The sequence below is a fragment of the Paroedura picta genome, chromosome 4 (assembly GCF_049243985.1).
Source record: "Paroedura picta isolate Pp20150507F chromosome 4, Ppicta_v3.0, whole genome shotgun sequence".
Classification (NCBI taxonomy): Eukaryota; Metazoa; Chordata; class Lepidosauria; order Squamata; family Gekkonidae; genus Paroedura; species Paroedura picta.
In genome coordinates this window covers 144982711-145100566 of record NC_135372.1, presented here as the reverse complement: position 1 = coordinate 145100566, position 117856 = coordinate 144982711, and the positions used below count along the sequence as shown (strand labels likewise).

The 117856-nt window shown below is 54.5% G+C and overlaps 3 protein-coding genes across 5 annotated transcripts; 1 reads left to right on the top strand and 2 right to left on the bottom strand.

Annotated features, from left to right (window-relative positions):
• Positions 1–6858: 6858 nt before the first annotated feature.
• On the bottom strand, positions 6859–27003 carry TTI1 (TELO2 interacting protein 1). 2 transcript variants are annotated; one of them, XM_077336098.1, is made up of 8 exons: positions 26814–27003; positions 21994–24318; positions 19754–19957; positions 18922–19070; positions 17972–18112; positions 14621–14825; positions 14278–14365; positions 6859–8407 (listed from the first exon to the last, which is right to left on the bottom strand). In XM_077336098.1, exons 2-8 carry the CDS (start codon positions 24269–24271, stop codon positions 8224–8226), a joined length of 3249 nt encoding a protein of 1082 aa, XP_077192213.1. In that variant the 5' UTR covers positions 24272–24318; positions 26814–27003; the 3' UTR covers positions 6859–8223. The 2 variants fall into 2 exon arrangements, with proteins under 2 accessions (XP_077192213.1, XP_077192214.1); XM_077336099.1 differs by lacking the exon at positions 26814–27003 and adding an exon at positions 24924–25089.
• Positions 27004–27047: 44 nt separating this feature from the next.
• On the top strand, positions 27048–57435 carry RPRD1B (regulation of nuclear pre-mRNA domain containing 1B). 2 transcript variants are annotated; one of them, XM_077336100.1, is made up of 7 exons: positions 27048–27338; positions 35152–35281; positions 39115–39248; positions 48718–48830; positions 50763–50889; positions 51698–51907; positions 55670–57435. In XM_077336100.1, the coding sequence occupies exons 1-7, from the start codon at positions 27188–27190 to the stop codon at positions 55813–55815; spliced, it is 1011 nt and encodes a 336-aa protein (XP_077192215.1). In that variant the 5' UTR covers positions 27048–27187; the 3' UTR covers positions 55816–57435. The 2 variants fall into 2 exon arrangements, with proteins under 2 accessions (XP_077192215.1, XP_077192216.1); XM_077336101.1 differs by having other exon boundaries at positions 27051–27338; positions 51698–51873.
• A 6425-nt stretch (positions 57436–63860) lies between these two features.
• On the bottom strand, positions 63861–116880 carry TGM2 (transglutaminase 2). Its single transcript, XM_077336097.1, has 13 exons — positions 116733–116880; positions 110524–110703; positions 96392–96634; positions 95033–95151; positions 89112–89240; positions 87951–88128; positions 84406–84541; positions 83545–83648; positions 82368–82607; positions 80508–80780; positions 73429–73589; positions 68792–68928; positions 63861–68306 (listed from the first exon to the last, which is right to left on the bottom strand). The coding sequence occupies exons 1-13, from the start codon at positions 116740–116742 to the stop codon at positions 68150–68152; spliced, it is 2067 nt and encodes a 688-aa protein (XP_077192212.1). The 5' UTR covers positions 116743–116880; the 3' UTR covers positions 63861–68149.
• Positions 116881–117856: the final 976 nt, after the last annotated feature.

Genomic DNA, 117856 nt, shown 5'->3' with positions numbered 1-117856 from the left:
CGCTTCTCACTCCTCCTCCTCCTCCACAGGGACCCAGCTGGGTGACTTTGGACCACCCATGGTTCTCTCAGACCTCTCTCAGCCTCACTTACCCCACGAGGTGTCTGTTGTGGGGAGGGGAAGATAAAGGCGCTTGCAAACTGCCTTTTTGGGTAGTGAAAAACAAGGTACAAAACAACTTCTTCTTCAGAAGCCCTCCCCCTCTTGCCCCCCAAGCACCAAGAGGGAGCATCACTGCCCCAGACAGGAGTCTCTCCCCCTTCTTCTCTGTTGACTTTATTGTGGCTTGGTGCCCGTTTTCACCCTCCCACAGTCCTTCTTGCACAGGAAACTAAGTTTATAGTTCCATCAGAAATTTCGGGAAACAGATTTGCCATGTTTCCTTTTTACGGTGGTGTCTGGCGAGGAGGAAGAAAGGGGCAGCAGAGAAAGGGGGAGGAGGGGGAGCAGCTCAAAAGCTTCGTTATCACCTTGGCTTTATTATCCACAGAGTAAATTGCTTTTGTTTGAAGCAGCATCACGGTCAGAAAAGTGACTGTGCGGAAATGACATTTGCACACTGCCTATTTATTCTCCGCTATGGCTTTGCATATTAAGTTTGTTCTGCCTGCACAGTGAAGAAAGATCCAGTCGCCGGAAAAGCCCTCCAAGGAAGTCCAGCGGGAGAGGGAGGTGGGGTGGCAGCTTCTGCCACGGCTTGGGACTGAACTCCATTTTATTTCTTTAGGGCCAAGGCCCCTTAGCAGAGAGCGCATAAGGGAAGCCGTGCTGGATCAGGCCAGCGGTCCATCCAGTCCAACACTCTGGGCAGGCACGGGAAAATGGGAGCGCTCTACCTTTTGTGTGGGTGACTACAAAAGGCTGTTCGGCTAGCATATGCGAGGCTCAGCAAAATAGACAGTGGAAATCCAATAACTCCTGCCACGTCCAGGGGAAGCAAAGGCAAGCATCTGAAGCCAGTATTTCCAAGCGAAATTCACACTGGAAGTCTGTCGCACCCAGTAAAAACTGACCGCCTGTTTTGGCCACCACCCTCATCATGGGCTATTGTACAGCAAAGAGGTTTTGAGGAATCTTCGGAAAGGGCCTCTTCAAGGAGAATCACCCGGATCTTAAAGTCTTTTAAAGTCTTAAAGTCTTTTAATGGGTATTTTAATGGGGATAGGACTGTTGTGACCCACCACGAGCCTACGGGGAGTGGCGGGAAATAAATCTAATTAATAATAATAATAATAATAATAATAATAATAATAATAATAATAATAATCTTCCTCACTGGCAGGAAAAGCAAAGCAAACAATGCTCCAATGAGGGTTTGCAACGCTAAAGGCCCAAGCGGGAGCCAGGCCTAAAGTTTCGGAAGAAGCAGAGACATTTGAGGCCTCGCTCAACCTACCAAGTTGGCTTCAGGGGTCCCCAACATGGCACCCACTGGAATTTCTCCCGGTGCCTGCCGAGTGTTTTTAGAAGGTGTACAGCCATTTTACTGTGTAACGCCTTTTTATTATAGAGTTGTGGATTGTTTTTAGGATTATTATTAATGTAATAGCAAGGAAGCCCATTGCAACCAGGAATAAAATGGGTGCTAGGACCCAGGGGACACCGGCAGGCGCAGATCTCTCTCTCTCTCTCTCTCTCTCTCTCTCTCTCTCTCTCTCTCTCTCTCTCTCTCTCTCTCAGGAGGAGCCATAGGAGGTAATCTGGGCTCCTTTGTAGCAGGGAAGCAAGGCTGGTTTGCAGTTTGGGACTTGTTTGCAGTTTGTCTCTGTCTTTCTCTCCCTTGCAGCAGGAGCCATAGCAGGTAATCAGTGGTCAGTTTTGTTTTGCCAGGACTCTCTGTGTCTCTGTGTGTCTCTGTCAGACATCTCAGTGGCTAGCATCCAGGGAAGGAGAGTGGGACCTGGAGAGGGAGGGCCAATCAGGGTGCAGTCAGCAGCCCTATTCCATCTCAGACAGCCAGGACACTCTCCACCCCCAGGGCTGTTTCACAAATATTAAGAGGAACAATGGATAAGGATGTAGTTTTACACTGGATATCTGTTTTATGTTATTGTTGTAAACCACCGAGAGCCAGCTTTCTGGGAACAGCAGCATACAAGTCCAGACAATGAATGAATGAATGAATGAATGAATGAATGAATGAATGAATGAATGAGGTTTGAGGAGGCAAGTGGGACTTTTCTCCAGCAAGGCTGGTAATTAGATGTGCAGATTTTTTGCTTCAGCAGCAGCTGCCATTGCAGCACAAGGACCTGTGGGAAGGAGGGTGAGCTGCAGCAGCCATCTTGTGGTGGCCCTTCTGTGGCCACAGACACCACCTTGCGCCCAAATTCCACAGTTAACCACAACCTCAAGGAAGTTGGAGACCCTGGTTTAGATAACGCCATAGGGGGGCCTGCTGAAAACATTGAGAGGAAGTGTTGCATCTGCCCAGAAGCCTTTCCTCCCTCAATTTCCTGGATTACAGAGCTCAGGTGGCAGCGGTGGGTTACTAAGGAGAGGATCCTAGAGTGGATTTCTAGTCAAATCCCCTGCACAGTGCAGGAACTCACAACTACCTGTTTACCCACCGTGACCCCAATTTCATGGCCAAGTGCTCCCTCCCACAGAATCCAGCCTGGCCTGGAGGGAATCCACCTCCCATCCCACAGTGGCAATTCCCAATTCCCTGGGGATGCAAGGAAGGGCCGCAAGAGGCAAACCCTGGCACAGCCCTTCCCTCTCCAAACCCCTCACCATCTTCACAGCCCTCCTCCGGACACGCTCCATTTTCTCTACAACTTTCCTCAGAAACAGGAGAAAAGCCTCTCCATGGAAAACTGCAAGGCAGGGTGGAACTAGGCCTGCAAGCCAGAAGACTGTTCAGGATATGAGCTAATCAAAGCTCAGAAAAAAAGAAGAGTTGGTCCTTATATGCCGCTTTCCTCTACCCAAAGGAGTCTCAGAGTGGCTTCCTATCGCCTTCCCTTTCCTCTCCCCACAACAGACACCTTGTGAGGGAGGGGAGGCTGAGAGAGCCCTGAGATTACTGAAGAATAAGAAGAGTTGGTCCTTATATGCCGCTTTCCTCTACCCAAAGGAGTCTCAAAGCGGCTTCCAATCGCCTTCCCTTTCCTCTCCCCACAACAGACACCCTGTGAGGGAGGGGAGGCTGAGAGAACCCTGAGATTACTGAAGAAGAAGAAGAGTTGGTTCTTATATGCCGCTTTTCTCTACCCGAAGGAGTCTCAAAGCGGCTTACATTCGCCTTCCTTTCCTCTCCCCACAACAGACCCCCTGTGAGGGAGGGGAGGCTGAGAGAGCCCTGAGATTACTGAAGAAGAAGAAGAGTTGGTTCTTATATGCCTCTTTCCTCTACCCAAAGGAGTCTCAAAATGGCTGACATTCGCCTTCCCTTTCCTCTCCCCACAACAGACACCCTGTGAGGTGGGTGAGGCTGAGAGAGCCCTGAGATTACTGAAGGAGAAGAAGAGTTGGTTCTTAAATGCCACTTTTCTCTACCCAAAGGAATCTCAAAATGTCTGACATTCGCCTTCCCTTTCCTCTCCCCACACCCTGTAAGAGAAGATTCAAGTGAGTAGCTGTCTTGGTCTGAAGTAGCACAAGAGTCCAATAGTACCTATAAAACTAACAAAGATTTATTCAAGGCGTGAGCTTTTGAGTGCAGGGGAGGAGGGGGAGGCTGAGAGAGCCTCGATATTCCTGTTCAGACAGAACAGCTGTAAGAGAGCTGTGACTAGCCCAAGGTCACCCAGCTGGCTGCACATAGGGGAGGAGCGGGGAATCAAACTTGGCTCACCAGATTAGAAGCTGCCATTCCTAACCACGACACCAAGCATTCCCCTCCCCAACGTCCCCAAGAAGACTGTGAACCTTGGAGCCAGAGTTGCTGTATACGCCCTGAGCTGTTTGATCCAGTTGGAGGAGGTCCTTTCACCGGTTCTAGTCCAAACCTAATCTGATCATATGAGAACAGGCTCAGCAGACCCCCTGCTTGGAGGAAGGTTTACAGGCAGCCTCTCAGTTAGCCCAGCTCCAGGACTGCCCAGTTCCAGGAACTGCAGCCTCCCTCACCTTATCTAGGAGCTCCCCAGAGGCCTTACAGCAGGGGTAGTCAAACTGCAGCCCTCCAGATGTCCATGGACTACAATTCCCATGAGCCCCTGCCAGCATTCGCTGGCAGGGGCTTGTGGGAATTGTAGTCCATGGACATCTGGAGGGCCGCAGTTTGACTACCCCTGCCTTACAGTGTCACTAAGCCCTTACACAGCTTTGTGGGAGATGCAAATCACACCCAGGACAGGGTCAGATAGCTGATATGGAAGTTTGATTTCTGTGTGATTTATTTTTTACCTGTTGGAGTAAAGGCTATCCCTCTTTGAAGAGGCATGTTTTTTTATCTTATTAAATTTATATTTCATCAATTCACAAACATAAGACATAAATGATCATCATTTGCATTTAAAGCCATGCATGTATATAGGACTTAATTAAATTTACTTTTTAATATTCGCCAATTAAATAACTTTTCTCTTATTAACTTCATATCTGACTGATGTTTCTATTAAGCAGCGTGCATTATCTAAATCTTTTCTTTTTATCATCCTCTATTTAATTTAGTTTCATTCTTAATTTTCAGTTATATAACTGAAAAAAAGACTTTCCGTTTTCCTTAAAATTTCAGTGGGTCTGCGGAGTATAAAAGATGCTAATTTTGACATTATCGTGCATTCATTTAGTTTATTCTTCCACTCCCTCACATCTGCCAATTTCTCTGCCTTATATCACTGCAATTATTAGTCTCGCTGTGGTCCCCATATACTTAAATAATTCACTGTATATTTTTTCCAATATGACTTGGTGAGATATTTCATAGTATATTTTGGGGATTATGACCAACTGAAATGCTAATCTCGTGTGCAATTCTTTGGGTATCTTTGTCCAATATTTTCTTAAGATTCAAGTGGGTCTCCGTGTTGGTCTGAAGTAGCACAACAAAAACAGAGTCCCATCGCACCTTTAAGACCAACCAAGATTTATTCAAGGTGGGAGCTTTCGAGCGCATGCACAGAGTGCACCTTTAAGACCAACCAAGATTTATTCAAGGTGGGAGCATCTGAGTGAATGCACAGAGTGCACCTTTAAGACCAAGATTTATTCAAGGTGGGAGCATCTGAGTGCATGCACAGAGTGCACCTTTAAGACCAACCAAGATTTATTCAAGGTGGGAGCATCTGAGTGCATGCACAGAGTGCACCTTAAAGACCAACCAAGATTTATTCAAGGTGGGAGCTTTCAAGTGCATGCACAGAGTGCATTCAAGTGCTCCCGCCTTGAATAAATCTTGGTTGGTCTGAAAGATGCTACAGGGACTCTGATTTTGTTGCAATATTTTCTTGATTCTCTGCATGTCCAGCACATATACTAAAATGTTGCATTTGTAGTCTGACATTTCCAGCCCTTCTCTTTATAATCTCTTTGCTTTTGTCATCTCTTTTGGGGTAATATGTTACCTTACGAACACGTTATACCAGTTTCCCCTAAGTATTTGACATTCCGAAAGCTTAATTCCTTTAGGCTGTAGATGATGAACATTCTGACATGAACTTCGAATTGGCTGTAATTCCATTTGGGCTGGATCTGGGCACAGGCTCAAGAATTACTTTCTCACAATTAGCTGGAAGTGAAATTGAGACTGTAAGTCTATTCCTCACTTCATAAATTAATATAACACTGCTTTTTTTTTTACAGTATTCCTATGGGCCAGCCTGTGATACATCGACTCAGTTGTCAACCATCTTCACAAAGGTTCGCTTTCTTGCTGCAATTTTCCTTTTGCTCAATTATTTTCAGCCTAATTAACTACTTTCTGTGTTTTCCCCGCAGTCCGTCTGTTTCCTTGTGTTCCAGAATCAATTGTGCATTATCAGCTCTGGATGGCACATGGGGAACCAAGTTCTGCTACTCTCTCTGCAACGGGCCCGTCATTTCATGGGATTTTATATTGTTTATAATTGTAACAGCCGGATTACAAAATAATTGCCGAGGAAGCAGAAGGAAAAGAGGTGCATTCAGAGGCCTGGAACCCACAACAGGCTGCTGTCAGAACTGGGGGGAGTTGGCATTTTAATGCAGTTCTAATAGCCAGCGCATCATGCCACAAAATGATGGAAAATCAGAAAACAGTGGGATGTGGTGGGTTTAGCTGTAGAAATGGGAGGAAGGAACGAAAGGTGGCATTTGCAGGCTAAGTGCGAAGCATGGAGCTGCCTTTGGGGCTGGGGGGGCCTGTAGATTTCTTCAATTAACTTTTTCCTGGTGCAAAGAGCCTTCCAGCGATCTGCAGGGCCTGTCAAACGGAGCTCTTCCGCCAAGTCTACGGCTGAGGCCGGGGCAGTGGGCAAAGATCAATGGGGCCCCCTGATGTCAAGCTCAAAGTTTGATTATTTTGTCTCTCTTTCCTCCTCCCTCTAGCAGTAGGCAGCGGCAGGTCACCTCTGGAAAGCCCTTTGCTGAGGTCGCCAGGAGTTGGATATCTCTTGACACACAGACGGATCGAGAGGCTAATCCCCAAACAGAACTCACTCCAAGCACAGGAGAGGAATGTCCCCATGTGCAAGGCTACCAGAAGGAAACCAGCCAACGGGCTTATGCTGCAGGCAGCAGAGCTCACCTCTGCACGTCTCTCTGGCTCCCAGCTCAGGGTTCTGCTAAGGATCCGAAGCATCCTCACAGCGCAGCCTCCGACACACTTGCGGTTGCAGAAGAGCATGAGACAGGGCCCCCGCCCCCGCCCCCCGCCCCAGCACACACACCTTCTCCCTGGGAGACTGAGGAACGGAAAGACTATGATGCTCAAACGTCTTTTATTCCGCAAGCGACGACACTACAAAACCCCCCTCTGATCCTGACCCAGGAGGCCATAAATGTTGCTCTGTAATCAATATACAAGACTGGAACAAGCTTCCCCTTTACGCTGAAGTCGCAGGGGTGGCCAAACTGTGGCTCTCCAGAGATCCATGGACTACAATTCCCATGAGCCCCTGCAGCATGCTGGTAGGGGCTCATGGGAATTGTAGTCCATGCACCTCTGGAGAGCCACAGTTTGGCCACCCCTGCACTACGAGAACCAGACACCCGGCAGGGGAGCTGGGGCAGAAGAGGAAAAGGCCACCTGGTCCTCTTGGTTTGCTTCTCCTCTGTGGTCGCCCCGTCCGTTCAGACCCCACCTGGCCATTACTCAGAGCCACGCAGCTGCAACACTCCTGCTCTTTCAGCTCTTCTCGCCCCTGTGGCTTCTAGTTCAGCACAGGGCATCATGGGATGGGATGGGATGGGATGGGATGGGGAACGGCCCCACCTCCCTGCTGCACCTGCAAAGCCACGCTGAGAGGCCAGGTTCTGCCCCCTCCCCAGGCAAGCCAAGCCCCCACCCTCGGTCCATGTAGGGAGCACAGGGCAGTGATTCCCCCAGTCCCAGCGCGGTCTCTCGCCCAGCCCCCCCAAGCCCCGTCCCGCCTCCATTTCAGATCCGTGCGCCGTTTCAACTGTCCTGCAGAGCCACAAGAAGAACCGTCTCTGCAGCACAAGGCACGAATGGACGCAGGCAGGGCAGACGGATTGACTGGCACCGTCTTTCCCTCACAGCCCCCCCCCACTTCAGCCATCTCAGCCCCTGTGGCCCTTTGCCCCACAGCCCTTGCCCCCTGGCTGTTTCCCAGGCGAGGAGCCCCACTCCTGAGGCCTGGGAACTGGAGAAGCGGGCGGGGCAGAGTGGGGCAGGGCGGGGCAGGGGTGTGACGTGTCCATGAGGGCCTGGCCTGGAAATGCTCACCAGGCACCTGGGTCTGCCTGCCTGCCCTTGCAAACCTCCGAAACCCCACGGTGCCACCTTTGGCAGCATGGGGACCTGGCCCCTGGGGTGGGGGGCTGGGAGAAAAGCCAAACAATGGACGTCCCCCAGGAGGGATTCCACTGAGCGAAACTCTCCCATCTCTGGGGACGCATGGGGGGCCCGGCCCCACCGCCTGAGCTAGAATACTGCCTGGCCAAGTGGCCTTCTTTGGCTGCCTGCACGCGATCCCGCTCATGCTTCTGACAGAGCTGTTCTCCCCCTCCCTGGGTCCCAGCCCCACGGATGCCTCCCGGCGGGGCTCCCTTTCCCTGTCGGCATGGCTGAAAGATGCCCGTTGGGGGCACGCCTGCCCCTCGGTTCCCCCCCCGTCACGGCAGCCCCTCCAGCAGGCGCAGCACGTTGTCCGTGAACTCATCCCGCTTCCTGCCCATCCCGCTCAGCCTCACGGGGCACAGGCTCGGGTGGGGGGCCTCGTAGGACTGGGGGCACCAGACCCCGCAGAGGAACAGCCACGCAGCATCGGGGTCCATCTGCATCCAGTGGAGGAACACGCTGCGGAGACACAAAGGGAAGAAGAAGAAGAAGAGTTGGCTTTCTGCCCCGGTTTTCACTGCCGGGAGTGTCAAAGCGGCTGACCCTGTGAGGGCCAAGAGAGCTCTGACAGAACTGCAGCCCAAGGTCACTCAGAAGAAGCGGGAAATCAAAGCCAGCTTGCCGGATTAGAAGCCGCCGCTCTTAACCACGAGCCCACACTGCAGGGGGAGCCTGAGTGAAAGGGCCTGGGCTCAAGCTAGAGACAGCGGATGAACTGGGCCGACAGTCCTTTGGGCTGGGAGTCACACAGCTGCCTTCGACTGAATCAGCCCTTGGCCCACCGGGGTTGGTCTTGTCCACTCAGGCCGGCAGCCGCTCTCCAGGGTCCCTGGCAGAGAAAGGTCTTTCTGCTCGTCTGCAGCCTGGTCCTTCTAACTGGGACCTTCTGCAGGCCAAGCAGATGCTCTGCCACGGTGCCCAATGTGCCCTCCCCAGGAAGCTGCCTGGCACCACTACAGACCCTCGGTCCACCAGGGTCAACACTGCCTGCTCAGACTGGCAGCTGCTCTCCAGGGTCTTGGGCGGAGGTCTGTCACAACACCCACTGCCTAGTTTTTCCACCGGAAATGCCGGGGACTGAACCTGGGACCTTCTGCTTGTGAAGCTAGGGCTGTGCCACAGAGCCACAGGCTGCACGAGCTCCAGTTGTGCCCAATGGGCCCTCTCCCTGCGTTGGGATGGGCAACCTCTGCTGCAGGGCTGGCTCTGAACTGGAAGTGGCCACAGCCTGGTGGTGGGCAGGTGGTGAGTCCCTACGCCAGGGTCCACATCCCCAGCGTATGCCTCTCCCCCCACCTGCTCACAACCCACCCTGTCTCCCATGCCCACGGCACCTGCAAGCCCTCTCCTCAGGAGCCCCATCAGCATGTGGGGCTGACAGCAGCACTGCTGGGACTTTTCACTGTGGCCCTCATTGGTCTCTCTCTCTCTCTCTCTCTCTCTCTCTCTCTCTCTCTCTCTCTGTTGGTGGCACACTGCCAGGGAGGGCCAATCAGGTGAGGAATGAGTAGTCAACTTGAGCTTTATTAAGTTTAGCGATGCACTTCTTTGCGTCTTTGAAGTACGCCAAGACTCAAACTGTGCTCTGCTCCTTTGGAGGCTGCATTTTTCTACTGACCATCGTGGCCACTCAAAAATAAGAAGGAGCTGCTGGAATGGAGGTTTTCTGCTAAAGGGGCCCGAAAGAACACTCCTCTTAAGTGCAGCAGGTGGCCCCCGTGGGCCTGGCCGTTCCTTCCATCAGATGTGTACGGAGCTGACTTCCCATGGGGCTCCTGGGCTCCGTAAAGAGGGCCCATCGGTGGCTCTGCCCTTGAAAGCAGGGGCCAGCAGAGGTCACTTGGGGCACATCCACCATGGGGGGGGGGGAATGGGCCGGTGTTCCTGGCCAGCAAGTGCTCAGACTCCGTGTGACAATCCTGCCTTCAGTGCAACGTGCGCCTTTAAATCAAACGGCTTTTTCTTGCTCTTGTCAATAGCGATTTCCGTCTCTTTTCACTGATCGGGCAGCTGGGGACTCTACTGGCGCCCCGGAGATGAGTCCCTGACACTCGTTTACAGCTGGATCAATGAGAGCGGGGGTTAATTCATACAAGTCACTCCGCAATCCATAATTCTGATCCTGACAACTGGGAGTGTGGGGGGGGGGGGGGGATGGTGTCTGACAGCCAGCACTGCCTTGTACGTTTCAAGAATTTAAGGATGCAAGAAGAGCCCTGCTGGATCAGACCAGGGGTCCATCCAGTCCAGCCTCCCGTCTCCCCCAGGGGCCAGCCAGTCCCTCTGCAGGGCCAGCCACAGGGCAGAGAGGCCAAGGCCTTCCCCTGAGAAGACCCTCAGAAGAGCCCTGCTGGGTCAGACCAGGGAGGGTCCCTCCAGTCCAGCCTCCCGTCTCACCCAGGGGCCAGCCAGTTCCTCTGCAGGGCCAGCCACAGGGCAGGGAGGCCGAGGCCTTCCCCTGAGAAGACCCTCAGAAGAGCCCTGCTGGGTCAGACCAGGGAGGGTCCCTCCAGTCCAGCCTCCCGTCTCACCCAGGGGCCAGCCAGTCCCTCTGCAGGGCCAGCCACAGGGCAGAGAGGCCAAGGCCTTCCCCTGAGAAGACCCTCAGAAGAGCCCTGCTGGGTCAGACCAGGGAGGGTCCATCCAGTCCAGCCTCCCGTCTCCCCCAGGGGCCAGCCAGTCCCTCTGCAGGGCCAGCCACAGGGCAGAGAGGCCGAGGCCTTCCCCTGAGAAGACCCTCCGAAGAGCCCTGCTGGGTCAGGCCAGGGAGGGTCCCTCCAGTCCAGCCTCCCGTCTCACCCAGGGGCCAGCCAGCTCCTCTGCAGGGCCAGCCACAGGGCAGAGAGGCTGAGGCCTTCCCCTGAGAAGACCCTCAGGAGAGCCCTGCTGGGTCAGACCAGGGAGGGTCCCTCCAGTCCAGCCTCCCCTCTCACCCAGGGGCCAGCCAGTCCCTCTGCAGGGCCAGCCACAGGGCAGAGAGGCCGAGGCCTTCCCCAGTGTTGCCTCCTGGCATAGGAATTCAGAGGCTGACTGCCCCTGAACGTGGAGGTTCCCTTTGGTCAACGTGGCTTGCATGGAATCCCACAAGTTTCTGTTCGTTTTGACTCATATTTGCATTCAGAATACCACCAGCAGGAAAAGAGGATTTAAAAAACCCATAAATGCAGGATTATTAAGGCCACTGGGGTTTGGGGGTCTGGTGGGAACAAAGCGTTTTGGATGCCTGGAGGACTCTCTTATGGGTGCCTGGAATGCTCCCGGACGCCTTCCCTTTGCTGGGAGTCCTCATGCCAGGCAGGGGCCCTTCCCGGTCTAAGCCAGGCGTCTCCCAACAGGCCGCATCAAGCCAAGCGCGAGGGAGGGCTGAACTTCAGCTGTGCTTCCAAGCGAAGCTGCAGATTTAGAGATTACGCAGTTTACAGCTGTGCAAATAAGAGGCTGGTTTCTGGCAGAATGGTTAGTGTATTGTCGCATCCACAATTCCAAACACGGCCCAAAACCAACATCACCTTGCCTGGGACAGAGGTCTGCGTTGCTACAGATCTGGGACAAACGAGGGGACAAGCAATCCCTGGGGGGGGGGGGGGCTGACAAGAGAGGAGGCGGGGCCAGCGTGGAGGGGAAGAAGTCTCCTCCCCTGCCATTTCCACAGGGCTGACTTCTGAGCCATCAGCACCCGCATCTCTGTCCGCATCTCATATTGGCTGGATTCTGTTTCCTAAGCGGTTACATTGGATGTGCAAAGCAGAGAGATCAGCCCCCTTCCAATTATCCAAGGACAGGGAGGCAGCTGAGCCGGGGGGCGGCCAAGAGTCGGACACGACCGAATGGCCAACGTCATCCCCAGTTCCTTCCTGGGTGTGCAGAGCAAAGTCAGGGAAGGAAAGCAGGCATGGATCTGGGCTGGAGGACCACACAGCCCCCCTGGGGAAAGGGGGGGGTCCATCTCTCTGGGATGCGCAGCGTGGAGGGTGTCGGAGGTCCTGCCAGAAACGCTGCTGTGGCCGGGCAGCCCCCCTCTCAGCACAGCTCTTTGTGCCTCTTCCCGGGCCCTTTCACTGCCCCCCGAACCTAACACCGCTGGGAGGGAGGTCACCCCCATTCCCAGTTCATGCCTGAGCATCAGCTCTGTCCCCGGGCTGTCTGAAAGGGCCCACAAGACAGACAGACAGCCCTCCCCTTCCCCAGCCATTACCTGGCGACAGCAGGTGGGCCTGCCCCGTGGGGAGAGAAAAAGAAGAGCTCTGCTGGATCAGGCTCAGGGGCCATCCCACTCAGCTGCCCGCTTCTCCACGGCAGTGGCGACAGGACAAAACCCTCCCATTAGCAACCAGAGTTTGGAGGTGCACAGCTTAGGATCATAGAGTTGGAAGGTACCTCCCGCCCCCCCTCCCCACAGCAGGCAGGACACTCACAACCCAGGGAGGGCCCATTTAGTCCACCCTCCTGTCCCACATAGTGGCAAACTGCTTCCGCTGGAGGGCCAATCACAGGGCAGAGAAGTCAAGGTCTTCACTAGAACCTCAGAAGAGCCCTGCTCGATCAGGCCAGTGGTCCAACCAGTCAGGCGTCTTGTCTCACCCACTGGCCAACGAGTTCCTCTGGAGGACATCAACAGGGCCTAGAGGCCGAGGTCTCCCCCTGCTGTGGCCTCCTGGCTCTGGGATTCAGAGGTTTTGTGGCTCTGACTGTGGAGGTTCCTCAGCCCCCAGGGCCAGCTGCCACGGACAGACTCATGCTCCACAAATCTGTCTCATCCCCTCTGAAAGTGGTCTATTCCTCTGGCTCTGATGCATCAAAGCTTGTGGAGCATGTGTGTAATGTGTCATCAAATTTTAAAACAGAGGCTGGAGAGCCATTTGACGGAGGCTGATTATGTGAAGGCTCAAGGGAGTGGCAGGTGACAGTGGAGGAGCGAGATGGTTGGGAGTGTCCTGCACAGTGCAGGGGGTTGGACTAGATGACCCGGGTGGTCCCTTCCAACTCTAGGATTCTAAATGGTAGTCAACTTACATCAGCCTCTCCCGGGGCCTTCAGGAGAGAAGAGACATTTAGAGGTGGTTTGGCCGCCACCTTCCCTCTGCACGGGAATCCTGGAATTCCCCGGAGCTCTCTCACTTGAATGCTAACTAGGGCCGACCCTGCTTAGCTTCTGACCCAATTGTGCTGGCCTGGCCCATGCAGGTGAAGGCGATGGAAGCTGAGACACCCTAGAAAATCCTGCTGGTCTTTAAGGTGCTACAGGAGTCATAAATGCTCAATCCCCATTTATAGCTCAGCTAGGCTGGCCGAGACGACTATATCGAGGCACTAACTGAAGAGCCAACTTCCGGAGCAGGGGTCTCCAAAGTGGTTTTAGAAAGAGAGTGGTTCCCCCCCCAAAAAAAAAGAAACCACACACACACACACAGCAAGGGTTCTGATTGGCCACTGGTATCCCCAAGACCCCCATTCTGGAGGGACCCAGAAGCTGCCTTCATAGAAACACAGAATAATGGAAGGGACCTCATGGGTCGTTTACCTGGCTGCAGCACACAGCCCTGCCACACCTCCCCACGCATTCCCCTCCAAGCCCCCCTTCCCCGCCTGGCACACCTCCTCCCATCGCAGAGCAGAAGGGGAAGCAGAAGCCCTGCCCCTCATGGCCCAAAGCAAATGCTACTCCTGCACTCGGCCCAGGGAGCGTCTTGACTTCCCCTGCTCTCAAAAAAACTTTCTCCTGGGCAGTTTCCAGGCAACCTCCATTTCCATGGCAAAAGATCCCAGGGGGGGGGGGGTTAAATCTGGCTGCCGCATTCATATTTGTGTTTGCTTCGCTTACGTTAGTTCTTATATGCCGCTTTTATCTACCCGAAGGATTTTCAAAGCGGCTTACAGTCGCCTTCCCACAACAGACACCCTGTGAGGTGGGTGAGGCTGAGAGAGCCCTGATAGTCCTGCTCGGTCAGAACAGCTTTCTCAGGGCTGTGACTGGCCCAAGGTCGTTCGGCTGGCTGCATGGGGAGGAGGAGCGGGGAATCAATCCCAGCTCGCCAGATAAGAAGTCGATGCTCTGAACCACTACACCAAGCTGTCTCTTTAGCTGAGTGTCGGGCGGGGGACCTTCTGTGCCCAGCAGGTGCTCTACCACTGAGCTGCAGCCTGTCTCCGCAGAGTTCAGCCTTCTCCTGCCCCTAGGGCCGACAAGCTCCCAGGCCCTCCTCTGCCAAGGACAGCGTGCTCTGGACAGGCGTTGCTGAAAGGTAATCTCCCTAACTTTGGCAGCAGGAGGGCTGTTTTTCCAGCAATGGATGTTCTTCCCTTCATGACACCCTCCAAGCTCAACGTACCTGTGGGCAGCTGCTTGCAACTTTGCCGGCTGTTTTGCACTGAGGTAGGGCAGGCAGGCGTCTGCCACTTGATGGAGGTCAGTCTCGTCTGAAAAGGCGGGGAAGAAAGAGAGAGAGAGAGACGGAGAGAGAGAGAGAGAAAGGGATGCATCAGCAGGAGGAGGCTCCTCCCACCCCGTTTGCTGCCCTTCAGTGCCCCCAAAAGACCTGCTTTCACAGGTTTCTGGTATCTCTGGCCTTTCTGTACAACAACCCGACGTAAAGAGTATGGACAGGATGAGGAAAAGGCCTTAACCCCAAACCGCAGCCGTTCCCCCTGCATCCCCCTGTCCCAGATACTCACCAAGGTCTAGTGCTTGGCAGAGGGACCCAAGGCCCTGCAGCACGGCCAGCTGCAGCTTGAAGGCCAGGGTGTGGCTGTAGACGGGTCCAGCGCGGGCGCTGACGGGTGCCTGGGTGGCAAGGGAGCTCACCAGCTTGGGCAGGACGTCCTTGGAAAAACGGCGCCGCAGGAAGTCCCCACTCCTGGCTCCGAAGGCACACAGCACCTGGCGGAGAGGCCCTCTTTTAGAGAGACGCCACCCATTGCACCCTGTTCCCAGCAGGATTGGTGCCTTTCCCCCCACGGCCAAAGGGAAGCAACAGCAGCAGCGTCTCCCTCATTAAGTTCTCTGATTGGAACCCCAGAAAGCGGCTGCTTGGCCTGAACTGCTCTGGCACCTGAGCAGGAACCCAGAGAGGACCTCTCTCTCTCTCTCTCTCCCTGCCAGTGCCCTGGCCATCCGGGGGGCATTCCTCCCATGCAAGGAAACAGCCAGCGCTGTGAAAGAGGACCAGCCTGCCTCTGAGCTGACCTGCCTTCTGCAAACCTAGAGGACGTTGGTCTTCCCCAAGGTTAACTTTCAGGGGGTTCACGGCCAATTCCGGTCTCCCAAGGACCGGTTCAGAGCCTCAGAATTAGGTGGAAAAGAAAGGCAGAGCTGGGGCCTACCTACAGATTGGCAACACAAAACGGTCTAAGAGGAGAAATGCCGACTGACTAAAGCAGGCGCCTTGAAAAAGCCCAAATCATCACGGAGGACAGGATCTTCAAATGCAACAGCCCTCAATATGGCCCCTTCCAACTCTATGATTCTATGATTCAGTGTCCAAACCAATGGCCCTTCCTTTCTGCATGGTTTGCCCTGGGGTTGGGCTGCCTCAGATAATCACACAAGCGCAGAGATTTCCACGTTGTTTGTCCTACCCAGTTGTGGAGGGTTCATGTGCAATGCACAATTGTGGCAGGCAGTTGTGGCAACTTCTTTGTACGATGTGCCACAGCCAAGAGGAAATCACTGGGGCAAGCTGGATTTGAATCCACAACCACGCTCGAAACCGTCCATATTTGAGGGGCTATCAGCTTTTGAGAGTCAAAGCTCTATTCGTCAGAGACATCTGACTGGACAGAGTTTATTTATGTTTATATATATATATATATATCGGTTGGGATTTATATCTCACCCCTCGGTGAGGCTACCATACTTTTAAATCACATAGATAACTACATGGTACAAATTCATTTTAAAGTGGGGTTTTACGGTCGCTATTGTAATTTTAACATGATGTAAGCTTCCACAAGCCAGTTTGCCAAGAGCAGTGGCAAAAAAATCGCAGGATAAATTTAATGGATGAATGACATTAAGATAAAACATTGAAACTTAAAACCATTAAAACCTTTCAAATCGAACATACTGGCTGATTCGCCATCAGACATTACTGTCTTCAATTTTTTGTTTTGGGGGGTGGATCCACAGAGAGACAATCTGTGTTTTGTTTCAAGTCGCTGTGACATTCCTCGGCCCCTACCAAATGCCCACCCTTGCAGGCCCTTCAAAACCGAGCCAGCTCTTGGAGGGCCCTCAGTTCTTCCGGGTCGGGGCCAGGACTGAAAAGGCCCAGGCCCTGGTTGAGACCCGACATGCTTCTCTAGGCCCAGGGGCCACCACTTGGTTGGAACGGAACGAGTTGGCTTCTGAAAGTCTCTGTGGTGCTGCGGGACTCAAATCCCGCTCTTCTCCTGCAGACCAACACGGCCATCCCATGAAACAACCTTTCTGTAACTCTGGCACTAAATAAAATGAAAGGGAAGCTTGCAGCCTCCAAGCACTGGAAACAGTCAAGTCAGTTATCACAAAATGTTCCTGGGCAATTCTCCTGGAAGCGGCTTCTCCTCTCCCGCACCTTTGTGTCGCCGCAGGATTAACTCCCCAGGGCTGGCCGGGGCAGCGCTCGAGTGCCCTGAGGTGAGGGCGCTTGGTTCTGCTTGGCTTTCATCCCTAATTCCGTTTCCACTTCAAAGGCTTTGCGCAGAAGATCAGCTAGATGGATCTCGAGCGGCAGACCTGGAGGGCATCCTCCTAAATGAGCGGTCGGTTGCCCTGGCTACTGCTGGGGCGCGGCTGGGCCAGGACAACTGGCAAGGAACACCGGCCCCCAGGAACGGAGCAGGCCGTGGCTCAGGGCAGAGCCTCTGCTGGGCATGCAGAAGGTCCCAGGTTCAATCCCCGGTGGCATCTCCAGTTAAAGAAGGAAACAAGCCAACAAGCGCTAAACTGGAGAACCAGTGTTGACTCCCCCCTCCTCCTCCACATGCAGCCAGCAGGGTAGTCTTGAACTAGTCCCAGATCTCGTAGAGCTGCTCCTGTAGAGCAGTTCTCTCAGAGCTCTCTCAGCCCCACCTGCCTCATGGGATGTCTGTGGTGGGGAGAAGGAAAGGAGTTTGGAAGCAACTTTGGGACTCTTTGGAGTAATGAAAAGCAGGCTATAAAAAAACAGCTTTTCTTCCTCTAATTGAAGATTTTACATTGTGGTCTTTTTAGGGTTTGTTGCCACGATTATTGTTTTAGCATAATATCAGAATGTGGGGGCATCCAATGAGGTTGATGGGCAGTAGGTTCACGATGGACAACAGGAAATACCACTTTACACAGAGTGACCCAAATGTGGAATTTGCAGCCAAATGATGTAGTGATGGCCACAGGAATAAACAGCTTTAAAAGGGAACCAGATAGATACATGGAGGAGAGGTCTACCTCCACTCAGGGCTGCTGAATCCCAGAGCCAGGAAGCAACATCAGGCCTCATTGCCCTGTGGCTGGTCTGACCCAGCAGGGCTCTTCTGAGGCTCTTATGAAGGCCTCATCCTCTCTGCCCTGTGGCTGGCCCTGCAGAGGAACTGGTTGGCCCCTGGGTGAGACGGGAGGCTGGACTGGAGGGACCCTCCCTGGCCTGACCCAGCAGGGCTCTTCTGAGGGTCTTCTCAGGGGAAGGCCTCGGCCTCTCTGCCCTGTGGCTGGCCCTGCAGAGGAACTGGCTGGCCCCTGGGTGAGACGGGAGGCTGGACTGGAGGGACCCTCCCTGGCCTGACCCAGCAGGGCTCTTCTGAGGGTCTTCTCAGGGGAAGGCCTCGGCCTCTCTGCCCTGTGGCTGGCCCTGCAGAGGAACTGGCTGGCCCCTGGGTGAGAGGGGAGGCTGGACTGGAGGGACCCTCCCTGGCCTGACCCAGCAGGGCTCTTCTGAGGGTCTTCTCAGGGGAAGGCCTCGGCCTCTCTGCCCTGTGGCTGGCCCTGCAGAGGAACTGGCTGGCCCCTGGGTGAGACGGGAGGATGGACTGGAGGGACCCTCCCTGGCCTGACCCAGCCAGGGTTCTTACCTTGAAGGCTCTAAGCACAGCCAAGGGGTCATCGTTGGTCAAGCGGGTCACAAGGGCAGGCCATGTCCGATGCGCCAGTGGGAGGAAGTGGTTCTGGTAAGGATACAGGACCACCACACAAAGCTCCAAGGTATCCAGAACCTGGGGGTGGGGAGAGATGGACTAAGAGCAGAAATCCTCTCACTGAGTGGTTAGTGTGTCTATGTGTGTATGTGGGGGGGGGGCAGAGTTCTGATCATCTGGTGCCAAATAACAAGTCAAGGGCTGCTTAGATGTCAGACATATTTGATTACCGGAAATCAGCCTGGCTTCTGCAAAGGGAAGTCCTGCCTCACCGGCTTTCGGGAGTTCACTGAGAAAGTGAACAAGCAACAGTGAACGGGTAGACATTATAATGAAACCAGCTGGAGAGCCCGGGTCAGCCAGGAATGCACCAGGCACTGAGATGGAGGCTTGCAGTGCACCCGGGGGGGTCCTGGGCCCTCCCCTGTCCCAAACTCCCAGGATGGTGGAAAAGTCAGGTGCAGCAAGGTCGGCAGGCCTTGGCTTTCAGGATCAGATGTTTGTGGCCTGGATCCTCCCCCCCCCATTGTCCTGGGCTCCACTGGATGATGGGTGCTGTTTTCAGGGCCTTCCTGCCCCTGGTTGGGCTGCACCAAAGTCTGCACAGGCCGCAACGGGGCAATTCAGGCTGGGCTGGGCGTTTGCAGGGCCTTCCTGGCCAAAACGAAGTTCGTCCAGGCCACTATGGGCCCTGTCCTGCCCACAAACAGCCATTTTTTTCTGCCCCCCACCCCCCCACTCAATGTGAGGTGGGCAGGTAGCCTTAGAGTCTGCACTGGGAGGGAGGGAAAGAGGGAGGAATTCTGGAAGAGGAGACCCTCTGCTATGGGCGTTTGGGGTCGGGGTAGCTGAAGTCTGAAGAGCGCTTTGCCTGCTCCCAGGAGTACCTTCAGGCGCACATGAAGGCTCTTGTCCGAGAGGAGGTGGAGGCAGCGCTCCATCACTTCCTGGGCGATCTGGGCGTGGGCAGGCAGCGGACTCTCCCCCGCCGGGCTTTGCTCCTGCGACTCCGACTGTGAAGTAGGCGAAGGCTCTCCTGGGAAGAGGGGAGGGGAGGGGAGACACACCCTGCTTGAAGTGACATGCCACGCGAGAAGGGAGGGGTGGGGGAGAGGGCAGTGCATGGAGCGCATGCACAAGCGGAAAGAGCCATCTTGGTGGCCCCCGGGGGCAAACTGCAGCTTCACATCGCACCTGTCAAGGCAGAAGCCCAAACTGGTGGCCACTTCAGATTTCTTAAGGAGGGCGTGTGGCAATTTCCACCCATTGCCCCCTCTCGCTGTGCCTCCCATTGCTCCCTCTCAAGGGACTGGGCGTGTGTGTGTGTGTGTGTGTGTGGGGGGGTGTCAGAGGCTGTAGCAGGCAGGGCAAATCTGGTGAAGACTGAGAGGAGGAGGAGGTGGCAGGTGCTGAGAATAGTCCAGAGTTGCATTAAAGGGAGAGGAAAAGACACAGAAGGAAGCGACAACGTTGGTCAGCTCAGACCACCAAGAGTGTCTCCTTCATAGCCTGGAGACTTCCCCGCCATCTATTCTCGCTCCCTCTTGCTCCCGACTCCTTGCAGGTCTCCAGCTGTTGGGCCTTTTTTGCCAGCCTGAGCAGGCACGATCTCATCAGCCTCTCCTGGTGCATCCTTCCCAAAAAGGCCCATCACCCACCGAAACACCCATGTGCGTCCATGCGCAACGAGGGCACAGGGGCTTGGAGGGGGGCACTGACCTTCCTCTTCCTCCTCATCCTCCAGCAGGTCGCCCTCTGCGATCCGCTTCTGCCGGACGTAGTCCTGGAAGAAGGCCTCCATTTCCTCCCTGGTCGGCGTGGCTGCAGGCCTCTTCCCCTGCAGGCCACCTTCTCCCAGCAAAGGGCCACCAGATGTCTGCTCCAGGCTCCCCTCCGTTTGGTGCCCAGGCACAAACCAGGAAGCTGCCAGAGGAGACAAAATGTTACTTCCCAGGGTAACCCACGGAGGATGGTGGCAAACTGATACAATTTGGGCAGCCTTTCCCCATCCCTTATGCCCCCAGGAGTGAGCTGCGGTCCCAAAATGGGAATCATAGAATCAGAGAGTTGGAAGGGGCCACACAGGCCATCTAGTCCAACCCCCTGCTCAACGCAGGATCAGCTCTAAGCATCCTAAAGCATGCAAGAAAAGTGTGTATCCAAGACTGCCAGTGAGGGGGAGCTCACCACCTCCTTAGGCAGCCTATTCCACTGCTGAACTACTCTGACTGTGAAAATGTTTTCCCTGATATCTAGCCTATATCATTGTACTTGAAGTTTAAACCCATTACTGCGTGTCCTCTCCTCTGCAGCCAGCAGAAACAGCATCCTGCCCTCCTCCAAGTGACAACCTTTCAAATACTTAAAGAGGGCTGATGAGCCAGTGAGTGGCCCAAGGCAGGTGCACATATTGACTCAGACCAGGGCCCATCCACAGTGACCCCAATTCCATGTCCAAATGACCCCCCCCCCAAAAAAAAAAACCCCAGCCAGAATGGTCCAGAGGAAATTTGCCTCCCGACCACAAAGTGGCAACCAGCATTTCCCTGGGCATGCAAGGAAGGGCCACAGGCAGTAATGGGTTTAACACGCAGTAATGGGTTTAAACTTCACGTACAACGATATAGGCTAGATATTAGGAAAAAATTTTTCACAGTCAGAGTAGTTCAGCAGTGGAATAGGCTGCCTAAGGAGGTGGTGAGCTCCCCCTCACTGGCAGTCTTCAAGCAAAGGTTGGATACACATTTTTCATGGATGCTTTAGGATGCTCTGGGCTGATCCTGCGTTGAGCAGGGGGTGGGACTAGATGGCCTCCATGGACCCTTCCCATCTAGGATTCTGTGAGTCTAGTTCAGCAGTGGAAAGGGCTGCCTAAGGAGGTGGGGAGCTCCCCCTCACTGGCCGTCTCCAAGCAGCGGCTGGACAGATCCTTCTCCTGGATGCTGGAGGCTGATCCTGCACTGAGCAGGGGGTGGGACTAGATGGCCTGCATGGCCCCTTCCAACTCTAGGATTCTGTGATTCTAGTTCAGCAGGGGAAGGGGCTGCCTAAGGAGGTGGTGAGCTCCCCCTCACTGGAAGTCTTCAAGCAAAGGTTGGATACACACTTCTCTTGGATGCTTTAGGATGCTTAGGGCTAATCCTGCGTTGAGCAGGGGGTTGGACTAGATGGCCTGTGTGGCCCCTTCCAACTCTGTGATTCTGTGGCTCGCTTTATGTTCAGCCCAGGGCCAAATTCCTTGGCTATACGTTTCTAACCTCCATTCTGATGCTGAAAGGATAACTTATCTCTTATCTGACTCTGTCGACGATGTTACCCACGAAGCCTCATTATCGGCGTTGGCCGCAAGGAAAATAAGGGCCAATGTCGACATTGTTAAGGTGCGCTCTTAACACGCTTGTATTTTTTAATTTTTACATGCCGTTCTACAGCTATAGTTCAATGGTTTTAAATTTCCATGTCTTCTATGGTTTTATTCTATTTTACTTCTTGTAAACTTGTCTTTTTACTTTGTAAAGGCCTGGGGCTATATACAAATATAAATTCTCCTACTAATTAATTCATGAAAGAATAGCTTGAACGGCAGATAGATTTAAGAAGCACATGCTACTACCAGATCAACAATCCCGGTTTGCCTTCTGTACTCCTGGAACTAGAGCAGGATCCGGGGCCTCTTTTTGATAGGGAGGGCCAGTCGATGTTATCGACTGGTCCCAACCAAAAGCCTTTTTCCGGGAGAAAAGGTTCCCTCTGTCCACTTTCTCTACCCCCTGCGTAGCACAGGTGACGGCCCCAAGTCCCTGGTCCACCTCTCTACCAAGCCCTTTGAGACAGACCTCACAGAACCGTTCTGAGAGCAAAATAGTGTCCCGAGGCCTCTGTGCAGGGGCGGGAAAGAATTCATTGGCAAGGAAGGTTCCCCGCCGGGCAGCAGTGGAAAAGCTCACGCTATGCGCTACCTAGCATGGTCACGAGGGTGTGCATGACCCCGAGGAAGAGGGGCGTGCGGTCACTGTGACCCCGATCGAGGGCAGCCAGGACGTCCTGCACCACATCCCCCACCAAGGGCAGCACGTTAGCATCGGCATGCCGGAGCATGGCCTCCAGGACCTTTGTGGCATGAGGTTCGTGGGCCAAACGGCGCAGGTGTAAGGACACTCGGTCCACCAGGTAGTCGGCATTCTGGCAGAGGAGCTCAGGGACGGAGCCATACCCGCAGGCCTGGCAGATGTCCGCCATCGTCCCTAGGGCGGCCTGGCTGACCAGCAGGGTGCCGTCCCCAGCCTTCTCCAGGACAGGGTACAGGACGGACATCAGGAGCTCCCGGAAGTCTCTCTCCAGTGCCAAAGCAAAGCGGCCAACTCCTTCTAGCTGGATGCAGATCTGCCAGATGTTGCTGCTCAGGGACGGGACCAGGGGCCTCGGGTTCGAAGCAGGCGGAAGCGGGCAGCTCTCTGCAGAAGGGACGGCGAGGAGCCCAGGAGGTCTCACGGCTGGTTCAGCACCCAGTCCTTCCCCCTCGAGGCTGGTGACCAAATACCAGTTGGCCGGGTCCATGTACTCCTCCAGCACGGAAGCGACAACCCCTTGGAGTTCCGCCTTGTTCATTGTGGAGTCCCGTTCGCAGAGGACGTCCACGTGCAGGCCGGCCGCCCCAGCAACCAGCTCGTTGAGCAGCAGGGCTGCCTGTTTCCGGTACGTGGCGGACTCCCGATAGCGCTCCACGAAGTGGTCCACGAGCAAATAGAGATCTCCGTAGTACCCGAGGATTCGGCCCACCTGCTGCAGCAGGGAGAAAATCCGATCTTCCGTGAAGAAGCGGAAGCACTTCCGGTGGCCCCCGCCCGTCTGCGTCCAGCTCCCTCCCGGGGCCCCCCCGGCCCTTTCCTCCACGATCTTGACGTCCCTCACGTCCAGCTCCAGAACCTGCAGGAGGGCCGTGGAGAGCCGCTGGAGGTGGGAGGCGGAGCGCAGGACGCCGTTCACCTTGGGGCCCAAGAGCTTCAGGCAGCCCACGAGCAAGTTCAAGGTCGACAGCTTGCCCGGGTCATCCTGGGAGCTCATGAGCCGTGGCAGAGCCGTGGCCAGCGCGTGGAGCTCCTCCGCGAGAATTTCTGCCAGACCCCGGTCCCCGGCCACTGCTCCTCGGGCCGCCAGCCTCCCGAGGACCTCGTTGCTCCGGCCCTGCACCTCGGGGCTCTCGTCACTCACAAGGGCAACTAAGGCCTTCACCAGCTGGCCCGCAGATCCCGCCAAGGACTGGCTGCACGTGCTCAGAAGGAGGGAGGCCATGTCTACAAGCTCCACCCGTGCCTTCCAGTGCGGGTGAGCGGACACCCCGTCCACCACCTTCCGGATCAGGAGGGAGAGCCTGGCTGCAGTGCTGCTCACCCAGTCCGGGCTCCTGTGCACCAGGAGCTCCGATATGCGTCCTCCCTGATCCAGGGCCAACGTCTCTGGCTTTGGCGGAACCTGGACCAGCTGCTCGTCCGCCATCACCCTGCTGAGCGCTCGAGCGAAGACCCGGGTGGCCGAGACGACGACCGCGTGCCCTTGCTTGACGTCTCCCGTGATGACCCGGGACAGGGCGATGGAGATACCTGGGAGGAAAGAGGCAAAGAGGTCTCCGAGACGCCTCCTCTCTTCGCCGTCCAGGGCCCTGCAGGGCTCCAGGCAGTCGCCCTGCAGCAGGAGAGCCTGCAAGCAACGCAAGGCGGAGACCTGAACACCCTTGGCTTTCTCGTGTTCGGCAGCGGCCAGCAGCAAGGAGACGGCGAAGCCCAGGTGGGGCAGTGCGGAGGGCTGGTAGAGGGTCCACAGGACGTCCCCGTCGGCCGCATGGAGCAAGGCCTGCAGCGCCCGCATCGCTTCCTGCTTCAGCTCCTCGGACAGCGGGGCCAGCCGGCCGGGGCTGACCGGAGAGCCCAAGCAGAGGCAGAGGTCAGAGAACAGCTCCTGCAGCAGCCCCGCCTTCCTCACGCGGGTGGCCGAGAGCACAAAGGCCACGCACTCCACCACCTTCAGGACCACCGCCTCGCGCTTTGGCCCCGGCGTCTTGAGGGTGTACCGCAGCGGGAAGAGGACGTACTCTTGCAGCTCCTGCAGCGCCAGATCACTCACGGACTGCAGCTGCCCACAGAGGCGCTCCACATTCTCCGCTGTCTGGGCCTTGGTCAGCTCCACACATACGGGGCGCAAGGCCCCAAAGGCCTCCTGCGGGGTGTCAAAGACCGCCATGGCCTGGCTCAGCCGCGCCCCTTTGTCACACGGCGTTGCTCCTCATCCTGGGGACGGGAAGAAAAAAGTCCCATGAGCACGGTTCTGTTTTGGCCCCTGCTTCCTAACTGGGACCCTCTTGGGCAGACCGTATGCCCCTCGCGGTTGGGGGGCACATATAGTGCATTCAGCAGCAGGGACAGGGAACGGCCCGGGCTCAGTGGAAGACCCTCTGCGCAGCATGCAGAAGGTCTCAGGGCAACCCACGGCATCTCCAACACAAGAGACTGCAGCACTATGGGAAGGGGCCATGGCTCAGTGGAAGACGCAGAAGGCCCCTGCTTCAGTAGGTGGCACTTCCAGCTAAAAGGCTCAAGTAGCACAGGATGTGAAATCCTCGGCCAGAATCCCAGGGGAGAGCCGTGAAGAGGGCCTGTGGTGCGTTGGTAGAGCATCTGCTGGCTGGGCAGAAGGCCCCCGGTTCAATCCCCAACATCTCCCATTAAGGAATCTGGCAGGAGGTGCTACCAAAGACCTTTTCTCTGTCTGAGACCCTGAGTAGGCAATATCAGCTTTGATGGACCAAGAAGCTGATTCAGTAGAAGGCAGCTGTACACATGTGGCCTAATGCTTAACCAACAGAGAAAGAGCCCACCCGGAGGGTCACACACACCTCTGCTGACCTCTGAGGCTGGGGACTCAGAGCAGACTCCCAGTTGCCTTGGGCAGGTTGCTGTGGGATAGAATGATGTGTGCAGAAGAGGGGCAGGATGCCAAGGGTAGGAAAATGCCCCAGAGAGGGAGCGTCTGCCTGTGGGCACCTGCAAAAGACATCTGAGAAGGAGTGGCAGGAAGGATCTACTCGGTGGCTTCTGGGAAGTGTTTTCTGAACACTCCAAATGTTGACATTTACATTTGAACAGTCATTGGGACAGTCATCAGGGCCCTCCCTGCGATCTGCATGTGGGAGAAAGCAGCCCTTCAGGTAACCCGCTCCCAAGCCATAATAATGAGGTGATTCTATCTACAGGCAGATAAGATCTCCCACAGGTCCAAAAAACAATACCCCAAAGCAATCATGGGTGACAGATTCACAGCAGCACAAGAGGTGTTGTGGTTTTTCTGCCAGCTGCAAAGGATTATTATCTTTATTTTGTATACGCTGGAGTTTGGTGTAGAAATTTCATGGGTGCTCCAGGGCCGTTGGGTAACGCTGCATTCAAACAACAATAAGAATTGGTTTTATACCCTGCTTTTTCTCTTCCTGAAGGAGCCCCAGAGCGGCTTACAGACACCTTTCTCCTCCTCTCCCCACCCTGCAAGATAGGTGGGGCTGAGAGAGCTCTGAGAGAACTGCCACGAGAGAAGAGTTCTGTGACTGGGCCAAGGGCACCAAGCTGGCTGCATGGAGAGGATGAGGGAGGAAATCGGATCCAGTTCTCCTGATCAGAGGCTGCCACTCTTAACCACTGCATTTGGGAACATGACGGCCAGAGGACAGGCAAGAAGATGGAAATCTCTCATTTTAATAAATAACTAATAAGCGATCCAGCTCTGCACCTGGGCCCTTTGGCACATAGAGGGTGAGCTGTGGCTCAGCCAAGGAACTCCTGCTTGACATGCAGAAAGCTGCAGGTTCAATCCCCAGCAGTGTCTCCAATCAAAAAGAGGAGGCAGGGTGGAAGACAACAGACCTCTGCCTGAGATTCTGGAGATCCGCTGCCAGTCCGAAAAGGCTCTCTGGATGTGGAGAGATTCTACAGAATCATAGAGTTGGAAGGGACTTTCTGGGTCATCTAGTCCAACCCCCTGCACTATGCAGGATACTCACAACCCTAGTTGCTGATTCTGGTGTGTTGGTGAAGATCAGGAGTAGCCAAACCAGTTCTCTAAAAATCCACGGACTTCAGGGGAATTGGGGCTCATGAACACCCCAAAAGCCAGTCCCCCCCCCCCATGAAGCTTCCTAATTCTGAATCATCCCTTGACCAAGATCAGCACAGCCGGCCGGAGCTGGCCCTGGCCCAGAGGGTGCCAACTCTGGGTTAGGATATTCCTGGAGATTTGGGGGTGGAGCTTGGGAAGGAGAAGCAGTTCTGGCCGAGCTCCAAGCCACTCCTGGAAGCTGGCTGCCCGCGGTGTGCTGGGGATTAGAGTCTGATTCCCCGCTCCTCCTCCTCCACAGGCAGCCAATGGGGGAACCTTGAGCCAGTCACAGTCGTGTTAGAGCAGTTCTCTCCGAGGTCTCTACCCCGCAGAGGAAGGGCAGGCGATGGGAAGCCGTTTCAGGGAGGGAGCTGCGGAGTATAAACCCCGGCCCTTCTTCCCAGCCAGCCCCCCCCCCCGCCGGGCCGCGCGTCCTCCAGCGCCCAGGACACGGGAAGGCCCTTCCCACGAGACGCCTCCCGGACAAGTTCACACGTGCACGAGGGACATCCCCACGTGCTCCGCGGTGCACAGTTCTGCTGAAGGAATAACACCCAGCACCCCCGTTTGCATGCTAACATCTCCCGCCAGGCCCTGGCCCCCTCCCCCAAAGAGCACCCCAACCCCCCCCCCTTACCTCCTTCCGAAGCAGGAAGCGGCGACGGAGCACTGCGCACGCGCGGCGGGTCCTGCGGTCGCACTGCGCGTGCGTAGCCGGCGGCGACCGGTTCCGCGTCCCAGGAGCCGCGGGCGCATGCGTGGGAGTTGCCGCCGTCTGTCTCGGGCGCGCTCCGCCGCTCGCCTTCCCCTGCGGCGACCCGTAGCGCGGCGTCCTTTAACCCCCGGCGGCGCCGGCGCGCAGGCTGGGCGGCCATTTTGTGGCGGTTGGCGGCGGGCGAGGACGAGGGGCCCGCGGAGGGCAGGGCCGGGTGGGCTCGGGGCCCCGGCGGGCGGCCTCCCTCCCTCCCTCCCTCCCTCCCTGCCTGGCCGGGCGTCCGCGGCTCGCGCGAGATGTCCTCGTTCTCGGAGTCGGCGCTGGAGCGGAAGCTGTCGGAGCTGAGCAACTCGCAGCAGAGCGTGCAGACCCTCAGCCTGTGGCTCATCCACCACCGCAAGCACGCCGCGCCCATCGTGGCCGTCTGGCACCGCGAGCTCCGCAAGGGTGAGCCGGCCGGGGGGGGAGGGGAGGGGGGTCTTGCTGGACCTTCTTACTGCCGAGGAATCCCCGGAACTTGGTTCAGGCGTGCAGGGATCCTGGAAACCCCCCCCCCCGCCTCCCTCCCGTCCCTGGCCCCTCTGGGAGGGGAGGGGAGGGGCGCGTGTCAGCAGGGCCATCACACGCCAGAAATGCTGAGCAAACTTAAACAGTGCAACAGAACAAAATCAGAGCCCAGGGGCACCTTTAAGGCCAGCAAAGATTTATCATGTACTAATGTAACAGGAATAACTTTTGCTTATATAGTCCCACTGTCATAGAATCCTAGAGTGGGAAGGAGCCATACAGGCCATCTAGTCCAACCCCCTGCTCAACGCAGGATCAGCCCTAAGCATCCTAAAGCATCCAAGAAAAGTGTGTATCCAACCTTTGCTTGAAGACTGCCAGTGAGGGGGAGCTCATCACCTCCTTAGGCAGCCTATTCCACTGCTGAACTACTCTGACTGTGAAAAACTTTTTCCTGATATCTAGCCTATATCGTTGTACTTGAAGTTTAAACCCATTACTGCGTGTCCTCTCCTCTGCAGCCAACGGAAACAGCATCCTGCCCTCTTCCACGTGACAACCTTGATGGTCATGATGGTCAGTTCATTAGGGTGCTTGCACTCGAAAGCTCACGCCTTGAATAAATCTTTGTGGGTCTTAAAGGTGCCTGACTGGACTCTGATTTTGTTTTCTTGTGCTGCTTCAGACCAACACGGCTACCCACTTGAATCTATCTTTAAATAATTAGAATTAATTAATTCCTACCCAATCAGGAAACCTTTCCAGGGCCAAGAAAGCCGCACAAAACCCAGTTGAGGAAGTCTGCTTTACAGGTTGGCTACCAATGGTCCAGGTGCTTTGCCTTTAATCTGTCGTGCAATGAGGCTCACTGGCCTTCAGGTGCAGATCACAAAACTAAATTGCCCACCTGGGGTGGGTGGCTAAGCATGAAGATCACGAGAGGCACATGCTTAACAAAAGTTTCAACTATTTTGTAGTAGAGAGAGGTTCAGTAAAGGCTTCCTTATCTTAACTTGCTTATCAAGAACTCCCTCGTGGCTGGCATAGCTAGAATTAAAACAGCTTCTAGTAACTCTGCTTTCAAATAATAAATCTTTATTAGAGTTCTAATTATTTCTTGTTTCTTAGCTGCCAGCAGACCCATATGCCAAGCTCTCACTGATGTGCAGGTGTTTTGCCTTTATTCCATCATGCACTGAGTCTTGCTGGTCTTCAGGGGCAAGCTGCAGCTCTCCTGGGAATTACAAGTGAACTTCAGAACTTTGGATCAGCCCTTTGGAGGAAACAGAGGGCTTTGGAAGGTGGTCTCTTGGGCATTAGGCCCTCTTGATGGCCCTTCTCTGGCCCCATCCCCAAAGCTCCCGGAAATTCTCAGTGTTGGCAACCCATTGGTAGACTTCAGCAGAGCTCTGATTCATAGTCATCCCAGCCTAGTTATTGTTTCTCACTCTTTTTTGTTGGCCACAGTATTCCAGTCTGCCTTGTCGAGGCTTAAAGTAGATACAAGAGAATTAATAAAAATTAAGTATACTGAGGGAACAAATTCTTCAAAGTTTTCACCAGGTATTTACTTAGGCTATTTGTTATCCAGGTTTCCACTTCAGTAAGGACTGAATGGAGTTTGCAAAACAATAACAACTTAGCTTGTGTTGTCATGGGTTCCTGAGAAGAATGAGAAGAAGTAATAAATGCAGGGCAGTAATAAATGCAGGTAGAGTGTCATAGCTCACGTTTCCTTGCTCTTGCACAGGAGGTGAAAAGTTACCTAGGTTCTCATTCCACTTCATAATCACACGTCTAGTAAAACTGGAAGTGCTTTGGCTGGGGCAGCAAAAGTAGGTTTAAAATGTGTGAATCTGTGCTGGACTGGGAGTAAAAGAAAGAACATAATGCAAGAAGAATGTGGCAGAGAAGGATGTTGTATGTAAGTTTGCTGAACGAATGAATGAACAAATCTTTCCCATTAGAAAACAAAGTGGAAATACCCACAACACCAGCATGTCCTCAGTGTTACTGTATGAAGCTGTAACTTATTTTGTTGTTGTTTTTATCCTACTTACCTTCCAAAGAGTTAAAGGTAGGGGACCCAGGTAGGCTGTTTACCCACTGAGTTGAATGTAGGTATTTGTATTCTCCAGGCTTAATCTAACAGCCTCTGGCTTTTATGGTGCGTTTTGTTCCGAGTCTCCCATCCCCTGCTCTCGCTGTACCCTTGAAGGTTTGAACTAGAATCACTCCTAGGCCTGCGTTCCCAAGGAACACAGGCCTGCCCAGTGGTGTGTTGGGCTTGTGTACTGAGGTCCAGTGGTCATGGCCACGTTTGGCTCGTCACGTTCAACCCTCTGAGCTGTGAAATGTTTGACCTGTAAGTAGGTCTGATGTATAAATGCACTAACCTGCTGCCAGCCTGGGGGCTTCTGGTGTTCACCTGTTGGGGTGGCTGCCTGAGAGTCCTGACTTCTGTTCTTCATGCCCTCTTGACTGATAACCTTGTTGATGTAATTGGGCTGCTTGGTTCTGTCGATGAAGCCAGCAGCTGAGTGCTTCTTGTTTTATGGATCGTGCCGGTGCCTGCATGCAAGAAGACTATTGTAGGTCCCTTGAAACAAGTATCTTGCGAAGGGTGAGGTCTATGCTCGAGAATACTAGAACACTGACTCCAGTGGCACCTTTAACAGTGACAAAGCATTATTCAAGTTGCATGCGTTCGTGTTTGCAGCTCACAGAATGTCGGACAAAGTGTGCTCTGCACATGAAAGCTTACAAGAATCATTGAGTTAGAAGGGACCTCCAGGGTCATCTAGTCCTTCCCTCTGCACAATGCAGGAACTCCCAACTACCTTCCCACCCACCAAAAATCTCCAGAATCCAGCGTGGCCTGGAATAAATCCTCCCCGCCATCCCACAACTTGAATCAAACTTTGTTGGACTTAAAGGGGCCCCTGGACTCAGCATTGGTTCTGCTCCTTCAGACCAATGCAGCTACCTGCTTGAATAATAATAATAATTTAAAAAAAAAAACCCGACTTCATCTTTCCAGCACTGGTTGGCTTGTCTGAGTAGCAGCGTACAGGGGACACATTGTGCCAGAGCTGAGGTTCAGAGCAACAGCAAACGGAAGACTTAGTACTTTACCAGAATCGGCAGAAGCTTTCATGCCTTGCCAGGATAAGTCCCTGTGGAGGTTTTAGAAGAAGGGGCTGAGAGGTGGGGCACTGAGGGCTTGAGAGGCACCGGTTGCTTAAAAGCGTTTCGGAGCAAGAAGCAAGCCTGCCCTCCTGACACTCGTTCTGCAGACACCCTCCTTGAACACCAGTTTGAGCTGGAGGCTGGTTTGAAGGCGCAAGACAGGCATGCAAAGAGACGGGGGTGTCTGCGTGCCCTTTTGACCTGCTGTTCTGCAGCTGCTCCCGCAGGCACTGCTAGGAATGGTCTTGGGACTGGGCATCTGTTGGCTAAAGAGTGCTTTTCCAGTATCTTTCACTTCTGTAAACTCTGTGCCTGCATGTATAGAATCATGGAAGGGGCCATACAGGCCATCTAGTCCAACCCCCTGCTCAACGCGTGTAGCTCCCGCCGCCCCTCCTCTCTGTGCCACGGGGCTGGCCGCCTCGGGCTGCAGTGATCACCGAGGCAGCTGAAGAGCACACCCCTCTTTTGCAGCACGGAGCACAGGTTCATCTTGGAATTGAGAAGGGCTGGGATTTTGTGGAGTGGCCATCAAATCACAGATACGTACCTCATGGGTGACTCTCTGGGCTTTTCAAGGGAGCAGACTTTCAGAGGCGGCTTGCTGTTGCCTGCCTCCGTGTCCCAACCCTGGGCATCCTTGTTGGCCTCCCTTCCAGATGCCAGCCAGGGCCGACCCTACCTAGCTTCTGAGATCTGACGAGACCAGGCTACTCTGGTCTTCGTTTCATATCAGTGTCCTCTTACCTGCAGAGAGCAGGCATATCTTCATTGTACATGGGGGGGGGGAGAGAAAGAAGTTATGCCATATTTAAAAGCGTCCTGTCCTTGGGGTCATTCAAGATCCCCATTTGGTTTTTTTGGAAGAGGGGATTATTGTGGCTTTTGGACCTAGCCACGTGTCCCAGTGTTCCCCAAAACGTCTTCAGGAAATGTCAGAGACCCACGTCTAGGATTGCTGCCACGACGCTTGGATTGTCGCTTCTCCACGGCACACGATGTTCCATTGTTCAGTATTCAATGTCAAGAGCAGCTGATTTGTTCTTTGCTCCTGTCCTGCTGGGTCTAAATAGAAGGCAGCTAAGAACATTTGTGCTAAAAGTGGGTTCCAGTGAGATCAGAAGAAGAAACTTTGGTTTCCCTGTGGGATTGCATTTGTCGGCTGTTAGTCCGGAGAGTCCCGCTTTCCCCTGCCTGGAAGCCTCAGAAATGGCCGTCCTCCTCCCATGATGTCTCTGCAGTTAACCAGACCGGAAAGCACTGACATTCTTGATGCTGGGTGGTGCCCGTTTAGTCCCCTCGAGACCCAGAGCTCTTAGAATAAACCAAGGCCTCAGAAGCAGGGGGAGTAGGCAGCGGCATCCATTGGAAGCTGGGTGAAGATTGCGCTTTATTCTCCTCTGCAGCAGTCAGGCCCCTTGGGGGAATTGGCAGGATCTGTTCTTTGAGTACACAGTTCACTGCGATGCCCACGAAACAGGTTAAAGACGGGGCAAACCCTAACCCAGTGGCTCAAGGCTAGAGCGAGTAGTACAGAGAGAGCCACTAACTGAAGCTCCGAGGAAGCGGTACGGGGTGATCCTTCCTCTTTCACTGTGTGGCATTGACAGGACTTCCCCAATCTCCCCCAATCTGAACTGTGCTTTGAAGGCTTGTGGGGTTTTTGTCGAATCAGGCACTCATTCAGCACCAGAATGTGACATTCCGTCTGGAGCCCCTTCTTCCCCTGAATTGGGGTGTTTTGGCTAGCGACCGTAGGCAGTGCCATGACCACTCTGTGAATGAACCTCTACAGGGCTGTAGGTGTTGATGGGCGTACAGAGCGTGAACTGAGTTGAAAGTCATCGGGAGATCCTCCTTCTCTAAATTAAGCTGAGCAGGAGGACATCTTTTTCAGATTAGCTAATTTTCTACTGAGCTAGAAGGTTGGTTTCAGGGCTCTGGGGGGGGCACAGAAACTGACAGGGGATGTTGCTGGGGGGTAATGTGGGTTTTGGCGAATTCCTCTCCTCTTATGTGAATATGCCTTCCCAGTTTGGTGTAGTGGTTAGGAGTGCGGAATTCTAATCTGGCATGCCGGGTTCGATTCTGCTCTCCCCTACATGCAACCAGCTGGGTGACCTTGGGCTAGTCACAGCACTGATAAAAACTGTTCTGACCGAGCAGTGATTTCAGGGCTCTCTCAGCCTCACTCACCTCACAGGGTGTCTGTTGTGGGGAGAGGAATGGGAAGGCGACTGTAAGCCGCTTTGAGACTCCTTCGGGTAGGGAAATGTGGCATATAAGAACCAACTCTTCTTCTTCTTCTCTGCGCTTCGGCTGAGGGCCCAAAAGCCGGCTGTCAATGCATCACAGACCCCTATAAGGTGGAAGCATAATGATATACAGTGAGTTGTTTACCGAGCTTTCTGCAGATCAGATCAGTGCAAGAGCACGCAATTACATGGTAGTGAAAATATGCATCTGCACTTGCCATTGGATTAGTACATCTAGCTCAATTTCCTATAGAATACAGTTCCTACAGACAAGGGTGGGTCCATGCAGTCCAGTCTCCCGTCTCACCCAGGGGCCAGCCAGTTCCTCTGCAGGGCCAGCCACAGGGCAGAGTGGCCAGGGCCTTCCCTGATGTCGTCTCCTGGTTTTGGGAGTTGGAGATTGACGCCCTCTAATATTAAAGATTCCCTTCAGTCACAGTGGCTAGGAGCCCCTGATAGACCCCTCCTCTGTACATAAGTCTCCTCCCATTTTATAACCGTCTATTCCTGTGGCCACCACTTTATCCCCTGTCCGTGAGCTCCACCTTTAAGCCACCTGTTCAGCAAAGGAGTTATCTCAGTCTCTGCCCCAAGGAAAGAAGCTTAGCTGGGTTTTAGTCAGGGAGGTTGCTAGGAGACCAGGATGGCAATTGTGGTATGTCCGACATGGTTCGGTGTGATTGCTGAGCCAGTGCCCCACAGTGAGCCCCTTCCAGTGTGGGCAGCCTTTCTAAGCCAAGGCTTGACCTTTCAAAGGAGCTTGGGGGGGGGATGCTGTTTGGGGTGCTTGTCTGAAATACCCGTGTCGAGTTCTGTGTTTGGGCAAGCAGACGGGCAAAGGGGAGTAGAGATTATTGGGGAGCGCAGACATGCGAAGGCTCCAGCTGTCCTGAGCCATTGTGGGCAAGGCAGAGGCAGATGCAGAGGCTGAACTGGCTGTCTTTCTCAATGCTTACGATACGCCCACATTTATGAGCTGAACAGTGAAGTTAAGAATGGCCTGACCAGAAAATGACACAGAAGCGAAAAACGAATCTTAGGGATTTTCAGTAACAGTAGTAGAACTTGCTTGTTAAGGATGCAGAGTCCATCTAAAATGAGTCTGAGTTTTATTTATTCATTACATTTATATGACGCCCTCCCCTGAGGCAGTTGGCATGAAACAAGGGGGGACAGGACCAATACAATAACAGAGAGAAAAGGGATTAGCAGCCTCAACATTTTAACAGTCCTGTGGTTGGTCAGTTCAGGGCATTTGATTCATGGGGAGGGGCTCAGGGGGCCCTGTAGATGTTGTTAGTTGTGGTAGACCTCAACCAAATACCTGTTGGAGAGGCTCCCTTTTACGGGCTCTACGGAACTGTTTAAGCTCCACTAGGGCTCTGATCTCCTCTGGGAGCTCATTCCACCAGGTAGGGGCCAGGATGGAGAAAGCTCTGGCCCCGGATGAGGTCAAGCGAGCTTCCGTGGGGCCAGGGATCCCTAGCCAGTTGGTAGTAGCAGAGTCTCTGTGGGCTGTAGGCAGAGAGGCAATCCCTCAGGTACGCTGGGCCCAGACCGTGGATGGCCTTAAGGCCTGGAATTTGACTGGTAGCCAGTGCAGTTGTTGGAGAATGGGCCGGATGTGGGACCTCTGAGGTGTTGCTGTGAGGACCCTGGCCGCTGCATTCTGGACCAGCTGTAGTTTCTGGATCAAGTCTAAGGGCGGGCCTGCATAGAGCAAGTTGCAGAAGTCCACTCTAGAGGTGGCCATCACGTGGGACACTGTGGCTAGGTGTTCCGGGGCCAAGCAGGGCGCTAGTTGTTTGGCTTGTCGAAGGTGGTAGAAAGCCACCTCTCGTGACTTGTGCCTCCGTTGAGAGGGAGGCATCAAGGGTCATGCCCAGGTTCCTGGCAGAGCGACCCTCTGATAGCAGCATGCCGTCCAGGTTGGACAAGCACACTTCCTCCCTTGGACCCTTCCTCAAGTCCCTGGGATTGGTTCTGCCAATACCAATTTCTCACTGGTGTAAGGAGATGACTTCTGTTTCCTGCATAGTAAATAGCAGGAATAAAGCCAAGGCAATGGGGTGGGGGTGGGGGGCTGGCCTCCCAAGACCAGAACAGGGCAGCTTCTGCAAACCCCCAGGAGTGGGGAAGGCATCTGATCAAATAGTTTGCATAAAAGGAGGAGCACAAAGCAGAAAACTCAGCTCTTCCTGTGCAGGAGTAACCGTGGCTTTGGATCTTGTGAGGATAAAATAAAAATGATGTGAAGTCTTTCTGGATACTGAATGTGCCATGCAAATATTTTCCCTCTTCTTCCCTAGCAAAATCCAGTAGGAAACTTACTTTCCTATACTTGGCGAATGATGTCATCCAAAACAGTAAAAGGAAAGGGCCAGAGTTCACGAGGGAATTCGAATCTGTTCTTGTGGATGCCTTTTCCCACGTTGCCAGGTAGGTCCGACTTCAGCTTCTGTTTATCCGGGGGGGGGGGGGGGATTGCTGTGAACTTCCCTGTCTTGATGCTCTGGCTGCCAGCAAGAAGACACAGAGAAGCTTTTATTTTCCATGCAGGGATCCCTGTCCTTGTATCTCAACAGCTGGTGTTGGATCAAACCCATTGGGATTTTGTTTTGTTTTCAGTGGTGGCTGCTTAGAAGCCCTTGGGGAGTTCACAGGGGAACAAGACAGAATCATAGAGTTGGAAGGAGCGTCCAGAATCATCTAGTCCAGGGGTAGTCAAACTGCGGCCCTCCAGATGTCCATGGACTACAATTCCCAGGAGCCCCTGCCAGCAAATGCCGCAGTTTGACTACCCCCGATCAACCCCCTGCAGAACGCAGGAAAGTCACAACGACTGGAGGAAGCAGATCCACCGCCCGTGGCCTCCAGTGTCCAGCAGGGCTGTGTGGAATGGGTTCGACTCATCAGTCATCCCACGTCTCGTGAAAGGCCAGCATGAGAGTCTTTCCCAGCTCAGGCCTTTATTTTGGGTCTCCACTGATATAGTTATAGAAAACAAAAGGCCGTGGGGAATGTACAGTATGGAAACATTTTTCTTGTGTAGCAGAGTTGGAGTCCAGTGGCACCTTTAAGACCAGCAAAGTTTTATTCAAGGTACAAGCTTTTGTGCATGAAAGCTTCTACCTTGAATAAAACTTTGCTGGCCTTGAAGGGGCCCTGCTGCTCCAGACCAAGACAGCTACGCACCTGAATTGTGTGTGTGTGTCTGTGTTTGTCCCTCTGTATTGCAAAGAAGCAGTTGTGTGTGTGGAATAAATTGCTAGTTGCTCTTGAAAAGAGTTGCAGCCTTAAAGCTGTTAACCTGATATTTTTCTTAACTGTGTCTTTTCCTCCAAAGCCTGCCATCCAGTACGTAAAGGAGAGGAGGGAAAATGCAGGGGGGGGGGGGTGTAGGGATGCTAGCGCTGGGTGGCAAAATAACCTGGAGGTTTGGGGGTGGGGCCTGGAGAGGGCCGGGTTGGGGAAGGAGAGGGGCTTCAGCAGGGCTATATTACCACAAAGCCCCCCCCCCCCTCCAAAGCAGCCACTTTCTCTAGGGAAGAGTGTCTCCATTGCCTGAGATCCATTGCAAGAACAAGGTATCTCCAGATGCCACCTGGAGTTTGGCATCTGGGAGAGGGGGTGGGCTGGCACCAACTGTGACCTTGCCTCTGTTGAAGGGACGTAAGCTTGCTTGGCTCCTCCTGTTTCTTCTGAGGCTCCATTTGATTTCTCCGCACCACATAAACATTCAGTTCAGTTCAGATCAGCAGACCTGGCTTTCCTTGGTTCTGTGGCTCTGAAGGGCTGTGGCTGCACCATTCAGAGGACTGAGTCTTCGTACTCCCTGCAGGGATCTCAAGTCGTTCACCTCCGCCTTTCAGCTGGCAGGCTCATTCTGTTGTTAGCGATTCTCCTGGACTCGTTGCCCTGTCTGAACACTGTTTTAAGTGAGGTCGGTGTCACAACTGCTGTGGATTTATCAGAGTCACCGCCCCCCCCCCCCGGTGCTGATTGCCTTCCTGCTGGGCTCACTCCGTCTGTCATTGGGTGACTCTCCTCTCCCTGGGAGACAGGCGACAACTGAGCAGCTGCGTGTGTCATTTCCCGGCACGGGATGCGTTATCAGCTCCTTAAAGGCTGCAGCGCCATTTAGAAAAGGCCTCAGACTGCGCACCCAGTATATCTACAAGGCACAGAGGGATCCGAGGCAGCGGGGGCTTTCTGGATTGTGGATAAATAGATCAGGGGCACCTTTCCTGGCGGCCACCAAGTGTCTTTAGAGATTGGTGGTTGCACATTCGAGGCCTGTGTGGCCGTGGCCTGGTAGTTTTAGCGCCTGATGTTTCACTGGTAACGGTGGCTGGCACCTGCACAGGCAGGGCACAGCGAGATGGGAATCTCTCTTTGCAAAGGGCGCAGTGCCGGGCACTTTATTTACTTCTGGGGGGGGGGGGATGGGGTTGGAACGTATCACATTCCTGCCTTTACTGGGAGTCTCCCAGGAGGTGGGCTGCAACTAGGAAGCCTCGTGTCTGCGTGGAGTTCATTAGCAAGTCCATTCGTTCAGTAACTGTTTGCACACTCCACACTTTGGCAGGGTCTGAGCTCTGAAGATGCCAGCCACAGTTACTGGGACTGAAACTCCCTGCCCACAGCAGCCAGTTGACTCTGGCCATGAAAGCCTCGTCTTTAGAAAGTGGGGGGGGGGGGAGTCAGGTGGGGCTTTTCTCCAGCAAGGCTTCTAATTCACTCTGCAAATCCTCATTGGCTCAGCAGGGTGACTCGATGGCTAAAACGCAAATGGGATTTTGAGCTGTATTAAGAGAGGTATAGAGTGCAGATCACACAAGGTGAGGTCACCACTTTACTCTGCTCTGGTAAGATGTCACCTGGAGTCCTGTGTTCAGTTTTGGGTGCAACAACTGAAGAAAGATGTAGACAAACTGGAGCGTGTCCAGAGGAGGGCAACAAAGATGGTGAGGGGTTTGGAGACCAAGACGTATGAAGAAAGGTTGGGGGAGCTTGGTCTGTTTAGCCTGGAGAGGAGACGACTGAGAGGGCATCTGATAGCCATCCTCAAGTATTTAAAAGGGGGCCATATGGAGGATGGAGCACAGTTATTCTCTCTTGTCCCGGAGGGACGGACCAGAACCAATGGGATGAAATTAATTCAAAAGAATTTTCGGCTAAACATCCGGGAAAAGTTTCTGACAGTTAGAGCACTTCCTCAGGAGGTGGTGGGTTCTCCATCTTTGGAAGTTTTTAAAGAAGTGGCTTTAAAGCAGATTGCAATTGGGTGGGCAGGAAGGGATGTGCTTGGGTTTGTCTCTCATGGCCCTTTCCTGCATGCCCAGGGAAATGCTGCTCGCCACTTGGGGATCAGTAGGTGAATTTACTCCAAACCATACAGGCCACAGATTATAGGGGTATTTTTTTTTTGGGGGGGGGGGGGAGTGGAGCATCATCCGGGCATGGAATTGGGCTCACTGTGGGTGAGCAGGTAGTTATGCGTTCTTGCATTCTGCAGGGGATTGGACTACATGACCCTGGAGGTCCCTTCCAACTCTGTGATTCTGTTCTATGATTATAAAGTAAAGGTAAAGGTATCCCCTGTGCAAGCACCAGGTCATGTCTGACCCTTGGGGTGACGCCCTCTAGCGTTTTCATGGCAGACTCAATACGGGGTGGTTTGCCAGTGCCTTCCCCAGTCATGACCGTTTACCCCCTAGCAAGCAAGCTGGGTGCTCATTTTACCGACCTCGGAAGGATGGAAGGCTGAGTCGACCTTGAGCCGGCTGCTGGGATCGAACTCCCAGCCTCATGGGCAGAGCTTTCAGACTGCATGTCTGCTGCCTTACCACTCTGCGCCACAAGAGGCTCTATGATTATATGATTGCTTAAAAATGTTCCTTTGGCCTCGACTGCCACCTCAAAGAAGGATCGTCCCTGTGTGCTTGGGGGTAAGCTGGGCCAGCCTTTCTGTGGCTCCACCACTACACTGCTGGAATTCCAGAAGTGTCTCAGAACTGCTGGGGGCCCCTTGCCTGGAGGGCCCCATTGCTTTGGAGCCACATGTTCCTAATCCAGATGCCTCTTCCTGCTGCTGTGGAGGCGGGCGTCCTTCTTGGCAAGCCCCACTTTCCCCCATTCTGAGGAGGAGGGCCAAGTGTGGAAGCCTTGCTGTTCGCCCTCTCTTCCGCCTGTGTGTGTGGGGGGGGGGGAGTTCAAGACTTACCTTGGCATCTCTCAGTCTGCTTCTGTTTAAATCTCTCTCCCTCCAGAGAGGCAGATGAGGGCTGCAAAAAGCCCTTGGAGCGACTGCTGAACATCTGGCAAGAGAGGAGCGTGTATGGCGGTGAATTCATACAGCAGCTGAAACTGTCCATGGAGGACTCCAATAGCCCCCCGCCCAAAGGTAAGCATGCAAGGCTGTTAAGAATCACATGATAGGTGGTAGCTAGTAGGCAAGGACTCTGGCCCCGGTGTAATCGTGACACCTGCTCAGGCATGGGACTGGGAGAGCTTAGTGCAAATCTACACTCTGCATCTTCCAGTGCCTCCTGCCAGCCTCCTAGTTCTCTGTGTTCCCTCTGTCATTCTACAGGGGCTTTCTCCCATAGGCTAGCCTGGAAACCAGCATTTAGTCATGTTTTTCTGCTTTGCTGATGAGCACTTTCAATATGTTCTGTTTGAAATGCAGAGCTGCACTAATCTGCCTGTAGCAGCCGCAAAGAGCACCTTAAAGACTTAACATTTGGGAGGGGGAGGAGCTTTTGGGAGTCACAGCTCACTTCTTCAGGGGTAAGAACAAGCTGGTGCTTTCCTGGGGTCTGCCAGGCATTTTTAGAAAGTGGGTGTGGCCAGGTGCAGCTTTTCTCCACCAAGTCTTCTGATTGGCTCTGCAGATTTTTAAAAAAAAGGTTCCTCAGAAGTGAGCAGGGACTCATGAAAGCTTCTCCCCTGCCACAAATTTTGTCAGCTTTTGCGGTGCTCCTGGACTCCGGCTCTTCTCTGTTACATATTGTTTATTGGAGAAGAAATCTATTGGAACCGCTGCACTTCAGTACTCAAGTTCAAAATGTGATGCATATTTGGTATAGAACAGAACAATTTGGTTTAACAAATAGCCAGTTTGGCGTAGTGATTAAGGGCAGCAGCTTCTAATCTGGTGAGGCTTTGATTCTCCATTCCTCTTCCACGTTCAGCCAGCTGGGTGACTTTGGGCTAGTCCTGGTCCTGATAGAGCTGCTCTCACAGAGCAGTCCCATCAGGGCTCTCTCAGCCTCCCCTCCCTCACAGGGTGTCTGTTGTGGGGAGAGGAAGGGAAGGCGACTGGAAGCCGCCTTGAGCCTCCTTCGGGTAGAGAAAAGCAGCATATAAGACCCAACTCTTCTTCTCCTTCTTCAGTAATCTCAGGGCTCTCTCAGCCTCCCCTCCCTCACAGGGTGTCTGTTGTGGGGAGAGGAAGGGAAGGCGACTGTAAGCCGCCTTGAGCCTCCTTCGGGTAGAGAAAAGCAGCATATAAGACCCAACTCTTCTTCTTCTTCTTCAGTAATATCAGGGCTTTCTCAGCTCCACCTCCCTCATGGGGTGTCTGTTGTGGGAGAGGGAAGAAAAGGCGAATGGAAGCTGCTTTGAGGCTCCTTCGGATAGTGAAAAGCAGAACTGATACCCTGTCATTTGACACAAATGCATATATAGTAAAGGATCACACCCCCATTCTCCTGGATAGACAACCCAATAGCCGGGCCTTGAAGGGGGGGGGGGGTCACTTGAACCGCTCTGTCGCAGCCAAGCGCTTGCTCCCACTTCGCCCTCCAGTCTGCCCGACCAGCTTCAGCCCCAGGTCCTTCTCAACGACAGGGCTAGGCTGCTCGGTCCTTTCTGTAAGGGGAGGAGTTGAGGCGACTGGATTGTGCCCCATATGTGGACATGCATCCTGCATCCCTCTTGCAGAAGAGAGCTTGAGGTTCTTCCAACATTCCAATTGCTCTCCTTAAGTATCTGACGTCCCTGAAGCAGTGGGTGCGAGTTTAAATGGACTCCGGGGAATGGTAGAGGACAGGAAGGCCTGGAGGATCATTGTCCATGGGGTCATGATGAGTCAGGCACAACTTTGCAACTAATAGCATAACAACAAAGTATCTGAAAGATTGTCACTTGGAAGAGAGCAGGGAAAGGTTCCTGTTGGTAGCAGAGGATCTGAATTGCAGTACCAGCTAGATATCGGGGGGGGGGGGGGGGAGCCTCAGCAGCTGGACAGATCCTTCTCCTGGATGCTTGAGGCTGATCCTGCATTGAGTGGGGGTGGGACTGGATGGCCTGCATGGCCCCATCCCACTCTGGGATTCTAGGAGTCTAGTTCAGCAGTGGAAGGGGCTGCCTCAGGAGGTGAGGAGCTCCCCCTCACTGGCCGTCTTCAAGCAGCGGCTGGACAGGTCCTTCTCCTGGATGCTGGAGGCTGATCCTGCATTGAGTGGGGGTGGGACTGGATGGCCTGCATGGCCCCTTCCCACTCTGGGATTCTAGGAGTCTAGTTCAGCAGTGGAAGGGGCTGCCTCAGGAGGTGAGGAGCTCCCCCTCACTGGCCGTCTTCAAGCAGCGGCTGGACAGATCCTTCTCCTGGATGCTGGAGGCTGATCCTGCACTGAACAGGGGGTGGGACTAAGTGGCCTGCATGGCCCCTTCCCACTCTAGGATTCTAGGAGTCTAGTTCAGCAGTGGAAGGGGCTGCCTCAGGAGGTGAGGAGCTCCCCCTCACTGGCCGTCTTCAAGCAGCGGCTGGACAGATCCCTCTCCTGGATGCTGGAGGCTGATCCTGCACTGAACAGGGGGTGGGACTAAGTGGCCTGTAGGGCCCCTTCCCACTCTAGGATTCTAGGAGTCTAGTTCAGCAGTGGAAGGGGCTGCCTCAGGAGGTGAGGAGCTCCCCCTCACTGGCCGTCTTCAAGCAGCGGCTGGACAGATCCCTCTCCTGGATGCTGGAGGCTGATCCTGCACTGAACAGGGGGTGGGACTAAGTGGCCTGTAGGGCCCCTTCCCACTCTAGGATTCTAGGAGTCTAGTTCAGCAGTGGAAGGGGCTGCCTCAGGCGGTGGGGAGCTCCCCCTCACTGGCCGTCTTCAAGCAGCGGCTGGACAGGTCCTTCTCCTGGATGCTTGAGGCTGATCCTGCACTGAGCAGGGGGTGGGACTGGATGGCCTCTGTGGCCCCTTCCCACTCTGGGATTCTATGGAGAGGCAAGGACTCCCAGTTAAATGGCTACTCTCTCCTTAGCTCCCCCCCTGTGCCAGTCAGCCCCATCTCCTCCTGGTCTCTTGGTCACGCCATCCCCTGGCTGGTAAGAGATTTCTGGGAACGGTGATCCTTCAGTCACTTATAGACACCTCTTTTAGGGCCCCATGGGACTTTCTGTTTCATTAAGAAATTGCAGGCATCGGAAACAGTAGCATGGTGACTGCTGTCACCTTCCACAGGTTTTTAGTTTGCATCTCCATAATGCTTGCCCCATATGTGGCACCTAACAGAGTAGCTGAAGGCGAGACAAGGAGCCCGTGACTGTCAGGGAGAAGGACACAGAGGTGCATGAGGGATTAATCCCCTTTCAGTGGAGGTTTCTGAAACTTCCTTTCAGCCACGGGGAGACTCCAAGGGCTTTAGCATATGTTGGAAAACAGATGGTGGCTTTTGATCCCCGCTTTGATATTTCTGGCTCGTGGCTTGTTTTCTGAATCCCTTCTCTTGAGGCAGGAAGCAAAACTTAGCTGTTGTTCGGTGATCGGCGCAGGAGGATGTGCTATCGAAGCAGATCTGCCCTCCTGTCCTCTTTTGGCACGGCCGAAGCATCGGCAAGGAGTTGGCAGGAGCCTAGTTCCCAGCGAGCAGAGCCAGAGAGCTGCTGTATCCTCTGACAGGCCCTTTAATTCTGGGGTTTTCCCTGTGCCGGGATTTGAAAGTGGGCTTTGGAAGAGAGCAAGGGCCGCACGGCTGGCTGGCTAGCTTTCCTCGGGCTCCTAGTCGGAGGGCCTGTCGATGGAAAGCGACTTCGTTTTGTGCTCTGGAAGCCGGCCAGAAACACCTGACCCTGTTGTGTGGCGTGACAGCGGATGCGTTGCAACCAGCTTGTCTTTTCTCAACGCTGCCAGATGCTGCCTCGCTTCTAGACCAGATTCCTGAGGACGTGGCAGATCCCCCTGGCCCTCCAGCGATCCGCCATCTGGATGCTGGCGGCCACCTTCTCCGTGGCCCTCTGTTCAGCCAAGAAGGGTCTGTTGTCCAGGGCAGACCTGGCATTTCCTCCCCCCTCCCCAGGCCAAGTGGCAGGGGGGAGATGTGCTCCTCCAGATGGCCCGTAGTTGCCGGCTGCAGGGCCCTTCCGCTTGGATCCTAAAGCGCCGCCAAGGAAGGCTTCCGCTCCCTTCAGCCAAGTTTTCCAGCCCTCCCGTTTTAGGGCCGCTAATTGAACGTGTGGGAAGGTCTGTCGTTTCAGGGTTCTGCCTTCTGCTGAATCAGACCCTCAGCCCGCCAGGGTCACTGGCAAGCACTCTGCGGGGGCTTTCACATTATCTGTCGCCAGATCGGTGTGCCAAGCAGGTGCTCTGCCACCAAGCCCTGGCCAGTCTCCATGATCAGTGCTCTCTGCCTTCAGCCGCTTTTTGATTAGCCTGCAAACAGGGGTGCCTCTGAATCTAGTGGAGTGGGATCCCCCCCCCCCGCCAGATTTTGTCAGGCCTGCAGTTATACCAACAGAAAAACAAGAAACCTATCCAAGGCAATATTCGTGTTCTGACAATATATAGTCAATTTTAATACCATTTTTATATACCTAGAGAATCAACCATAACGGTTTCTAGATAATTTCTGTTTTCAGTATCTTTTCATCAGTGGTTGAGTCCTCCAATATAAGATTGTTGTAACAATAATGAAAGTTAGACAGTGTGGAAAAATCTTACAGTATTTCCTTATATTAGTGTTTTAATAATATCAATAGGCCATCAGCTCAAAGGTACCGGGGGATGTTACTCAAAGGGGAGGAGGGGTGACGGAAGACCCATGCAGGTGCCAGCTTTGCAGGAGAGGCAGCACCCACAGACTCCCCAGCTCCAAGGAACATGGAGTAGGTGGTCTCTGAAGTCCCCTCCGCTCTCCCCATACGCAGATGCCGCCCCTTACCCCAGGCAGGATGACCCAGTCAGGGGAAGTCCATCAGGACAGGCGGTGGGGCGTCACACAGCCCTCTCAGAGCTCTCTCAGCCCCACCCACCTCACAGGGTGTCTGTTGTGGGGAGAGGAAAGGGAAAGGGGCTTGTAAGCCGCTTTGAGACTCCTTCTGGTACTAAATAAGGGGTTACCAAAAACAGCTCTTTTTCTTCTGGAACACATTTGGCGATAGAGCTTGGCTGGATTTTCTGTAGATTATGGCTGTATTTGTTGTAGCTCCCGGCTTTTAATCATGGTTGGGGTAGGATTCTCTGAGCTGCCGTGAGCATTAGAGAGTTGCCTTCAGTGCCTTCATGGGCGGTGCCACCTCCGCAGTGACACAAGTGTCTGTCATAAGCTTGCAACCGTCGGAGAGCCTTGAATCTCCTTCCACGAGGCAGAAGCTGAAGGTCTTCTGGGCCTGTTCTCTGGCCTTGGGGGAGCTCAGCAGGGAGTGGGGCTGGCAGCTTCTTAGAGACTTAAAAGATGCCGATGCTTCTGTCCTCTGAGCCCCTTCCCCAGCCTCCGTTTCTAGCTCATCGTGGAAGCAGCTGATGTTGCGACTGAGACTCCCCCCCCAGGACAAACCAGCCTTTCTGAAGTGCCTCACTGCTGAGTATTATTTATTTTTATTTTTATTTTTTTTAGATTTGTTTCCAGTCACTGTGAGGGAACCATCTCAGAGTGGGCTACAATCATAGAGCATAAACCCCACCATCATGAAACCTTAAACCCACCATTACTAAGAACCAGGGGGGCACATAAAAACTCCTCCCCCACCCTGCGCCCTCAAGGGTGACCTCGGGTGTCTGTCCCAGATGAACTTGCAGGTGCCAATATGAGGAGGTAGGGTGGGGCCCTCTGATCTTCCGTGCTCTGGCCTCTACCAAGGGCCTGGCGGAAGGGCTCCATTTTACAGGCCCTGTGGAACCGTGAAAGCTCCCGCGGGGCCCTCAGCTCTTCTGGGAGCTCCTTCCGCCAGGTCAGGGCCAGGACCGAGAAGGCCGTGGCCCGAGGCGTGGCAAGCCTCCCGTGGGCTGGGAACGCCCAACAAATTTGCACCCGCAGAGCAGAAGGCCCTGAAGGCCACAGGCAGCCGGTCAGATATGAGGGTCCCAGACCACGAAGGGCCTTACAGGCCAAACCAAACCTTGAACTTGGTCTGAGCCTCAACGGGCAACCAGTGGAGCTGCCTCAGCACCGGCTGGAGGTGGGCCCTCCAAGGGGTGGTCAGGCTCCCCTCTCTGGGCTGTGCCAGCAGCCAGACCCATTTGCCTCTGCAGCCTGGCACCCCAGCAGCCATCAGCCCTCCATCAGCTGTGAGGCTTCCTTTCTGGCATGGACCTGAGTGTCCTGTTTGCCACTGACCAAGCTGGGGGGATGTACAGGTTTATCCCAAAGGAGTGGGTGCTTTCGGGGCTGCTTCCGTCTGGTGCTAGCAGGTCCTTGGGCTTCGTTTGGTTGCTGGGCGAGATCACAGCACTGTCGGGGGGTTGAGCAGCAGCAGCAGCCTCTATTATTATTTATTATATTTATTAACTTGATGATCTATAGCCCGCCACTCCCAGGCAAGCCTGCTCGTGACGGGCAACACAGTAAAATCCCTACAATAAAACTTGCTTTGGGGACCAGTTGGAAAGGGACTGGGCAGTTGTTCTAGCCCCTTTGGAGGGGGCCCCAGATCTTAACCGCCCTGGCCTCAATCAAAGACCAGGTGGAAGAGGCCTTTCAGGCCCCGTGGAACTGAGAACGCCCCTGCAGGGCCCTGAGCGCTCCCAGGAGCTCATGCTACCAGGTCGGGGCGAGGTTTTTATAAGGCCCTGGCTTGGGTTGAGGCCAGGCGGGCTTCCCAAGGGCCAGGAAATCACCAACAAGTTTGTACCCATCAAGCAAAGGGCTCTGCGGGGGGCATAAGGAGACAGGCGGTCCTGCAGGTATGTAGGGTGCAGACAGCAAAGGGCATTAAAGGTCAGTACCAGAACCTTGAACTCAATGTGGGCTGCAAGCAGTAACTAGCTCAGCTGCCTCAGCATGGCTGGATATGGGCCGTCCCTGTGAGGTCCCTAGCAGCTGCGTTCTGCACCAGCAGCCATTTCTGGGTCAAGGACCAGGCTCTGCATAGAGCGAGTTACCGGAATCAATCCTGGAGCATGGATCGCTGGGCCAGGTGATCTGAGGACAGATGGGATGCTCCTGGCCATGCCAGGCAAAGGTAGAACAGCGCCAAGCGGGCTCCTCCAGTGACCTGGGCCTCCATTGATAGGGAGGCATCCGGAATCACGCCCAAATTCCTAGCTGCTCTAATCTGGAGGACTGAGTTGGGTGCCCCCTTCTTCCTCCACATGCAGCCAGCTGGGTGACCTTGGATCAGTTCCAGTTGTTTTAGGTCTGCTGTCCTAGAGCAGCTCTCTTGGAACTCTCTCAGCCTCAGCTGCCTCACAGGGTGTCTGTTGCAGGGAGAGGAAGGGACAGGTGTTTGCAAGGAGCTTTGGGACTCTTTCAGGTAGCAAAAAGCAGGGTAAAAAAAAAAAGCAACCCCAGTTCTCCTCCTTTGGTACCCTTCTAGGCCTTCATTTTTTGGGGATTGCTCAGACTTGTACTAGAACAATTAAGTGCTTAAAGTGCTTCACAAAGTTGGGAGTGCAGGGACCCTGCGAAGGCCAATGAAGTTTTATTCTGGCCAGAAGCTTTTGTGTGCAGACAAACGGGCCTCAAGGTGCAGTCAGACTTTGTTCTGCTGCTTCGGACCCACACGGCAGCCCACCTGTGCGCTTTGACAGTCCTCCTTCTCACAGCCCTGGGAGGGAGGCCAGTCTCAGGGTCTCCACCTTGCAGAGTAGGGCTGAGGGAACGTACCTGGCTAAGGCCACTTAGTGGATTGAATTGTAGAGCTGGAAGGGGCCATGCAGGCCATCTAGTCCACCCCCCCGATCAATAATTATGCCAATAAAGGTGTCTTGAAGTCCCTTGCTCAATGCAGGATTGGTAGATGAGCCTTTTAAAATCTATTCAGACATTTATCACCAGCTTTTCTTTTAAATGGGGAGATTCCTTTAATGGCTTCCTAGGTCATGGTTTGTTCCCTTTGCTTCTGTTTTTTACCCCGCCCCCTACAACCCCCTTTCCGCTTGGTTCCCAAGTGCTTCACGGCAGTAGCTCCTCCTCTGGAATGCGCCACGAGCACCATGTAATGGTGCAGTGCGCTCCTAGTGCCGACACGCTCCCTGCACAGTATTGTTGGGAATGAGCAAACATCTTTCAACAAGCAGATGGTGGTTCTAGTAAAACAGCTCCTGGCATTCGCTGGGTGTTTGGGAGGATTAAGACGGAATAAACACAGACCGGGAGAGCGGAGCGTGGAATTCTTCCAGCCTCTGTCGCGGAGCTGCTGCCTGCCTTGCAGCCATCTGGTGGCTTCCAGGGGGCTTAACGAAGGAGCCCCCTCTCTCTGCAGCCAAGCCAAGGAAGCCGCTGGGGTGAGGGCTTCCCACTCGAACGCACTCATGGGCACTCATGTACACGTCCTGGGCTTCCTTGGCATTGGGCGACTTTAGGTAAGCCATCCTTTCTCTGCCGGGTTGGCAGCTGAGTTTAAAGTGACAGATTTGCAGTCCCCTCTTCAGGACGAGAAAAACGATTGCCTTTGGGCCAGCTAGTGCTCAAAACATCAGAAGCAGCCTTGTTGAGTTGCATATCTTTGGGGAGGAGGGAACCCGACAGAGAGAAATGCTCCTCTGTGCAGATGGCCTTCCTGGGCCGGCCTCCGTCCAAAGCGCATGAAGTCAAAGATCCGTTAATTAGCTGGCCTAAACCCTTGGTGACCTTGTAGGGCTGCCACATGCCTGAAGGTCCCTTCTGGATAATCCTGGGACATCAGAGGCTGCTGTGACCAATCTGGGAGGCAGAGAATGCAGTCTTCCTTTCCGCCATCAGACATCTGCCAAGAGCTATGACCAGCAGCTCTGGGCCAATGGAGCATTGATTCAAAGGCAGCTTTGGGGTGGGGGTGGGGTCTGTGGTTAAGAGGAAGAGCATCTGTTGGCATTCCGGGTTCAATCCCCGGCAGCATTGGTCCATCTACTTGAGCATTGACCACTTCTGAATAATCTTGCATTTCTGGGAGATTTCAGTATTTTATCCTGACCATTTGTTCTCCCTAATATTTGTGAAAACCCTCTCTGGGAGGAGCGCTGCCCGGGACCACCTCCCGTGTCTGGCCTGGGCTTCTGCCTGCGTGGCCCAATCCAGATGCGCCCAGCAAAGCTGGGCATGACTGGATTGGGCTTGCCCCTGGAGTGCCCGCCTCCATAGCCCGTCCACGAGTCGCTCTCGCAGCCTTGCGCGCAGACCCTGCCAGGCAGCCGACCGCGGCACTCCTGACCTGCCCTCCCTTGGCTGCAGAGACAGGGGCTCGCTCGCCGCCATCTGGCCCCGCCACCAGCTTGCAAAACTGGCACGAGGAACTAGAGCACAGAGGCTTCCCTCCTCCTTTTCAAAGGGCTCGAGGCAGGTTTGCACCTCCTCCTGATTCTTGGCATACCTGTTTGGTTTTAAGAAGAAATGCGCAGGCATGCTCCTAGGCGTGTCCCTTGCCCTGACGCTCTCTATGCTACACGAAAGGTGCTGTGGGAAAACGTTGCTTGCCTCCGTTTGAATGACTCTCTCCTGTGTGTGTCTCGTCTCAGTCACGGAGGAGAAGAAGTCCTTGAAGCGGACGTTTCAGCAGATCCAGGAGGAAGAGGACGATGACTACCCAGGGAGCTACTCCCCACAGGACGCGAACCCCGGGCCCCTCCTGGTAGGTCTGGAAGAGAAAGAGCTCTCTTTTGCAAAGTTGTGACCACCAGGTGGAGCCATTGACCAAGTGCAAAATCATACTGAGGGCATTGGGCATTGCTATAAAAGAGCCAGACACATGTTTAAAAAGCAGCAGAAAACAGTTTTTATTCCCTAAAAGGTAACAATGTCCAAAGTAAAAGAAAACAGCTGGTGTGTCTCTTCCACCCAGCAGAGCACTGTTGTACTTCTGTACCTAACGGGCCAATCCAGGCAGTCCAGTGTGCTGCCTTGCCTGGTGACGCGATGCCTGTTCTTTGGGGCAACGTAAAGGGTCTTCTGCCAGGTGGCTCCTCGGCCCCCTTCCTTTAATTGTGATTCAGCCACCACTGATTGGGCCTGTATTCAAGTGCAGGGATGGGCGATTCAGCCGGGAGAGGTCCAGAAAGCACCCGAATCAGCACCGCTTTGCGTACTTAGCAACTTATCTGAACCGAATTTCCCATCCCAACTAGTCCTGATAGGTACCTACTCCTTCCTGCACCAGAGGTATAGAAATGGTTTTACTTCCCCTAATTAAATGCTCCAGTTCACCTGGTTGTTGCTGTTGGCACTTTTAAAATTTTGCTTGCCAAATAAGCAGAAACAAATATGTCGAACCAGGTGTGTTTTCCAGTTCAGCACATCCCTGAGAACGGGGAGTTCTGCTTGGCCACACAAGAATCCACCTTGTCCAGAACTCGGTCCTATCAGGGGCCACACACACACCGCCTCCTTTAATGGCTCCCAGGGGCTGCTTCTGAAAGCAAAAGTGATTTAAGCCATTGTGGCCAACAGCCGTTGGTAGATTTCTCCTCTGTCAACTTGGCCAGACTCCTTTTAAAGCTGTGCTGTAGCAACAGATTCTGTAAATTAATTAGAGATTGAATAGCTTGTGTCAAGAAGTCCCATGCTGTGTCTTGGTTTCATTGGCATCCTAACCCTAATACTATTACAGGAAAGGGGGAAATTTTCTAACCACCCCAGCCATAATTCTGTAAACCTCGCGCGATAGGCCACCTCTGTGTTGCGTTTCCTTTTTTTTGCAGAAAAATTAAACACTTTAGCCTTTTCTTCAAAGGGAAATTCTCTAGCAATCAGATCACTTTTCTGCCCTCCTTGACACCTTTGATAGCCCTGGGATGTCCTTTTGAGTGTTCATTGGTGGATGGAAATCTGCCATGTTCAGGAAGCTTTCACAGCAGACGTGAGCGTTTTATTTTTTTTGTGGTCTTGGCCCTCGGAGATAGGAGTTTTTATTTCTACCCAAATTAAAGCTATATCAAAATACAATGCATAAATTAAAATACCAGAGGTAGGTGAATTTCCTCCAGGCCAGGCTGGGTTCTGCAGATTTTTGGTGGGGTGGGGGGATCCCTGGGGCATGAAATTGGGGTCACTGTGGGTGGGCAGGTAGATAGTTGTGAGTTCCTGCATTCAGCAGGGGAGGTCCCTCCAACTCCATGGTTCTAAATACATCACGCTCCATCTCACTGCTTGACAGTCCACCCAAACCAAGTTCTCGAAGAACTTATATGGCCTCTCTAAGTGCTGCGACCAGGTAACCTGCGTAGAGCGGAGGTGGCCTGAAGGTGGAGTCGGCAGGAAGGCTGGCTGCAGTTGGGGGGGGGAGCAGGGATCCCTCAGAACTGAGTTGTTCCCTTGCATGCCAACACGGTCCTCGCTGGGTGTCGTATAGCTCTGAGTGGGGCTGTGAGAGGTGGAGACTTGCAAGAGGAGTTGCCTTGAGCAGCAAAGATGGAGAACATCTCGTCCTCAATTCCCCTCCCTCGGACTTGCAGAGCCGAGCACTGGAAGCGGGGAGTGGGCTGTCCTGTGCGTCGGCAGGGTTGTGGGGGGCCGTCTGACCAGGGAACGGCCGATGGTTGATGCCTCTTGTGTCTCTGCCGTGCAGACGGAGGACTTGATCAAGGCCCTTCAAGACCTGGAGAACGCAGCCTCGGGAGATGCCACCGTGCGGCAGAAAATTGCCTCTCTCCCCCAGGAAGTTCAGGACGTGTCCCTGCTAGAGAAGATTACAGGTGAGACCTGGTGGCACCGGTCATGAGTGACGTGAGCCAAGTTTGTGGAATGGGGTCTGCAGCCAGGCATGTGTTTAGCTTAATATAATCTGGCCTAGAGCAGGCTTGCACGCTCTGGTGCGGTTTGGCCACTTCGGTGATCACCGAGACTTGAGGCGGGCCGCGTCGGGCTTTGTTGATCGCCGAAGTGGCCAAATCGTGCCGGAGGACGCAGCTCTAGCTCCTTCCCCCTTTCCAGGCAATTCCAGGTGAGTCTGCAAAGCAGCCTGTGTGTGTGGAGGCCGCCTGGGGCAAAGGGCCAGGAAGGGCCTTTAAGGTGGGACCCGGCTCTTCAGTTTAAGCAGCTCTGGTTTGGCCGGGCAGCTTCCCCTGCTCTCCATCCCTGCCCACTTCCCAGGTCGCCTCCTGAAGGCTTGACTCACCAGAACAAGGCTGAAGATTAGCTCTGGTGATAATCACAGAATCCTAGAGTTGGAAGGGGCCACACAGGCCATCTAGTCCAACCCCCTGCTCAACGCAGGATCAGCCCTGAGCATCCTGAAGCATCCAAGAAAAGTGTGCATCCAGCCTTTGCTTGAAGACTGCCAGTGAGGGGGAGCTCACCACCTCCTTAGGCAGCCTAATCGTGGGAGAGGTGCATGATCCCAGCCGCTGTTTCGGCTGAGATTTGCCGAAGGGCCTCAAAGCCTCCCTGGGCCGGGGTTTTGCACAGAGGAGAGGCTGGCTGCTGGGGGAGCAGCCTTCTGCTGACTCTTGGAAAGGGGTTGAATGGAACGGCTATGCATTATTTGCCCCTCTTTGCACCCAGACAAAGAGGCAGCGGAGCGCCTTTCGAAAACTGTGGACGAGGCATGTTTGCTGCTGGCGGAGTACAACGGGCGACTGGCGGCAGAACTGGAAGACCGGCGCCAGCTGGCACGCATGTTGATTGAGTACACGCAGAACCAGAAGGATGTGCTGACAGAGAAGGAGAAGAAACTGGAAGTGAGTTCTGCTCAAAGGTTGCCCTTCCCAAGAGGTGGGAGCTTCTCAGTCTAACCTTGGCTGCTACAAACACCAGCATTTGCTTCCGTGTCCAGCTTGCAGGGAAAGGGCAGTTCTTTTGGAAGGAGGAACTGCAGACGCCTCCTTGAAAAGATCCTTTTCACTCTCTCCAAGAGATCTCCTGACGTTCAGTGTCCTAATGCTTTGTTCGTAGAGTTAACCAGGCTTGAATCCGGTCGCTCCCTCCCCTCCAGAAAGGGCTTTGCTCGCGCTCTGCATTCATCTGCACCAGCTGAGTCCGCTCACCTCTTCTGGGGAGGCCAGTTGACCTCCTTAACGGGATTTGAAGGGAGTGGGTGGGACACCTGTCATCATCAGTAGTTGAGTGCATTGGCTGCTCCCTTTAAATGCTCTCCCTACCTTTGCAGGCAAGCCTGTCATGATCAGCTGTTGAGCATCCTGGTTGCCACTCTTTTCCCAGCTGGGGAGGGATTTAAAGGGAGTGGGTGGGAAACCCGTCATCATCAGTAGTTGAGTGCATTGGCTGCTCCCTTTAAATGCTCTCCCTACGTTGCATGATCAGCTGTTGAGCACCTTGGTTGCCACTCTTTTCCCAGCTGCGGAGGGATTTAAAGGGAGTGGGTGGGACACCTGTCATCAGTTGTTTGGCGGGCACTCTCTTTCCCCCTCCTCAGGTAGTGGGTACCCTGATATCTGATAAGAGGGCGAGGGGGATGAAGGTCAGAACCACGTACACATTAAGCCCACAGACTTTGGAATCAGACAAGTTGATTCGGTCGAGTCCAAACTGGTGAAAGGATATTTGTTCATTCTGGATTCCACCTAATAGTTTCCATGCAAATACAAAATGGCACGATCTATATATATTTTTTTGGCACGTGTCTCATCCTGACCCTTTAAGAAACAACACCTTCCCTCCCTGGGGAGGAGCATTGTAGAAGCGAGGCCGGATTTCGGAGTGAGCAGGGAAGGGAAACGCGGTTCTCCTTGAGCAAGTGAGATCTGGGTTTATTCTGGTAAATCAGCAAACATCTGTGGTGCTCTGATCAAACAAGGGTGAGCAACTGTGTGCTTTCAGGGTGCTCCAGATTTTCCAAAGCATGTTTCACCCATCAGTAACAAAAAAATAGTTCATCCCGCTTTCTGGATGAGCCCAGCGGTCGTCTAAACATCATCCGGAATGGTCTCGAGAGCCTGTCACTGATCCGCCAAAGCAAACTCCCTGAATCCATCTTCTCCACAGATGTTTACTTCTCACAGGCCGTTGCCCGAGGAATCCTGAAATAGCCCTGGGAGATTGCTTGCCGTGATCTGTCACAGTGGCACATCTTGTGAGGGGGGGGGAGAGCTGGAGAGAGGAGGAGACGGCCTGAACCGCTGTCATCGCTCTGGCTGCAGAAGCCCCAGCAGGGTAGCGGGAACAGACACAGCTTCACAACGCAGCGCTTGGAGAATGCCATCGCTACGGAATTTAGCACGTGCGTTTGCAGCTGCCTCAAGTTCTCAAAGCATGCTCAGTTGCACTTTAATTTGGGGGGGAGAAGAGTCCCCCAAAATGTGAGTTCTGTGTTATCAGAAATATTTATCACTGGGCTTTACTAGGCACAGCAGTGAGGTCGGCATGCAGAAGGTCCCGAGCTTCACCTCCAGCTATAAGGGCCGGGGCGTGGGTGAGGCGGAAGGCCAGCCCGAGACCCTGGCCTGCTGCCCCCGTCTGAGTAGACAAGACTGGCCTGAAGGAGGAGGCGGTTTCTTGTCTGAGAGGTGAACGGAGTCTCAGTTTAAGATCTCGATACCGTCACCTTGGACTTCCCAGTTCTCCATGCTTAACTCACAGGCTGGATTTCCCCAGGGCTTCCTTACTCAGACTCCGTTTTCCAAAGTCCCGTCAGGAAGTACAAGAAGCAAATGAGGGTGTGCGAACTGATGGGAAAGGGGGCTCCTAACGCTGCAAAGGCAGCTTTGGGAGCAAACTCGGCCCTGTGCCCCCCGAGCCATTTGCCCAGATGCCCCCCTGACCAGCCCTGGTTTCCCTCGGGCAGGGCTCTCCACCTGGGGTTTGCCCTGTCACCTGTTGACGGAGCTTCTTCCGTTTTCGCAACGCCTTTCAAGATCCTCCCTAATTCTCACCCCGGCTGAATTTGGATTAAGCTTAATTGACGCCTGGTGGGTGCCAGTCTGTCTGTCCGGTGCCCTTTGCCCCATCCTGCAGACACTGAGAGGGCCAGTCGTCTTTCTTCTGTTTGGCTTGGTTGGTTCCCTGTTAAGTCTGTGGGCCCAGCTGTTCCCTTTTAAGGCTGCGTGTGGAGCCCCTGGAGACAGCCCAGCTGGAGTCTGTTCCTTTGTGCAATCGTTTGCGCGGCTTTGATGCTTAGAACCTTGTTCATAAATCTGACGGGAGAGCCCCGCCAGTGCAGCAGGGAGTGTCGACTCCAGAGCCCGCCAGCCGTCTGTCGGGAGGAAGGAGCCTGCTCTGGGCCCTTGCAAAAGGCCTCTTGGGTGGTCCTTTCCCGGACGGGTGGGAGGTGCCCGGACAGGGCGCTGCTGTTGCGGGACCCCTAAGCAGCTTTCCTCCCATCGTCAAGGAGGCATCGCAAGTCCCTTGGTCCCGGGTTCCTGGCTGCGTGTGCAGGTGTAGGCAGCCCCCCATCCAACGTGGGAAAGCGCGCCTCCTCCTCCTCTGGTCCCTTCCTGCCCAGCCAGTGGGCCTCCGTCTTGGGTGCAGTTTGAGACGGCTTGCACGAAGCCACTCCGTCACCACCTGCAAATGCCGGACCGGTGTGGGCAGAGGGGCATCTGGTAGAGCGTCCCTCAAAGGTGGAGCGGGGGGTCATCTGCAGATGGATGTTGCTCATGCGCTTCCCCGACAAACACGAGGGCTTTGCAATGTGCAGCTGGTGCCAGTGCAGGCCTGAGCATTGCGGCTGTCTTGTGACAGAGGTGGAAAACTGTAAAGAGTCCAGAGGCCAGCCCAGTTCACATTCCTCCCTTGACCTCTGCTTGCCCTGCAGGAAGCTGCTCAGGGGCTGGCCCCTGGAAGCCAGACTGAGAGCCAGTTTGGTGTAGTGGTTAGGAGTGCGGACTTCTAATCTGGCATGGCGGGTTCGATTCTGTGCTCCCCCACATGCAGCCAGCTGGGTGACCTTGGGCTAGTCACAGCCCTGATAAAACTGTTCTGACCGAGCAGGAATCTCAGGGCTCTCTCAGCCTCACCCACCCCACAGGGTGTCTGTTGTGGGGAGAGGAAAGGGAAGGCGAATGGAAGCCGCTTTGAGACTCCTTCGGGGAGAGAAAAACGGCATATAAGAACCAACTCTTCTTCTTCTTCAGTAATCTCAGGGCTCTCTCAGCCTCCCCTCCCTCACAGGCAAATGGAAGCCGCTTTGAGAGAAAAGCGGCATATAAGAACCAACTCTTCTTCTTCTTCTTGTTGATATCCCACCCCACCCCTGGCTGCTATGCCTTCTTTCACCCCCTCCCCTCCATGTGCTCTGACAGAAAGTGCCCCTTTCTGTCATATTTCTGCTGCTCCGGGATCAAGTGGGAAGCCCAGGTTTTTCCTCTGTCACCTGTCAAGTTCCGAAGCTGCTCCCTCCCTCCTCCCTCACCTCCCCCCCCCTTCCCTGTCTGTTGCTGTTTGTGCTGAGTGGACTTCTGGCCGGCGTTGCATGGGCAGCAGCACGGGTGGGCTCCTTGGGGGGCAAAGGGTCTCTCTGGGGGGGGGAGAGGGGGAGGGAGCCCCCCCCTCATCCTGTCCTCTGCTTCGTCCCCGCAGGAGTGCAAGCAGAAGCTGGCCCGGGTCACGCAGGTCCGCAAGGAGCTCAAGTCCCACATCCAGAGCCTGCCCGATCTGTCGCTGCTGCCCAACGTCACGGGCGGACTGGCACCGCTGCCCTCAGCCGGGGATCTCTTCTCGACTGACTAGGAGCCCTCGCGGGGCCCGCGGTCCCTCCTGGCCCTCGCCTCCTGCCAGCAGAGCTTCTCCACGACGGGAGGCCCCCCCGCCCGCCCGCCCTCCGGCCTGGGAAGGAATGGACAGAGGCCCTCCTCTGGGCGGGGCAGGCTGTCCCTCGGGGCGATGCAGCAGCTGTGGCCACCAGCTCTGGGGAAGAAGGCCGGCCATCTCAGATCTGGCGAGGACATTCACACTTTCACGGGATCCCCCTCGTCCTTCCAGTTTCTGCTGCAGACTGAGCGAATTGTGCGTGCGTACGTGCGCGCATGTCAGCATCTGCTCTTTTCAGCAAAAAAGAACATGGATTTCTCCTCCCCTCCCCACGGTATAAAAAGAGCCGGGTGGTTTTCCCCATGGGCTTGCGGTGTGTCGGCCTTGATTTCTGGGTGGGCCTCCCAGGTGATGTCAGGGGCACCGCTGTTGGGGAACCAGTGGGGCTCGGCTTCCGGGCTGTCCTTTTTGCTGTGCGTGGAGCAACCAGCTGCCGGAAGGCGTTCTCTCCGTGGCTTGCGCTCCTCCTCCACGGCGGTCTTGCTCAGGTTCCCCTTTGGCTTGTTGCACAGTTGTCTGAGCGCAAAAGACATCCTGGCCCTGAAATAGTCTAAGCAAAACCCATAGGCCTGAGCAGGAGGGCCGCTGTATGTTGCTACCCCCCTCCAGCGCAAGGGGGTGTGGAGGGGGTTTCTAGCGGGGTAGTGCCCATTGTGGGTCTTTGTCCCCTCATCCTGCTTCCCAGGAACTGTGTCTGCTCCCTCCACCAGCCAGCAGCCATCTTTGTGCACCTGTCAATTGTCCTGTTCTATTTGCAGGAGCTGCTCCTGCTCTCCCTGGGGCTCTGAAGGGGGGAGAAAGTTGCCCCCCGGGTGGGCCGGCACCAGGGCCGTCTCCCGGCATCCTTTCCCTTCGGGTTGAGAGGAGGGAGAAGACTTCTCCCAGGCATGGCCGGGGCCCGGGGGGCTTTTCCTTGGTTGTGCCCGTGATGGCCCGGCCGTCCGGGCCTAGTCTTGCCGAAGGGGGCTGTGGCGGCCTGGCTTGGGAGTTTTAAGCAGGTACGCCTCCTTCCCAGTTGAGGCCCTCGGCCTCCCCAAGATGCACGCCTGTTCTGGAGAAGACCACCCAAGCCGGCCTCAGTGGCCTGGCCCCACAGTGGTGTCCGGCCCTGTGGGAGGCCGTCTTTCTCTGTGAAGGCTCTCAGGACACGCCTCCTCGGTGCAGTGGGGTCTCCTGTGGAGAGCGGCCTCCTGTCTAGATGAGCACCAGAACGGGCCTGTTTGGGTGGCTTGGCTGCGAGTCCAACATTTGGGGCTGGAAGGCATAGGAAGGACTTGGGCTTTGTTTTCCCTCCCCTGCAAAAAATGTTTTTAAGCTTTATTTTAACCTGCCTGAAACCTTGTGAAATTTGATTTGATTTGCCAGGGGGGCGGGCGGGCGGGCGGGGGGGGTCTCCTTTCCAGATCAGAGCGTTTTGTAAAATCTATATCTGAATTGATTTAGAGACAAACTTAGAGGACTAGGCGGCCCTTGGAGCCGCAGTATATTCTGAAAGGTCTGATAAATATATTTTTGAATAAAGAGGGTGTCGTTCAGCTGGGGGGTGTGGCTCTTCATTGCCCCAGAGGAGCACTGGGCACGCGTCCTCTTTCGCTGCAGGGGTTCTGCAGTCCAGGGCGCTGACCCAGCCCAAGAGCACCTCATCCCCAGATGTGCCTTCTGCCCGAGGGTGGCTGCCCCTGGGTTGAGCTCTCTTTGCCCAGTTAGCCACGGGGGGGTCCTTTCACGTGCCTTCCACAGTAGAGCAAAGGGGACGGTTTAGTGACCACCTAAGTCAGCCTTTTTCAACCTTTTGGCCGTGGAGGAACCCCCTGATATATTTGTGAGGCTTGAAGGAACCCCCAAGATGGTGACCTGCCCCTTCAGCGAAGCAGGCGTGGAACTAAAATGCGGGAGCCAGCCCATTGTGGAGGAAGAGACCAATCTGGCTCTTTCAGGAAACCCTGGAGCTTCTTGATGGATCAGGGAGGGTTTCCCGAATGGGTGGGGGTTAATTAATTAATAAATGAGACATTTATTGCCTCTCCCCCCCCCCTTCCAAAATGGCCAGTGGTGGGCCTGGAGAAGGTGGGAAGGGACGGGGGCCCAGGTGGGTGTGGAAACAGATCTGCTTCCCAGCCATCTTCTACACGATCCTGCCACTTCTGGAGCTTCCTGAAGCAGGGGTTTCTCAACAGCACAAAAGCTGAGGAAGGCTGATTGACAGTTACCCCTAACCTTGTTCCCTGCCCTGTGGTCGCCAGCTCCTTCTCCTGCCGTATCAGAACTTGAAATCTGCCTACGGGTCCCCCAGAATGGCTGGAGGCCACTGGCCAGCACAGAAGAGCTGGACATGAGTTCAGGAGCCTCTAAAGATTCTCAGGGTGTCGCTTCCAAGAATCAAAACAAAGGGCCCTTGGGCTCTCAAGAGCAGGGGTAGTCAAACTGCGGCCCTCCAGATGTCCATGGACTACAATTCCCACGAGCATCCGCTGGCAGGGGCTCGTGGGAATTGTAGTCCATGGACATCTGGAGGGCCGCAGTTTGACTACCCCTGCTCAGGAGTATATACCCCGAAAATATTGTTGCTCTCGAAAGTGCTATGGGGACTCAGACCTGGCGCAGCATGTTCCAACTGTGCTTGTGCCAGAGAGAGTGTGTGTGTGCACGCGTGAACATCTCCTGAGTTGCCAAAGCCCTGCCAAGAAGAGTGGAGATGGTTTCTGTTTGAATTTTGAATTGGGTGAATGTTTGAAGTTTGAATTGGGTGTATGTATGGGGCAGAGGCCCCTGAGGGCACCCTCTGTCTGGGGCTTGGGGCTGACGCCTGGGTTTTGGCTGCCACGACAGAGTGCTGGGCTGGAGGGGCCGCTGGCCTGAACCAGCCTGGCTTCTAGCCACTTATGTTTAGAGCTCTTCAGCTAATCCTCAGCCAGCGTGGCCAAGCGGGATTTGTTGACATTAAGCCCTTGGACTTCATAAAGCCACTCAGCAGAGTCCTCTACCCGCAGCCCCTGAGTCAACTGGAGTCTAACCATTTGGTGGACGCAGTTCCCGGAATTTTCTTTTTTTTAAAGAACCTCACTAGGCGCGGGAGGCATAATTTGGAATTGGGTGCAACGAGAGGCAGCTTGCTTTGCTGCGTGCAGTTTTCCCCGAGGTGGCACGGCCCCAGGGGAACTCCAGGAGTTTGCTGGCCCATTCAGTCTCCCAGCCCGTGGCTGCTGCAAGTGGGGAGGGGCTCTGCAGGGTCTTCGCATTGAGCCAGGGCCCCTCCTTGATCGCCTGCCTGATCAGCGCATCTATTTCTGGTTTCCTGGCGGCCAGCGTGCCGAGAGCATTGCTCCGCAGGGCAAGACCTTTCCACAGACTCCATCCCCGCCTTTGTCATCCAGCCTCTCAGGCACCAGGCAGCGGGAGAGCTAGATAGATGCCACTGACCTTCAGAGCAGCTGGGGCCCAGGTTTCTTCTATCAAGAAGGGACAAGGAGGAGGGGGGGGGTCTATTTTTGTCCCCTGGGATCAGCGGAGCTGCTGGTCTCGCATGTGGGTGGGAGGGCTGTGTGGCACGCTGCACAAGCCCTGCTTTTCGGAACCGTGCGGAGAAGGGAGAGAAGAGCCAGCAAGCTTTTAAGTTCATATGGAGGTCGTCCCCCGCTCTGCAAATACAGACCCACAAGGATCTGCAGCCGGCCCCTTGTTTTCCCTGGTATCCCTCTCCCTCTCCCCATGGAGGGGAGTGTACTGAGTCAGCCTGTTGGCCCATCTAGAAGAAGAGTTGGTTCTTAGATGCCGCTTTTCTCTACCCGAAGGAGGCTCAAAGCCGCTCACAATCATCTTCCCTTCCTCTCCCCACAGCAGACACCCTGTGAGGGAGGTGGGACTGAGAGAGCTCTGTGAGAACGGCACTAGCAGGGCTGTGACAAGCCCAAGTTCACCCAGCTGGCTGCGTATGGAGGAGGAGAAGGGCCTGGCTCACCAGATTAGAAGTTGCCGCTCTTAACCAGGACACCGAGCTCCGTGTTGTCTGCTCTGACTGCAGCTCTCCAGGGCCTCCTCCGGCCGAGGCCTTACACATCACCTTTGACATGGAGATCCTGGGGACTGAACCAGGGACCTCCGGCATGCCAAGCAGAGGCTCTTCCACTGAGCCAAAAAACCCTCCCCAGAGCCTCCATTTTTCCTGTCTGCTTCTCCCCACTTTCCAGCCCCGCCTGTCTTTACCTGCATCCAGATTTCAGCTTTGTTATTTCTGTCCTGCCTTTCTCCTCAGAGTTGACCCAAAGGAGTTTGACTCATTTTCCTCTCTCATTTTATTGTCACAACAGCCCTATCGGGTCAGATTGGCTGAGAGAGACGGGCAGGCCCAGGGCCACCCAGCCAAGCTTGCAAGGAAGCCGGGGGGGGGGGGGCTTAAAGCCGGGTCCCCTGGCACTTTGGCTTGGCCTTCAACCCCTCCGCCTCACCAACTCTCCTCTTTGCCTCCCCTTGGCGTCCTTTCCCTGGAAAAAGCCCAATCCAGTTGCAAAGCTTTTATGATAGAAAGTCGCTCAGGTGAGTTGGGTGTTGGCCCCAGCAGCACTCAGCCAAGTCATGTGGAGGGAGGCTGCCATTGGGCCCAGGTGAATCATGTGATGTTGAACTGTAGCCACTACCATCCCTATGTGAGTTACAGGGTAGCCTAGCAATTCCTGCTGGGCCTGAAGAAGGCCTCCCTCCAGGGGAGCAGGAGATGTCTGATAGGCCCGAATAGCCCTGTAAGGGGCCCTACTCTCCCCCTTTCCTGATGGGAACCAGGGCTTGGAGGCTGGCAATACTGCTGTGGTTGTCTGGGCTAGGGGTCTAATCCATCAGACTAGTCAGATGGACCAAGCAGGCATTTCCTGAGGGAGGGAACCCATGTCCCTCTCCTCCTCCTGCTCTTGCTCCAGAGTCATATGGTGGGGCTGCAGTGCTGCTCCTTGCACAGCCTGAGGTTGCCCCCCCTCCAGAGATCCCCCCCCCCCGAGGGGCTGTCACTTGGCTGCCCTGCGCAGGGGCTGGGGCTTGGGGTGGGATCCTGGAAAGGCCCCCTGTGTGTTTCTCAGCCACTTTTACGAGCCCCAGGCTGAGTCAGCCCTGGCTGTTGTGCCATCTCTGCCTCTCGTCCTCACTGCCCTCTGGAGCAAACAGGCTCCTCTGCAGGGAGCGAGGGTAAACAGGAGTGTCTCATGGCTGCAGCATCCCCCCCCCCCGCCTGCCCCCAAATGTCCAGTAAAACCAAGTCCTGCATGTCCCTTTTGCGTTGGACAGCTTGTTCTGAACATCAGTTCTCTGGGACTGCAGAGCCAGGGTCTCCTGGACGGGCATGCGTGCCAGCTCATATTTAGGGTGGGGTGGGGGTGGGGTGGGGAGATGATTGCTGCATGATGGGCTGGCATTCAGTCCGGCAGAGCGGGCGAGAAATGCCTGTCTCTTTTGGACACGGAGAGACACACTAGCGGGGAGGAGAGCTCGCTCGCTGGGTGGAGTGCAGAGCCACTGTGGTTAAGAGCAGTGAAGAGCAGCGGCCTCTAATGTGGCAAACCAGTTCTTATTCCCCACTCCTCCGCCATGTGCAGGCAGCTGGGTGACCTTGGGGTAGTCCCAGTTCTCTCAGAGCTCTCCCCGCTCCGCCTCCCTCACAGGGTGTCTGTTGTGGGAAGAGGAAAGGAAGGCGATTAGAAGACGCTGTGAGACTCCTTCGGGTAGGGGAAAGCAGCATATAAGGACAAACTCATTATCTGCTTTCTCAACCAGGGTCTTGTGAACCAGGGTTGTTCTTCTGTTGATCATGTTTGAGGAACTTTCAGAGTGAATAAGCCATTTCTTTCTGCACCATTCAAGCCCTCCTGTCAGTTACTCCGTCTTCTTGCTGCCAGGCTTCATGGGCAGCTCGTCTCCAGCCCCCCAAGGACGATGGCAGCCATCGCTGAACATCACAGAAACCCCCAATTCCAGCCCCCCCCCCCCGTTATGAACAGCAGCATTGTGATGTTCCTTTGTGGGAGGGAGCCAACCAAACCAAAGCTTCACAGCTTCTAAAAAGCGAAATTAAAATAAGCAGAGAGTCTCTTCAAAAGAGGGGGAGAGGGGTGGGGTGATGTAGCAGCTGGAGCCTTCAATTTGGGTCTGGGAGTTTTGCGTTCGAAACCCCACTCAGACATGAAAACCCACCAGGAGACAGAGCACCCGTCCTTTTCTTTCAGCCAGCACTGCTCCACAGGGTGATCACAAAGACAAAAGGAAGGGAGAGCAACGTCAGCCACCCTGGCCTCCCCGGTTAAGAAAGGCGAAGGGGCGAGTTCCTCCCTGACTGCCTTGAATTCCGGCCTCTCAGGTGAACCAGGTGCAGCCTGTGGCAGGGAATTTAAGCCAGGTGCTTGTTGTGTGGTAGAACAACCGTTACTTCCTTCTCCCAGAGACCCAAATGACGGGAGGGGGTGGGTTCTCCATCTTTGGGGATTTTTAAGCAGAGGCTGGAGAGCCTTCTGACGGAGAGGCTGATTCTGTGAAGGCTCAAGGGGGTGGCAGGTGACAGTGGATGAGTGAGAGGGTTGTGAGTGTCCTGCATAGTGCAGAGGGTTGGACTAGATGACCCAGGAGGTCCCTTCCAGCTCTATGATTCTATGAAGGGCAAATCCTTGCATGCACCTTGACTCCAAGGCCTTGCAGCCCTTCTGCTGCTGTCCGCAGGCACCGGACCGCCCTCCTGGCTTCATCTGTTGTGCAGACGGGGCTCTGGCAGCCTCCCAAGGAGAGCGAGGCAGCCTCTCCGAGCTCCTCGCCCCCCAACTGCACCTGCTCGGCTGCCGGAGGCCTTGCACCCCCCCCCCCGGAAGGATAAACAGAGCACAACTCAGGACTCCAGTTGTGTTCCAGGAAGCGACCGGGAGCCTTTTCTGGCGTCGGAGCCAGAGCCCAGATGGTGTCGATGAGCGGCCAACATGCTCCAGGTCACCAAATGCTTGTGGTCGGAACATGGGCAGGAGGGAGGCTGTCAGCGGGGGATTTGAGGGGGATATTTATACGGCCTTATCTAAGAGCCCCTGGCAGTGCACGGGGGGGGGGAGTGAGGGGGGGGGCGATCCACAATTGAATCCGTGAACTTTAAAGCAGGAACATGATGCATCAATAATCAACCCAACAAAATTTTAAAAAAATCCAGGCAGGGAAATGAACATGGTGCTGTTGGCCAACAAAAGTATAGCCAGTCCCTCCCAGAGTTCTGTATCACCTCTGAGATGCAGCAATTCAGGGATGCTCTGGAAATGGACTCCCCCGCTTGGAGTGTCTCCTTGGATCCGCCAGCCACATCTCGATCCCTCTTCCTTCCCTGGTTTCTCCTCCCAACGACCCTGTGAGGTAGGCCAGGCCACGTTGAGAATGAGTGACTAGTCTCAAGAACACACGTGAAGCTGCCTTGGGCTGAATGAGAAGTCCTGGTCTTTCGGGGCTGGAATTCTCTACTCAGGCTGGCAGTAGCTCTCCAAAGTCTCAGGCAGAGGCTGTTCACAGATCCTTTAGCTGGAGGGGCCGGGGATTGAACCGGGGACCTTCTGCATGCCAAGCAGGTGCCCTTCCGCTGAGCCACTGCCCTGCCCTGCCTGCCCAAGTTCATGCACTGAGTTCATGACCAAGAGGCAATTTGCACCTGATCTTCGGGTCCTACATTACCTCTCTAACCCTGCCCCTCCCTGGATGCCCAGAGATGGCCTCCCCACCTCCCCCCAGGGAGGCCCAAGAGGAGGAATTGGCCCCTCTATGTATGAGGGGCTACCCTATATATGTGGGGCAGACAGCCAGACATGGCTTTGCTGCTGCTTGATTTCAAGAGGGGACAGGGTGCCCAGGCCCCAGGTACCAAACCCTCACCCACCCCTGCCTTAACAGGGATAGAAGACGCAGTCATCTCCCTACCCCAGCTACAGAAAGTGGCAAAAACACAATGGAATACTCGTCCTTTCAAGTGAAAAATAAACTTTTTATTCAGTGACTTGTTTTGTTCAATTCTCTCAGCGTAACTTCTGGCTCTTGAGCAAGAGTAATTGTGAAGGATGTTAGCAAGGAATGGTTAGGGAAGCAAAGAAACCACCCAACCTCGCCGTACATTCAAGGTTATATAAGATGCCTTAGCATATAAATTTAAAAAAAAAACAGGTTTTAACAAACATGCTCTCTTATCAGAGTGCACCAAGTGCTCTGGGCAGGGGAACTGCAGGGACCTCCCTGGGAGTTGAGCAGAAAGATCTATGAGGTTTGTGGCTCAGGTCAGACGTGGGAGGGTGTGTGTGTGCAGGGGGGGGGGATTTCTCTCTTTCAGGGGCCCCCAGCCTTTCTGAGCCTGCAGGCACCTCTGGAATTTCGGCACAAGCCACAAAATGGCTACCCCAATATGACTGCCGCAGCTTCCGTTCAACCATGCAGTCAAACTCCTCGATAAAAGCATGCTCCATCCCCCCCCCCCGTACCGCCTAAGCGGGTGGCTTTGCCAGAGCACGGGACACCTGGCTGTTGTTAAATGTGGGTCCCAGGGGAGGAGGGCAGGACAGATCCCACTTCTCCTGCGGCTGGCCAGTGTGAGAGACAGGAAGGTGTTCTAGCTGGACCCTCGCTGGGCTCTTCTGATCTGGGAGGTAGACTCCAGGGCAGGGCAGGCCAAGCTGTGACTCTCCTGATGCCCATGGGCATTGCTGGCAGGGGTAGAATTGTAACTGTAGTCTCTGGACGTGTGGAGAGCCACAGGTTGGCCACCCCCCCCCCCATAGAGTCTACCTCCCAGAGTGGCTTTTTCCTCCAGGGGAACCCCTTCTGACACCTGGAGGGAAGTTTGAATTGTGTGTGTGTGTGTGTGTATGGGGGGGGGGGCGAGAGGCAGAAAGAAGCAAAAATATATTCCTTCAAATATGTAATAGTTTTATTTAGAGATGGATGAAAAGCAGAGCTGCGGGACCAAAGTAAGCATAGAGACCTTGAAAAGTCTCCGCAGAAGAGTCCTCGTCTCGTGCCAAAGCTGAGCAGCCGTGAGCAGAACAGTGAGAGCAGCCCCACCGCCCTCATCCAAGGGAATCCAGACTGGCCTTATCCCTGCTTAAACAGCATCCAGGGTCAGCCGTTTTCACATTTCATTCTGCGTCATAATTATTTCTCCTCGTCCAAGAGCTTATTGCGTTTATATGGAGACTCTCCAAGTATTTGCTTTGATTCTGCAACTCTGCTTCTCATCCACTTTGAGAGAAGATGATTAAATATTTGGAAGAATATATTCAGCTTCTTGTTGCCTCTTGCGGTTTCCACTTGCTTTCTATGACCTGGAGGTTGGCAACCCCAGCAGAAAGACGTCTCCGCCCAGCCTGGCCCCTCCGTGCCAGAGTTCCCCGTGCTCTCTGGCCAGGCCTTGCTGTTTACAAGCGGAGGGTTTCTTAAAAGAACTAAAAATAGCCGAGGAAAAGGTCTCTGCGAGTCGGATGCAGCCAGAGGGGGGGAGAGATGCTGCTGGGGGGGGGGGGGGGCGCCTCGGCTGCTGGCCCGTGTCTGGCAGCCCTGCAGGTGCTCTGCCCTGGTTGCAAACAGGGACTCTTCTGCCAGCAGCCGGGCTTTCTGGAACACGTCAGCACTCCCGACAGCCACACCTAGAGGCCAGCTGGAGGAGGCCGGGAAGGCTATGTTCCTGGTCTGAAACCCCCCCCCCCCCCGCCCAGGAGATCTGAGGTCATCTTGACTCCGCTGGTCCTTTGGTTTCCCTCCATCTTTTGTCCTCATCAGCTGGCTTTGACTTCTTCCGCAAAGCTGAAGGGAAGCTGATCAGACTAAGTTCCACTGGCCTGCGGAGTCTGGCTGCAGGTCCCAGCCTTGTGATAACGCCCCAGTTCAGAGAATGCAAAGAGCCCTATTAATGGAGGGAGGGGTGTTGTGGGGCAGGATACTGGACCAGATGGATCCTCCCTGGCCTGACCCAGCAGGGCTCCTCTGAGGTCTTTCTCAGGGGAAGGCCTCGGCCTCTCTGCCCTGTGGCTGGCCCTGCAGAGGAACTGGCTGGCCCCTGGGTGAGATGGGAGGCTGGACTGGAGGGACCCTCCCTGGCCTGACCCAGCAGGGCTCTTCTGAGGGTCTTCTCAGGGGAAGGCCTCGGCCTCTCTGCCCTGTGGCTGGCCCTGCAGAGGAACTGGCAGGCCCCTGGGAGAGACGGGAGGCTGGACTGGAGGGACCCTCCCTGATCTGACCCAGCAGGGCTCTTCTGAGGGTCTTCTCAGGGGAAGGCCTCGGCCTCTCTGCCCTGTGGCTGGCCCTGCAGGGGAACTGGCTGGCCCCTGGGTGTGACGGGAGGCTGGACTGGAGGGACCCTCCCTGGCCTGACCCAGCAGGGCTCTTCTGAGGGTCTTCTCAGGGGAAGGCCTCGGCCTCTCTGCCCTGTGGCTGGACCTGCAGAGGAACTGGCTGGCCCCTGGGTGAGACGGGACGCTGGACTGGAGGGACCCTCCCTGGCCTGACCCAGCAGGGCTCTTCTGAGGGTCTTCTCAGGGGAAGGCCTCGGCCTCTCTGCCCTGTGGCTGGCCCTGCAGAGGAACTGGCTGGCCCCTGGGTGAGACGGGAGGCTGGACTGGAGGGACCCTCCCTGGCCTGACCCAGCAGGGCTCTTCTGAGGGTCTTCTCAGGGGAAGGCCTCGGCCTCTCTGCCCTGTGGCTGGCCCTGCAGAGGAACTGGCTGGTCCTTGTGTGGAGAAGATGCTGGACTGAGCAGCAGTTCCCAGGTTTCTTTGGAAGAGCCACGGCCATAGAGTCACCAACTCCATCCTTGAAAAGTCCTGGATTTTTGGGATCAGTGCTTGTGGAAGGGGCACTTGGGGGGGGGGGGCGTTTCACATAGAATCTATGAATCTGATGAAGCGAATTTTGATCTTTGAACACTTATGCCCTGAAATTCTTCTTGGCCTCTCATGAGCTACTGGACTCAGGTCTGTGCCCCTCAAGTGGCTGGTATCTGCCCTCCAAGCGGCCTTTTCCTCCAACAGAGCTGAGATCTATCACCAGTTGTCATTCCACGGGAACTTCAGGTCCCACCTGGAGGTTGGCAACACGATGGTGGTAGGACCAGCATAAGCATATCCCAAAGACCTCTGGGGACCGGCAGCACAGAGGACTCAAGTTGTACTTTACAGGCCTCAGGAGCTCTGGGATTAGGCTTTCCCCTTTTGCTTAAAGCCTCCATGAGGACCGCCTCAGAGGGCAGCATGTAGGGGCTGCTGGAGGACCGATAGATTGGACTCCAGGAACACTGAAGATTTGGGGGCTGAGACCTTCAAGAGTCAAAGACTCCCAAAAGTTCATGCTACGAAGATCGTGTTGGTCTCGAAGACGCTGCTTAGCTTACTCACTTCTAGGAAGTCTGACCAGCTTAACAGGGTCTGAATGCCCCATAAGTGGCATCTCTCCCTTCAGGGGGACATCAGGCCAGTTCACAGTTGTGGTCCCAGGCGGAGGCTGACAAATGCCAGCTGCCCATCACAGCAATGCCAGAAATGTTTCTTTCCCACAACCATGGCCCTTGAGTCTTACAAGGAGTCTCCATGATGACTTTTTTATTCCCAGGGGCTGCTGGGCAACTGGAGATTTGGAAGGACCAACCTAATCCCATCATCCCATCCATTCCCCTAAGGGGGGGGGGGTGGCTGGATATCTGAGAGGTTCACAGCCATCTATAAAAGAAGGGCCGGTTACCCAGATGGGGCTGTTTCCCTTCCTCATCCGCCTGAGATGGGGAAATGCACTGGTAGAGTCCTGATGGAGCAGAGCGGGCCGTACCACTTCATGCTGCAGGAAGCTGAGACCACGTTGTGGGTTACATTTTTTAAAATTCTCACAGGGCGTCACTGGTTTGGCCGAGCGAGGGCTGAGGCACGGCCAAGAAGGGGATCAGACCACCGTTCTGCTTCAGAGTGAGAGGTGGGCCAGGGGCTGCTGGGGACTCCCCCATGTCAAGCTGGCCTGAACATCAGAAGGCTCCAGGAGGGGACGAAGACCCCGAAGCTTGGCTCCTCTTTCAGCACGGGGGCGAGGAAAAGGTGGTGCAGGGAGGCCCCCATTGCACTGTCCCCTCTCCCCTTCTTTGAGCATACAATGGGGGGAGGCAGAGGGGTGCACTGGCCCATCTCTGGCAATGCAGGGGCCCAGCAGGGGCCCTGGGATCCTCCCGGCTGTCGCCGCCATCCCTGCACAGCCAGCGAAGCAGCCTCTCCCCCTGCGAGGCGGGCTTCACTTGGACACGGGGGCGATGATGACGTTCCGGTAGCCCTTCACACCCGTCAGCTTGTCGCTCTCAAAGTCCACCACCAGCTTCCTCAGGCCGGACTGCTGGGGCAGGAAGTCCACCCGCACCTTGGCCTCCTCTCCCGGCCCGATGGGGCTGTCTCTGGGGACAGAGCGGGAGGCAGGCAGGGTCAGGATCAGGCCTCCCACCCCTCTGAGCACCTCTGCTGCTCCCCACCCCCGTCCCCGGCAAGCCAACCCAGCCTCTGATCAGCCTTTCTGGCGGAGGCAGCTGGAGAAGACCCCAAGGCACAAGGGTCCTGTCCAGAGTCGGGAAAGCACGAGACAACTGAGGGGCTGGATTGAACCAACAGAGGAGCCACAGAAACTGCACTCTGCTCTGGGCTGGGGGAAGGAGGAAGGCAGAGTGGGAAGGCAGCAGTGGGCTTATTTGGAAACCCCCCCCCCAAGCAATTTGGACACAATCGCTACCTTGGAGGGCTCCAAGTTGGACTTGGGCTCTTCCTGCTTCCAGCCCTCCCTTGAAAGCAGGTGGAAACCCAGGAGTGGCCCTCAGTCCCCAAAAGTCGGCCTGGCCCTGCTGTAGCATCTCCCACGCAGGGGCTCTCTGTGCCCTGAGATACTCACAGCTCCTGGACCTTCTGTCCTCGGGTGAGACCCGCTCCTTCCATGGTGAAGACGCAGCCCATCAGTGGACTGGGCAGCGGGTTGGTCAGTGTGAGTTCTGCCACCAGCTTGCGGTTCTGAACTGGTTCTCCTAAGACCTGCGTTGGAAGGAAGAGGGAAGGTCGGTCCCTTGGCCCTCACCGTGGCCACGATCCAGCTGCGCCTCCCTCTGTGTGCCCTTCAAGACGGAAAGGCTGGGTTTGATCCTGTTGTCCCAAGCCCAGAACTCTGTCCTCTGAGCCCCAGGCTGGCTCACCTTCTCTCCACTCGTGTCCATGATGCTGATCCCTCCTTCACAGGGCAGAGCTGCATAGAGCCATGGAAGCTGCCTTCCTCTGCATCAGACCCTGGCCCGTCCAAGCAGGGGTTGCCACTCAGACCGGCAGCCGCTCCCCAGGGTCTCAGACAGAGAAAGGTCTTTCACGTCACCTGCCTCCCTGCCCCTTTTAGCTGGAGACACTGCCGGGGATTGAACCTGGGACCTCCTGCATGCCAAGCAGAGCCTTTCCCACTGGGCCACAGCCCCTCCCCGTGGCTCTCCAGGGTCTCCATCCATCCATTTGATTTTTATACCGCCCTCCCATATGGCTCAGGGTGGTTTACATATAACATCGGGGGGGGGGGTGGAAATGCATGGAAGGACCTAATATATGACACAGTCAAATACATCAACAGTAATCCAGCAGTGGTTCTGAATAACACAATTTCAATGGTCTTAAACAACAACAATAGAACAGGAACGGTAACTTAGCCCAGTCCCCCAGGAAGTCAGGCTGGTTCAGGCCATGGAGGGGATGTCTGAGGGGGGCCTGGGGGTGTTATTTGGGTTTGGTCGGTCTCAGGCAAAAGCCTGGTGGAGGTACTTAAGTGGAGATACTGCCGGGGATTGAACCTGGGACCTCCTGCATGCCAAGCGGAGGCTCTTCCACTGAGCCACAGGCCCTGGGAGCAGCATGACATGCAGTGTCCCATGCCCCTTCCTCTTGTGTTCTGAACATGGTCAGTGTGGAAGTGAAAGCCACACAGCTGCCGTCAGCCCCTGCGTGTTGTGCAGCCACGTACCAAGGGGTCCAGCAGCGGCCCTTGGAAGCCTCCTGCACGGACACAGCCCGGATACAGAGGCATCCATCCTGTGCCTTGCGTGGCCGGCCGCCAAGCCCAGCCCTGCCCAATGACTGGGCAGAATGGTTTCTAAAGCCGCTGCCGTTATCTTGTGAGTTGCAAAGGCGGGAGAGGTCTGTGTGAACCAGGAAGCTTGCCTCCAGGACTCAAAGGTGCCGCCCCAGCCCCACTTTCTAAGTGGATTCAAGCCAGCGGGGGGTCCCGGCTGTGAGATCTCGTCTGAGCTCCGGAGAACTCCTGGCCTGCTTGCCGGCTGCTGGGAATTGTTGGACTTTGACGCAGCCCTCAATGTTATGCCTAATTTGTACAAAAACAAGCGTCTCCGTTTGGTGTCTGTCGAAAGAATTCCGGGCCTGCACAGAGATTTGAAACGTCAAAAGAGAGCACGACCCAGGTGCAGTTTTAAGATCTCAGCCTGAGAGTTTTGCCGTAGGTCTTCCCCCCCCCCCCCCTGGAAATTATTAGGAGTCTCTTTGACCAGCGAATGACTCCCTGTGCTGGGGGAATGTGGGAGGGGGCAGACTGAGAAAAACGTGTCTCCGTTTGCAGTGGGTGAGGGTGAGTAAGCGCCTGGAGGAGGGTGGGGAGGCTCTTTTGCTGTGTGCTTTCTAAGGAAAAGCCAGCGCTACAGCGAGCGGGTGTGTGTGTGCGGTTTCCCACAATGGAGAACTCTTGCAAATTGCAACAATTTGTTCCTTGGTGATTTAATAAATCAGCACACGGTTCCTTCCCCAAACCAGGCCGCAGCTTACCCCACACACCCTGCCCCGAGCTCCCCAGCGGCTCAAGGCAGGAGCCGAAGCAGCATCAGAGAATCCCCCTGGGTGGGCGTAGAACGCAGCCCCCTATGAGGCACGTCTCCCGTCTCCCCTTTGCGGCGGGAAGGCCCTTCAAGATGCACACGACTCGTGGCAACCCCATGGGATTTTCAAGGCAAGAAAAAGAAGAGCTGGCTTTTGATACCCCACTTTTTTTACTACCCACAGATGTCTCAAAGTGGCTTCCAATCGCCTTCCCTTCTTCTCCCCACAACAGACACCCTGTGAGGGGCAGAGAGAGCTCTGAGAGAACTGAGACTGTCCCCAGATCATCCAGCTGGCTGCATGTGGAGGAGGAGAGGGTAACTGAACCTGGTTCTCTTGAACCACGACACCACACTGGCTCTCAAGAGATAAGCCAAACCGCACCGAAGCACTCAACCCTAGTCTGAAGCCCCCCTGAGACCCATCTTGAGCTGGTCTCTGTTCTCTCAGAGCTCTCTCAGCCCCACCTGCCTCACAAGGGTCCTGCTGTGCGGAGAGCAAAGGAAAGTGGTTGCCAGTTGCTTTGAGAATCCTTCGGGTAGTGAGATGCCGGGTTACAACAACCTCTTCTTCCGAGATCTGACAAGAGGAGGCCCTCCTGCCCTATCCATTTACACTTCTGCAGCTGGCTGGGGTGGAAGGACTGGCTGGATCAGGGCCGTGGGGACGGAGACCACCGGGCCTCCCCCCACAGCAGCATGTGGCTCCCATTAGCCAAGTACTCGTGTTTTCTCTAGGAGGAATGCCCATGGGATGGGGGGGGGGGGGTGTTTGGATGCTGGCCTGGTGGGTCAAGCATTCAGGGGCCAGGGTGATTTGTGGGTGCCTTTGGAAGCTCAGATGCAGAGAGCTCCCCCAAAGACATCCCACCGAGACCTGGACTGGAATGGAAATGAATGCAAAATGTTCTCAGGGGTGCTCAGAGGCCACCCCCAGCCTTCCATGGCTGCCATTGTGTCTGAAGACCTGCCCAGCTGAGGTCAGAGGCAGGATCAAAACCCAGGACAGTTCGTTGGCCAGCCCACGGCTGGACTTGCTGCAGCTCCCAGCCAGTGTAAGGTGAAACTGGCCAGCCACGGACACTGGCAGGGGAGTGATGTGTGCGTCTACGTTGGGCCTTTGGGAGACTTTTCAGTTCAGTCCTTGCTCTCTTTCTGTGTTGTGCTGGGGCCCTAATAAAGAGCCTTATCACTCCCCCTGTCCGTGTCCTTCTGAACCCAGGGATTTAACAGAGGTGGTCAAGCCAAAGCCCTTCCCTGTGGCAGTGTCCCTTGCTTCAACCTGCCTGTCTGCCAAGCAGCGTGCCTGGGGAAAACCGCCTTTCTCGACTAGCTGGTAGAAGCTGCCAAATGCCAATTGCGTGAGCATTCAAGCTTGCTCCCAGCATCTCCTTTGTCCTGCCAGACAGGGGCGAGGCTAGCCGGCCTCCCAGGACAAAGGCCCCAGACTCTCCTGCGGTCTTGAACTGGAATCCCCTTTCTTGGGAACTTTGTCTTCTTTTCTGTGGCTCTTCTCCGATGTCCTTGCAGCCCTCAGGAGGCTCCCATAGCCTGGAACTTCTTGTCCATAAAAGACGCAGGGAGCAGCATGCCCGGGACGGCCCTGCCCCATCGGCCACTCCTCTGAAACGTCAGAGAAGGAGGAAAAGGAGGCAGGGCCGCTGGGAAGTCGGGGCCTGGGCAGCTCCTGAAATCTGTACTTCATTCCCCTGCCCGCTTTGGGGGACAGACTCTATGGCCCTCCGCAAACCCCACCGTCCCCAAATCTCCAGGAAGTTGGCAGCCTTGACCACTGGACAGCCCCCCCACTGTCACCCAAGCAAGGCTTCCCTCAGTCTGGCCGAAATCAGTCTGTCCCCTGGACCCCCTCCCCTCCTATGGCATGTCAGACTGGGAGCCCCGCTTCTTCTTTCCTTGGGAGAAGCCGAAAAGTGGGCTCTCGGGACAGCCATGAAACAAGGAGGGCTCCAGGGGAGGGAGTGGCCCAGCATATCCTTCCCTCTCGGAAGGCTCCAGAGCTCCTTGCTGCTGACTTCTCCTCTGCTTGGAGGAGGCCAGAGGCCTTGGGGGACCAGGCCTTGCACAAAGAGGCTGCAACTCAGGGACATTTGCAGGACGCCTGCCTGGTCCACCCTCCAAGCTGGATCAAGAAGGTGGAGAGTTGCATTAGTTCCACGTCGGGTCGCCAGACTGCAGGTGGGACCACTCAGAAGTATTCTCGACCTCCCAACCGCCAAGATCAGCTCCCCTGCAGGAAATGGCTGGGGCAGCTTTGGGGTAGAGGGGCTGGTGCCACATCCCTCCCTCCCTCCCCGATTGCTCTTTTGCAAGAGTCTGGATTGGACAGATTTCTGTACATTCCCAGGGGCTGCTTGTGCAATTTCCCTTTCCTCCATTGCATGACTCGATGCATCAGAGCGTCGGTTTAGCAAAGTCTACACACCCTGCAGGATGCTGTCTCAGCCAGAGAAGTCTGTCACATCACCTCCTAAGTGGAGATGTGGAGGATTCAACCTGAGACCTTCTGCAGGCCAAGCAGAAGTTCTGACTGTTGAGCCCCAGTCCCTCTCCCCCCCCTCCCCCGCTGCTGTGCCTACATCACTCTGTGGTCAAATTTCCCCTGCTCAAAGTCCTGGGCTGGCCAGATGGGGTGGGGGGGGAAGCATCTCCTTACCCTGATTTTGATGTCTGGGTTTTTGACGTAGATGTTCCGGACGCCGAGCACAATCTCTTTGGTCGCGTAGTCCTGCAGGAGGGCCATCACCTTGATCATGTTGTCCTGCGTTAAGCACCCGCCGTACTTCTCATAAAGGATGCGCAAGGGGACGGTCTTCTCTGGAGGGGGAACCAGAAGGAACAGAACATTCAGCTCGGCTTCCCAGAGGCCCCTTCTTGACCCCTAAGGGGGAGGAGGATTCCATCACGCCAAGGAAAAGAGCCGGAAAGATGGAATCCTAGAGGGCGTCTCTGACATCCATAGAAGCATAAATGCTTGAGAGAATCCACTAAACTGGGGGGGGGGGGCAGCAAACACACCAGGAGACAGAATCAGGATACAGGAGGATCTTGACAGGCTGGGAAACTGGGCTGAAATGAATAAAATGAATTTTTAATAGGGACAAATGTAAAGACAAATTTAGGTAGGAAAAATCAAATGCATCACTATAGGATGGGGGAGACTTGTCTTGGCAGTAGTACATGTGAAAAGGATCTGGGGGTCAGACACTGAACATGAGTCAGCAGTGTGAATTGGTAGCTAAAAAGGCAAATGGGATTTTAGGCTGTATTAAAAGAAGTATCATGTCCAGATCACAGGAGGTGATGTCACCACTTTACTCCGTTCTAGTTACACCTCCCTTGGAGTCCTGTGTTCAGTTTTGGGCACCACAACTGATGAAAGATGTAGAGAAACTGGAGCGTGTCCAGAGGAGGGAACAAAGTTGCTGAGGGGTTTGGGGACCAAGGCATATGAAGAAAGGCTGGGGGAGCTTCGTCTGCTTAGCCTGGAGAGGAGATGACTAAAGGTGATATGTTGTTGTTGTCAGGTGCGAAGTCGTGCCCGACCCATCGCGACCCCCTGGACAATGATCCTCCAGGCCTTCCTGTCCTCTACCATTCCCTGGAGTCCATTTAAGTTTGCAGGTGATATGATAACCACCTTCAAATACTTTAAGGGTAGTCATATAGAAGATGGAGCAGAGTTATTTTCTGTTGCCCCAGAGGGTCAGACCAGAACCAGTGGCTTGAAATTAATTCAAAATCCCCTGGTCCAGATGAAATGCACCCGAGAGTACTCAAAGAACTTTCCAGAGAACTTGCACAGCCCTTGTCCATCATCTTCGGAACCTCTTTAAGGACTGGAGATGTCCCGGAGGACTGGAAAAGAGCAAACGTTATTCCGATCTTCAAAAAAGGGAGGAAGGATGACCCGGGAAACTACAGACCAGTGAGTCTGACCTCCGTTGTGGGGAAGATAATGGAACAGATATTAAAGGGAGTGATCTGCAAACATCTGGTGGATAATTTGGTGATCCAAGGAAGTCAGCATGGATTTGTCTCCAACAGGTCCTGCCAGACCAACCTAGTTTCCTTTTTTGACCAAGTAACAGGTTTGCTGGATCGAGGAAATTCGGTTGATGTCATTTACTTGGATTTTAGTAAAGCTTTTGACAAGGTTCCCCATGATGTTCTTATGGATAAGTTGAAGGACTGCAATCTGGATTTTCAGATAGTTAGGTGGATAGGGAATTGGTTAGAGAACCGCACTCAAAGAGTTGTTGTCAATGGTGTTTCATCAGACTGGAGAGAGGTGAGTAGCGGGGTACCTCAGGGCTCGGTGCTTGGCCCGGTACTTTTTAACATATTTATTAATGATCTAGATGAGGGAGTGGAGGGACTACTCATCAAGTTTGCAGATGACACCAAATTGGGAGGACTGGCAAATACTCCGGAAGATAGAGACAGAGTTCAACGAGATCTGAACACAATGGAAAAATGGACAAATGAGAACAAGATGCAATTTAATAAAGATAAGTGTAAAGTTCTGCATCTGGGTCAGAAAAATGAAAAGCATGCCTACTGGATGGGGGATACGCTTCTAGGTAGCACTGTGTGTGAACGAGACCTTGGGGTACTTGTGGATTGTAAACTAAACATGAGCAGGCAGTGTGATGCAGCGGTAAAAAAGGCAAATGCCATTTTGGGCTGTATCAACAGAGGCATCACATCAAAATCACAAGATGTCATAGTCCCATTGTATACGGCACTGGTCAGACCACACCTGGAGTACTGTGTGCAGTTCTGGAGGCCTCACTTCAAGAAGGACATCGATAAAATTGAAAGGGTACAGAGGAGAGCGACGAAGATGATCTGGGGCCAAGGGACCAAGCCCTATGAAGATAGGTTGAGGGACTTGGGAATGTTCAGCCTGGAGAAAAGGAGGTTGAGAGGGGACATGATAGCCCTCTTTAAGTATTTGAAAGGTTGTCACTTGGAGGAGGGCAGGATGCTGTTTCTGCTGGCTGCAGAGGAAAGGACACGCAGTAATGGGTTCAAACTTCAAGTACAACGATATAGGCTAGATATCAGGAAAAAGTTTTTCACAGTCAGAGTAGTTCAGCAGTGGAATAGGCTGCCTAAGGAGGTGGTGAGCTCCCCCTCACTGGCAGTCTTCAAGCAAAGGTTGGATACACACTTTTCTTGGATGCTTTAGGATGCTTAGGGCTGATCCTGCGTTGAGCAGGGGGTTGGACTAGATGGCCTGTATGGCCCCTTCCAACTCTATGATTCTATGATTCTATGATTCTATGATTCAAAAGAATTTTTAGCTAAACATCTAGAAAAAGTTCCTGACAGGGAGAGCGGTTTCTCAGGGGAACAGGCTTCCTCGGGAGGTGGTGGGTTCTCCTTCTTTGGAAGTTTTTAAGCAGAGGCTAGATAGTCATCAGACAGATATGCTGGTTTTAAGAACTGAGGCTGAGTGGGTGGGCAGGAAGTGATATGTCAGTGTTTGTCTCTTGGGGCCCTGCCTTGCAGACCCAGGGAATTGCTGGTTGTCACTGTGGGATGGGAGGTGAATTCCCTCCAGGCTATTCTGGAGATTTTTGATGGGGGGGAGGGGATCTCTTGGCCATAAAATTGGGGTCACTTTGGGCGGGCAGGTAGTCATGAATTCCTGCATTGTGCAGGGAGCTGGACTAGATGACCTCGGAGGCCCTTCCAACTCTATCATTCTACGAGTGTGCTCATTGGGTATGAAAGTGGGATTAAAATACTGTAAGCAAAATAAACAAAGAAAACCTCAGCAAGGAAAAAGCAATCTGGGTCTTGCATTACAGCCAGAGAACCAGCCCTTGGAATGTCTTGTTTGACCTTGGAGTAGCTGACCTTGAACACAAATGGTTCTGTTCCCAAAGCCTGAGGTGGCAGCAGGAGCCACGAAATGGGTCCCCCCCCCCCGGCACTGGGCTCACACCTTGCGCAGTGAAGCCCCTCAGCCTTCCCCTGCAGGCTCCTGGCCTTGCCTCTTCTACCTCTCTTCCAACCCCCACCTAACAGGCAGTCGAAACCCGCTTCCTGCTGGCGGCAGGTCACACCGAGGTTGTCCTTGTCAGAGAGGCCTGTGTACCTAAACTGCTGGAGCTCTGTCAAGAATAGCCCTGGAGGCCGCAGAGCGTATCGGATCAGAGCAACCTCGAATTCCTTCCCAGCAGTGGAAAAAAACACGTCACTTGTGCACAAGCGTATGCCTTGCACAGAAGCAGGGGGGGGGGGGGGAGAGAGGCTGCATTTGCTATTTTGGTTCTCTTTGTTCCCTGCTCCCACTTTCCGTCTAAAAATTGTGTTCAGACTTGTATCCCGAAAGGACGCCAAGCCTGCAAAGAACAAAAAGCCCTGCGCTGGAAAAGCCAGTGGCACGGAGGCGGCATTTTGACACCCTGAGGACACTTGGACTATTCACCCAGCAGGTTAGCAGAGAGCGTCTGCTGCATCCTTTGCTCAGTGCTTACCGGAGGGTCCGGCCCATGCGTCATCATACAAATACTAATTAATACTTTCACTGCACGAAGTTAAGGAGCAGGAGGCTTCAAACGGATCAAAGGAAGTCCTTCTTCACCCAAAGTGTCGTTCACACGTGGAACTCACTGCTGCAGGGAGGGGGGCAGCTACAAGCACAGACGGCTTCCAGAGGGGGCCGGAGAAGCATCTGGAGCAGAGGCCCCTCACAGGCTGTGAGCCACAAGGCACAGATGGGACCCCCTGTCTGGAGCAGGGATGCCGCACCAGAGGGTCCTTTAGTCTGACCCAGAATGGCTCTTCTTGTGCTCTTATGTCTGGTGCTTGGTGGGTGGGGGACAGCTGTGGGAGGGCTTCTGGAGATCTGGCCCTGCTGGTGGACCTCCTGGTGGCCCCTGGGTTTTGGCCACAGAGGGTTAGACCGGAGGGGCCACTGCCCTGATCCAAAAGGGCGTCTCTCATGTTCTTATCGCCTGTCCCTCAGGCACAATCCCACTTATCTAAGCCAGCTCCTGAGTTGGTGAAAGGGCACTGGCCTATGTCTCTCAGCACCACACTCCTGGCTGCACCCGGGGGGGAGCACAGTGCACCCCTCTCCCGACCCAGCCGGAGCAGAACCGGGAGGGGCCAGCCCCCTCTTGGCGCAGCATCCCCCGTGCTTCTCCGCCTTGGCCCGGAAGCCCCTCGACCGCAGGTCCGGCCGGAAGGAGGGCTTATCTCTGCAGCTTCACCCCCTTCGAAGAATGTGGCCCGCGATGCGCCCATTGTTCCGTGGGGCCCGGGGGAAGCAGCAAACTCCCTGCAGGCACATCCGCTGACTTGGCACCGGCCTCCAAGGGCAGGAAGTGGCCAGTGGGGAGAGGAATGTCATCTCGCCTTGCCCTTCCTTGGCCGGACTCGGGGACAGCTGCAAAGACCCCGCCACCGGTCTCTGGCCTCCCTGCCCACTGAGCGCTCCAGGCATGGAGAGCTGGGCCTCCCAAGGGCAGCAAAAGAGCTCTTGCCAAGACTGCCGGAGGGCAAGGCATTCAGGGAGCCACGCGGGTGTGGTAGTTAAAGGGTTCAAATCTGGTTCAGATCCCCACTTGTGCTATCTACGGAAGCTGGCTGGGTAACGTTTGAGTCTCCTTCGGGTAGAGAAAAGCAGCCTAGAAGAACCAACTCTCCTTTTCATAGACTAAGCAGAGGATTTGAGAGAAACAGAGAGAGCGGTTCCTCAGTGGAACAGGCTTCCTCGGGAGGTGGTGGGTTCTCCATCTGTGGAAATTTTTTAAGCAGAGGCTGGAGAGCCATCTGACGGAGAGGCTGATTCTGTGAAGGCTCAAGGGGCTGGCAGGTGACAGTGGAGGAGCGAGAGGGTTGTGGGTGTCCTGCACAGTGCAGGGGGTTGGACTAGATGACCCAGGATGTCCCTTCCATGATTCTATGATTCTAATGTATCTGGGGGCACCTCCTTGCAGTCTGTGTTGTGTGTCCCGTTCTACCGCTGGGGCTATTCCTGGAAGGCCGGGGTTTTGAGCATGGTGATGGGATCCAGCTTACTCCCCCAGGATCTTCCATCAACACTGGCCAGAGGGACGAACCTCGTGGCCTTTTTGAGACAGAAGATTCATGTGTCTCTCTGGCAGGGCTGCTTTTCCTGCTCCCTTAAGGAGGTTATATTGCTGGGCCTTCGCTAGAGAAAACCTCCTTGGATAAAAAGGAGCTGGCAAATCAGCCAAGGTCTAAGCCAGGGGTAGTCAAACTGTGGCCCTCCAGGTGTCCATGGACTACAATTCCCATGAGCCCCTGCCAGCATTTGCTGGCAGGGGCTCATGGGAATTGTAGTCCATGGACACCTGGAGGGCCACAGTTTGACCACCCCTGGTCTAAGCTACTTTTCCGGGAAGATTCAGGTGGGGAGCTGTGTTGGTCTGAAGTAGAGCGAAATTTGGGCCCAATCAGGCACCTTCAAGCCCCAACAGAATTTTATTCCAGGTGTGAAACGGGGATCGTCACCATGCAGAAGGAAAGGCAGAGCAAATTAGCAGGAAATGAGTAAGCAACATCATGTAGCTATCCCACAAATATGCAGCATAAATCTAGCGATATATTATGCTGCATCGGACATGGCGCTACTCACGTCCTGCTGATCTACTCTGCCCTTACATCTGCACGGTGACGATCCCTGTTGCATTGTCTGAGGAAGAGTGCTGGCCCATGAAAGCTCACACCTGGAATAAATCTTAGTTGCTCTTACAGGTGCCCCTGGACTCAAAATTTTGTTTTTCTGTGGAAGGTAATTGGGAAGCAGCGACTGAGCAGCTGCAGGTTCTCCCAGGGGAGAGATCTGCCTGGGACCCTCTCCAAAGAGCGTTGGCCAACAAATATCAAAACAGAAGGGTGTGCTCTGGATGAGCAGGAAGCCCTGGCTTGCTCCTCTGACAGGCTTAGAGCTATGTACAGGAGGAAGTCAAAATAAGAAGCTTCAAAATGGGCTTCAACTGAGGTGCTCACCCAGGAGCTCAAGAGGGTGGTGGGTCTGTGCTCCCACCAGTCCAGGGTCTCCCTCCCTCCATGGATGTGCAGGAGGGCTGTGTGCTTCGGCGTGGTTTGGACACCTCAGTGATCACCGAAGCTCGAGGCAGCCAGAACACCGTGATGTGGTCGTCCCAATGGTTGGGGGGGGGGGGGGGGGCTGGCTGGCCAAAGTGGAATCCATCCAAGATGGAGATGCTGACTGGAGGGTCACTCGATGATGCCCATGTGACAGCTGTAGACTCTGGAAAAATCCTTGGGGTGTGGTCGGATTCTGTGCTATCGTTTTACAAACAAGTCCCCATAGTAGCGTGGTTGATGTTTTCTCACTATGCCCAGCGTGTCAGCAGGCAGGGGGTGGGACTAGATGGCCTGTATGGCCCCTTCCAACTCTGTGATTCTGTGATTTGTTCAGTTTTAGCAGGGAACGCCAGGCTGAATTGTTTAGGCTGGCCTTTGGAGGGTAACCGCGTGTTTGGGCTTATTTTTATTTTAATAATTTTTTAAATTTTAATATTTTAATTTTCTATTTTTTACTGATTTAATATTTTAATGTTAATGTTTTGCATTTAGTTGTTGTTGTGTCATTTTACCTTACTGTTTTTAAGGTTGCGAGAGCCTTCAGGGGAGTGCTGGGGTTGGCAGGGCTGCGGGAGGGATCAGGGATGCCAAGGGGAACCGGAAGCGACTTCCTCGCACTCACCCCCCTGCCCCCCTTACCTGCATGTGGCTGCAAGGCGACCTTCAGCAGGTCCTTGCTCCCGCACTCGGGTCCCAGCGCCCCGTTGTAGCCAGCCGCGCGGGCTCCGAACATCAGCCGGCACATGCGCTCGCTGGCCGTGTTGTTGCTGATGACGGCAAAGACGTCGAAGTCGCATCCGTTGTTCATGCCCTCGGAGACCTTGATCTTGACTTTCAAGCCCTCCTCCTCCTCGGCCGGGTAGGTCTTCTTGAGCTTCGCCTTCTCCAGCACGGCCGTCTCTTCCTCGGAGCCTGCCAGGAGGAAGCACAGCCATGGCTGCCGCATCTGCCCTCGCACCTCATCCCTTACGACGCGCCCGCCCTGTGTCATGTAGAATGGGCATCTGCACATGTGTCAGAGCACCCCGATCTTCAGCTACATTGAATCCCATGCCACCATAGGGGCCAGCAGGATTTGGGATGGGGGAAGGAATAACCTTTTGTGAGTCAGAGAAACACAGTATCCTGGGCTGAATCTGCACGGGGCGTTCTTTTTCTGCTTTTGATCCTGCTGAATTAAGATGGATTTGAACCCAAGTCTTTGAGCTCCCCTTTGAGCACCGCCCCGACTTGAAACAGAAAGCCATCTGCACAAGGCCACGAGTGGGCGGGGGGAGTTGAGACAAGCAGAGACGAGGACCCCGATTTCGTGCTCCAGAAAAAAGGGAACTGCCTCCCATGCTGATCTCTCCGCCTCTCCTACATCACAGAGCCTGAATCTTCAAGCAGGCAGGTGGGCAGGCAAGCAAGTGGGGGGGGGGGGGTAGCAGGCATTCAGGGGGGAGCCAAGATGAGTGGAGATGAGGCAGCAGCAGCCTCCCACAGAATGAGGCATATCTCTGCTGCGCAAAGTGTGGATTCTGGAGCACAGTCACCGTAAACCTTTAAAAAAATAAATCTTGCAACCAGGAACTAGGAATTCTTTGAACTGGCGCCCAGCCAATCTGGGGCAGACTGCCTTGTTACAGCGTGGGAGCCACGAGGCAGCAACAAGTTATTTCAGGGAAAGCAGACAGCTGCACGCTTACTCATGCCAATTTTTCAAATATTGAGGCTTATATCCACTCCAGGATATTGCAGGGGAAAGGTAGGGTCACTCCGGATTAATCACGCTTGTTGCAGAGGGAAAATTTAAATTATCCATAATCAAAATGGAAATCGCATTCAGTGTAGACAGCAGGGATTGAATCGACCTGGGATTGGAATACAAGCTCCGCACAAATTCAGCCCTGGTATGGACTCCAAAAAGTCTTGAAAATTTTGTTGCTCTCTAAGGGATCACTGGACCCAAATCGCGCTGTTGAGAGATAAGAATCCTGTTCCAAATTTGTGAATGAACTGAACTGTGCATCCTGGCTCCCTCCTTTGCAAAAGCCCTCCCGCCTTCCATCTGGGATATAAGAACTTGGGGATTTCCATTCCTATTTGTATCTGATGAAGGGAGCTTTGGAAAGGTCATGCCCCGGGAATTTTCTTGGCCTCTCAAGTGCTCCTGGGCTTGAATCGAGCTGTTCTGCTGCAAACCAACATGGCTGTCCCTGAACACCTCGCCCCACTTCAGTGTCTCACACAAAGAGCTGGGAAGATTCCGGGGGGTCGCTGGGCTGGGCTGAAGCAGCCGAACAAAGTCTGAGTCTGGGGCGTCCTGAAGATTAACAAAGTTTTATTCCAGTTACAAGCTTTCATGTGCATGAATGTGAAAGTTTATACCTTGAATAGAACTTTGTTGGTCTTCAAGGGGCCCTGCTGGACTCTAACTTTGTCCAACAGCTGGAAACAACTGGAGGGTGAAAGCTGCCTCCTTGCCTCTCATTCCCGGTTTCTGAGACCTCTTTGTACCTTCCTGGTACTTGTAGTTGTGGGTGACGTCCTCCCTGGAATCCCGGCCCCTGCTCTTGGTGCTGATGTTCTTCCCCACGGTGGCGGAGTTGACGGTCTTCTTCCTGGAACTGTCGCTTTGGAGCATCCAGTAAACCACGTCTGCGTTGACCTCGGCAAAGACGAAGGGGACGTCGTACTTCAGCTTCAGTTCTCCTTCCTTGATGGCCTTGACCGGAGTTGGGCCGCAGCAGTAAACGCCTGAAGAGCAAACAGGGCAGTCAACCAACGGCATGGGCGATCAGCATCGTCTCTGAGGACTAGGAAGGCCACTTCGTCCATTCCTCAGAACAAGGGAGTTCCCCTCCAAATTCAAGGCAGGCTACACTTCCAAGACAAGAGAATAGCAGAAGTGGTTGGCCATCACCCTGGACTTCCCTGTGGACTCCCGTCCAACTCCTACCCAGGACCGACCTTGCTTAGCTTCTGAGACCCAATGAAATTGTGTTAAATCCAAGGAGACCGTGTTAGATCCAAGGAGATCATGGCCCTCCAGACCAGGGCACCAATCAACGATCCAGAGCATTAAAACACATCCCATTGTGTGACAATAAAACGGGGGGCTGGGCCCCACAAAGGAAATAATATGCAAGAAAGGAGAGCACAGAAGCAAGCAATGAAAAGACCACCATCCATGCATTTTGGTGACGCACAGTAAGGTCAAGGCATCTTGAAGGAAGTCTCTTCATACACTTGCCAGCTTAGATATTCCTGGTGCCATATCTTTATTCCAGCTTATATCTTTCTATGAAGGCACCGGATCTTCCAGTCTTTTAAGATCGATCCAGCGCTAACTGCGAAGATAACTTTCTGGCCTGCTCTGAGTCTGTGTCTAAGAAGGCTGGGCCGGCTGCTGGTCTCTCCACCACACCTGGAGACTGGAGCTGAAGTGAGGAATGTTAAAGCCGAAGCCAACGGAAGGAAGAATATCGGAGCCGACAACTGCATGAAGAGCTTTCCTTCAAGACAGACGCCTGGACGTTATTGTGTGTAGCCAGCAATGCGCAGATTGTGGTTTTTCACCCCCACAAAGGAAAGGCATCCTGGGTGCTGGGCAAAGCCCTACATGGGGTGTGCAGTGGGGCTTTGGTGGGGGTCCAGGAGATGGTCGGAGGACCGTGGTGTCCAGAATCGTTACCTTCACTTTTCTCTTGGGGCGTTGGGTCCAAAACCTGCCAGCCGCCGAAGTCTCCCGGGAGATCGGGCCGAGACATCCAGCTTTCCACCCAGCAGTGGAAATTCCTGTGGAACCAGAGAATAGAAGCGTCAGAGAAAGGGGAGAAAGAGGCCTTCCCAGCGCTTGCAATGAGAAAGTTGTTCAGCGAGCTGAATTCTCTGGCCCGGCCATTCTCAGCAGGGGGCATATGGCTTCCGGAGGAGGGAGGCGCATTTGAAGGGGGCCGCAGGTGGAAAAATGTGAGAAAGGAAGCAGAAAGGGTTGGGGGGGGGGAATACCCTTTGTGTCAAGGATGACGTCGTGAATTGCTAGGAAGTTTGACCCTCGTCAGGGGAAGGCAAAAGAAACCGCGATCTCCATTCCTTTGTGTGTGCCTGAACTAAATGCATCTAAGGAAACGAAGGAACGGCCATGCTTCTCGTAGTCAAGGGCCCTAGAAATCCGTCTCACGTGAGTCTAAGGTGAGGTATGTCGAGTAGGGTTGATTCACTCCTGCCTTAGGCCTTTTTCAGCCTGCTTACTGCAGGGGCCCCTGGAGCCAGAGAAGAGCTCCTGAAGGGGTAGGGGCCAAATAAGGGCTGAGAACGGCTGCTCTAGCCTGGCCTCCCCCTGACGTCCCTCCCCCCATTCGCTATTCCTCCCTCTTAAGCAGATTTTGGGGTGAGGGGGCTCATTCTACTTGAGGGTTTGAGTCCAGGCCCCTCTGACCTGGGTGCAGCCTGAGTGCACCTCGATAGCCAGAGCTGGCTGACCCCTTGCAGTGGGTCAGAGACCCTCCAGCCCCAGCTGCAGCCTACCTGTCCCCCCCCCCGGCCCACTCACCAGATGTACTCGCGGGTCCCCTGCTGCACCTTCCCGTTCTCGTCCAAGTACTGCTCGATCTTCAGGTTGCTGTTGGTGTCGTGGGCAGAGTTGTAGTTGGTGATGACGCGGGAGGGGATGCCCAGGCACCGGAGCACTGCGGGGAAGAGGAGGGCATTGGGGGGGGGGGGATGAAGGGCAGGCAGGCCTCAGCCCAGAAGCCTCCTGCAGCTGCTGCGTCCACATGGGGAAGTCTCCGAAACGCCAAAGGAGGGAGGCTGGTTTTTAAACGCCCCCCTCCACAGGGCAGGCAGCACAGGGCTCACAGCTGCCTTCCCTTCCTCTCCCCACAACAGGCACCCTGTGAGGGAGGGGAGGCTGAGAGAGCTCTGACAGAACTGCTGCGTGAGAACAGCAGTGACAAGCCCAAGGTCTCCCAGCTGGCTGCACGCGGAGGAGGAGCGGGGAATCAAACCCGGGTCGCTGGATCAGAAGCTGCCGCTTTTAACCACCACACCCCGCTGGCTCAAGGCAGACAAGGGGTCGCTACAGAGAGGCAGGCCGTGCCCGACCACCTCGGTTCATCTCTTGCCGTGAAATCCTTATGGGGTCAGCATAAACTGGCTGCAGCATGAAGGCACACAAGGAAGATGCCCGGACCAGGGATGGGCCAGCCTCGCCCCCCCTGCTCAGACCTCAGACGCTAAGCAGGGCTGGGCCTGGTGCCCTTGCATGAGCGGTCACTGATGAACCGCCTCAGTTCTGCTCTAGCCTCGAGAAACCTCCGGTCACCATGAGTGGACTGTGCCTTGACAACACCCCCCCCCCACACACACACACAAATCAGGGAATAAGCCCAAATGGGCGTTCCTGTGTCCAGGAAGGTCCTCCGTCCCCTCCAAAGGGTTAGGCAGGTGGGGTCCTTCCCAGGCTGGAGGAGGAGGAGGACCAGCAGAGAACGTGACCCAAAGTTCCCAGAGATGTTTTCCTGGACAAGACGGGGAAAACAGCTGCCGTGGAACAAGGACAAAAGGATCACACCCACTGCCTCCAGGCCCGTTCCCCTAGGGATGGCTTCTCTGAGCTCTTTGCTCAACAGAATGTGAGTCCAGGAGCACCTTTCAGACCAACAAAGATTGATTCAAGGCGGGAGCTGTTGAGTGCAGGCACCCTTCCTCATGAAACTCCTGCCTTGAATCAATCTTTGTTGGCCTGAAAGGTGCTCCTGGACTCACATTCTGTTGTGCTCCTTCAGACCAGCCCGGCGACCCACTGGAGTTTGTAGCTCTTTTCGCGACTTCTCTGCCTGCAAAGAGGGGGAGCGTCTTTTGAGGAGACCCAGTGGTGGAAAGATATTCCCAGCCGCCCGTCCAGGCGATTTTGTCTGCCCGTGGTTTTTGCAAGTGAGCTGTCTCTTGCCTTGCTCTCCGCGGCTGCTGATTCTGCAGGTTTACATTCCTGTGGATTTTATCCCTCCCGTCCCCAAAGCCCCTCAGGTAGCAGGTGAGGGGAAATGTCTCTGCCAGAGAGCGCCTGCAAGGTTGCGATGGGCACCAACCGGCAGAGAAACCTGAGTTCATCCCGAATTTTGGTTCGTAGTCCACGCAGCCGTGTTTGCGAACTGCCATCAACTTCCATGAATTTGGATGCCCTTTATGGTGGTTTGTCACGAGCAGAAAGCTCTGAGCCCTTTAAACCCCTGCCTTCTGCTCTTCATGGAGCCATTTAAAACTCCTGCTTTTCTCTCAAGATTGTAAGCTGCTCGGAGACTCCTTAAAGTAGAGAAGGGGGGGGGGTTAAAAACCAGTCCTCCTTCATCTCGTTGGACCCTCCCTCCCATTTCAGCAGGATCTCGGAGGGGAGATGGCAGCATAGAGTCTTCCTCTGCCTGACACCCCGGAGAGCTGGTGCCAGTCAGGAGAAGAGAGCCTTCATGGGTACGTTTCAGTAACTGCCTGGCACCCTCAAGGTTCGTGAGTTGCACAGGGGAGATATATTCTCGGTGAATGCATAAAATAAAATCTCCTCTGCCAGGGCATCGTGCCTCGTGCCAGGGTCAGCTGGCACTGGGAGTTCTGAGCTCACCACCAAATGCACAATTCTTCCTGATTAGGTCTGCCAACATCCAGGGGGCAACTGGAGATCTCCTGGAATCACACAAAATCTCCAGGCCACAGAGATCAGTTCCTCTGAAGGAAAAAGCCACTTTGGGAGGTGGGCTCTATGACCTCTATATCCCATGATGTCCCCCCCTCGCCTCAGGTTCTATTCCCCAAACCTCCCAACCTGGAGGTGGCAACCCTCGTCTGGATATTATATATGTGAGAACTAATCTCCAGCTTAGCTAGCCGGCAAAAGGGTCTTAAATCTAAGCTCGTCTTTAGCAGCTTTTTGCCATGAATGTTAATTCTTCTGTGCATTCCTCGTGCCTTATACTAACAGTCCCTTTTGCAGTTTAAAAAAAAAAGTTTCCACAATCTAGTCCTTATTTGTTCATTTCGTGTCTTTGTCCGGCAGGGCTGGACGTTTTGCTCAGCGGTTTCTTGCCAAGAGGGAACAGATCTTGACCCCTTCAGAAATCCCCAAAGAGCAGCCAAAGGGAAGGCTTCCCTCCCCCGCGCCCCGCCCCACCTCCAGACCAATTCCAGGGGTAGTCAAACTGCGGCCCTCCAGATGTCCATGGACCACCATTCCCAGGAGCCCCTGCCAGCATTCGCTGGCAGGGGCTCCTGGGAATGGTAGTCCATGGACATCTGGAGGGCTGCAGTTTGACTACCCCTGCATTAGACGGTGACTCCAGACGGGTAGCTGAGATAGGCTGTTGCCACAAAAACCAAACCGATTTAGCAGGTCTACTCAGAAGCAGGCCCCATGTTACTGAATGGGGCTTACTCTCAGAAAAGGACATTCTGGGCTGGAGAGCCATCCAAGGACCCAATAATGAAATGATGCCTGGGGTGCAGAGAGCAGACAAGGAGGGATTTGTCTCCCTCTCCCCAAGGACTAGCACCCGAGGGCATGCAACGGAGCTGGTGGGCAGGAGGGTCCGGGTGGGCAAAAGGAAAGACAACTTTATGCAGAGAGTCACTAAAAGGTGTAACTCCCTGCCGGAGGAGGTAGGGATGGCCACAGGCAGCTTGAAAGGAGGATTAGATAGATTCATGGAAGGTAGGTCTTTTAGTGGCTCCTAGCCACGTGGATTAAAGGGAGCCTCCATGTTCAGAGGCAGTCAACCTCTGAATCCCAGAGTAAGTAGCAACCTCTGGAGCAGGCCTCAGCTCCCAAGCAGGAGTTGTCAACATATGGACATGAGGCCTCATGAACACGTGAAGCTGCCTTCCACGGAATCACACACTCACACACTCACACACACACACACAGGGTCCACCCAGGACAACTAGCAGTGACTCTCCAGGGTCCAGGGTCTTTTGCATCATTTCCTATGCCGGGGTTGAACCTGGGACCTCCTGCATGCTGCAGCCCCCCCCCCCCCTTAGGCCCAGCCAGTGTCCCGAAGGGGGGATGATAAACCGCCGGGACTCAGAGATCGGCCGGGATCTGCTCACCTGTGCAGGCCACGGCAGCAAAGACCCAGCACTGCCCGTACCGGACCGGCTGGCAGCCGTATTTCCGCCACCGCTGGAGGATGTCCACGCTCCCGGCCCAGGCCATGGGGCTGACCCCGTCATCGTAGGGCTGTTTCCAGCGCCCAAACAGGATCCCTTTGTCATCGTTGCAGTTCACCTGCAGCCAGAGAGGTCACCCAAGAGGGGGTCCTTTAGCAGGGTATTCGGAACCACCTTCAAAAATTCCCAGTTTCTGTTATCCCAGTGTAGCCCCCCCCCCCCCCCTGGGCACCCAGTTCTATGTTTTGTCTGGGAAGGACAAAGGAATCTTTTCTGCCAGGCTGATCCGTCACATGGCAAACTTCTCTTGTCTCCACTTAATTTCTACAGTGGGAAATGCCGTCGAGTGGCAGACGGCCTCTGGTGACCTCACTGCATTTGCAAGGCGAGAGAGGAGCAGAGGGGGTCTTCCCTTGCCTGCCCTGGCGTAGCACCCCTGGGAGTGTGCCTGGTCTGCTTCCCGGGAGGCCCCCATCCAAGGACTGATGAAGGCCGACCCTTTTTAGCTTTCCAGGCCGGTGGGGATGAGGCTAGCCTGGGCTATGCACGGCATCGGTTGCAAAATTCAGTTTTCAGCCATCCCAGGTTGCTTGGCTGGTGCAAAATGTATCCGTTTGTTTTTCTGGGACATACCAAGAGTCCTGCCTGGAGGACGTCTCTGGCACAGGGGGCATGAGAAACCGCCTGTTCCTGGAACCGAGAGAAGAGAGCTGGCCCTTTTGTACCCCGCGGAGCTCTCTCAAAACGGCTTATCAACGTCTTTCCCTTCCTCTTCCCTCAACAGACACCCTTTGAGGCAGGTGGGGCTGAGAGAGTTCCGAGAGAACTGGGACTGACCCCAAGTGGAGGAGGAGGGGGGAATGGAACCCAGCTCTCCAAATTAGAGGCCGCTGCTCCCAAACACGACACCCCGCTGGCTGGACGGCCCCCCTTTTGTTCCAGGCAGAGGCAGAGGGCAAACTGAGCCCATTCATCCCAGCAGATCCCATCATGGCCACCTAGCGGGGCCACGCCAATCAGCCCCTGCTGGGCCCTCGGACCCACAGGGCAGCAGCCCACCGAGGAGCTCCCGGCAGCTGCAGGGGCTTCCGACGGACTCACCATGGCGCTCACGACCCGGCCGATGTAGACGGGGCTGTTGCGACGGGAGCAATCCCGGTCTTGGCTCTTGAAGAATTTGGGGTTGGTGTCCAGCAGCTGCAGGCAGATGTCCAGGATCTCCTCCTCAAACTAGCCCAGGAGGAGGAGGAAGAGGAGGAAGAGGAAGAGAGAGGTCAGGGGGGGAGGAATGGAGGCAAGAGAGCCCCAGGGGAGGCGAGCGGGGGGTTGTGCCTCACCCCGGGGGGCTTCTGAGAGAGCCGCCTCTGCACTGCACCTGCCAAGTCACTGCGAGGGGCCTCTGGCCACCTCACCCTCACAAAACGTTCGAGGAAACCAGCTAGATAGCTACATAAATAAATAAATCACAGCCAAGCCCAAATTCAACAGCATTTGAAGCTTCCCAAGGGTGGGGTGGGGTCCACACATCCATGGAAACCCCAACGGTCAGCCAGGGCGGCCCCCCTGCACAATGCAGGACATTCACAGCTACTCCCCCGCAGCCCCTGCTCTGTGCCGAGGACGGCAACCCCCCGCCGGGATCCGTGGGCCAAGCTGGGCCTCTCTGCGTCTCCTGGGAGTGGGGCTGGGAGGGGATCTTGGTCCGGCATCTCTGCTGCATTGATGTTTATCATATTAACGGGATTAATGGGAGAGTCTTTAATTGTTAGCCGCCACGAGCCTTCCGGGAGTGGCAGAATCCAGTAATAAATAAATGTAAACAAATACTCTGATAGGCTGGCCACAAAGAAGTTTGAAGACAAAATGTCTTGAATTATGGTCCATGCATGTCGCCAAAACGTGGACCGGTTAAAAGACACATTTTCACAGTTTTCCTCAGTAGCTTTACTTGACTCGCAAATTTATATACGGAAAATTGCTTGCAAAGAATCCAATGTGCAGGGGCTGAGAAAGACATTTCGGGCACCCCACCCCCCCCCCCACCACCTCTCCCAAAGACCCTTCCCTGGACCTCCTGCTTGTGAGCCAAACGAGGCACGAAGAGGGGGGATCTAGTTTAGGGCTGGCCAGAGATTTAAGGAAAACAGGCAGAGGGGAGGCAGGGGGGAAGAGAGGGACACTGTGGGCAGGGAGGGTGGACTCTAAAGCTAAAGAGACGGGCGATGCCAGATGGTGAGCGGGTGGGCAGGAGGGATGGGCCAGGGTTTGTCTCTTGTGGCCCTTCCTTGGGGATCCAGGGAATTGTTGATCGCCACTGGGGGATGGGAGGTGAATTCCCTCCAGGCCAGGCTGTATTCTGGAGATTTTTGGTGGGGCATGAAATTGGACATGAAACTGGGGTCACTACATTGTGCAGCGGGTTGGACTAGATGACCCTTGAGGTACCTTCCAACTCTATGCGGGACCAGACCTGGGCTCTCTCTCTATATCCATGGAGAAGAGGACCAGAAGCGGCTACCAGCCATGGTGACTGAAGGGAACCTCCATGTTTACAGGCAGCAAGCCAGGCCCAGGAGGCATCTTCAGGGGAAGGCTGGGCAAAGTCATGCAGATGCTCCAGACTGTAGCCAGGTCTCAGTGTGGAAGCAACAAGTGGAGTCTTTGTGCAAGTGGTGCTAATTCAGTCCCAGCTCTGCCGTTGGGTTTGACAAGCCCAAAGGAGCCCCTCTTATCTCGGGCTGGCAGCCGGACAACTCTTGCCTCTGGCCTGTTTCTGCAGGGCAGATTAGAGAGGAGAGGCACACCTCCCCCTGGGCCCCACGCGGGGGTCAGAGAAGACAGGCCTTGGGGGCTCTGCAGAACAGCCCAACCATCTGTCCGCCTGTGGAGAGGACAAGGGAACTCCACGGAAGGAAGCAGGGGTGAGGAGGGGAAAGGGATGCAGAGTCATTGCACGGGGAAGGTTTCGCTGGGTCCACAAGGCTCAGAGCTGACTGCTTATTCCCTTTCACTTGGAACGCTTTGCCCTGTCCAGGAGCTCCTGGATTTACGAGCACTCCCTGATAAAATGCTTTTAAAATCAACAAAAATTATTGCAAGAGCTCAGCTTACTTAAAGGTCTGGGAATGTGGATCCCTCTTACAAACAAAGAGACTTGTGTGTGGAAACAGTGCCATAGAGGCCCCCCTGCGCAGCAGCCATCTTCTCCAGGGGAACTCATCTCTGTAGTCTGCAGAGGAGCTGGAATTCCAGGAGATCCCCAGGTCCCACCTGGAGGCTGGCATCTAGAGTGGGAAGGGGTCACACAGGCCATCTAGTCCCACCCCCTGCTCAGTGCAGGGTCAGCCTCAAGCATCCAGGAGAAGGATCTGTCCAGCCGCTGCTTGAAGACGGCCAGTGAGGGGGAGCTCCCCACCCCCTTAGGCAGCCCCTTCCACTGCTGAACTAGACTCCTAGAATCCTAGAGTGGGAAGGGGCCATAGAGGCCATCCATTCCCACCCTCTGCTCAGTGCAGGGTCAGCCTCAAGTATCCAGGAGAAGGATCTGTCCAGCCGCTGCTTGAAGACAGCCAGTGAGGAGGAGCTCCACACCTCCTGAGGCAATGAAAATTTTTCCCTGATATCTAACCAGCACGGTTCTACATGTAGCTTAAGGCTATTACTGTATGTCCTCTCCTCTGCTGTCAACAGGAACCAATCTTGTCCGCTCCCAACCTCCTCTTCTCCAGGCTGAACATTCCCAGGTCCCTCAGCCTTCCCTCCTAGGGCTTGGTCCCCAGGCCCCGGGTCATCCTCATCGCTTTCCTCTGCCCCCTCTCAATTTTCTCCACCTCCTTTTTGAAGTGAGGCCACCACAACTGCATGCAGGACTCCAGGAAGGCTCTGACCAATGTAGTCTGCAGAATATGGACTAGGACATCTTGGGCCTCTGTGGATCCAGCCCAAGACTGCATTCGCCTTCTTCCCCGCCACATCCCACTGTCTGCTCTCGTTCACACCCAGGGCTGGCCAGAAGCGTATCTCCATCCAGGAGTCATTTTTGTGACTCAGATGCAGAACTCTGTGCTCCTCCTTACTGAATTGCATCTTGAATTGGCCCACTTTTCCAACAGGTTCAGATCTTATTGAACTCTTTCTGTCTTCTGGGATGTTCACTCCTCCTCCCAATTGGGTGTCATTTGCAAATTTGATCCCAAACTTTTTTTTCCAGCTTGTCTAAATCAGAATAACCCTGCCCTTGTCGTTAGGCGGAGAGGGTGAACCCATCATGTTTTGGCTGCCTGTTCTGCACCCTTTAATACAAGGATATTTGTCTTTAGAATGGCTTTAATACAAATGTTTACCCTCAAGCTGTGATTCTGGGCTGCATCAAGTAAACAGAGTGAAACTCCATAGCCCTGGATTACGCCTGGCCCCCAAATCCCACTTAATCCCATCTAATCCGATCTAAGAGGGGAAACTGAGCCCGTTACGCTGCTCTGGGATGGGCCTGTCCTCATACATCTAGGGTTGCCAACCTCCAGGTGAGGCCTGGCTGTCTTCAGACAGTACAGCTGACCTGCAGGATCCTGGAGCACTTCAAACAAGAGATCCTTCCGACAAACCTCATTTCAGACGCCCCCACTCTGTGAGCGGGGATAATTGCTACGGACTAGGAATATCCCTAAACTCCCAGCCCCTTCTCATCCGTTTTTAAAAAGAGGACATGTCTTCCAGAAAGAGGGCCTCTGGGAGCCCTACATCGCTGTCTTTCTGCTGTGCAGGAACCGAAGGCGGCTACAATGGAAACAGCCCCCTTGGAGGACGGACTCTTTGGCGTTGTAAACCGCTGCAGTTCCTCCCTCCCCAAGCCCCACCCGCAGGAATTTCCCAGACAACGCTTGACAGTCTCTAACCGTCTTCTCCTTCATGCCTGTTCTTTTATCCACTCTTTGTTATTTAGAGCCCTGCCCTTCTCCCAGGAGGCGCCTGAGGGGTCGTGCGACTGAACCCAGAGAAGGGGGCCGGCGGTGGGCACAGTTTCCTACTCCGAGTCATGAATCAGAGACCAGGGTTGCCAGTTCTGGATTGGGATGTTCCTGGAGAGGGCAGGGCTAGTGGAAGAGGGGGTACAATGCTCTCGACTCCATCTTCGACAGGGGGGCTGGTGTTGGTCGTCTGGAGAGCCCTGCGCCCGGCGAACTCCTGCTTTGCAGTTCAGTGACTGAAGGGTCCCCCAAATTCTACCAGCCCCTTGGAGGAACCGCTTCTAAGCTTGTTGGTCGTTCTTGATGCTTGGGCTGTACAGGGAATTTCACACAAGGATGTGAGTACAGCAGAATGTGGGCCCAGGAAAGGGATGCCCTGAGTTACACTGAACCCTCCTGGCCCACGTCTGGGTTTAGGGCTTCACAAGTCCAGATCTTGACTTCCCTCTATTCCAAATCATCTCCAAAAAGTGGCTTCTAAAAAAAGTGGTGACTTTTTACTGTGGGATGTTCTCTTTATCCTTGAGAAGAGATCGCCAGAGATTAAAAGCAAACACAGCTTGTTATATTTTTAACCTGTTTGAAATGAATTTCAGCCCTGGGCTTTGCATGTCATAAAAAAACCCTTTCCAGATATTTCTAAAAATGCACCAGGTTCCTCAAAATCAATAAATTCTACCAATGAGCATAAAGCTTCTGATTTGCAGCAAACCTGGTCAATTTATCAGTCCCCTCTCTTTCCCGTCTCTAAAACCCGCAGGTGGTTTAATCTACCCGATGGCATTTCGTGCCCCTCTCCGTGATGGATGCCACACACTTTGGCTCCAAGGAACATCAGGAACGGAAAGCTGTGCGGCATCTCCTGGCGGTCGTGTCTGGGTTCTGAGGATTTATGCTCAGCGACGGCAGCATTTACACACCCGGAAATGCATTATTTTAAAACAAAACAAAAAAAATGTGAAATTTATTCAGTGGGATTGTCTCCTTAGCAAAGAAATAATTTTGGAGTTGACAACGCTGAGAGCTTGTTACGTTTTCCAAGCAGTTTGAAATGAGTTTCAGTGGAATGCCTAATATTTGGCTTTCAAATTCTGTTGTAAGTTCTGTTAGCCGGCAGTATCCACGAGGAAGGGGGGGTAGCCCATTAACCAAATACGCCAGTTAAGAAAGCTCTTCCCTGGAGGCAGGAAGGCAACCTGGTTGTCAGTCTCCTGGTGGAACCTGGAGATCTCTCAGAATTGGCTCTTCAACTCCGTATAACCAAGAGGAATCCACTTTTAACCAGATATTCCCGACCGCAGGTAACAAGAAGGTTCTGATTTACAAAAAGTTTCCTCAGTGGAGTAATTTCCTCCTTCCCCTTTTCTACACTTCCGCAAGCCCTTTGAAATAGCTGAGTTGCACACATCACACTGAACCAGTTTCACGTTTCCCGTTGTTTTTTGCCTGACTATGTTTGGAAAGGTGGGTTCTAATCACTTTTTGGATCCCGTGGTTCTTCTGCAAACCGCCTTGGGCATCAGCCCTGGGGAAGCGGCACAGAAATTTTCCCAAATAAATAAGGAGAGGCTTCTGATGCTGCCAAGAATGCTTTCGACTACATCACTACAGTACGCCTTCCTAAGGACACCAGAAGAGCCCTGCTGGATCATTGGCCCATCTAGCCCTGCCTCCCGTCTCACACTGTGGCCAGCCAGTTCCTCTGGAGGGTCAACAACAGGGCACAGAGGCTGAGCCTTTCCCTGTTGCCTCCTGGCTCTGGGATTCAGAGGATTAGTGCCCCTGAATGTGGAGGTTTCCCTCAGTCCCCGTGGCTAGAAACCCTTCTCTTCCACAAATCCCTCTGATCCCCCTTTAGAGATGCTTATTCCTGCAGGCATCCCTCCATCCTCTGGCAGCAAATGCCACGTCTGAATCCTGCTCTGACCCTATTGCCCACCAGCTTCACCAGATGTCCTCCAGTTCCAGCCTTTTGGTAGAGGAAGAAAAATACCCCCAGGGTAAGCAGAGGGGCCTGCAGAGGAGGGCAGCCCCCTGGGCAAGAGACCGACTCACCTGCCCAAAATTCCAGGGGATGGAAAAGATGTAGCTGCTGGAGCCCTGGAAGATTTGGCCGTGCTGAGTCAGCACGTATTCATTCCGCTCCTCTTCGCTTTCGAGGAAGACAGAATCCGCTGCGGAACGGAGAAAGCAGAGATGCAGGGACAGTGCATGGAGTGGGCACCTCAAATGGCCATGAAGTAGGAGTGCATCTGAACATGTACAGAAACCCAATTCCAAAGTAGCTGAAGACTAAAGGTCTTCAGCCCACTAAGCAGTTCTGTTAGTTCTGAAACTGCATTAAGGTGGAAGTCGGTGCAGCACAAGGACAAGAGATGGGGCTCAATCTTTCTGCTGTCATAACTGCAGCTTCGGTCTGAACCTTCAAGGCAGGGCCCTGCGTACCTCAGGGACTGTCTATCTGACTACATCCCTCAGAGAGCCCTAACTGATTGGAAGCCCTGGCCCCAAAGAAATACGCTTGGCCTCAACCAGAGCCAGGGCTGAGGAGGTGAGGGGATCACTTGGGCATGGAATTGGGGTCATATTGGGGGGGCAAGCAGTTGTGAGTGCCCTGCATTGTGCAGGGGGTTGGAATAGATGGCCCTGGAGGGCCCTTCCAGCTCCATGATTCCAGGTGGGATGAGCTCCCCAGGAGATCAGGCCCTGACGGAACTTGAGCAGTTCTGCAGACCCTGGAAGATGGAGCTCTTCCACCAAGCTTAAGGCCGAGTCAGCGGAATCAAACGACGATAACATCTGATTAAGGCCTCCCTAATCCCTTCTCCTCCCCCCACCCACCCATGGGGCTAGCGGTTCTAATTTGAATTGATTTTTCTCTCTTTCTTTCTAGACTTCTACTGAAATTGTATTTTCTCAGCTCTTAAATGGGTTATTCTGCCAATGCCTGTGTTTACTGCCCCCAGGCCTCCAATCGCAAGGGAGCCGTATAGATGTTGCATAATCCATCCATCCATCCATCCATCCATCCCCTGCCGGCCGCCAGGAAGGGTGCATGAAACAGAGGCAGTCTCAGAGCGTTCTTTGCCTTGCCTGATGCCCAGCACTGAGCTCTTCTAAAAGCAAGACAATGGACTCAGTTCTTTGTATTGGTGCAAACCACTCCCGGAGAAGGGGAGGGGAGAAGCGAGAGAAATCCCCTGCCTGGGTTTCCTCCCATGGCAACCCAGAGATTCACCCACCAGGCCTTCTTGACATGCTTCTAGCCCACCCCATAGCTGAAGCCAACTTGGCCACTGCTGCCAGATGGCAGGACCTCGAGAAAGCCCCTGGAGGCCACAGAGCCGTATGGAAGGGCGGTATAGAAATCTGAATAAATAAACCAGCAAACAGGGCTGCTCCCCCAAGACCCACCTGGACACCAAGGGTTGAAGAGCAAGACGAATTCCCCGAGAGGGAAGCTGCATCCTTGGTAGTCTGTGGAGGCCTCCATGGTGAGGCTGTAGCGGCCGATCCGGGCGTCCGCAGGGGAGCAGATGGACACGGTCAGTGAGGCGCCGTCCTGGCTCTCCACCGCGGAACTCCAGGCCGCTTCTTCCAAGGAGCCGGAGACGGGGAAATGGCTCTTGGTCCCAGATGCCTCATTGGGGCAGGGCCCTGTGGGAGACAGCCAGGACAGTCCTTATCTCTTATCACATCGTCGTCCCCCCCAAATTTTTTCAGTCCAGTCAGGCCAACAAAGATTTATTCAAGGTGTGAGCTTTCCTGGGCTTCCTCAGACAAGGAAACAGGGATCATGAGGGAATCCACTGTGGTCAAAGCGGCTGGCCACGATGTGCATGCCGCAGATGAAAGATGAACCTGAGAAGGGGAGCTCTGCCCAGTGGAGCCGGAACGAATGGTTCTTTCAGGGCAATGGCTTTTCCACCATAGTTTATAGCAGGGGTAGTCAAATTGCGGCCCTGCAGATGTCCGTGGACTACCATTCCCATGAGCCCCTGCCAGCATTTGCTGGCAGGGGCTCATGGGAATGGTAGTCCACGGACATCTGCAGGGCCGCAGTTTGACTACCCCTGGTTTATAGTCTCCCCCTCCCTCCAGCGTTGTCCAATCTGTTGGAGAGCGCAGGGAAGAATCTCGCCCTTTGGAAGGCAGATTGAACTTGGCTCCCAGCGGCCTTTTGCGGGGCAGATCCGTTGTTTTCTGGAACGCAGCACACTGATCAGCCGCATGTTTCCCTCCGCCGTTTCAGCAGAGTGCTTTCTTTTAGGAACTGACAGCCGGGAGCCGAAGCATTCTTGCCAGAGAGCAAGTCCCGCGGCATTCAATCGGATTTGCTTCGCTGCCCTCGGTTGTATTTCTGAGCGAGAGGAAGTCTGCTTCAGTGAATTTGTGTCGCCTGTTTTTGTTCCAGGGAGAAGGTTTTAAATATGCTTTGCATCATTCAGCATCGCTGCAGGAAAGGGAACTGCTGCTATTGCCGGAAGCAGACTTTTGTCCCCAGAAAGGAGAAACCGGGACAGCAATGGAGCCTTCCCAAGCAGAGGGACGCCCTTCTGTGTCCGCCGAAGTCGGTGGGGTTTGCAAGGGTGCCACTCTGCTGAGGGTAGCACTGCAAATTAGTCATGCACCAGTGGGGGTGGGGGGTGGGGGCGAAAAAGCTTAATTCCCTAGTATCTTATTGCAAGTTTTTGTAGCACCAAAGCCTGGGCAGCCGAATGTGCCCCCCACAGGTGAACAATGCTGCTATGGACCACCTCTGGGAAACGGTTCTCTATCTTTATTAGAAATGTCCATGTACACCGCACTGCCTCTTCATAAGAGGGCTCCCCGAACTGTCAATATTTAACGAAAACAGTTAAAACGCTTAGATTCGAATCCAGGACTGTTTCCGCACTAGTGATATTGACCAGATGTGCATTTTCAAAGGGTAAACTTTTCTGTCCGTTTCCGCACTAAAATTTGCTTCTTCAGGCACAGTCCAAAATTGCCCCACCCTCGTTTGCCCCACAGCAAAGGAACCCCCATCAGGGGCTCCCCAATGCAGAAATGTGTGACTGCCGGCCATTTTGAGTCTTTGCACATGCCTCTTCGCTCATCACTGCCTTCCACATTTTTTAGAAAGGGAGCAAAGCATGATGGGAAGCTGCCGCATTTCAGCCAATTACACACAGTCGAATAGACCAGGGGTAGTCAAACTGCGGCCCTCCAGATGTCCATGGACCACAGTTCCCAGAAGCCCCTGCCAGCGAATGCTGGCAGGGGCTTCTGGGAATTGTAGTCCATGGACATCTGGAGGGCCGCAGTTTGACTACCCCTGGAATAGACTTTTGTCCCTGGTCATAAGGAACGTTTAGCCGTTCTACTGCTGTCTTCTGAAACCGAGTTAGGACATTTGTAAATGAAAATCCTGCACCTGAAACAGCAAAAGCAAGAGGACAAATGGGGCCCCATGCAGGACAGGGGTCACCACCGGTCCTTGACGGACAGCCGTGTCCTCCCAAGAAGGGCTGGGGAGGCATCTTGCCTCCCCCCTCCCAAGATCTCCCGGCTCCTGATTCCAGAGTGTTTATTTCGAGGCAGCAGCTGCCAGGGGAGGACTGAGGGGCTGCAGAGGTCAGAATGCCTCCATGGGTGGGGGGGGGCTTCATGATCTGCCTTTCCTGGAGGGGGCTATGAACACATCAAAGCCGGAGCTGTGGCCAGGTTCGCCAAGGGTGCGCTGGACATCCCCTCCCTCGGGCACTGCGTGGCCCTGGAGCACGCTGGCCCCCAGGATCCTGCCACCCATACCCAGTGCCAGGGCGCCAGGGAGGGAGTGGGCCAGCTCAGCCCTTGTCCTGCAAGGCAGCCCTGCCCCTTGCCCAGTAAAACCCTGACCGCTTGGCTTGCTGCTGGTCTCGGTCACGTTTCCCCACCCAAAGCAGAGCGGTTGAGGGCTACAGTTGCCAACCTCCAGGTGGGGACTGGAGACCTCTTGGAATTACAGCTGCCCTCCAGACCAGAGAGATGAGTCTCCCTGGAGGAATTGGCCACTTTGGAAGGGGGGCTCTAGGCCATCCTGCCCCACTTGAGGTCTCTCCCGTCCCCCCAGCCTCCCAGTTGGCAGCTCTATGCAGACCGACAACATGGATGGCTCCACGTTCAGGGACACAACACGGCACTCCCAAGCCAGTTTTGGGATTTACTTTGACAGGTTCAAAGGTTCCCTTTAGTCAACTCTTTCCCTCTGGACTTGCAATAACCTCTTTGATAACTTCCTCCACTGTAAATTGACAGGTTCAAAGGAGGCCACCCTGTCCCCAGCCAGGCATGGTGGAAAATTCCCACTGGGCGGGGGATCCTTCCGCTCTCCTGCTGGGCCTGAGCAGGGAGACAGCGGCTGCAGGCAACACACAGTCCTCCTTTCACTGGACCCCAGGCTGTTTTTGCAGAGCAGCAGGAGGCCTGGCCACAGTCAGGCTTCCAGAGAGGCCGTCTCGCCAAAGTCCAGCCGGCCGGCCAGGGAACTGCACAGTCATGGCTTGAGCCTGCCCTCTCCGCCCATCTGGCCACCGTGACTGGGACCTTTCATTGACCGGGGCAATCCGTGGGCTGCCAGCCCCCGCCTCCCCCTGCCAGTGGGTCCCAGGCCTGTCCTCACCCACATACGGCTGCCCACAGGCTGGAGGAAAAGGCCCCGTCTCCTTCAGAAAGGCATGAGATTGGGGGCACTGTCGGTGGGCAGGTAGTTCTGAACTTCCTGTATTCTGCAGGGGTTGGACTAGATGACCCTTCCAAGGAAGGACCCTTCCAACTCTGTCATTCTATGATTGTAATATGAAGAAATAATTACAGGAATTTTAAATCATGGTCCCAACGGTCTTCAAAACCTTCTATTGGCCTTCTAGTAACTAAGTTAATTACTTCAAAGAAGGCCACTAAAAGATTTTCAAGACTCCTCAGACCATGATATGAAATTCCTGTATTTATTCATTCTTCTCTATGCTATTTCTTTCAGTGGATAAAATAATACAATCTATCTATATATATATAATTTAAAATGTAAACAACATTCCCCCAAACCCTTGGCTAAGTGGCCGGGACACGCTGTCCCCCAGGCAGCTGCCAATTCGGAGAGGAGGGACCCAAAACACACGTGCGAGCTAACAAGGACGCCTGCCCCGCCCCTCCCTCCCTCCTCCCTCCTCCCTCCCCCCTCCAGTGGGGCTCTGCACTTTTGGGATTAGCCTCACGGAGACATGGCCTGCAGGAGGAGCCCCTAATTACTCATCCCCCCACCCCCACCCCACCCCTCCCAGGAACAGGAATAACTTTGCCCCCCTCCCTGTTCCCAAACAAGGCTGAAAAGCTCTTCTCTTCCTCGCTCAGACAGCGGCCAGCCCAGGGCGGTGCAGAATTCCAGGGCGGAGGATTCCCCCGTGGAGTCACAGGAGCTGATTGTCTCACTCTGCCCAAGGACCGTCTCCTCCCGCCCACCCCCGGCTACTTATAAATGAAGCCTGGCCTTTGTCCCCCAGGGCAGGGGGGCGGGTGGGAAGGACACCGGGGCCGCCTGCAGGTGGGCACTGACCAGACTCCCTGGAACCTGAGGTTGGCCATCCGTCCGGGACAGCAGCAGCCCTTTCCTCGGGGGGGGGGGGGGGGGATCGAGATGCATGCTGTTGGAGCGCCTTGTGCAGAAAAGGTGGGAGGCCCACAAGCCAGGAGCTGCTGCAGAAATCAGAGGATAAATATGTATGTGCAGTGCAATGGCCAAGGTGTAGCTTCCCTTCCATTGAGGCTCTGCCTCTTCCAGCCAGGAGGACATAACTGAGGGTCCACCACAAGGCAGGCAGCAACGAAGAAATCCGAAGGAGAAGGGAGCTGAGAAGAGCCGCCGTACAGCATACGGCATATAGGAACTGTGATTTGGATGTTATGCCTCCCTTGACAACCCTCCAAGAAGCAGACGAATGTTAACTAATGTTGGGGGAGAGTTTTACAGAGACTGTGGACCACCAAAAAGATAAGCAGGTGGGTTCTAGATCAAAATCAAAGCTGAGTTGTCCTAAGAAGGTCCAACGACCTGAGACTGTTGTCCTTGGAGACCATATGAGAAGAAAAACAATCCCTATAAAACAAAACTCCAGGAAAAGCAGAGAAAAAGAAGGAGACTCAACATGGGATGGGTTGACTCACGCAGTTCATAGAATAGAATCATAGAATCATAGAGTTGGAAGGGGCCACGCAGGCCATCTAGTCCAACCCCCTGCTCTACGCAGGATCAGCCCAAAGCATCCTAAAGCTTAAAGCTGTTGCCGAAGGGAGATCGTTCGTATTTGCATTTTTTAAGGGAATTTTGTCAGTTTCTGCACTGAAATTCACCTCTTCAGGCGTAAACCTGAATGCCCCCCTCCCACTTGCTCCACAGCAAAAGAATCCTCAGAAAACCAGTTTCCATGTTTTGAAGCAGGGACTAACAGGATCTAATTCAGCGCTGCCAAGAGAGGAAATCCGTGCGACCGGGTTTTTCCCTGTGACCGCCATTTTGAGTTGCCCCTTTCCTCATCCTCTGATTGGCTCTTCAAGGTGTCTTTCACATCACCTCCTGCCAGATCCTTTTCAGCTTGACGAGAGGGCTGCGGCTCAGAGGCAGAGCATCTGCTTTGTATGCAGAAGGTCCCCGGTTCAGTCCCCGACATCTCCAGTTGAAAGGACCGGGCAGGAGGAGGGGATGGGAAAGACCTTGACCTGAGACCCTGGAGAACAGCTGCCAGCCTGAGCGGACGAGACTGACCTTGACAGACCAAGGGGCCCCCAGGTGATACCAGCAAGTCTCATAAATGCGCAGTGTTCTTCTGGCTGGAAGGGGTTGGGAGGGAGGTGAAAGGGGGAAGGTGCATCCTAAAAGCAGGGGATGGAGGATCTGGCAGGCCTCCCTTGAAAGTAGCATCTTCTCTGAAGGAACTGATCTCTGCAGTCTGGCCACTAGAGTCCTGGGAGGTCTCCAGGCCCCTTATTAGTTCAGGGAAGTTCTTTTTCTCTTGGGCGAGAAAACAAAGCCAAGGCCTCACGCAACCCCATGGATCCAGGTGACGGTGGCAATCTCTGCTGGAAAGTTCTGTGTTCTAATTTTACCTGGCCCAGCGCCAGGGTCAGGACAGGCCCGGAGGGCTTCTTCCTTGCAAAGGAACGGAGTGTGGGAAAGGCAAAGAGGAAGATTTCCTGCCTTTGTTCCCCGGCCACAGCCTTTGGGCTTTGTTGCTCACTGCCTGATGTATGGAGATAAAACTGCAGCCAAGATTTTTGGGATCCCTCCCCCTTTTCCAAAAGAGACTTCAGCGGGTCAGCTGTGGGACAAAACCCCGGAAAAAACAAATCAATGAACTCGTGTGATGGAATCCTGAAGGTTGCCCTGCAAGTGAGCAGCCAGTTTCTCAGGGATGCCAACCTCCAGGTGGGAACTGGAGATCCCTGGAGATCCAGACCAGAGAGATCAGTTCCCCTGGGAAAGATGGATGCTTGGGGAGGGGACAGACTATGTCCCTGCTCTCCCCAGGCCCCATCCTGAAATCCCCAGGAGTTTCCCAGGCTGGGCCTGGCAATCCCACCCCTCTGCCCACCTCCTGCCCGTGGCCAGGCGGGAGAAGACAACCCATATTCAAGTCCAGGAGCACATTAGAGACCAACGAGTGATGGGGAGACAGCCAACAAAAATCTCATCTCCTCAAAGTCTTGTGGGTCTTTCAGGTGCAATCGCCTTTTGAATCCCAGACTGAAAGCAGGGTGTGAAAATATCTACATCTGGAGGGATTTCTGTTGTTCTTGGCAAGAGGGCATAGTGGCCAAGACCTTCTCCTGATGTTGCCTCCTGGCTCTGGGATTCAAAGAAGAAGAAGAGTTGGTTCTTCTATGTCACTTTTCTCTACCTGAAGGATTCTCAAAGCGGCTTCCAATCCCCTTTCCTTTCCTCTCCCCACAACAGACACCCTGTGAGGTGGGTGAGGCTGAGAGAGCCCTGACAGAATTGCTTTGTGTGAACAGCTTCTAACAGGACTGTGACTAGCCCAAGGTCACCCAGGTGGCTGCATGTGGGGGAGGAGCGGGGAATCAAACCCGGCTTGCTCTTAACCACAACACCAAGCTAGCTCTTGACAAAAGGGCGTCATCCCTCAGGAATTTTCCCCAGCCTGGTTCAAGACCCACCAGGCCTCGGAGGCGCTGTGACAACAAACCAGTCCTTGGGGAGGAAGCAGATCTCTCTGCAGCGGTGCAGAGTGGGGAGGGGGCCGGGGGGGAAAGAGGTCTTGTTTTGTGTCAGTGAGGCTGAGGCTCGCTGTCCGGCCAAGGCTAGGCCGCAGAAACAGGGTCCGGCATTGCTGGGAGCTGAAAGGGAAGGAGGGAGAGCGCGGCCGGTGTGGTGTGGTGGTTAGAGAGTCAAATCGGGTTGCCAGCTCCAGGTTGGGGAAAACCTGGAGACTTTGGAGGTGGAGCCTTCATAGGGTGGGGGGAGGGGAGGGGAGGGGCTTCAGTGGGGTAGAAAGCCCCACACTCCTCCTTCTAAGGGGTAGTCAAACTGCGGCCCTCCAGATGTCCATGGACTACAATTCCCAAGAGCCCTTGCCAGCATTCGCCAGCGAATGCTGGCAAGGGCTCCTGGGAATTGTAGTCCATGGACATCTGGAGGGCCGCAGTTTGACTACCCCTGTTTTTCTCCAGGGGAACTGATCTCTGTAGTCTGGAGATGAGCTGTCATTCCGCAGGATCCCCAGGCCCCACCTGGAGGGTGGCATCTCTAGTCAGTCACATCTGCACTTTGTCTCAAAGCTCACTGGTGGGGGGGGGGGCTTGGGCTAGCCACCATCTCAGGATCGGCCTACCAGCAGGGTCGTTGTGAGGACCTGCAGTGGAGGACCTTGTGCACCACTCAGAGCTCTCGGAGGGGAAAGGAAAACGTGCTGAACGGGGGTGGGCGGGGTGGGGTGTCACGGGAGGGCAGCCGGCTCTGCGTGGAGTTGGTGTCCTTGGACTCCGACTGAACTTTCGGGGGGTCAGCTGAGCGGAAAAGCTGCAGCCCAGAGATTCTTTCCAGCCCATCTGCGGCTCAGCCCGATCCATTTCCTCTGCTTCGAAAAGAGGGGGGGGGGGGGTCGGTGTGACATTCGACTGCTTGACTGGGCTCCTCATTATGGGACAGTGGGGGGGGGGATGTAAGGATCTTCATTAGGCCAAAAATGCAGCTAGCAAGTATGCTTATTCAAGGCATTGACCAAACTGGGGTTCTTTGCATATCTGCTCTCCTGGTCTCCCCCCCCCTTTAATCCCATGCAATTGGAGACCTTTGTAGGGTCAAAACATTCTGATAAGAGTCCAGGCTCCAGGACGGGGGTGGGGGGGAGAGAAACAGGGGAGGGGGTGCCAGGTGGAGGGGAGGGATGTGGAGCAATGCAGGGAGGGAATGGCCTTGCTGTGAACCACGCATCAGAGACAGGCTGCTCTAATTTGCACAAGACCAAATTCTAAGCACCTAACTACATTTGAGACATGCCTCATGGCAGAACCTGGGGGGTTCTGACAGGGGCTTTGACTCTTGAAAGCTCATCCCCCCTCCCCCATCCTGTTGGTCTCTCAGGTGCACCTGAGCAAGTATTTCCCAGGGCTCAGGGATCCCATGCTGTCCAGTAAAGGAAAACTGCCCCCCTGGTGGCTCAAGCTCCGTTTCAAATCCATCTGTCTTGTAGAACCCAGGAGCCCGGCCACCGTCCGAGGGCCCATCTGCCCTTCCCCCCCCCTGCCCCGTGCAATTGGGCTCTGGCCATTTGGAAAGCCAGAGTGTCTCGGGCCATTCAAAACGTGCTAAAACAGGGTCCCCCTTCCGATTCCTGGAGGAACTAGGGTGCCTGTCCAGTCTGAAAAGCTGCCCAAGAAGGATCCCTGAGCCCAGCGGTGACTTCTGCCATTAAGGGTCAGCCAGCAAGGGATCAGGGGGGTCTTGGAGTCATATTTTAGGGAGTGGGAATGGGGAAGGGGGCACAGGCTACAGTTGCCAAGTCCTGGAGATTTGAGGGTGGAGCCTGGGGAGTGCAGGATTTGGAAGGGGGCCCCACTGGAGTATTACCATGTCCAGTCCCCAAAGCTGCCCTTGTTTCCAGGGGAATTGATCTCTCTTGCCTGGAAATCAGTGGGAAGTCCAAGAGATCTCCAGGCCCCGCCTGGAGGTTGGCAAGCACACAACAGGAGCACACAGTAAGAAGCAATCAAACAATTACACCAAGTGCAAGCAACAACCAAGTGCCTCCTGCAAAAAGACTAAAAACATGCCTCTTCTCTTGTCATAACATAGAAGTTTGGAAAACAACCCACCTTATCTTGCGTGCAAAGAAAAACTAGTCTTTTATTCAGAGAGCTGATCCAGAATAAACATTCACCCTTCAGCAATATTGAATCCACAATGAACAAAAGGCATGCATATAAACTGCAGAGTCTTGCAGCCTAAATCTGAAGCAAAAAGATGCTCCAAAATGCACATTCTGATAAGCCCCCATAGACTTACCAACATAGATCTTTTTCACAAGGACAGATTAGAAGGTAAACGAATTCTTAGTATTACAATGAGAAAAGGAAATGATATTCTTTCAAAAACCAAATGTTGGCCATTCAAAATTGTTTGTCTCAACAGTATACAGGCATGCTGTACAACCTGGACACCTATAATGACCCCCTTGGACCCTCCTGAGATTCTCCAGTAAGACTGGTAACTGGGCGTGCTAAAAGATCCCTAAAAGATGAGTTTCTCCTTCAAGCAATTAATGGGCCCTCCTTGCAACCTGGATAGCCTGGAATTTGATGCCAGTGCTTCCACATAATGCCCCTGATGCAGTTGGAGACGACACCTTTAGGCTGATCCTGCCTTGAGCAGGAAGTTGGACTAGTTGGGCTGTGCGGCCTCCTCCCACCCACCCTGAGTTTATGATGTTATTCTATCATGTCTGTTTATTGAATGAAGCAAAAAGATCTTTATGGGGGATTTAAAGAGCTCCGCATGTGGTTTTGTCAACAATATTTGAAGGCCAGCTCCTCTGAAGCAGCTGGTCCTTTAAGACCAAAAAAACTGCTAAGAAAGAGTCGGGAGCCAAATTCCTTTTGAGGCAACGGAATCAGCAATATGGTAAAATATCTTAAATGTGGGGAATGAAGCCGTGCAGAATGCAGGGTAGGAGCTGCAAATGGCAATCAATACTTTCACGATCAGCTGAGATCAACTGAGACAGAGAACGAATTCTGAACAATGCGGCACTCAGGCCTACAAAAGTTGTTTGAACTTTAGTTGGGCATCCAAAGAGTTACTCCATCCAGAAAGTGGCCTGAAAATGTCCCTGCTGTCACCATCCCAAAATAATTTATCAGGATAAGGTGCCTAAAAAAGAATGTGCCCCAAGGAACGATCTGCATGTGAAATCAACCCTATAAAGATTTACTATGGATGGAGCAAAACAAATGACAGACTCTTGTTCCTTTAGGTTTAAAGGCTAGTCATGGTTTGTCAGGTTTCCTTGAAACTGGATACATGCTGATTATAGATCAGCTTTCTGGTTCTGTTAGGTTTTATTTGTGTTTCCCACAAGCTGAACTTTTAGTAACTGCAATGAGCACTATTCTGTGGGCTGGAGTTGCAGAATATATGGCCAGTAAGCTGAATATTAAAAAATTAGATAGTTCTTCTATGTTTGGATACAGCCTTGTATCCCTGACCCTGACCCTTGTATCAGCTGGCCTGCCCTGAACTGTATTCCTCTTCACGAGGATGAATTCTTAGGTTCCTGGAGCAATTATAGGAAGTGCCACCATTTAATTTTAAGTTGCTCCCTTTGAACGAATCACCTACTCTCAGCATCAGATTCATTTGTCATCGTTTCCTCTGTGCCCTGGCCCTGGACTTCAGGGCTTGAGACACTGCATCCTAAGCTCTTGGTAGCAAGGGGGTAGGGATTTGTTTTTTATACCGCTTTGGAATAAAGCGGTCAGTCCTAGAGGAGATCAGCCCTGCCTGCTCCTTAGAAGGCCAGATCCTGAAGATGAAACTCAAATACTTTGGCCACCTCATGAGAAGGAAGGACTCCCTGGAGAAGAGCCTAATGCTGGGAGCGATCGAGGGCAAAAGAAGAAGGGGACGACAGAGAATGAGGTGGCTGGATGGAGCCACTGAAGCAGTCGGTGCAAACTTAAATGGACTCCGGGGAATGGGAGAGGACAGGAAGGCCTGGAGGATCATGTCCATGGGGTTGCGGACTTCACACCTAACAATAACAACCTCTTTGTTATTCACTCCAGGTGTCTCCTTGGCACTCTGAATTTAGGCTGCAAGGCACTCTGAATTTAGGCTGCAATTTAGGCTGTGATTTATATGCACGCCCTTTTGTTTCTTGTACATGCCAAACCGATGAAGGGTTAATACCCAAAACGGATGCCGATTCTGGATCTGCCCTGGAATAAAAGGCTCGTTTTTCTTGGAACAAAAGATAAGAAGGGTTGTTTTTCAAACTTTGTGTTATAACAAGATAAGTCGCATGTTTCTTTAGTCTTTGGCAGGCTGCTCTCGGTTTATTTGTTTAATTCCACCGGAAGGCCCATGAAGCAAAAGGCTCCAACCTCAACTCTACCTGGCTCTTTTAACCCTTGGCACCCCGATGATTACAATGCAGAAGAAGAATCGGTTTTATACCTGTTTTTCACTATTCAAAGGAGTCCTAAAGTAGCTTACAATTGCCTTCCTCTCCCCACAACAAGCACCCTGTGAGGGCCAAGAGAAAGTAGAATCCTAGAGTTGGAAGGGACCTCCAGGGTCATCTAAGCCAACCCCCTGCACAGTCCAGGAACTCACAAGTACCTGCCCACAAACAGTGACCCCAATTTCATGCCTGAGTGATCCCCCACACACACACCAAAGATCCCAGGAATACAGCCTGGCCTGGAAGGGATTCACCTACCATCTCAGAGAGATAAGGTTCTTAAGAAAGCCATGCTGACTCTTAGTAATTACAGCCATCCACTCTAGCTGTTCACGAGAGCTCTATCAGGGCTGTGACTAGCCAAAGGTCAACCAGAAGGAAAAGAAGAGTTGGTTCTTCTAGGCCACTTTTTTCTACCCGAAGGAGTCTCAAAGCAGCTTACAATCACCTTCCCTTCCCTTTCCCCACAACAGACACCCTATGAGGGAGGGGAGGCTGAGAGAGCTCTGAAAGAACTGCTCTGTGAGAACAGCAGTATCAGGGCTGTGGCGAACCCAAGGTCACCCAAGGTCACCCATGTGGAGGAACGGGGAATGAAACCTGGCTCGCCAGATTAAAAACTGCCACTCTTAACCACTATGCCACGCCAGCTCTCTTGAAGCATACGGACAGGTCCTACCTCGAGTTTGGTGCTCTGAAGGCCAACTGCAGGCTTAATAGACCAGACTGGCTGTATCTCTGCAAAGGTTGGGAATGAATCAGGGTCAGCACTAGGATGGGAGACCACCAAGGAACACTGGTTGGGTCTCCCATTTCTTGATGTTTCAGTTCATAGCAAAGGAGGGCGACGGGGACACCCACTCTGGATCAAGACCTTAGTGCTGAGGAAGGGAGCTGCCGTGAAAGCACAGCTCCTGCTTTGGGTGTGCTTGGTCCCTTGTTCCCTCCCAGCATCCCCTGCCACAAAGAAATCACCAGGAGAGACCTTTCCTTGCGTTGAGACCAAGGAAGAGCTCCATCTTTCCCCATAAACAGAAAGTGGGTCTCGTGCTACAGAATGTGGCATGTCAGTGTTGCTCAACAGCCCCCACGCCCACAAACTTAAGGTCCAGCTTTATACGACAATGAGAACCATCTCTCTCTCTATATGACACCCATGTTGCCCTGCTATCTACCTCCATTGTGCCACATGGCTCCTCCACATCTCCAAAGGGGAGAGGCTCTTCTTTGTGAATACAGAAAGATCACTGAGAACAGGAAAACCCAGCAGGCGCAGGCCTGTCCAGGCTAAAGCAATCTGACCTGCACCAGATTTGCAACATTTCCTGCAATTGCAACATTTCGATCGAGGGAAGGAATGGCTGCAAACGGGGATGCCATCAGATCCACCCGAGACCCATAACCTGGTCAGAGCCACCGACAGGCCTGCAGGATTCGACTTGCCACGTAAAGTATGAACCACGGCCGATAGAACACGAACAGGCCTGGACCCTTGTGCTGACCTGCTGTTCACGTGGTCCAAAATACCAGGTCCCAAATGTGATTGTGGCGCCGCCCGCCAAACTATTTCTCGTCTAGCACAGGAAGGTGAGCGTCGTGTTTCCCAGGGAGATGTGACAGAGCTCTTTGGACTCTTCACCAGCTACAATGGAGCGGACTAAAAACTTAGTTATGAGTATTTAGAGGGGTTGGTTTGCCTGACTGGTCTGCATAACTGTTGTACCTCCTTGGCTACAGACTGTGTATTAGTATATGCTCCCGGTGTGCAGTTCTGACATGGGACAGACAGTAAACAAACAAATAAACAAAAGAAGCATGCCAGACCTCAACCAGGGCCAGAGCCTTTTCGGTCCTGGCCCCCACCTGGTGGATCGAGCTCCCTGAAGAGATCAAGGCCCTGCCCAAACGCTCCCAATTCCGCAGGGCCTGCAAAAGGGAGCTCCTCCGCCAGGCGTTTGGTTGAGGCCGGCCGACAACCACATCTGTGGGTCCCCCAAAGACCCCCCTCCACAATCCGGGCCACGCTGACCTCCCCGGGTTCCTGTTACAAGCTGAGAATTGCTGTCACGCTGTGAATCTGTTGCAGCACTTTGTTAGAATCTGTTATGATCCGTCTTGGAACCACTCTTATGTTTGCTGCTGCTTGTTTATGATGTATACTCATGATGCTTTATGTCGACCGCCCTGAGCCTTAAGGGAGGGCCGTATAGAAAGTCAAGAGAATAAATAAATAAGAAATAAATCCCCCACCCCCGCATCCATCCACATGCGGCTAACAGGACTGTGACACAGCAAAGATGGCTTCGGCAGGTAGCCCTGGTGGTCTGCAGTAGAAAACCTCGATCCCAGTCCAGGAGCCCCTGAGAAATCACCCAAGCTTCTGGGGTGCCAGAGATCTCACTCTTGGAAGGAACAGTTGCCAGCTCTGGTTGGAAAACACCTAGAGCAGGGGTAGTCAACCTGCGGTCCTCCAGATGTCCATGGACTACAATTCCCATGAGCCCCCTGCCAGCGAACGCTGGCAGGGGCTCATGGGAATGGTAGTCCATGGACATCTGGAGGACCGCAGGTTGACTACCCCTGACCTAGAGGACTGGGGGGGTGCAGCCTGGAGCACACAGGCTTTGGGGGAGGGAGGGGTCTCACGGGGCACCTTGCCGTGGCGTCCCCCCTCCAAAGCAGTCATTTTCTCCAGGGGAACCGATCTTTGTTGTCTTGAGATCAATCGTCAGAGCGGGAGATCTCCAGGTGCCCCCGGAGCCTGGCCACCCTGCCAAAAGATCATCTCCCGGACGTGAATCCAGCAGCTGTAGGCCAAAGGCAAAGGGTGCTCACCTGTCTCAGTGTTGAAGGCCAGCTTGTCCCGCCCTTCCTCGTAGCTCCTCCCCGCGAAGTGCAGCGTGATGGAGAAGGGCTGCCCCCGGCGCACGACCAGCTGCTGGCAGCCCATTTCGGAGGTCCGGTGCATCCGGTGGTTGTGCTCGCATTGCAGGTCCCAGGACTGCAGCTCCAGGTCTGCAAGGCCACAAAGCGCCCATGAAAGCCACGTTCCCCCAGACAGACTCCACCGCAGCCACGTGCGCCCCCTCCCAAGCACCAGGGTGGCCAACTCCGGTGGGGAGATTCCTGGGGATTTGGGGATCCAGAGCGGGGGAAGGGATGCCGCAGAGCTCCGCCAAAACAGCCGCTTTCTCCACGCCTGGAAAGCAGTCGTAATCCCTCAGCGGGATGTAAATTTATGTCTCGTCTTTAGACAGAGGAAGGTCTTCCACATCATCTGCACACCTGCTTCCTATAACGGGAGACGGCAGGGATCGAACCCGGGACCTCCTGCACACCACGCAAATGCTCTGCCCCTGAGCCACATATTCTCCCCAACCGCACAGACATACATGAGGCTGCCTTCTACGGAATCAGGCCCTTTGTCCACTGAGGTCAGTATTGCCTGCTCTGACTGGCAGCCGCTCTCCAGGGTCTCTGGCAGAGGTGGATCTTCCACATCGCCCAGCATGGGAGCCTTACTGGAAAGGCTGGGACCCTCTGCATGGGACCCTCCGTCATGCCTCTGAGGCACAGTCCCGCATCTTTCCCCTCGGAAAGTCCCCTGTCTGGCCACCTGGGAGTGTGAATCTGTATATCTCTCCCTGCACCTTTGAAATGGTTAACTCGTGTATTTGTACAACAAAACTAATTCAGAGTCCAGTCAGGCACCTTTAAGACCAACTAAGATTTATCCAAGGCCTGAGCTTTCAAGTGCAAGCCCTCTTCCGCAGACTATGAACAGACCATCATGCACTAGAAAGCTCCCGCCTTGAATAAATTTGGTGGGTCTTAAAGGTGCCTGATTGGACTCTGTCTTCGTTGTGCTCCTTCAGACCAACACTGCTGCGACCCACTTGCATCTCCCTGAGGGGGGTATTTACTGTGCTGGAGAATGAGGAGGGACTTTGCAGCAGGGCTCGCTTAGGTCCGTGACACGCCCTTCTTGGAAGCCCTGCCCTGTGATTGTTATTATTAAATTAGATTTATTGCCACTCCCAGACGGGCTGGCTCATGGAGAGTGACAAAACAAAACCCCCACAGTAAAACACATTAATCCCAACCATCATCACCCCCCCCTGTAACAAATACACTCTAACTCCCTGCCCCCTCTCCTTCTCTCCTGCTCATCGAACTCCCCTCCCCAAAAAAACCCTGTGCTTGGGGAAGATGCAGTGGGGGGTGAGCCTAGCGTGCCAGCTATTCCGAGGAGAAGAGGAAAACACTCTGCGCATCCTCAGAGAGATCGCTTTATTACTATTTCACACCCTGACGTATTGAAAACAGGTTAGCGAGGGAACGCCTTGGAACATTACATCCAAGTAGGAAGCCATGAAGACAAAGGCAAATATCGAAAGGCATTTCAGAGGGATATGAGAGCCAACATTTGTGCAAAGTTTCTTCTCGTGCAGCTGAGAGCTGTGGACACGCCTGGGAAATTCCTGGAGTTTTAGGGGGTGGGGAGCCTGCAGTGGGGGGGGGGCAAGTCTTGGGGAGGAGTGGAACCTCAGTGGGGTATAATGCCAACCCCCAAGTGGCCCTTTCTTCCGAGGAAATGATCTCTCCTTTCGAAGGCTGCGCTCCTCAGATCTGCTGCCAGCCATTGTAGGAAAATCCCCTGAGCAGCTGAGCAGTCAAACATTAACCGTGTCTATCCAGACTACCCAGGGCAGGTGGAGTAATGGCTTAAAACAGCGGAATGCAATTATCCAAAGTGGAGGAACTGAGGCTTCAAGTGGAACCCTTGGAAGAAAAGGGCTTCAGAAGGGAGCGTTTCCGGCCGTCCTCCGGACTCTGACCTGGAGCAGCCAAAGCCACTGCTGCCTCCAGCTGAGTCTGTTATATTTTTATGACTCCCCCCACACCAATGGGAGCTTGTCTGCCAGGGAACGGGATCTGTGCTCAGGGCCTCCCGCTCTGTCTCCCCCCCCTCCACCGGCTGCTTTTTGCCAGTGGGGATGCCAGCCTCCAGGCGGGACCTGGGGATCCCCAGGCATCACAGCTCATGTCCAGACCACAGAGTCGAGTCCCCCTGGAGAACAGGGCTGCTCGGGAGGGGGGCCTCTGTGGCAGTGTCCCTCACTGAGGAGGACCCCGTCTTCCCTGGCTCCATCCCCAAATCTCCAGAGTTCCCACCTTGATCAGGCCACCTCCCCTCCCCCTGGGTGGACCCTGAGAAGAGCAGTGCTGGGGAAGGGGACGGACGCCTCTCTGCCCACCACCCATTTTGTCTCTTGCCTGGACATCAGGGGCAACAGTGGGAGCTCCCCAGCCAACACCTGGAGGTTGGCAACGCTGCTTGTGGAAATATGGTGGGCGGAGCCTGAGGAGGACAGGCAGGCAGCACAGCAGGGCCCAATGCCAGAGGCTCCGCCCTCCCCTGCAGCCATTTTCTCCGGCAGAACCCATCTCTGTGGTCATGAGCTCCACTGTACGGGGGGTGGGGGGGGCTCTCCCAGTGGCTCCTGGAGGTTGGCAACCGTGCTGGCACTGACATTCAGGCCTACAGACTCCGCTTGGCTCAGCCCCAGTGTGGAGCTGAAGACTCTTCCTCCCCCACCCCTGACCTGCTGCGTGCAGGATGTGTGACCCCCCCTCCCGTGCATCCCCCCCCTCCACGTGCTCCGCTTGGAAGAGGACGCCCTCTGCAGCCCCCTCCCCGCCTTCCTGGGGGGAAATGGGCCCAGTGAGCTTTTGGTGGCTCCCACTGTCTGGCCCCTTTCCCTGCTCCTTGGAACATTCGGTCCGGGGGCTCTAGGCCGGCCCTCTCGGTTTGGACAGAGGAAAAGGCACGCACCAGGATCACGACCCTCCGTTTCCTGAATGCGTGGCAGCCTAAGCAGATGTGCAGGAAGATCTCTTCGTCATTTTTTAAAAGGGAGATAATGCGATAAAGTGCTCTGGGTCCCAATTAGGGTGGGAGGCCGGAGAGACAGGGCAGTATCCTGGCCGGGAGGGTCCCGCTCTGGTCAGATCTGGGAAGCAAAGCAAGGCCAGCCCCGGCCAGCGTGGGGGTGGGAGACCTCCCAGCACACCCAGCAGCAATGGCCCTCAGGGGCCTTCATGGCACTTCCCACCTCCACCACACCAGGCAGAAGTGAGGCTGTGACAGAGAGATGGAAAGGCGGGGTGGAGAGGAGGGCTTGGTCTCCAGGCAGGGGTCTCCAACATGCTACGCAGGGGCACCACACGGCCCCCTGACTCATTGCCTGGTGCCCACCAGGAAGAAGAAGAAGAAGAAGAAGAAGAAGAAGAAGAAGAAGAAGAAGAAGAAGAAGAAGAAGACGAGTTGGTTGTTACACCCCACTTTTCTCTACCTGAAGGAGGCTCAAAGAGGCTCCCAATCCCCTTCCCTTCCTCTCCCACAACAGGCACCCTGGGAGAGAGGTGAGGCTGAAGGAGCACTGAAAGAACAGCTCTGCAAGAACAGCTCTGAAAGAACTGGGACTGGCCCAAGGTCAACCAGCTGGCTGAACGTGGAGGAGAAGTGGGGAATTAAACCCGGCTTGCCAGACTAGAAGCCGCCACTCTTACCCCTGACACCAAACTGGTTCCAAGGGTTTTAAGAATGTGGGTGGGGCTGGGTGAGGCGTTTGGCCAGAAAGGTTTCTGATTGGCCATTGCTAGATGTTTAAAAGTATTGCTTTGGCAGCTCCCTCCCCCCCAGCACAAGGTCCTCCATGGGGTGCCTGAAGGTAACAGCACCTGTTTTGTGGGTGGCTCGGCCTCCTGTGGCAGCTGTGAACTCCAGGATGCTGGGAGTTCATTGCAGCTCTTTATTCTGACCCCTGCGCTAGTCTAAGGCACAGAGAGGACTGACGCTGAACGGAGGAAAACCCCACAAAACAGCCCTCGTATCTACCACAGAGGGCCATGGGAGACGCCTGCCAGTGTGCACGGTTGGTCCCTTTCACTGTGAAGTGATGGGATCCGGCAATGGGGATCCAGCAGCGGTGGGCCAGTCAAAACTGCAGGATCCCCATTCTGCCTGGGACCTCAGACTCAGGCCTCGGCAGGTCTACAGACACCACAGCATCCTTGGGCAGGGGCCCCTGACATTCTGGAGCAGAAGTCCAAAGGCCCCTGCAGGCTCAAGAAGGTCGGGGACCCCTTTCGTAAGACGAACACACGGCTGTTATCGGCTTCCTTGGTTCTAAGGACAAAGCCCAGGACACCAAACCGCTGGAGGGAGCTGGGAGCCGATGCCAGCTGGAACGGCCACCGTGGCCAGTGAGCAAACTGGCAAGAGCAACCTGCTGGTTATCAACAGAGGGGCAGTTAGGGGGCAGCAGGGCGGAGGCACGCTTTAAATGCGCAAAGGAGGAGCGAGGCACTGCTGCTTAAAGAATGCGCAGCTTCACGGAGAAGGACAGCAGCTCCCGCAAGCCTCTCCAATCTTGTTTCGGTTTGCGTGCTGAGGAGCGGTGACCGGGTCTCCCCGGGGCCAGAACATGTGCTATGCTGGAGCTCTGGGACGAGGACTCAAAACATGTCATGTGCGCCAGGAAAGCAGCAGCTGAGAGAAGGGGCCATCTAGGCCTACCCCTAACTGCGAGGGACGGATCCCATCCCTCTTCCCAGCGGACCAGATCCAAGATTCCCGTGGCTGCTTTGGAGGACAAACCCTCTTGCCTGGATGGGACCCCCTGCGGCCTCCTGGGACCCCCCCCCCCACTTCCTTTTACATTCCCCGCAAATAACATTGAAATGGCCCCGGAGGGGACACCACAAAGTCAGCCTCTGATTGTCCTGAGAAGTGGAGGGGGGGGGGGGGACAAGGACATGGCAAAGAGGAAGGTTTATAGTAGGGAAGAGTGTTTGCGTAGACTCTTTGCAGTTTCCCTAACTCCTGGCCTTGCCTGCAGAGGGAATTCTGTTTGGCTTTCAGGCAGGAGAAGATTTGCCAACTAAGTGACCCGTGAAACGAAAAAGAAGAAGAAGAAGAAGAAGAGCTGGGTTTTTGCACCCTGCTTTCCCCTTCCCAAAGGAGTCTCAGAGGATCTCACAATCGCCTTCCCTTCCTCTCCCTACAAGTCACCATGTGAGATGTGTGTGGGGGGGGGGGAGCCTCAAAGAGCCCTGAGAGAACTGCTCTGTGAGAGAACTGTGACTACCCAAGATCACCCAGCTGGCTGCATGTGGAGGAGGACAGGGGAACTGAACACGGCTGCTGCACCAAACTGCCTCTCAAGTGCCCCTGTCTTGCCTTTTTGGAAGAGCCCAGGAATCGAGGGCTGATTTCCACCCCCCTTTTAACATCATTTCCACCCTGCCTTCTCCCCAGTGGGGGTCCCAAAGCTGCACATATTCATAGAATCCCAGACATGGAAGGGACCTCCAGGGTCATCTAGTCCAACCCCCTGCACCATGCAGGACACTCACGACTACCTGCCCACCCACAGTGAGGCCAGCTCCGTGCCTAAAGCAGCCTATGTTGTTCCCATCTCCTCCCTTTTGGGTGCACAACAACCCTGTAAGCTTCCAGGAGGAGGCCAAATTTGAACCCGGAGTATTTCAGCTTCCAGTCCGGCGCCGTCAGCGCGACTTCACCCGAGGGATCCGGGAAGGCCGGGCTGTGCAGGAGCTCAGAGGGAGAGAGGCTCCCGGCCCCTTCCGACGGCTCCAAGCACCAAGCGCAACGCCCCCTACTCCCCTCCAGGGCGCCGCCAAGCAGGGTAGACTGCTCTTGTATGGGGAGGGACGCCTATTCATAAAAGGCGACACACAGACACACGCGCACCCCCCAGACTGGCAGGGTTGCAGCAAACAAGCCCCCCCCCCCTCGCTCCCCGCTTGCTTCCTCCCTCGTGGCCAGGCTCTTCCTTGCTTCCAGACAGTCGCTTTCCACAGTCCCGGGCGAGAGGCGCCCAGGCCGGCAAAGGCGCACGGGGTGCACGGCCATGCACAGAGGAAGGCACCGCTTGGCACGAGCGGGCGGCGGGCGGCGGGCGGGAGTCCCCCCAGCAGCAGCAGCAGCAGCAGCAGCGGCGGCCCGGCGCCTTTACCTTCCGCCATCCTGTCCTTCGCCGGCGTCCTCTGCCGCTGCCTCCTCCTGTCCCCGGACTGTCCGCGCCGCACCCGCCGCCCACTGGCCGCCCTCCGCGCCCGGCCCCTTATAGCGCCCTCCGGAGCCGCCCCCCGCCCCCCGCCAGCCCTCCTCTGCCCGGGGAAAGCGAGCGAGCGAGCGAGCGAACTCCTGGCGGGGTGGGGGAGTGGGGCGCTCGGGCGGAGCCGCTCCACGCTGGACTGCGGGGCCACTTTCTTCGGAAAAGCGGAGGCGGCCGGAGCCACAGCCAGAGCCGCCCTCGGGGGCTGATGGCAGGGCTGCCGGAGGGACGGGGGGGGGGGGAGAGCGGCTGCTGTGTCAGCCACGCCGGAAGCATCCCAACTGCTGTTCATTTCTTACATTTGTATACCGCTTTCCCATAAGGGGCGGTTGGCAGGGAACGCAAACCAAGGAACAAATAAAAGCAGTTGCCGTGTTAGCCAGACCGGAAGCAATCAGACCTTCTCACCCACCCAGGAGCCTGGCCTCCCTGGACAGTGGCAGGGGTGCCAACCTCCATCTGGGACCTGGAGATCTCATTTCTGGGGTTTAAGTCTGAAGAATATTCCAGCGGTTTCTCAATGGCAAAAATGTGGAGAAAAACTGACATAATGGCAGTAATTGAGAGACCCTCTGTAAGCTCTTTGCCAGGCAATGTTTTATTGTAACATGCAACTGTTTTTTATTTACTTTGATATGGAACTGAACTGAAGAACGTACAGACTGAAAGGTTTTCAGTTCTTTGAGCAAAATCAGTTAAATATTTTGATTGACAAAAGAAACTGACAAGCTTATGAATTATTTGATTTGCCTTGTTATTAGCAATTACTGCCACAGAGCATTTCTCTCTGTTTCCCACCTGGAGCCTGGCATCCCTGCAACTCCATGGGATCCAATGTCAAAGAGTTCCCCCCCACTCCCAAGTAGCCCTTTTCTCCAGGGGGACTGACCTCTGAACTTGGGCTTGCCACAGCACTGATAAAGCTGTTCTGACTGAGCAGTAATATCAGGGTTCTCTCAGCCTCCCCTCCCTCACAGGGTGTCTGTTATGAGGAGAGGAAGAGAAGGTGATTGTAGGCCACT

Excerpts from the sequence above, each read along its gene's own strand:
- TGM2 (XM_077336097.1), bottom strand. Across the intron at positions 95,152-96,391 it reads CTTCAACCCTTGGTGTCCAG|CGGATTCTGTCTTCCTCGAA; the intron begins GTGGGTCTTGGG and ends TCCGTTCCGCAG. Across the intron at positions 68,307-68,791 it reads GGACAGAAGGTCCAGGAGCT|AGACAGCCCCATCGGGCCGG; the intron begins GTGAGTATCTCA and ends CTCTGTCCCCAG.
- TTI1 (XM_077336098.1), bottom strand. The coding sequence starts at position 24,271 with ATGGCGGTCTTTGACACCCCGCAGGAGGCCTTTGGGGCCTTGCGCCCC. Across the intron at positions 19,958-21,993 it reads CACCCTCGTGACCATGCTAG|CTTCCTGGTTTGTGCCTGGG; the intron begins GTAGCGCATAGC and ends CTCCTCTGGCAG. Across the intron at positions 14,366-14,620 it reads CTGCCAAGCACTAGACCTTG|ACGAGACTGACCTCCATCAA; the intron begins GTGAGTATCTGG and ends CCGCCTTTTCAG.
- RPRD1B (XM_077336100.1), top strand. The coding sequence starts at position 27,188 with ATGTCCTCGTTCTCGGAGTCGGCGCTGGAGCGGAAGCTGTCGGAGCTG. Across the intron at positions 39,249-48,717 it reads CAATAGCCCCCCGCCCAAAG|TCACGGAGGAGAAGAAGTCC; the intron begins GTAAGCATGCAA and ends GTCTCGTCTCAG. Across the intron at positions 50,890-51,697 it reads CCTGCTAGAGAAGATTACAG|ACAAAGAGGCAGCGGAGCGC; the intron begins GTGAGACCTGGT and ends CTTTGCACCCAG.